The sequence below is a fragment of the Diadema antillarum genome, unplaced genomic scaffold, assembly GCF_040938485.1.
Source record: "Diadema antillarum isolate AM-2024a unplaced genomic scaffold, OU_Dant_1.0 seq00001970_RagTag, whole genome shotgun sequence".
Lineage (NCBI taxonomy): Eukaryota > Metazoa > Echinodermata > Echinoidea > Diadematoida > Diadematidae > Diadema > Diadema antillarum.
In genome coordinates, this window is record NW_027272629.1 from 1 (window position 1) to 144,179 (window position 144,179).

Sequence of the window (144,179 nt, forward strand, 5' to 3'; positions counted from 1 at the left end):
AAATCGGGTTTGGAATGACTAAAACATCCAAAAACAAAGTAAACAGAGCGATCATAATGAAGTGTGGGCTCCACACTTTATTAGAATCACTCTTTTTTGGATATCTCAACCATTTCAAAGCCAATTTTCATCAAGTAAACATTGAATTCCTCATAGAATTACATGCACTTTCATATTCCAGTAGAGGTTTCTCATTATCTCACCAAAAAATGTTAGAAACCTGAAATTAGGTCTCAACCAAAACTATACGATCCCTTTAATACAGATGTATGTGTCATGGGTATCTGTTCTCAGTTATAGGACTTTATTCAATTCAGTATGAAAATATTGTGAAATACATGTCCGATTTTTCAGTCTTCCTTGCATATTTTTTGGAACCCTTTGTGTCATTACATCCTCAGCGGACTAGTACATGTATTATTATCATGGATCAGGTCAACAGTATGGCCATGTTTTGAATGAAATGACACAAGGAATATGACAGATAACAACACAGAGTATCCAGAAATCCAGGCCATCAATAATTTGACGAAAATACTGCACTTCTAAATGTTGAATTACATGAATTGGGATTTATTCTTCATCATGGAGCACTTAATCACATGGACTGCATGTAAACATAACCAGATCGTTAGTGTGTCACTCAGTCTTTGATGACTCGCTTATTCTAAGGGGTATACAGTAGCTGCAGCAACGTGGTCATATATGAAGGCCAAAGGCTATTGTTGATATTGACAGCCTCTACACTATACTTCCTCTTGCACTTTTATCAGGAAGACTTTGCAGGCAATTATTTTGTTGTTGTAGCTAGTAGTCAATGTGCGTAAAACATATTGAAAGAGCCTTTTTTTATGCATATACTATAGTATGCAATTGCTACAAAGACCACTAAAAAAAAAAAAGTTCTTTGTGTACAGTCCACACCATTGCAAGTGTAATGGATATCCATCACACATGAAAAATATCCCCAGGCAGTTTGGAGAGAGTTCCCAAAAAGAGCATTTGAAACAGTGCTCATTTGTAGGACATGACATTAATTCTCTACTTAAAATAAATTATTCGTATGGTTAGGTTGTCTCAACTTGTATCTTTCCCCTACATTATTTTGTAAATCTAGATGAATAAATGCATGATGATTTGTATATACATAAACATGCAATAAATGGACTGTATGTTGCAATTTATTGTGTTTGACTATTATGATACCTATTATTGTTAATGTAGACAAATATGTAATGCCCATCATCTCCACTGGGTCACCATTTGCAATATATAGTGATCAGACTGATTAAACAAACTAATCTCATTTCCCATATTGTCTTACCACAACTTCACTATCCTTGACACTCTTCATTACAATGGTCATACATCTATGCTTTACTGAGATGAATATATGTGCACTGTCTATATTTGTACATATTTTTGTAATGGATAATACCTTTTCCTAAACTGTATATCTTCCTTGTTTCATATCTATTTTGTTTTTCAATTAACAATAACTTTGTAATGTAAGCGCCTTTTGACACATATCTGCTAACCAAGATGCCTGTGGGTTCATGTACAAATGAAAGCAGCATCATAGTTTTTCTATGGCTGTTACCATGTGGATTTTGATAGGTGTATGTATATGAAGAGTTTGTTCGCAAAAACCGATTAAGTCCATTTTTAAAGATTTTGAAGTACCGTCTCTGTCATAAGGTACAAAATAATACTGTTATAATAATGATATATTGGTCACTACATATAAAGGTACATTTTTGAAGTTATGGTCAAAAGAAGCAAAGCAATTCTTATTATTCTCTTTATTTTTCTTGACCTTTAATCGCAAATATCTCCATTTGGCAAATATGGACTATCAGTTTTTGCGAACAAACTCTTCATATGTTTGTGTGTGTGTTCTGTGCATTGAATATACACTACATTGAGGGGTGAAGGATGGGGAAGTTGATGACCTATTAACCGTATCAATACCACCTGAACATGCTGGCGAAAAGATACATGAAAGAGAGGGGAATTTCACAGAAGCAAAAAAGTGCTTTCTTGTTTACGTGTAGGCCTACATTGTGATTTAATTTAAATATGCTATTACCTGCAGACAGATTTCCATTGCTTTCCATGCAACCAATACTTGTATTCTGTCTTCTTCTTTTTTCTACCTTTTTTCCGCAATACCTCTCTGATATCGGTAATCGTCCCTTTACTTTCAAAGGTATTTGGAAGCACTTGCCATATTCAAAATACTGATTTGAAGCAAAATTCGTATGAACAAGGGTTGCGATTGGTACTACATGTTGCTTCCATCAAGTGACTTAAAGGAGACTCATTGGTTTTAGTCATTGTGATACCATCTATTAAAGTTATTTTCCTTTCATCACTTCACTTCCCTCTTATCATTTCACAACCCAAATTATCCAAGTCTTGACAGCTTAAACCTTATAAGATTACAGCAGGATAATTTATATTAATTCCCATGATTGATAAATTGCACCATGAGATCCACTTAGAGTGGAATATGCTTGAGAAAGTGAAATTAAAAATGAAAATGAGAGAGAGAGAGGGAGTGAGAGAAGCGCAGTTTGCTACATCAGTGTTAGGAGAGCGAGACGACGAGCAATGATGAGCGAGTAGATGACTTGGCATACTGTATGTGTGATTGCGTGTTGAAAGTTTGCCAAGAAATTTGTGATACAAGAGTGAATTACTGAATGAATGTTCTTGGAGTCAACACGAGCAAATATTGTCACTTATTTGTCAGAGTCCAAAAATAAGCCGGTGAGAGTAGACAAAAGTAATTTCAAATAGGACTATAGTTCTGGTACAAAATAAATACAAACATACGTAACTAGTGCCGTTTAGCAGAATAGTACTGTACGTTGTACGGGCATATTTTCAAGACCATTTAGTTTTAAAATCTATCATTACCAAACATTTGCATTATATCTTTCAGTTATATACATGATTATTATAGAAACCCACTTCGTACAATTTTTTTCTGAGTATATATATTCACAATCTGTCAAATTCCAACTATTATCACCAAATAATTCTGATGGTATTCTTGGGAAAATTTATCAATTAACATCTTCCTGAATGTCACAGTTATAAAAGAAGTTGCTTCAATTAAATTTCTAGGTTTTATTTTTCATGATAGATTTACTTGGAATCTATACACATTGAAAATATTGGTGTTATATAAATAAAGTCAAATTTCGTCTTCCTGAAAATGTTCTTTTAATGTTATAATACAAATGTACTCTACAGTCTACTTTGTATAACCTTACTTACACTTTGGCATACTCTCCTGAAAAAACATGTATTCTTCATAACAAATAGAAAAAATAATCACGAGTACATATTACAGAAAAACCCCTTCTTATTATTTGTAACGAATCATGGAGATGCCATATAGGCCTACTGATGTTCTATTTCATGAAAATAGCATTTCAAAGATCAATGATTTGTATATAATTATCGCTTGAACTTTGGCCAATTTATGCTCAAATTCAGTAATCATTCTCTCCCTCTTGTAAACGGATTCCATGTTCGCTAAAACAAAACTGTCCATTCATATCCTACCAGGCAATCCAATAAATCTTGCCAGCCTTTGACTAAGACCATTTCTTTTCTTTTTTTTTGGCCAAATCTATATATCATTTTCTCTCTCTGGCCCTAAGATTTTGGAATTCTATTGAAAAATATATTTTCACCTTTTTTCAGAAATTCCTTATAGCAGATAGAATTAGGTACGCTCTTGTATACCAAATTCTATTTTCTTTTTTGTATCATTAGCGTTTACTTCTTTTATGCAATCTTCTCTCTATACCTGGTTGTCATGAGCCCATGAATCTAATGCATGCCTCGCTTAGGCCTTCGTTGGTTTTGACCCTTCAACTCCTCTTCCATTTTCACCCCTTTTTCCTGTACTCTTCAGGCTCTTTCTGTTATTCCTACCACGCTAACTAGAGCTGTCCTGTGTTTATTTGTGAGTTTTTTGTGCGTCTTTTCTTCCTTTTCTTGTGGCAATTTGCCCATTTTTGTTAGTTCATAGTTAGTTCATTAGTTATACTATAGCTATTATTACTATTATTAGTCGCTATATATAGCTACTGTTTATGAGGAGACTGCAAACTATATACAAGCTCTGCTTTTTTGCAGTCCCCTTCATATCCATCTACACTTGATTATGTTGATCATAAAAGACATAACATTTATTGCATTTCACTTCATAACATTAGTCGTTGATTACAATGTTGTATTGATTTTGTGTAATTTTGTCGTTTGTATGATATCTATTCTGTTTTTAAAAGCAAATAATTTCGAGTAAGATTTCTCGTCAAAAGGAACTAGCTCTGTGCAGTGCTCTCTGAATGTGCAGTGTTCATGTGCAGTGCAGTGGTTGTGCAGCGCCCTCTATGAAAATGCCTCATAAACAGAGCGCATGAATCACAAAAATACTTGTAGTGGCATAACTGTATTTATTGCACTGCACTACGCGTTTAACACGGTATACACACAAACGTGAGACATGACAGGTGCGATACTAACATAAAATCCAAAGACTGCATCTCAGCACAGAGATCTTGAGAATGTGTAACGTTAATCACCATTCTGCTGGCTCCGTCATGTCATAGACTTCTACGCCATACGGGAAGCAAGCAAAGTATCGATTAAATTAAACTACAGCGCCGGCGGCACACCCGTGCGGACGACGGCTCACTCGGGGCGGCCCCGGGGGCGCAGGCCTGCGCATCACAAAGGTAGTCACCTGTATGATCGAACTCTGTACGATTGGAGATGGATGTGCTTTGCCACCAAGGGGACAACATCGCTGTCTGAACATCGCTGTCAAAATTGTGACCCTGCCACAGGTTACAGAATTCGACTTGTGTCTGATTAGGCCCCTACCTTTCTTTGGACTTTGTCATCTCCAACATCAATTTGCTTCGGCGTAGACAGGTCACATCCTGCTGCATCATCATCATCATGGATGTTGTGTAAGAATCTGGCTCCCTCCTCCATTTTAACTTGTTGGGTTCTGATACATACACACTTGTTAATGTTATACTGTTCAGGACCGTAGTCTTGCTTTGTGTTGATTCTAGCTATTTGTGATACTGCTATGATGAGTACAGAGTGCGAGCATCTAACCTTAGGCATATTAATTATTCAAACACTTAACAAAAAGACGATAATAATCATGATAATTAATATTTAATAATAATAGTGTATAAACTATAAAACACTAGGACTCTTGGAGTCTCTATAGAGAGACTCCCATAATTGCTCATTCTACCTAAAATGATTCTCGAGTAGTCATGGTGCTGTGGAACAGAATATTGATTACGATGTACAACAAAACAGAGTAGAGAGAACTATCATCTTTAGAAAATCACTATAAAGAATTTAAGCAAACAATCATTATAAAATGGGTTCAAGAATGTAGCCAATAGGAAGCGCTGAAATGAGACACACCTCCTTCCTTTACTTCAGTACAATTGCACTGCCTGTAATCCTATGGTAGATTGCCGATCGTCTGTGCGCGCGGCGGCTCCTTTGATGAATTGCATGCATACGCGTACGCGCTGTCAATCCTGTAAACAACTTCTAGTTCGGGCTGCCGGCCGGCCGGCCTGTCTTCCCTTGTGCATAACATATGTGGCGTACGCGTACGTACGTATACTGTACTATACGTACACTTTGTACAGTACAGTAGACCAAGCGTTATGGGACCGGACGCGTACATGGAGTCACTTTGAAGAGCAAATCCAACGATTTAGCAGGTTAATTCTCACGCCGTTTTCAGAGTATGTTGTCTAGTAGGCCTATATGAGGAGTCTATATCAAGTCTTTAAGGTAAAGGGTGCATATTCTATGTAAAATAAGTAAGTTTTCATGCGGGTGTCCGGAAACCCAACCCCCCATTATACTTATACTGTATGTGCGGGACTTCCGCGAGTGCGACGTGCGTAAAAGTTTGGGACGAACATCTTCGGACGTCTTGACCCACAAAGGTACGTGAAAAACGCTGAAAAATGATGTTAGTTTTCGAATTTTCGACCCATTTTATAAAACAAATGATGCACAGGATTATTTCGTGGCGTTAGTGTAGGCGTAGCTCACTCTCGGGTATTTACAATGTAGTGCAACATGCACTCGGCTTCGCCTCGTGCATGTTTCACAATTGTAAATACCCTCGAGTGCACTACGCCTACACTAACGCACTCTATCCTGTGCATCATTTGTATAATATATGGTAGCCCTACTATACATATCGACCACCTTCTTTTAAACCGACCGTGTATAATTCGCGCACTGAACACTTAGTACACACTTCTCGCGCGCAAAGCACATAAAAATGGATTGGCTTTGAATGCTAGATGAGGATGGTGTGGGAAAACGCGATAATTCACTGTTCATTAATGCCATAATGGTTTTAATCAAGGACAAAATTTTGAATGAATATTTTCACCGAATCGTAATGACAGCACAATGTAATGTCTATGGAAGTTTCTAAACGGCTTCTAAAAAGCTTTGTACAACACGGTGTTCAATACAACTCGGTTTGCGTGCATTGTCAATGCAAAAACAGCGGTCGATCCTAATAACGCGATTTACCGCGGGGAGCTGAAGCGAGGCCACGCAAGTTCGTCTGCGATATTTATACCCCCGCCAAACGAAGTTTGAAGGGGTATATAGGAATCAGCGGACGGTCGGGCGGTCGGGCGGTTGGTCCGTTGCAAATCTTGCGTCGCGAACTACTTCCTCAGTTTTCAACCGATTCCCATAAAACTTGGCACAGATGTGTGCCTTGGGTTGTAGATGTGCAAGACGTATTTTTTGACCCTACCCAAAAGTACGTTGCCATGGTAACGGCATATTATGGACAAAAATGGGTACAAATCTTGCGTCGCGAACTCCTCCCACAGTTTTTGATCAATTTGTATGAAATTAGGTACAGATGTTCATCTGAATATGTTAATGTGCAAGACACATATTTCCGCAGTGGCAAAAAGTGCGTTGCCATGGTAACGGCATGTTATTGATAAAATATAGGGCAAAATGCTTCATGGCAAAACTGCTTCATCAGTGTTCTTCCAATTCTCATGGAATTCATATTGAATGTTTGTCTTAGGATATAGGTCAGCATGACACATTTCTTGACAGTGACAAAAAGTATGTTGCCATGGTAACAGCTCACATATTATGAGCCAAAATGATGGAAAATTTTGTGTTGCAAACTACTTCCTCAGTTTTTGCCCAATTTCCATGAAACTTAGTACAGATGTGTGCCTTTGGTTGTAGATGTGCAAGACGCATTTTTTGACAGTACCCGAAAGTATGTTGCCATGGTAACGGCATATTAATGGCAGAAGGTCAAGGAAAGATCTTGCGGATTTAACTAACTGTACTTCCTCAGTTTTTTGACCAAAGCTTATGAAATGTGGCACACACCTTGATCTTGGTGGGAAGATGTGGAAGACATATTTTTCGGATGTGTCGGAAGCTGCGTTGCCATGGTAACGGCATATAAATGGCAGAAGATCAAGGAAAGATCTTGCGGATTGAACTACTTCCTCTGTATTCGACTGAAGCTCATGAAATGTGGCACAAACATTGGTCTTGGTGGGAAGATGTGCAAGACATTTTTTGGACGTGTCGGAAGCTGCGTTGCCATGGTAACGGCATATTAATGGCGGAAGATCAAGGAAAGATCTTGTGGATTGAACTACGGTACTTCCTCAGTATTTGACAAAAGCTTATGAAATGTGGCACACACAATAGCTTTCTAGTCTTGGTGGGAAGATGTGCAAGATATATTTTTCGGACGTGTCGGAAGCTGCGTTGCCATGGTAACGGCATTAAAATGGCAGAAGATCAAGGAAAGATCATTCCTTGGGTAAGACTGTCGTCACGGGGCGGGGGTATTAATCACCTTCAGTGATATTTCTAGTTTTGCACTGAAACTTCGAATCGAAAAGGGAACAATGGCATTTGATAGAGCTGGATTTTCTCAATCACGTAGGTGAAGTTTTTTACATGAATTTCAGTGTTAAATATTCTTATCAAGCAAATAACCATTAGGCGGTCGATGAGTAGTAGGTCCAACCCTACATAGATTTATAGTACACTGATGTAAAATACATATAAACAATAGTTTGTCAATTTCAATTAAAAGGTAGGTTTTGAGGTTGTTTTTAAAAGCATCCTTTTCATAGCTAGATATTGCAAGGTTGGGGGGGGGGGGGGGGGAGGAGCAGAATCTTAGCATACCAGTATAGCTTTTTCCCCAGTGTGGTCTGTCTATGGAATGCTCTCCCAACCGAAGCGGTGTCAGCCCCATCCATTGAGGTCTTCAAGCACCGCCTCTCGTCAGTCACCCTCCGTCAACCCGTTCTATACGGGAACCTGGTGATCTATGTATTAACCCTATGGGGATTTCAGAAATCAGTATGGAACGAGTTAAAACAGCAAGATATTTGGTTTTTACTTGCACTTTTATTTTGCCCTCCTCCTCCTCTTTTAATTTGTGTGTGTTCACACTGTATTCTGCACTACACGTGTTCTCATGACCGCGCACCTCACTGCACTCAGTACAACTATACTCTACTAAGAGGGATGTACTTTAATGGAAGAAGAAGAAGAACTATAATGCTTGATTCAAGATGTCCATAATATTTGTGAGTTTGATGAGCGAAGATTTTTGGGTGGTTGGTGAAGATAAGAGTATTTTGAAGGTAGGTAGGGGCAGATTTTGTGCAATAAACAGAAGACAAGAAGAAGAATCTTGAAGATATATGTTAATATGTTTTTCTACTGGGAGCCAGTGTGAGGACTGAAGTATTGGGGTAAGTGTTGTTTTCTTTATGAGGTAAGTAATCTAGAGGCATAATTCTGAAGACATTGCAGTTTACTGAGTTCTTTTTTTGAAAGGCTGCAACAGAGAATTGCTGAAATCTAGACAGGATGAAATCAGAGCATGCATCAATTAATCTGCCTATCACGCAACCCCGGGATGGTGTCCCCAACATGTATAGTATTATGGGTTGCCGTCGTGGTTACCCTTCACATAACTATACACAGCCCTGTCCCTGTGCCATGTGTACGAAAGTTACTCTTCGCACGGCGTCGGATCTGGTCGGGCTACCCATCACGTAATGAACGATTTGAATTTTGATTGTTAAAATTAGCCACATAATCATAGTTTTTCATGTGTAACTGTAGTGTATACTCTAAGTTTTTTGATAATTTGTGCCACCATTACCGTTGATTACTGCGCTGGTAGATTATATACACTTGTATGAATTCTATGGTTATCTGTTGAAGCCATGAATTAAAGGTCTTCCTTTCAAAATAATCCAAGAGCTGTGAGGGCAAGTAAAAAAAGAAAGTTTCTCGTCCAATATGGAGAACAGTGATGCAGGAGGTCCTTACTATTTGTAGGGACAGTGATTTTCCGCGATCGCGGAAAACGGACGGAAAACGCGGAAACGGCCTTTTGAAACGGAAAAAATATTCCACACGGAAAATCACGGAAAATCACTTTTTAACAAAATAAAACACATAAAAGTAAAAATAAATCCAACAGAAGCTGTGAATTAATCATTATTACATGTCCACGATATTCACAGACTGCGGAAACTGAGTTTCTAAGCCAAGTTGTGTTAGTTGCAAGTTCTAGCGATGTCTATTAAACGGCGTTAGATCTAGCGATGTCACGATTTCAATAACTGTTGAACACTTACTCAGTTTGATCCAACACCAACAATCATAACCATAGAAGAAAGTCCATTTATATTCCAAAACACAACGTGTGTCTCGCCGAATAATGTGTGATGATAAAGCCAGTATTTTGGCAGTAAAAGTAGCGGCAACAGAAGAAACTGTCTAACTGTCTAACTGTTATCTGCTCGCGGTAAGCTGTCAGCAGGTGAGTGGAGTGGTGACTTGCCAGCTGATGTCGTAGAGCTCTATGCCTGCCTAGCCTAGCCTGCTATGTCGTGTGTAGAGCACAGCGCACAATTTCAGGTAGAGAGAAGAGTGATCAAACTCCAAGTTCACGCAGAAAAAAGAAAAATCCCACGATGCCAAGGTGCCATGCCAGACTGGCATGGGTGGGGTGGAGAGAGAGAGAGACCAATCAACAGAAGAAACCGCGCGTACTGGCGCATTCTTGGAGGTCATGAACTGTCTGGGGTGTTGGAGATGAACAGGGAAAGGGGCTGTTCCCAGGCCCTCTCTCCAGTCAAGAAATTGACACGCGCGCGCAAATTCTTCTGCCAACCAGCCAGCTGTCGGAATGTGCTTTGAAGTTTATGGCAGCCTGGCCTGGCTGGCATGAATGGGTGTTGAGTTTCAATCAATATCTACTGCTGTTTTATTTTTGTATTTGAACATGTCGTTTCACCTGACAGAAACACGGAAATCGGGAAGGTGTAGGGGAGAGGTTTTTGTTGTGTTGCAATGTGTGTGTGTTTTCCTCGCTTTTTTTTTTTTTTTTTTTGGGGGGGGGGGGGACCGAGGCCAGAATGGGGAAAGATCAGAGTGAGATGAGTGCTAGTTTCTTGTCTGGATTATTGACTGAAGAAAGATAAATTGATTGTTCCTTTAGTGCTGAAATTTTTCATCTGTTTAGACCTTCTGAAGGAATATAAAGACTTGACTAGACAGTAGTACACTGTAAGTCACTTGACTAGCAAGTCAAGAAAGAGGACATTCATAATGATAGTTGTTGATACTGCAGGCCAGGCTTTGATAGTGATACACAAATATGTACTGTCCCACGGCATGATTAACTGGATTACAATGTATTGACTGAAGAAAGATTCAGGTAGATTGATCGTTCTTTTAGTGCAGAAGTTTTTATCAACACTGCTTATTAAACTGATTATCATGTATTCTGTTTGCAGCTTCTAATCAAAGGAATAAAAACACTTGACTAGCATAAAGTCACTAGCTGAGACTCAGAGACATATTTTACTTTGTATATTTTTTTTTCTAATTTGTAGACAGCAGTGTAAACAGTCGTGTAAACAGCAGTGTAAACAGCCCTCTTTATCATCGCCATAATTAACCTTGCAGATTTACACATTATGCAATACTCTTCGAACATTATCACTGTGGCAACCTATTTGTTAAACCGCCATTTGGCAACCTAAAAAACTCTATAGGTTGCCCGGCTGGCAACCAAGGAAAAAAGTTAAGTGACAGCCCTGTGCATGTTTTGACAGTCGAAATAAATAAATTGTCGTACTGATGTTTCATTTCATTTGTCTTCATGGGTGTGTGGTATGTACAGAGGTTGGAAATCATCAGGTATACACTATGCATAACATGTATGAATGTATACACGATTACACAGGCACACAAACTTCAAACAGCAATCTTTTAATTTTTGTTCATTTTTGCATGCAAATACATGTAAACGGAATTTGCATTTTTTGTATGTACAATTCATATGGGAAAACGGAATTTCCGTTTTTTCACCATTTTGAAACGGAATTCATGATTTTGTGAAACGGAAAAGGCAATTTTTTGAAACGGAAAATCACTGCCCCTATATTTGATATTTTACCCCTTTTTTTTCTGATCTTCTTCTTTTTTCTTCACTGTAAGTACAGTCCACTGCCAGATATATTCTCGTACTGTTGTGCAGTGTACATGTATGTACAGTATCTCATTAAAAAAAAAGGTCTACAAAGAGCTAGCTATGTATGTGCAACTAAAGAAAACATCCTGCATCTTAAAAGATCTTGACGGATCTGAAGTCGCCGCATGCATGACAAGCTAGTGTGATAGTGGTAGGAGTCCTATAGGTACTTTAGTAGTACTCGTACGTACAGTACGAGGACATAGCCTGTGAAACCAAGCCAGGCTCGTGCATATTTTTAAACATACGCAGATATGCGAAGGCAACTTTTCCATTCATGACTTACATTGTAATGAGTATGTGCCGATGCTTTCCCAACAATGCCTTGTCTAGGCCCACAGTACAGTGGTTGGTTTGTTTTTAGATCATCTGTAACCCGCTTCAACAAAGGATCCGAAAGTTGGGGGAGGACGATTTCCTGAAAATGACATATGAAATTATTCCCTTACAATTCCACTTTAAAACATAATTGTAACATGACTCATAAAAGTACTCGGTTGCAGAGATATCAATGATTTTATTAGCACATGTCGAGTAGTTTAGGAAATCAGCGTTTCGAGAAAACCTCCTTCAAAGTTTTGCTTCTGACGCTATCATGATCAGGGGGAAGCAAGACAGTTTTCTCCTCATGACAATGGAGGGTATGCTCCTAGCAACCTCCGCGATGTTCATTCAAGCTTAGCACCAGCGGTCTACGCACAGCCATTCAGTATATGCCATGCACTGACCAATAAGATCACTCCCTCGTTGCTAGGGGCGGAGTCTATCTGCCGGTTAATTCCAAATCTTTGGACATGTTTCTGTTCCGTTGAAAGTCAGAAAATCATGGCCCAGAAAAATGCTAATTTCTTGCCTTTCCATAGATTATTTAGCTTCAAAATTTCAGCAGATGATAGACGATACCCTAGACTACAACATTATGCCAAAAACAATGATTGTTTTGACTGAGTTTTGATGATCTGACTTCAAACTTGGTTTTCTCAGCTCAGCTGTCAGCCACTTTAGGATCCTTTTGTTGTAGCGGGTCACATTTTAGCCTAGCACTATGATAGTACTTGCTCTAACACTACAGACTACACTATTAAGGAGAGGAGATCAAATGATAGGCATGGCGCAAGATTAAAGCAAAATGAGAAAGTAAGGAGAAAAGACAATGGGAATGGAGTAGAAGCTACAGTGTATTCTGAGAAAGTAAAGTATCTACATATAGAATGTACAGAAAATTAGCCTCTAGAGAGTATTTTCTTCAGGACTAATTGTGTGTGATGTGTAACACGATGTACATCATGTACATAATGTGTGTGCACATTGCGTGTTGGACGGTTGATACAACCACCTGGTACATGCTGTATGCATGTGGCTGAATGGTAACAACAGAATGTGTGGCTGTATACGCCGAATATTTTGTGAGGTTTTTACTTTCGCGAATTTCGCGAGTCAGCTGCTATTTGCGAAATTAAAAACATGTGAAAATATTGACTCTAATGCCGATATGAAATGTAATATACATGTATGCATTTCTCAGTTCAGTACAGGACTCCATAATCACGTATTTTACCACTCGTGAAATTGTTGGGAAGCCCTGATTCGCAAAAGTTTAGACTCGCGAAATATATGGCATATACAGTACTCTGCCAAAATGAAAATGTGCTAATGGGATTATTAATGGTGACCATATTTGCCATTGAAGTGAAATTGGTGCTTATAAAATGTCAATCTATTTTTTTTTGGTGACAATTTCTGAGTTACCATGAAATACAAGTAAGTGTGGCATTCACTAACTCTATTAAAGATGCACGTGTCTTTTATATTTGTATGTGTGTGTGTGTAGAACCACATGTGTATAATGACGTACCATATCAGTAATATGTTCATACATGTATTAGGATATTAATTAGGCCTACAGTGTACATACCATGTGTGGTTTGATACTGGCTGGTTAATTTCACACATAGCAATTTGTGGCATAAATATAAATTGTGTGTTATAGGAAAATCAGTCCATCTTCAGTTATTTCATTTCCAGACCTGTCTATATTGTACATGTACATGGTTTTGCGAGACATGATGAGTCATAATGCCTACCGTATATGTTGTCCATGTTTAAGTTTAACATGTACGAATGTACACAGACATTTGTTTGTGGCATCATGCATCAGATGCCGTATGCCAGTCCTTGAGATTCACATAATTATGTTGATATGACAGTGAATTAGTATACAAATAGTGAATGTGGTCACGAGTGCGATGGTACAAGATTTCGCATGAGATGAAAGATAGAGGTGCTCTATTCAACGAGGCGAAGCCGAGTTGAATAGTGTGCCTCATCTTTCACCGAGTGCGAAATCTGGTTCCATTGCACGAGTAAAGACAATACACTATTTGTTTTATACAACACCTCAAACGTCAACAGATTTGGTACTCACAGATTCTTGACTTTAGCACAGAAATGGCAACCATTTTCTGTGAAAGACGAACGAGTAGCCCCACAGTCGCAGTCACCGTGTACAGTATGCGAAACGAAGTTGTTTACAAAAATGAGTGACAAAAGTACGTGCTTGTAAGCGCGCTTGTAATTATTGAGTGTGCGCAGCACATGTTTGTTAATTGTGACATCAGAGCCGTGCAATGGAACATTTTGCTCAAACAAAATTGCACAGCTGACAGCCAGAGCATGCAATGGAACTTTTCACTAAATGTCATGTGATGGGCAGTTGACCAATCGGATAGCTACACCTGTACATTTTAAATAGGTGTTGTATAAAATGAAATGTATAACACAGGTGTTAGTAGGAAAGAAGCATTGCCAAGAGAAAATTGTTTGTGTACATACGATGGAAAACATTGGAGTATATTTCTCTCTTGAAAAGGCTAATGCATGAAACTTGTTGATGAAAAAAAGAAGAAGAAGAAGAAAACAGACAAATTCATGCTTGGTACAAGGATAGCCCTTAAGTCCTTTTGTGTACAATCATGCATTTTTCTAACATTTGGTGGATGGCAGGATGAAGTAGCTCTTCTCTTTTTCTTTTTTTCTTTCTTGAGGGATGGCCAATTTAGTGTACTGTTAGTTTTGTTACTATTTTAAAACTGCCTTCTTTTTTAGCTTTAAAAAGCACTCACTCATCTCAGTTGTGACGTTGAATGAGTCATGCCCAAAGGGCAGCAAATCCAACTCCCCATTTCAGCTGTAATTGAACAACGGTCTGACAGATTATTAAAGACTTCCTGAAGCCAGGCTGAGTTCATGCTTTCTAATTCTGTCACCTTATTCAAGCAGTTAATGACTGTAGAAAGTGACAGTAGTGTGCATGACATCAATACACCCAGTCAATGACATGGAGAACACCCACATTAATTATCTGTCAACTTCATAACATTCCTTTGTTCAAAAATTTGTTTTACTACCAGTATGTCATGTTGAGTTACAAAATGAAGTTTTCTGCAATGTACAGTGTACATTGTACAGTACATGGGGGTGTATTGAATAGCATGTATGTGGTCGAGGAAAAATATAATATACCTGGTACCAGTACTGTAAAAGTAGATATTTTCGCGCAAGTAATTTTTTGTGCTTGGCCGAGTAAGAAGAGTTTCGCGTGTTTTACATTCTTAGGAATCAAGACATCCCACACAGGAACATATGGCAAGCAGAAATATTTGCGTGCTTTTATTTTCACGCTAGTTTCTGGTTGTGTGAAATGCACAAAAATTTCGCCACTGTGAAAATTTCCATTTTTACAGTACACTATATTGAAGAAATTATGTATTCTTTTCAGAGGAGCTACAGTATACAGCAGACACAAAAGTATAGTAAACAATCTATTAAATTACTATTAAAAAAAAATGTTTAAAGCTATTTCACATTTTGCACTAAACATCGATCTGATAAATTAAATGCTGAAGGCAGTCCATACTTTAAATCTTTTGTTTTAGAAGGCAATGGACGTAATATTTTGGGTATTCAATTCATTAAACATTTTTTAAGTTGAATTATCTATAGCATATTTGTACATGTATGTGTTGATATCAAGAGATTGTTAAAGCAAAGGGGTGACCATGGTGCTGCCTTGTAGTACTCTGAACTGTGGCCATGAGAGACATCACCACTGATGTACTATACAATCATGTACAGTGTACGTCTCATGCACGTGGAGTGATACAAATTGTATCCCTTCACATGGTCTCTTTTGTGTACTGTACTTGGTCACCTCAGAGCCAGGTATGTTGTGAGTTGACACAATTTTGTCACAACAATGTCAGCTTGAAAGAATTGTAGGCTCTATGGAATTTTTGATACATACAATTGTATTAAAAGTTCAACTCCCTTCTACCCACTTGCTATCTGCTGAAACATAACCTGTAGTTCGCCTCATGGTAAAATTCCTTTTTATTTCAAGTCAAAGGGACTTTATTTTCTCATTGACTATATGAGTTTTGATTCTGCATTTAGAACATTAAATACCATCATGTACATGTGTACATGAATGCACTTGGGGGAAAATTGATTTTTTTTTTTTTTTTTGGGGGGGGGGGGGGGGGGGCATTGAGTGAGGTAATTTCTGGCTCATGGAACTTTGAGAGTTTGCTGTATTTGCTTTGATACATAAGTGTCAGGTTCCCCCTATTGCATATTGCACAACACATATGAATTCCTAAAACTACTGATTCCTGTGGAACATTATTACCAACAACTAATGAATTAGAGTGTCCTGGTGCAGAGCTGTAAAAAGGCAGTGGATAACTATCTAATGTACCAGTATTCCTGTACATTGACTCATCTTCATCTTGTAAGATCATCTCTACTGAGAGCATCCAGTCCTTTTCATCTGAACCCCTGCCTCCCAAGAAGGAGGTAAACTCAATTCAGGGCAATGCTGATATCTTTACCATTTTGCCCATGGAGTTATCCTGTTGACAACGCATTACATCATTATACAATGTTTAGCTGAAATGAACTGTTGTGCATCATTGTGTGGTGTGTGTATGGGGGGGGGGATATAAAATTTGCAACCTTTTTATGTATGTTGACAATGTATACAATGAAATATCAATAGCCTTTAATTTGCAGTGTCAGCATTTCGTACATTTTATGATATTTCACAGAATGGAGGCATAAAGCACTACTGGTACCGTGTATCTACAGTATGCTATCATACATACATTATGCGCTAGCAGAGTGATTATTGTTCACTTAGCCCTGAAGATCAATTATTTAGCCATAAACCATCCTACATTTACATTCATATTCTGAAAAAGAACAGACACTGTAATGCTTGTTTTACACAATACAAGTGACTTTTAATAGCAATGAGAAGATTATTTTTCTTAAGAAATGGGCCAGATGCAGATTCTTCAGGCACATGTGTGGGTATGTTTGTGTATTATTGTGTATGTTTCTGTCTGTCTGTCTGTCTGCATGTCTATATGTCATTTTGTGAATCATGTATCAAAAGTAGTGTAAAATCAAAACATGACATTTTCAGAGCTTGTAACCATCAACCTGTTCACAAACTGAGCTTCAAGGATTACTGAGAAACCTGAAGTCACGCAATATAATCTCAGCGTCAGTGTCCGAACAAGAAATATGGTGGAGCTCCCAATCTGTTCAGAGAAGATGCGAGACTCGTTATGTTTACGTCATAACTCATCTAGGCTAGATGTCGACACCCTGCTCTCACAGTACAACAGCCTCGTAGCTCTCTAGGCGTGTCTCACACATCTGGCTTCAATGCCATTCACACGTTGCCCCCAACACACACAGTGTATGGGGTATTTTCTACAAGGATCATACTGTATGCAGTTGTTGCACACAAGTGTATAGGTACACTGCATGTGAGACACCTTGTTGGTGTCTGTCTCACATATTGTACCTCAGAATTACAGTTTGTTTCTTTTTCTTAATCATGTGTGCATGTGTAAGGCGTGCAAGTGTTTTGATGTAGAACTACACTCTTGTAGTGTAATTATTCATGTCAGGCATTTTAGCCAGGCCATACAAAATGCATCTTGCATCATCTTGTCTGCTTCCCACATGTACAAGCGTGTCTCATGGGTCATATCATTATGATAATGATACAATGGTACTGTCCGCTAAGCTAATGTAGTGTCCAGTGTTTGAACAGGTATTATCTGTTTTTAGGCTTCATGACAGTCACTTACAGCTGTCACTCCTGATTTGTTTGATTATGCAGGAAATTTCATAGAGTTTTGTGTAAAGGACTACTGTATCTGAATGGCTTTAGTAAAGACCTCTACCCTGTACAACGTATAATTCAGTTTTCTGGACTGTGTACATATCCAATACAAAACTTTATTTTGTATTCAGTGTGGCAATATGAGAAGTAAGTTGTCTAACCATGAACAATTATTCATAATGTATGACCTTTTAATAATGTGATTCCAGAATACTCTCCTTGTTTCTGTGATTCCTGCAATTTTTTCCCAATTTCTCGTGACAATCCTACTCAGTGCCATCCATTGAAATGATACAGTCCAATAATGATTCCTTTACTAGATGACGTACAGATGTATCATATATATATGCCTGTTGAGTTTGCCTGAAACAATAATAAGCAACACAAAGATGTCAAGGGACTTATACTGTATCGTTAAACCCTTCAAGGACGTCCACCTCAAGATCCGATGAACACTGTGCAGATTGAAGTTGTGAAGGGTCCTGTACTGTACTGTAAAAGTGGAAATTTTCGAGGATGGAAATTTACACACATTTCACATGACATGAAACTAGAGCAAAAATAAAAGTGAAGAAATACTTCTTGCTTGAAATATGTAATATTATATCTTTTTGATTCTGCAAAATTATTAAAAGCATACAAAATTCATTTTACTTGACTGAGCACGAAAATATTTCTGTAATGCAAGCAGCCACTTTTACACTACAGCATACTTGCCAACTCTACCTCTTTGGGCGGTAGACTACCGCTTTTAGAGGTTTTAACCGGCTACCGATTTTCTCTTCTGATCTACCGATTTTGTAGCAAAACTACCATAAAATGAAATGGAAGTCATATTTTCCCTTCATTGTGCGTCGATTCCCTAAAATAACCTAGTAATTAGAATACTAATAATAATTTCAAGGAACTCGTTCCTCAAAAACGCCGTAATCAGCCTTCTAATATGCACACATGACATGCACACTGCACTGGCGCACTCGTCTCTATCAGATCTACGTGCGTGCAAGACTTACTGTACACGTGTACGTGTAGCTAGAACCACGCATAATAGTAATGTTTTGGTAGCTCACGTGTGTGTGGTGCGGCCGATGCGGCATATGGCGTGGTATGATCCCATGTATTTTCATATCTAACTTGTGATAACAATATGTTTGATTACTTTTTCACATATGCTTAGCCTACAAAAATTATTTACCAATACGTCTGATTTTATTTTTATATGCATAGTCTACAAAATAGTTCATAGATTTACATGGATTATATGTTTTTTTTTTAATCAATACCAAGAACCCTTTAAAAAGGTTAAAGAGCATGCACCAAATCTCATATTTTGATATTGAAAAACAAAAAAAGTCCCCACCGCGGGAGGGGGGACACCCCCCCCGCGCGCAAGCGCGCTCAGGCTTGGTCGCTTCGCTTCGCTTCGCTCCCTCGCAAAATCTACCTCTTCAGGATTTCAAAATGTTGGCAAGTATGCTACAGTGTACAACTGTATATCATGATAAACACACTGATGACATGTGTATCAAAACACAGTTTAATTTACTAGATGTTGTCTGAACACCTCCCCCCCCCCCCCCCCCGAGAGAGAGAGAGAAGGCATCGTTTCATCAGCCAGTATAAAGCTAAAATACACGAAGAGTGCAGGAGAATTGTAGTAATGTGCATTTGATTTCAAGATGTAGACAATTAAAATCAGCATCACTTGCAAAATTGAAATTTCTGGACTTCAATTGTACCTTCTTGTTTTATATTAAAAACTTGACAGACACAATTCACACCATTTTGTCAAGTACAAGGCCTAGTCACTTTGTAAAAACTAAAATTCTGTACTTACCTCACTGAGTGAAAAAAAAAGTGTGCTGTGAAATGTACAGAACCTGAGTTTACTTCCTTTCTCTCAGTCATGATTAATAAGGTCTTAATAGAATATTGCCCTCAGTGAACTCATAAAAAGTGTGGTTGGAAACCATTTTTGAGTCACTATGATAAAAAGCCCACAAAGCCATCAGCCATAATTGCAGCCTTCAAGGCACAGTTACAGTCTATGTCGTCATGCGATGTCATCACGTTGGCACACCCCTACAATCCCATTTGTCAAGTTAAGTGCCCGTGTTGAGATGAGCAATACAGCATGATGACTGCCCACAGTACCCTCTGTCTGCTTAACTCTCTTTCAAACAGCATTGCATTCACTGATCAACCATTCTGCAGGGTGCATGAACTCAAGTTTGTGAAGGATGGTACTTCATAGCCTGTATTCATTGCTACCACAGGATAGCAAGTAAAATATTGAACTATTCATTTACACATTGTTTCAGCCAGACTAACTACAAATGCACAATTTCAGACTTCCTTTGTGTTGAAACCTGACCTACAGTTACATTGTAGGTCCTCAAGAGGGTGGTGTACATACTGTACAGATCTTCAGTATTGTGCATGATTATGAATTCCATGTCTTTTTAATATTTGCAGGATTTTGCACCATGTACAATGTACGCATGTAGATTGTTCAGGGTACAGTTCATATCAAAGATTGAGCAAAATATCTTTTTGATTCTTTAGAGTTCCAATGTAATCAAGTCTCCTCAACATGTATCACTTTGTTTGATTTTACAGAATGAGTGACGAGAATGGGAAGCAAGAAAAGGAGCTGCATGGCCTGCCCTACATGTGGAAAGGCTTCCTTAGCAACACCATTCCCATTTGCCATGATGTGTTCAAGACCAAAAATGTTATCAAAATATCACTGGGCAGCAAACACTGTGCCTTCCTTACAGACCAAAGGTCTGTTTACACATTTGGCAGTGGAGAATATGGACAACTTGGACACAAGAAATTCACAGATGTGACGAAGCAACCTATCCTGGTGCAAGAACTTAAGAGTGAAAATGTTGCAGATGTCGTCTGCGGAAACAACCATACAGCAGTAGTATGCGAGGATGGGATAGTCTTTTGCTGGGGAGACTCCACGAATGGCCAGTGTGGGAATGGCTCTTCTGACAAGGTGAATGTGCCAACACAAGTCCACATCAGTGATGCTGACTGTGACCCAGTGATCACACAAGTGGCTTGCGGGGAGTCCCACACTCTAGCCCTGTCAGCTCAGGGAGAGGTCTGGGCATGGGGCACAGGGCCACAGCTTGGACTATCTACAGGAACTACACCAGTACTGTCACCTAAGAAGGTGGATGCCCTCATGGGACGTAAGGTGCTTCAGGTAGCCTGTGGTGGTACAATGAGTCTTGTCCTCATCCAAAGACTAAGATCAATGCGGTCACCAGGCAATAAGTCCAATGAGCCTGAAGAGGAAGGGTCCGGGTCCAGTCTGGCATGCCATGAGACAGTGTACACCATGCATGATGAGGGGGATACAGTCATTATCTCAGACACCAGCATGCTCCATCCTGATTCTGCTGACACCACATCTAGGAGTATCTCACCCGACAGCATTGACGTTGCTGCCATCCAAGCTCAGCAGGCAGAGTGGACAGCTGCTGCGGAAATTGCAGAAAAGAAGCGCCTTGAGAGAGGGTCAACATCATCACAAGGTAGTAGTGAAGGTATGCATGATCTACTAACCTACTAACCTTTCCCCTTAATACACCCTACCAACAGTTCCCAGAAATGTAAGAGTTTGCAGTGCAGTGAATAGCTTAATATCCGTCTGAGGTGAAAATTGATGACAATTTTCGTGGTGAAATATTTAAGAAAAAGGAGTGTGTTTTTGATAGTAAAGCTCTACAGGGGATAATACCAAGACCATTTTACCAGCCATCTTGCTGCCCAGTGTGTGCACAGTTTGGCCTTGTTCTAGGTAGACATCAAATTGAAAAATGCTTTCATATTGGGATTGTAAAGTGAGGCAAGGCTGGTGATTTGTTTTACTAATTTAAGCACTTGGTTTTATAGAATGGGCTTTGTTGTCTTGTTGCATAAGCATGATATGTCGTGACCACATTGCAATCATTGACAGATTGGTTTGGTAGCCTATTAGAAAAATTATGTAATATGTTCAGAACCTCACCTACTGAAGATAACCTAGTGTAATATACAAATTTACTTTGTGGAATGGAACTTCACTATAGATCCCAACACAGACAATGCATGGGTTCAGCTACAGTCTTTGTTTGTAAAATACATTTCATTACAACTGTAAATGTTCTAGTTACTTAAACGGGCATTCCAGATGATTTTCATAATTTCACATCGTGTTACATAAATTGACAGCTCCATATAGATTTATGGAATTTATTTTGGTCCTAGAGCAGAGAAACCAGTACTCTGAAAAATCTTAAACAAATTACACTGAACAATGTTGATGACATCGGAGCCTCACTTATTTCATAAATGTAGCGGTGTAAGTACATGTACTTTCCATTGCAATACCGCTTGCTTAACCCTAAAAAGACTGGGCTATTTTGATGCCTCGTAGGACTGGGGGGGGGGCTCATTGGGGCCCCCTAAGATCTTGGCCGTTGACCACGCGATCGCAAGGAAAATTGGCACGCGTGTCACCCACAAGGTAATCTGCAAAACTGATTAGTTATTTCACAAATATTCAAATCTATTTTTAATAAATCAATTATGCTAATTTATGCATGAATTTTTAAGAATGACTGTTAATCTGTAATTAAAGGTCCAAAACTGCTAATTTTGGGTTTAGGTACTCTGTGTAGGATTCTTTATATTGAACGTACATAAAAAAAAAACAGCAGTATCAAATTTTTTTCTTATGTATTTTATTGTTTTAAAGATTTCTTATGTATTTCATTGTTTTCGACTTTTTGTTTTTTACTGTTTTTGATGGAAATCATCGGCAACACTATTTCAATCATAAAGAATTTGAAATTAATTGATTTTGATCAGTAAAAGTAAAAATAATGATACATTTATGAATTTTGGTCAGAAACAGAATTTGCAGTGGATTTGTACACGAAATCACGTTTTTGAGCAATTTCGGGTCTGACATGCACTTACAAAATATTGCGTAACTTCAGAACCGCGTACCCGGGCGTCGCGAATTTGGTCTCAAAAGTTGCGCAAGACTTAAAAGAAAAAAGTTGCGGCGCGAGATTTTTACGTTTCAGATTCATCGCGAAAAATGTCGAGGGGGGGGGCCAAAAAGCCCCCAGTCTTTTTAGGGTTAACCTGTTGAGGACGAGTCCCAAGTATACTCAGGCAGGTGTCTATGGGAAATGCGTGTTGTAGCAAAATCTGTCTGTCCTCAACGGGTTAACAAGTTCACCTGTGTAGAATCTATGCATGCCTTACTTTTTTGTTCTGCTTCCCTTAGCACCAACTCATGGATTGTAATGGTGAGGCTGTCATGTCATCATCCTTGTTCCAAGTTTTTGTAAATTTTAAAAACATTCTTACTCCTCATCCCAATCACTATACATGTAAATTCTGAAATTCTGTACTCAGTATGAAAGTAATTCATACAGTAGTTGTTCAAATGCAAAATTCTGAAAATCATCTGGAGTCTCCTATGATATTCCACACACACACACACACACACACACACACACACACACACACACCAAAAAAAAGTAATAAAGAAAGAAATGCTCATCAAATAGACATACAGTGTATTTGAGTATTGCAAGGTGGCTTTCAGGAATTGCAGACTCAAATAATGCCACACAATCATAACCTGCAGTAACATTGAGGGAGCTCATATGTGACCGTGCACCTCAAAACGAACATAGAGTCGCATACACTGATTTTGCGTGAGGACTGAAAATAAGTGAAATAGGTCAACCTAGCCGAACTTGACTTTTTCATATTTTCTGAAAGAGCGGGTCTTCTTTTACATTATGCTAAAATCTGGTATCATAAAACGGGCAGGAAAGTGTGTTTTTTTAGCAGTTTATCTCGACCATTTTTGGTAGAAGAGTGTGATTAGGTGTGTCTTTAGAATCCCTTTTTCATTTCTGAAAAACCTTGTCCACACTCTTCACTTTCAACTCTAATATCTTTTAAAAAGATAGTGCTACTGCTTTGAAAGTTGGCGTTGATTGTGGACAGAATGTGTTAATGAGGCATGCTTAATTTCACTTTAATCTGATAATCTCTTCATTGTTGTTACTCTGGTGGTTTACTTCCTGTTTTTTGTCCCATTTATCGCACAGCCAGCACGGTTTGGTAAAGATTAAGCGCTTGAATAGACACTGTACTTCAGAGCCTCTTTTCTCAGTTCACACTTTTCCTGAGTTTGTGCTTTCTTTCCATTATTTAGATACGTTAGGAGAGTCCATTTGATTTGAGTTATACATCATTTTAAAGCTTAAAGTCTGCTCTTTCAGAATTAGGTCTTAACTAAAAATTCATGTCTGGCGACTTTTTGTTTGTTTTGAGGTGCAGGGTCACATATTGTAGATCACCAACGACCATCTGTCTGGCTTAGATTATGAGCACTTGACACATTTGTACATGTAGCCACACCTGACCAACCATAAACTGTGGTATATAACAAAAATCTACAATGTAGCAGTGTATCTATAGGAATGGTTTCAGTTTGATCAGGGCCCCGTTTTATCAAAAGATATAATCGATTTTAAATTTCCGCACCACACAGGCTGTCATAGACTTACCATAGAAATCAACTTTATGATCAATTTTAACTCTTCATAAAACAGGGCCCAGTATGCCAGTGATAGAACTATACATATGCATAATCAGTGGCTATTTCATGTACATATCCATCCATCTGAGGGCATGTTATTCTGTTTAATATCATTTTTTTTTAAAGGACAAATTCACCTTCATAGACATGTGGGTTGAGTGAATGCAGCAATAATAGTAGAAGACATCAGTGAGAGTTTGAGGAAAATCGGACAATCCTTTCAAAAGTTATGAATTTTTGAAGTTTCTGCTCAGTCACGGCTGCATGAAAAGACTAATAGCTTGTGATGTCACATGAGTACAATGACATGAAGAAAGAATAAAGAAAAATAAACATATTTCCATTTTTCTTGCATAACAAAAGAACACTCGACTTCTCTCTTTCAGAAGGCAGGGGGAATAATATTACCCTTAACATACATCAGTGATAAGTCAAAGAAATGTGCACTTTATTAAAAAAGTAAAGTTTTGTGAAATTCTCTTTGTATATTCCTTATATCGTTGTATGCATGTGACATCATACACTGTTAGTAGTCTTCTCATCCAGCAGTGTCTGCACAGACACTTTAAAAATTCGTAACTTTTGAATGGATTGTCCGATTTTCCTCAAACTTTCACTGATGTGTTCTACTAATATTGCTGCATTCTCTCAATCCTTATGTATATGAAGGTGGACTTGTCCTTTAAAAACCATAGTATAATGGACAGATTATGGGAGTTGCCGTACTTTTGATAGGATACATGACTGTACAATGTACATCTTTCAAATGTCTTACAGCAATGCAAGAAGTAATGGCCCATTACTACAGGCAACAATCAAAATCAGCATTTTTATGCCTCTACCACAAAGAATGTCTGAACCATCATATTTTCGGGTTGTCCATCTGTCATTTTCATCCATACCATATCACATTATCATAATTTTAGAAAAAAACACCGATAACAGTAGATTTTTGTGGTACACTGTACCTGGCTGAGATGTTTAGCAGCTTCAGAATAATCTTCTCGCTGTCAAAATGCAAAATCCACTCATTCTGGTATTTTGTTGGCAAGCCAAATTTATGGTGGCCACAATACAAGAAAGTATACACTATAAACATGTGTGTGACATTGTCACTGTATCTCAATTTCATTCTGGGTTTTAAATGTGGTAAAATAATAAGTAGTTCAGTTCATACAGCTCATTGAAATGTCTCAGAATAGAATGTAATAAGTATCAATATCTTAAGAACACTCCTGTGACAGTATAATCTTCCTTTTCTCATGTTTTTATGCACACCTTTTGAATAGTTTTCAAGTTTTGTTGTTGTTTTTTTAATCTCAGTCAGAACTTAGAAAAAGTAAAACAGATTCAATTCAGATGATTGGAAATGGTTTGCAAGACAGTTTCTCTCTTAATATATGAGACAGACCCCATTACATGTCTGGTAATGTGCATGGGATCTTTGTCCTATTTCTTACCTGCTTGCATGCTCTATAGCATCATGACAGATTTCATTTGTTTTGTTTTTTGAGAATGCTGTGAGGTCATGAATGAACACATACAAGCTTATCTATGACTGAGATCTTTGGTCATGGATAAAGTATTCAGAGTAGGTCATTCATAGCAATGAAATCCTTTGTGAGATAAGGGTTCTCACAACAGCATCTTTTTTTATTTCTATTTCTCTTATTAAATGCATTCTGTATAAAGTTGAGTGTCTAAATAAATTGATGTCTTGATGCCTATCAGACTGTTTTTTGCCATACTTGCATGTTTATCACTTTAATACACACATAGTGTGCGCATCGTTGACACATTTCCTTGGTCACACAACATTTGCTCGTGCGACAATTGCTCCAGTCTTATTTTCTCCAAGGACTTCGGTTAGGGTAAGGGTTGTGATAGGGTTTTAGGTTTACAGTAGTTTGATTTGAAGATGAAGGATTAGGATTAGGGTTATGTTTATGAGTAGAATTCATGTTTGGCTTAGCATGCAGATATTTCATGAAAGCAATCATCGCAGGAGCAAATGTCATGGAACCGAGTGCATCAGACTATTTCATTCTTCTGCTGCTCTTTTCTTTGTCATTCTTTCTCTCTCTGTTGCTATCATCCCTGCTCTCTTTCTCTCTTAGTCTTTGGAATTAAATATAGGAACCATGTTCACACAGATTTTACTTGAGAGACATGCATCATAAGTGGCCCTTTCGAACTCTCTTTCATATCTTTCCCTGAGGAAGCATGTATTATGACATATAATTTGATAATGAATGGATCTTGCATGTTCTTTTTTTTTTTACTTTGTGCAGTCAAGTGCAGTACAATGCATATTGTATACATATGTAGCCAGGGCTAGCAGGTCAGCGCAATGCAAGTTTAATTTAGACTATTGTCATGCCCTTGTAGCCTTCATACCCAGTCTCCTATTAAATACACAAAGACTCTGTGGGGTAGCAAATGAACATGAATGGTATACAATTTGTCTCTAAGTTGTACATCAATATGTTTATCAAAACAGTGATTATATGTGTACATCATCGATGTGTCTTCTCTTTATCAAAGCACATAGAAAGTGATGTGGATGTAAGAATGTACAGTGTAAGGTGTGTAATTTGTTCTAATCGTTCTTAGATTTGGTATGAAATATTTTTGACGCAAAACATTGCTGAATACAAAATCTAATTTATCAGGTTTTACTTCAGGGGCAATGATATTTTGAAAGTTAATTGTCAAATATAGCAAGAATATCAAAAAGAGAACAGAGTCTGTCTCACTGTCCAGAATATACTGTACATACTACTAAGCACATTCTGCTATCTTTCATTACTAGTATTAAAAAACACCTGCTATTACACAATGTTATAGATAAAAAATTTAATTGTCATGCGTAGTGATTAATTTGGTGTGAAAAGTGGGTAGTATTCTCTGCTTCCAAAACAAATGTGTTCAGTGTACATCAAATATTGTGGTCAAATTTTGTGGCAGGAAGGGGATTTCCATAGCAATTTTATAATAGATTTTCTTTTGGATATATTCATTGATTTCATTTGTTGGTTTACTAAGGCACCTACACTTTAGATGATTCTGGCAACCACCTGAGAAAAATCAAGGAGGAACCGGCGACATTCACAGAACAGAATGGTAGCCATGACAACAGCACTTCCATGGATGGTATGCCAAATGGCAAGCAGGAGAATGGCAGACTAGCTGGAGTAGAAGAGGATGATGTCTTTACCCCTCTCAAGGGGACCAAGGAGTATCTCACTGAGCAACTGAAGCCACTCAATCTGAGAGGGAGCCCCAGCCACGCGACTGCCACACAAAGACCAGGACCCAGTGCTCGGATCTTGGCCTCTCTTCCTCAGTCGGTAGCAATCCGACTTGAGAAAATCATGATGCCTCGAACCAGTCTCACAGAAACCATCTCAAGAGCCAGCAGCAACAATTCTATCTGTGAGACAGAATTGATTAGCCGAGAAAATGCCCCTGTGTTGGATTCCAGCTGCAACATTGCAGACAGGAAGTTACGGACTTCGTCACCTCTCATTGGGGGCTTGGATGACCTTGTCTATCAGACGGAGGTATGGAGTTTTGGGAAAGGCACCATGGGACAGCTAGGCCAAGGAGACACCCTTGACAGGTAAGAGGTTTCATTGCTGTTTGACTTCCTGCAGTATGCTTAGTCATTTCATGGACATTATCAGCCATCATTTCCAGAGGCTTTCTGAAAATTAAGGCTTCCAAAAGGCATATTTCCATATTGTAATTCAACAAATGTATCCATCAAAAAAGCATGAATTTGATATGGTCCCTTATTCTACATTCAGGTGAATGTAAAGTCTAACATCCATGTGATTCCAGATGTTCAAACTTTGCCTTTCCCGTTGTAAATTAAGGTGAACTTGTCCTCTGTATAATATTCAGAGGACAAGTTCACCTTAATTTACACGTATATGGATTGAGTAATTGCAGCAATGTCAGTAGAACACATCAGTGAAAGTTTGTGGAAAATCAGACAATCTGCTGAAAAGTTATGAAGGTTCTACCGTAGTTCTACTGTAGTGAATGTTTACACTACGTTCCACTAATATTGCTTCATTCTCTCAATGTATGTTATTAAAGGTGAACTTGTCCTTTAAAGGCATGTACGATGCTCTGCTTGAGGAATCCAAGGTAACATGACTGAAGAAAAGAGAAGGAATGATAGAAGCTACGGTGTAGTTGTAGTTTTTTTATAAGATCAAGATGCGGTTTAATCATCAAATCAGCATGTCCCTCTTCTCCAACTTACTTTGTACAGTATATACTACAATGTCGTTGGCTACCAGATGGCTGCAAGTTGTATTTTCACTGCCATTTTGGGAAACTTGTAGATTCAGATTTTTTTTTCTAATGGACTTATTTTCCATTTTAAATAGATGACACGCCCAGAGATGGCATCATTAGGTGATCCGAGTATCCTCTCGGATCACCTTCTGTATCTGTACTGATTCTTTATTCTTCTTTCTTTATTTCTTTATTTCTCCCCAAAAGTTGTGCAGAGGTTAGCTCAGAAAGTCCTACACTGTAGGCCTATCAATTTCAAAATTATACCATATATGTATCATGTCCCAAAGACGACAGATCTAATAAAATCATAGTGATCAGTCGACCATGACGTCACTATGACGTCATTGTATGAAAACACATTCTCATTCATATTTCATATGGAATGGAATTTTTCAATAAAATTTACATCACATATATTCCAAGTCAAGCGCATTCAACTCATATTCTCAAAATTCATATCTACTCTTAAAACGTGTGCAAAAAAATTTTGAGCTCGATAAGAGCATGTAAATATTTCAACGCGCGCATACGCGCGCGTTGAAATATTTACATGCTCTTATCGAGCTCAAAATTTTTTTGCACACGTTTCAGACTATTGGAGCTTTTTTTTGAAAAATTGAAAAATTTGAACGGACGCATACGCGCGCGCACATATATGCACGCACAGCTCATATGCAATAGAAATTTCCCTTTTTTTTACACGGATCGGATGTCTGAAATGTCAAGGAATATTTCCACCAAGTTTCAAGTCAATCCGACTTAATATGACGTCATACGGGCCCGTCAAACTTGAAATTCCGCGCACGCGTCAATGGCGATATACAGTGCAACTATGCCAAAAAACCACCAATTTTAAATCCGATTTTACTCGTCAGGATGGACAGTGACCCCCCATTTTCTTTACATATTCTGAAAGCTGATGAGTATTACATGTCATTTCGTGGGTTGGCGATGCTGGAAAAATGATTAAAAGATACCAAATTTCTTAATAAAATAAAAAGAGGAAATTTTCAAAATGACGTCATCAAATTTCAAGTTCACTCGAGCATATCTCACTTGAATATCCTTTGCCGATTTTCACCTAGATTTCAGTATGTTGTAGCTTATTTAATGCTCTTTCATAATTATAATTACAAAATTTTGATTGGATGACGGCATCACCTCATAAAAATGGATTGAAAGTAATCTTGTCAAATTTGACCAGTTTACGTGTTATCTCTATAGGAGTGCAGTTTTTCTGCAAATGAAAATTGACATGAATATCTTTATCGAGCACTAGCTCACTTATCCTTCGGTGAATTTCTCCCAGATTTTAATATGTTGTAGCTGAGACTTTGGGCTATCGTAATTATACCCTCCGTTTTTTCATACGACGTCGGCATCACGTCGAAAAACTTGGTTGAAATAAAGGTTATGTTCAATTTATTAAGATATTTCTTTCTTTCTGCAACTTTCTTTGCAATAATTCAAGAAAAACAGGCCCTATCACCCCCATATTTTGCACATGTTTAGTTCATATCACGTACATTATTTCATAAAATAACAACTACTTGATCGGACACCATCTTGGGTATGTAAATTAGGGTCAAGGTCATAAATGTTTCATCCTGTATCTTGGTGAATACCTGTCCTATCTTTCCCATATTTTGCAAACGCAAAGACCATGTTACAAGAATCATTTCATAAAATAACCACTTTTTGCTCAGATGCCATCTTGTCTGTGCAAAGTGGGGTCAAAGGTCATATGTACTTCTTTCTGTATCTTCCTTATGACGTGTTATCTCTATGGGAGGGAATTTTTCTAGATGTGAAAATTAACATGATTGTCTTTACACTGTATCGAGCACTAGCTCACTTATCCTTCGGTGAATTTCTCCCAGATTTTAATATGTTGTAGCTGAGACTTTGCGCTATCGTTAATATGCCCTCCGTTTTTTCATACGACGTCGAAATCACGTCGACAAACTTGGCTAAAATTAAAGCTTAGCTTCCTTTTATTTTCATATTTCTTTCTTTTTGCAACTTTCATTGCAATAACTCAAGAAAAACATGCCCTATCAGCCCAATAGTTTGCACATGTTTAGTTCATGTCACGTACATTATTTCATAAAATAACAACTACTTGATCGGAGACCATCTTGGGTATATGAATTAGGGTCAAAGTTCATGAATGTTTCATCCTGTATCTTGGTGAATACATGTCCTATCTTTCCCATATTTTGCACACGCAAAGAACATGTTACAAGGATCTTTTCACAAAATAAACACTTTTTGCTTAAATGCCATCTTGGCTGTGTAAAGTGGGGTCAAAGGTCAAATATACTTCATTCTGTATCTTCGTTAGTGTATATACGGAATTCAGTACCAAAGATGACAGGTCTGACTCCCTTTTCTAAATGAGAATCCAAACATCACACGGCCAGTGTCCCCTAAACACAGATGAAACCGGTATGGTCATGCCTATTGGGATCAGGACTCAAATCATTGATTTCCAAATAGATCGGATCACCTAATTTGTCAGTGTTGACAAATATTAAGTCTAGTTCAGAAATATTCTTCTGACAGAAATCAACATTTTTTGTGCGAGTAGGTTTGTCTACATGTAAGGCTGTGGATATATGAAAAAGCATTATACAAATGTCTTTATACCTTACTGTAACTCATTTCACTTGGCTGAGTTTGAGAACAGGGCAAATTCTCCTGTCCATGACAGCAAATATACCTTTAGCATTTGTTCCAAGTGTCAGCTTGCAATACATTGTATGTAGCTATTCAGCTGCAGTCATTTTGAGCGTTCGTACAAGTATTGGTTCAGGTACCTGTAGCAGACTATACTATAATGTTTAACATGACTGTAAGGACTTGCTGGTGATCTCTTTAAAGATTACAGAATGCATAGTGAGCAGAAAATCCAACACTTTACTTTATAAACACATATTGAAAATGTAAACCTTATCAATTTTTTTTTCTTGTAAATTGTTAAATTTATGTACATGTACATATGTGACCCTGCACCTCAAAACAAACAAAAAGTCGCCAGACATGAATTTTTAATTAAGACCATATTCTGAAAGAGCAGACTTTAAGCTTTAAAATGATGTATAACTCAAATCAAATGGACTCTCCTAACCTATCTAAATATTGGAAAGAAAGCACAAACTCAGGAAAAGTGTGAACTGAGAAAAGAGGCTCTGAAGTACAGTGTCTATTCAAGTGCTTAATCTTTACCAAACCGTGCTGGCTGTGCGATGAATGGGACAACAAACAGGAAGTAAACCACCAGAGTAACAACAATGAAGGGATTATCAGATTAAACTGAAATTAAGCATGCCTCATTAACACATTCTGTCCATAATCAATGCCAACTTTCAAAGCAGTAGCACTATCCTTTCAAAAGTTATTAGAGTTGAAAGTGAAGAGTGTGGACAAGGTTTTTCAGAACTGAAAAAGGGATTCTAAAGACACACCTAATCACACTATTCAACCAAAAATGTTCGAGATAAACTGCTAAAAAAACACACTTTCCTGCCCGTTTTATGATACCAAATTTTAGCATAATGTAAAAGAAGACCCACTCTTTCAGAAAATATGAAAAAGTCAAGTTCGGCTAGGTTGACCCATTTCACTTATTTTCAGTCCTCACCAAAATCAGTGTGTGCGACTTTATGTTCGTTTTGAGGTGCATGGTCACATGTACAATTTTTTGCCATACATGCATATTATATGATACTCCATGTTTGGCATTCTGGTTGCAAGTTGTAGGTCACTGCAGGAGCTGGTAAAGGTATAATCATAGCATCTGGACTTCATACTGTTTTAAATTCCTAGGACAGTTTCATGTCCAATTCTGGATATCCTGGCTTCATCAGCTTGTTGGCTGATTTGGTGGTGGAAAAACATTGTGGCTGATTTGTGGAGATGCACTGACATTTTCCTGCCACCAAATCAAACGAGCTGATGAAGCATTGAGGATCGGACATGAAACCGTCCTTTGAATTTAAAACAGTGTGTCCAGATGCAATGATTCAATTTTGTACCTTTGTTGAACGTTACCAGTTATGAATCAGAATTTGTAACACATCAATTGTCTGTAGGCTGGTATCAAACAGTTTTACAGTGTTTGAGATGGTATACAATGTATATCGCCGGCACTCATCTAAACTATCGTACATTGTATATTCCGATTTTTGGTCAAATTTTTTATCTTGAAATTTTCAGTCATTTCGATAGTGGACATTCCATTATACATACATGGTGAAATTTTTAGTTTCTAATTTGAAGTAATTTTTGTATAATTATCACTTGTACTATAGTCATGTCATTTTATTTTGTTCATTTCCCCATAAGCACGCATGTTCAAACATAGCGATACACTGCCCTCTCCTGTATACGACGGTTCAGATAACTGCAAACACAGTGTGCACGGTCAACAAACCATTGTACGTGTATATCAGGCGCATTAACTTAGTGCGTGATATTAGTGATATACGACGGTTCAGTGACCGCAAGTACTTTGTTATGGTCAACAGAACTGTCGTACACACGGTCTTTGCAAACCAAAAAAAAAAAAACATAAAAAACGTATGTGTAGCTCTCTTGCGATTTCTCGCATAATTCCTAACATTAGCAATACAATTCGATGAACACATCACACGTTAGAGTAAGAATTACAGTCTCAAGTACAATTACAAAAGTAATTGCAAATGCCAGACATAATAATGTAGCAATCATGATCGAAAAATAGGTAAACTTGAAACGCGATTATCTCGAAATGTCATTCTTGCGCGAAAAATGCAGGTTTGGATGACTGCTGACAATTTGTGCCCAAAAGATCAGGTGGTTAGAACACGCCACAAATGGATCAGTTCTTGAGCAATAATAATGATAATGATGATATAACAAGGTCTTATTTATCCAGGGTGGCCTCTTTAGTTTTGCCACTGCTCTACAAGAGGGCCCTGCCAGTAAAATGGGATGAGTACAAATTGACAGTTAGTGCAGACCTTTATGTAATCAGAAAATCAAAACTTTGGTCAAGCCATCAGAAGCCAGTATGTGCACTCAAATCAAAGTAAGGAAAATAAATCGACAATAGAACAAGGGTTCAGCAGAGGGAAAGAAGGGCAGATGACATCAGGTAATGGACTGGCAAAACAGTAACAGGGAGCACTAATAATAATGTACAGAGAAAATTCAAGGTGCATAGCGTCCATAACCCTTGACCTTTTGAGGAACAGGGCTGTCCAGTCCTGGTGATGCTAACATGCTCCCAGTCCCATTTGATTAATAGCCATACATTACAGTATGTGCTATTGTGGTTTATCATCATCAGCTTTTTCAGCTTATCTTCCTCCTATCTCTTCCTTGCTCAAAACACAGGGAGGTCACTCTCAGACAAATGTGACACCATCCCCCATTCAAACACCTCACAGGAATGGACCCCAAATGGCTTTATTTCATACAGCACATCAAATTTGCACCCCTGAATGGTGTCACACAATATCCTAAACGGCATCACCAGGAACATCACATACATCACATAGATCCCAAATGGCACATTTCATTATTGTACCAAGTAAAGGGACATTTTGAATATATATAAAATGTAAATGCTTTCTATACTACTGAAAAATGGCAATATAACATTTTCCTGAAATACATAATGTAGTTGTACAATGAAAAATTCAGTAAAAACAGATGTCAGATTTCATTGCAAATAATGAACAACACTGCAAATAACAGTGAAATAAAATACCTATTTTTTAAAAGGACGATAACGATATAAAAAAATACATTGTAATTCCAGGTACAATAGGGAAATCATCAGTGACATGACAGGCCTTTTTTAGCACTTTTTGGACACGGATGTGTAGCAAATCAGATGGAGAGAGACCCATTTTCAGTCCTTTCTGACTCACATGAACATGTGAAATATTCAACGTACAGTAGTACTTGTATATCAAGGCCATCATTTCTTGAACTCTACAGCTTCTGAATAGAAGAACTAGTTGAAATTCATAATCCGGAACTGTGCATCCAATGACATGGCATGATATAATCTTTTTTTTTCTACATGACTGAGCTGTTTTTATGTTTGAGTATCATCAGGTATCGGTAGGAATAAAGATCATGGTGTCCAATATCTTAAGCGTTTATTTGATAGATACACCATGTAATATATTTTTTGACAATACTGTTCGTTGTGTCTGGGAGTGATATTGACCTCTCTACGTGAGAAATCAGCATCCAAGTTCATAACATACATGTAGTGAACATCTGGAAGGAAATGGGTTAATCTGTATCCTTTTTCTACAGCACACCAATTTATGCTCATTGCATGGCATGCCACGGGCTATCTCATTTGATTCAGGTTGTTATGTCTGGTGATGTGGCTGAGTGGCAAAAAGGCAGATGTGTTTTAATCAAGATCTCAGCCAAGCATGGAACCACTCCCTACCAGTGCCTCTAGTCTAGACAAAATAGACCCCACATCTATATTCATACATAAACTGTAAAGGCAGGGCAGTGTCAGTGAAAGCATAGGGAATTCCCCCAGGGACCTTCTGTCCGATCATTCTATGTTTACAAGCATTGTTTATATAACACATAAGTGTATTGGGAGACACAGCTACAGTCGAAGCTGCAGCCTGTCTTTGCAAGCCCTTGCAAGCCCTCTGTGATTGCCTGAAAAACATTAATAGAGATTGAACTGCCAAGGCAACCATTTGAGATGCTGGAATGCTTGAATATCTTTGTTCATTGGTATCCCCCAGTCACTGTAGATGACTGAGTCAATGCTATTACTTTATGTTTGGTATTTCAATACTGGGTTCATGTACAATTGTACCTTGAAAATATAACATCATCGTGTAATCCAGGTGCACCTCATTAAAGGACAAGTTCACCTTCATAAACATAAGGATTGAGAGAATGTAACAATATTAGTGGAACACATCATTGAAAGTTTGAGGAAAATCAGACAATCCGTTCAAAAGTTATGAATTTTTAAAGTTTTTGTGCAGTAACCGCTGGATGAGAAGACTACTGCAGTCTATGAATAACTTGAATGTCACATGTGTACAACAGTATAAGGAAAATATAAGGAGAATTTCACAAAATTCCATCTTTTGAAAAAAGTATGCATTCCCCTGACTCGTTACCGACAAATGTTATGGATAATATTATTCCCCCTGCCTTTAGAAAGAGGCAAGTCAAGAGCTCTCTTATTATGCGAAAAAAGTGAAAATATGTTGAATTTTCTTTTACATTTTCTTTATACTGTTGTACGCATATGACTCACAAGCTGTAGTAGTCTCCTCATCCAGCGGTTCCAACACAAAAATTTTAAAAATTCATAACTTTTGCATCGATTGTCCAATTTTCCTCAAACTTTCACTGATGTGTTCTACTAATATTGTTGCATTCTCTCAATCCTTATGTTTATGAAGGTGAACTTATCCTTTAAACACAGGGAGAGAGAGACAGAGAGAGAACCAAAATATTTGAGGAAAACAAATTATATACATGTAGATCCTACATCTTCTGGTGCTTCCGACAAAACAAGATTGGTAATTTGTATCATACTTACAGTGTAGGCCCTATGTGTAATTTTATGATTCGTTTTGGCAACCAAGTATTGAAATAAAAAAAAAAATACTGAAGTCTGCATGATGAATACATTTTGATTGTACACATTATTGAATTACCATTATCATAATGTTGTTCCGTCCACTGAAATATTGGTGTGTTTTTGTTTTTTGTTTTTATCAGGATGTCAGAACACTTGTACCGTATTGTATCTTTATGCCATTATCATGTCTAATGTACAATGTATGTTAGACTCATGGCTTTACCATGATTACAAAATAATATAAATTGCAATCACAGTCATATGTAAAGGCTACATGTCTGTACAAGCTGGGCTCGTCAATGTCTTGCTTGCAAGTGGTGATTCTCTTGTGCCATAGATAGATGCTGTCCTGAACTGTGACTTGAACCTGTATTTACAGCTGTGTTTAATAGAAGACCCTGTAATATATCAGAAGTGCTGTCATTAAGGTGGTATTATGCACTTGAGGCAAATCATCACTTAATGCATCTTTATACCACTACTGTATACAAGTAGTGTGAGAATTGATTTCATGAAGTATTTTGTACTTGTACATATATTTTAAAAATTGATGTGATGTTGAATTTTCAGTTTATCATGTCATTGTAATTGATTAAAATGAATTTGAATTTATCAGGCAAATTAGACCTCATGTTAACTAAACTACACAATACCTTCTGTTTTCTTCCTTTCTTTATTTTTCTTCTAAAAAAAAGAAAGAGAGAAAAGGGATTGCAGAGCAATACCAAGAAGCAGACACACTTGATTCATAGATCTTATACACCAAAAACAAAGTAACATTAACATATTAAGTTTATGATGTCTGCTACCTGTCTTTAACAAGCTTGTGGTCAATCTCCCTAATCTTTACAACCGGAATATGAGGTATGGACGTTCAGTCGTATGCATCAATTTGATGAATGAAATGGTGTGTGCTCGCTGTATTGCAGATATGTAGCCAGATGGCCAAATTTATTCTGCGATGACTCATAATCAGGACACGTGTACAAGACCACGCATACTGAGGTAGTAACCTGGAAGTACAATGATGCGTGCAATGAGATGCTTGGTGATGTGGCCATAGGTGTAGTTTGGCGGGGATGCAGTGTGAACAGAATCCCTGTATCACATCTCAAGTCATGACTGGTCTTGAGACTGAGGGCTTAACACTTTGAAAATATGGCACTTTGAGAGTCTGTTATGCAGTGTACATGATCCATGTCATCTATCTCTTTCCAGGAGCAGTAGAAAAGCAATGATAATGATTTGTCCAAGTGATGGTCAAATGGCAATGTCAAAAGATTGCTGTCCAGGAGGTGTGGTATTGTTGCCTATGTACACTACATGTAGCAATACTATAGAGTTAGAATGATCCTCATTATTAAAAAGTGAGTATTACAAGGGCATTTGCTCTCCAAAATTAGGTTGGCAGCGAGTCATGTAGTTTATCACTGATCCTTTTCAATTTGATGCCCTTCATTGTACAAGTACAAGTAAATGCCTATATTAGGACAGATTCTTTGCTCCTTTAACTAGAGCTGTGGTGCAGAGACCAATAGAGAACATGGAACAGCATTGTCACCATTCATTGTATATAATGCAGACTTTCCTTCATTGCTTATTGATAGATTGCTGACTTGCAGGAACAACTATTATACATATACATACTACATTGTATATTATATGCCAATGAGGGGTATGTCTACAATGTACCAGTACCTATTATCAGTATAGTAGACATTCTTAACAGAAGAATTCGGGTAAGGGTCTTGAAAATTGTATTCACTGTACTTATATTATATGTGATGGTGCATATGGTGGAAATACACTGTATTTTGGGAAGCAATTTAAGTGCAGAAAGTGAAAGGAAATTAATGGATAAATAATTGATAAAGTACAAACTATATGTAACTTTAGAGAGCAGGCAGGGAAAGGGGCTACAGGGTGTACATGGACATCTTTTGTCAAACGGAGAAACCCTCTTCGGCAGCCTTCTCAATTTCATCAAATTTTCATACTATAGTGCAGTCAGAGGCAGGGTACAGTGTGTAGCCTCTGTCAATATTGTCTCAGGAGGTGTCATGGCTTGAGCAGTGGTGTTGAACACTGACAAATATGAAATTGATTAGTACTGTACATTTGGTAATATGTAATTTTCATATCTTGTAACATATAACATGCTACAGTGTAACTTCCACTAACAGAAAGAAGCTCATAAATGTGAATGCCCTAATGTAAATATTGCAGCACATTCATATGAATTCAAGGCTATTTTCTGATCAATACCTCTATGCAAATGATACTTTTCCCATGCAAAGGCATCAAAGATTATCGGTATGTCATGCATCACATTAAAATAGGATGGAGAAGATGACCAAGATACAGCATGTTATTGTTAAAGTTAGTTTGGAATTCTTAATGTCAGTTGAATTGATTACTATAATTATGCAATAATGTCTTTTTCCACTCTTTGGTTAGCTTTAAATATGGGTTTGATGTATAGGGTGTATTCATTGCAGATCTATGTGCTTTAACCTATAATGTAGATCAGAATTTTCCCAAAAACTTTCAAATGTATCTAGACTACATTGATGTGTCATTTCTTGTCATTTTCATATTTTACAGGCATCAGCCCTGTCCCATCAAGCAGCTGAGCAGTAAGAACATCATCCGCTTGGTTGCAGGGGCCTCTCACTGTGTGGCCATAGCCAGCAATGGTCAAGTGTACACATGGGGCTGTAACTCAGATGGTCAGCTTGGGCATACTGGACAACTTGTGCCAAAGAAAATTAGAGTAAGACCTGGGCTCTGTTGCTAGAAACTTGACTTTTGCTTATACTCAACTTGAGATGAAATACGAGTATTGTCCACAAGTTACTTGTTATCGTAGTTTGCATTTATTTTTGTTCACTATTCAGAAATGTTATAAATTGTTGTGAATGAGCCTAATTCTGAAATTAGTCAAAAAACAATTCTCAGTAAACTGCTGTATCATCTGTACATCGCAGCAGATGACAACAGCAAGCATTGTAAAGTATAATGTACAAATGTACTGTTAAAACCTGCTAGCCTTATCAAGTGTATGAGGAAAGATGAATTTTTACAGAACTCTGACTGTGTGCTCAAGGGAGGTATCATTGTCCAACTGCTGCAGAATATGCATAGCTAGTATTGTATGTATGTACTGTAAGTACAAAATACTAAGCTAATGACCATATCAGCTATGCATCCTTTAAATGACTATAACCTAGATTTGAAAGGCAATCTTCTGAAAAGAATCAGCTCATACGTTGCACGACTGTAATACAAATATACAGTGTTGCCCTTGCAGTGTTTCTTAAACCGAAACTTTCAGTGAGATCTGACATACTTATCGCATTGCCATCAACAAGGAAGTGGGGAATGTCGCTGTTTGTGTTAGTATCCAAGGGCATTGTCATGGTAACACTTTAATAAGAGGAGAACAAGGGTGCATGGTTTGCTGTATAGTGAGTCTTGGTAAATTGAAAGTGAGTCAGTTGAAACAAATATGCATTGCAACATCTTGCCATCCGAGGCAAATGATCTACAACTGTATTACCCTGTGCATGCAAGAACAGAGTTACAAGAATTATCTCAAGAGAGTAAAGCTGTTCCATGTTCCAGGTGAATTTAAAACTTTTCATTCATTAATATTCAGTGTACAGATAATTTAAAGAATTATTTAAAAGTAAAATCAAGGAGAAAGTTTAGGAATTTCATGTTTTCCCAAAACAGTAAATTTCATGAAGTCATGATGTTGGCACTGCACTTTAAATGGTTCGCATATAGATGAACAACAAAATTTGTGTTTCTAGATGATGATACAACCGTACATGAAAACTGTGTACAACTCCCTCTACAACTCTCTCTACAAATCCTTCTGCAAGTCTTAATTTGTGATGTCTTGTCTAAATTCAATGAAATTTCTACATTCTGTTTATTATCTTGCCTCATTTATGCAAGTCAACTTAAACATGCAGTGACATCTCCCAGAAAGAAAGAGCAAGGAAATATTGTCTTTGCAAAGGCAATGTATCCTAGCTGTAATCTTATATTGTATGTATCATAACAATTGTAATGTGTACTGTAACTTATACTGTCCAGGTGTGCAGGGAATTAAATCTTTGTATCCAAGAAACTTGTAAAGTCAACAATAGTAAAGTTTTAATTCTAAGGCCACATGGTATAGATTTGAATTCTGTTCTGCATCAAAATAGAGCATATTACTGTATGACTTATCACTTTAACTTTAACCTCAAAAGAAAACATCAAACAACAGCACTGCTGGTCATTAATCCCATCGATAAGCACATGTGATACTGTCACATGACAATGGAGGAAGCACATGATGTTTCCCTGTTCTTCATTAGTGTTGTGTATTGCTGGAGAATATTGAAGCTCCAAATTCTTAAACTGTTTACCCAGGAGATATGAAATAAATTGGTTCAGTTATTGAGAGTATACTACACAGTATGTTTAAAAGTGACTGGTATCACTCTTAAAGCTAATTAATGTACATTTTTACACAAGAGTAAAATACCTCATCACATACAATATGATTTATGTATGATAAGTGATCACTCAGTACAGAGAGGATTGATATCAATTTATTCAGGACCAGCCACATACAAGACTAGTACAGACATGGTGTGTACAGACTTGAGAGTTGACATTGCCTTAGCTCAGGCTAGGGAAGAGGAGGGAGGCAACTCTTCCTGTTCAAGAACCTGAGACCCCCTTTGTATTTCCGTGCCCTGTTTCTGAAGGGCTTGTGCATGATTTGTCAAATTGACTGTTGATATTACCATCCAAGTCATAGGTGTATATGCAAGACATTTTCCAGCTTTATTGAGGGGGACATTATTAGTCTACAGTATGTTGTGATTATTTCACTCTTACCATAAATTGAATGATATGATAAGATGTGGGATTATGTCAGATACATTTGCACAAGTAGCCATCATTTCCATGGGCAGACATTGTGCATGATTGTAGTTCAGATATTTTAGTATAATGCTTTGAAAGTGTTGCTGCTTTACAGTTAGTGTTCCAACTTACTTTTTTACCAATTTATTTTTCCAACTGAATGCTCAGATACCAAACAACACCTTAGTATGGGATGCAGCACTGGGAGGAACTCACACCCTCCTCCTAGCAGATGGAACCAATTACATGCCAGACGTGTACTACCTGGGCAAACAACCAAGGTAAGGTCTTCTACATACAACTGTAGAAATACGCTTGTAGTGATGTTATCATTAGGCAATGCATTATTATCAAACTATACAGACTTGTGCTCGCGGAGAGCAGTTAACTTTAATGATTACAATTTTTTTAAATGAGATAAACTTTATTGCTCTGACCCAAGGTTTGAATCAGATTGTAGTTGATTCTTGTTGGTCACAGAGCATATATTTTTTCCCCCCATGACCAGCAAATGATTTCACCTGAAGCTGTTAATTAATCTCTCCACTGTCTTTGCATTGATAAGTATTTATGAAAGATGCAAATCAAAAACTCAAAATATCTAAAATGTTTCACCATATTCTTGATTTCAATGTATTCAAGATTCAGAATGAAGGAAGTGTAGAGTAATTCATGTGCACAATGCAAGTTAAATCGAGGAAATAATGGCATCTTTGGTAGCATAAAAATGTGCATGATTTCTTTCCATGAACAGTCTTCAAGAGCTGAAGAATTCCAACAGTACTCCCAACCCAGAGAGTCCTCTCAGAGATAGTGCTGACAAATCGAAGAAGAGACCAATGTCATCAACCATCTCAAAGTCGCCGACAGTGAAGTATGCTGCCCGTGCCAAGCAGCCAGAGAAGCTCTCATTTCTCAAAAAGGTATTTTTCTCTTTTTATTTATTGATAATCAGAGTGAAGAAATCAACTGGCTATTATTCCTTACTTTAATACCCTACCTTACTACCTTACTCTTAGAGCTATGCAGGATTGTAGTAGGGTTAAATTGATTCAATAAAGGGATGGTCCCACATCTAGTGTCACGCTATTCTTGCAATGTTTGTGGCAACATATGTACTATGTGTAGCACTCTGTTCTTTTACTAAACTGAAATGTAGGGACAGAGGAAATGTGGTATCATGTTTTTAGTTATGCGATATCTTGTTTCTGACTTATTTGTGTGCAGAATGGCTGGTTACAGTCCGTGGCTGCTTCAGGGGATCAGTGTGCCTGCATTGCCGACAAAAGCGGTTATGGTTTCATTGCCATCACTCACGAGTTCTCAGCCACTGAGAGGTTACTCCATAGTCAACTATTGTCCATCAAGTCCACTATTGTGAAGACACTGCAGACTTCAGGTGAGATGATGGGGATGGAGATCTCCATCTCAGGTATAGGACCACTGCTGAGATATTACAGCCTTCTGGTTTACCTTTCAGTAACGTCACTTTTATTAAATAAGTACCATTTATTAACACTGTGATCCAGATTTCTCTGACAGAGTAATATGATACAAACGGAATAGTTGCTGTTTCATCAAGATTGCACCTAGAACAAGAAAGTTGCGGAATTTTTATAATGTGTGTTTTCATGACACAGTGATATTATGGCAATGACACATGCAAATTAGATAATATCACTGTCACAGGTAGTTCCTTTTCCTGACTGCAAAATCTTGAAAATGAGGTGAAGTCACCTACCAAAAGTCTCCATCTAATTTCCTTTCCCTGACTTTAAATCAAGGAGGAAACCTCGTGTACTGTAAAAGAAGGAATGTTCATGTGCATTGTAATTTCGTGAATTTTGCGATAGCCAAGATTCACGAAATTAAAATGCACATGAAAGTTCTTGTCTACACTATATGCATTGAATGTTAGAGGCAACGCGCGAAAATTTCATGCCGCGAAAAAGGCTGTGGGCTCCAATTCACAAAAATTCCATGCCGAGAAAATATTATGTTTTACAGTACTTCAAATCCATTTGTGTGCATTTGTGAAACCTACATGTAGCAGTGATGACTTCATGGGAGTAAAGTCGTGTACAGCAGTTACTGAATTGTTACCTAAAAGTGTGATTTCTTTGTTTTGTTTCATGGTGATCGAACCTGTGCATTGAAATTTTGCCTTCCGTGCCCTCAAGGAGTACAGCCCAAATATATATTTTTGTTAATGGTTTCTAGAGATTAACCTGTACATTCTATGCACAAAGCACAATTTAGCAAGTTTTTATATAAAGAAAAAAAAAGTCTTGATTGCAGGAAGACCATCAATATTGTCATTGGAAATCAAGTGGAATGAACTTACCTGTAAACTGACCTTGCATGTAGTTGCATGGCCGTCATTGACAAGATTTGACACCACAATTTATATTTCCATGTGTTGAAAAGTCATCCATTTTGTCCCATATTAGCTTGCCTTAGCCAGGCTGTCTCCACGTGTCGAACGCTAGCATCATGCATTGGTAGTTGCATTTTGACTGTCTTACAGCTGGATATACAAGTTGTCTGTTGCATTTACCTGAACTGGGAGAGAATAGGCAATTCATGATGAACAGCTTGCAAAAATCAACTTTTTGTGTATATTTACAATTGTATTTATGACTTTAATTATTCAGGTCACAAAAGTTTCTGGAAACATAGATATGAATATAAATGTACAAGCTATATGACATGAGTCCTGTGGCATGCTTTTACAAGTAAATGCTCTTCGTGTGAAGGTAATCCCCTGCATTTTTATATATTTATTTTGGATACTTTATTTGAATTGTTCCCTCTGTTATCAATAGTGTACTTTCAATTTGACATGTAGAATGTTATAGTGTACCTTCAATTTGATTGTACTACATAATGTGCACTGATGAATACAAATGATTTATATAATTATTGCTGATACTTTGTTCCATTTTTTTTATATTTAATGGAAAATGGAATGCAGAAATAAAAATCAACTGAATTAAACTCTCTTCAAATTTCTATGCAGATGTGCAGAAGTTATTGGAGGGGACTATCTACATCGCCCCACTTCGTCATGTCCTTGACACCTTCACTGCAGCTTGTGGTCTGGTGGCTCAGAACAGCCTACAACTGACTGGCCTGGTCCAGCGCAGCAAGGAATTGTGGGACATCATGCTGCTGAAGGAGGCAGGTCGCTATGTTCAGATCTTCCAGGAGTATGCCAATGCAGTGTGTGACTTTGTCACCATCACTGGTTTCACCCATCTGGGAAAAGTAGCAAAGTAAGTCAAGACGAAACATTCTTATCCTGTTCATGATATTCATTGTGATGTGGCAGGTATTCTGCATGATGAGAGATTACTTTTGTGCTTTGTGTAACATCTTTCTTCAGGTTAGCAATAACGGGTAACAACAATGATCAAAAAGTGCAATGATACGAGTTGTTGTATTCATAATGAGTATTAAGATGCATGTGATACTGACATGCGCATCTGCTATCAGAGTTTTATTTGTATACCACCTTGTGTGTTTATCTTGTAGTGATGTCTTGGCAAAGCATGACACAGTCTTTGCTGAGATTTTGAATGAAGACAAGCCGACTGTGTTTGGTGCTCCACTGAGATCTGCCATGAAGCTTCCTCTAGACAGGATAAAAACTTACTCATACCTCCTGACAAAACTTAAAGGGTACTATGCAGAGGTAAGTTGAGTATGTACACACACATACTGTATGTGGCATCTTCACCCATATTCTGTGCTAGAACTTTGCAAATCTCTCCACAATGGCTGTATGTGATTATTTGGACAATTATGTTGGTGAAAGACAAGAACATACAAATCTAATCTGACCATTCTTCTGTCTGTAGACATGATTTGAATTGACAAACTTGCAATTGTTTGAGACAACTGGAAGATTACTGTAAAAGTGGAAATTTTCGTGGTGTTTCGTGCAACCCGAAACTAGCGCGAAAATATAAGCACTTAAATATTTTTGTGTGCCATATGTTCCAGCAGTTGATGACTTTATTCCGTGGAATTAAAAACATGCGAAACTCTTCTTGCCCCGCCGAGCGCAAAAAATTTGTCGTGCGAAAATATCCACTTTTACAGTACTTAATGTTGAAGATGTTAATGTTTTAGAGGTATTATCAGTTTTAAGGGAAATTACCCCAATTTGTATGTGGATTCAGTGAATGCAAAATATTGGTGGAATAAATTAGTGAGGTTTGAGGAAGATCGGAAAATCCATCCAAAAGTAATGGAGTTTAAAGTTTTATGTGCAGTCATGGCTGGATAAGAATACTACAACAATTTTTAATGTCACAGTAGGGAAACAGTGCAAAGGAAATATCATAGCGGTTTCAACATATTGATTGCTGGATTGTACGATTGACTTACGTCTTTCAGAAGGCTGGGGCAATAGCATTACCCCTACCATATATTCATGTCAGGAACAAGTCAGAAGAAATTGAACTTTTTGTTTAAAAATAGCTTTTTGTGGAATTCTCTCTATATTTTCTTTATATTTTTTGCTTTACTGTTATATCATGAATCGTTGTACAATTGTAGTCTTCTTTTTTCAGCAACGATGGCACATGGATTCAGCCAAAGCTTTAAAGATTGATAACTTTCAAACAGATTGCCTCATTTTTCGTCAATCTTCACTAATGTATACTCAACTGCTAATATTTCTGCATCCGTTGAATGCACATGTATATTTCAGGTTAATTCCCTATTAAACCCCCTCCCCCTCCCCTGAAAAAGAATTTTAAAAAAATCATCAGATGTCTCATATCATGAGACATGGTGTAGATAGTGATGGTGATGGTGACGGACCGTCAGAACCAGATTGATATGTTATGTACAATACCGGGTATATATTTGTTTTGCAGGATTCTAATGAGTACAAGCTCCTCACTGACAGCAGTGCATCATGGGAAGAGCTGAGGAAAATGGTGGACAGGAAACAGTCAGATGCTGATGACACTCGTGTCTTCTGGGAGTCATGTCCAGCAAAGCTTGCTGTTAGTTCACCTTTTCAAGTCCTAAGTCCTCAAAGCTGGAAACATTTCCATTTTAATGCTGTATCAAATTGAGAACACATAGTCACATAAATATCATATTGAGTCTTGAGGGCCAGAAATGATAGCCAAAAACTCCATGGATAAGATTGATGTGAGGGGATCTGTCATCTAGGTTATGACCAAAGGTGTTTGTAAAATGGTAATTAATGAGAAAAATATACTGTAAAACACGATATATTCGTGGCATGAAAATTTCGCGAATTAGAGCTGACGGCCTTTCTCGCAGCATGAAATTTTTGCGACTTGCCACTGGCATCCAATTCATATTGTGTAGGCAAGAACTTTCGTGTGCATTTTAATTTCGCGAATATTGCCTCTCGCGAAATTTATGACATTAAAATGCACGCGAACATTCCTCGTTTTACAGTACTCAGATCAGCAGGTATGAGCACAATCAGTCAGATGACAGCATTATCATCAGATTACAGAGGAAATTGAGTAATAATGTGGATATACAGATACATATATGTGAAATATCATTCAGATACTTTTCTGTCATACAATGGTAGTCATTTTTACACGTACACTTCTTTTTCCATCACATTGTTAACTCATTTTATCAATGCATGCCATACAACTTAAACATGGTGGATGCTTCTTCTTGTGAATAAGAGATATTTATAATGTGATTCATTTAATGTTTGATTATACCAGCATTCAGAAATGTTTCATTATATGCCTTTGCTTTCATTTAAGTTCATGATCTCAAGTTTGCCAGCCAAGAAAAACAGAACTTAAAAAAGAGGGGAAAACATAATCTCAGCTTCACATAGAAAGGACACCTTCAATACTCACAGTGTATTTCTACCTTATTCTTTGTAGGAGTCAATCAAGAGTCCAGACAGGCGGCTGATCAGAGACAGTCGTAACAGACCTCTCCAGCTTACCAGTGGCAAACGCCTCTCTACTCACTGGTTCCTCCTCTTCAATGACATCTTTGTACATGCAACAGTAAGTATGCAATCAATAAATGCTGTCATGAAAATACATTATAACAAATATGCAAACAATAAGAAGAAATCAGAAGCATGTATAGTACAGTGTAAGGAATGGTACAGGGAGGGAAAAAAAAATTATGTTAAAATTTTACCCAGGCAAAACATCACTGCAGTGTTAAGCAAATATCAAATGTAGTATGATGATGTTATTATGGTCTGTTGGTATCTTCTTTCATCTTGGCACTGATCTTTCAGGGGAACTGCTGCAATTACCCTAGCATTGCAAGTTACCCATTTTCCACCTGGGCCAAAAGGGATACCCTGTGTATCAGAACATGTCTATTGGAGGGAGATCAAAGCAGTCAGGGTTTGAGTCCCTTGCCCTATCTACTATACATTCTGTACCACTCTTCCTCTGCCAGTCAGAGTCAGTAGGAGAGGCCATAACGTGCCCCTAACCAGGAATAGTGATACAGACTCCCCACCCCTCCATCCCATAGTAATTCATTTCTCTCTCACACTCCACTGTAATCATTCTGACAAAAGACATGGTATGATTTTACATTCATGACTCAGTGTACACCACATACTATTTGAAAATTGTCATTTCTTGGAATTTTCAAAATTGTTCATACTTACAGCTTTGCAGCTCCACCTCATAGCATTTGTGGTGTGTGTGTTGTTTGGGTTTCTTGTGTGCTTTGAATTTCATTTGGGACTATCTCACTGCATAGCCTTATAAATTATGTCTCTGGAATCCTGTGGGAGCCTTAGTCACCCGTGTTCTGGACTTTGAAACCTAGATGTTGAATGTTGCATGTGTGTATGTGATAATTTTTGAATCATTATTTTGAGTTGAGAGGCGATTAGGGAGGGAAATATACAAGTTCTACCTGAAAATGATGTTCTGCCCTTGCTCAGTACTGTGTGTGTGCATGTGTGGGCAATCATTGCAAGTGTGCTCTGATAGCAAGCAATAATACATTAATGCAATGAAACAATTTTGTTTGTGGATCAGTTATGACAGGCACTGATTCCATTTATAAGAAACATCCCATTGTTGGCTGCTGCACATTACACATTCTTTCTGGTAAAAAATATAGAAATATCTTTCATTTACCCTGCATCCCTGCATCTCCTTTTTTCAAAGGTTGATGAATTTCTTGTACATCGTGTTGGAGTTTTGTGTTGTTTGGTGTGATGTTTGGAGTGTGAAGAGGAGCTATCATTTTTAGTGATCAGATTGTTCATAAACTCGCTGTATTTGCTGAATGTTACAATTATTGTTGCATCCTAATGAAATAAAAATGAAGGTGTTTTGAGTCACATGCATTATGTCGATTGATGGAGAGGTGAACATTTTCTCGTAATTGTTCACTTATAGTTTTACAATCTTGTACTAGTAGCTATCATTACAGAGATTTTACTGAAGTTTCTTTGTCATTTCCTCTGAAATTGCAACTTTCCACAAACAAATAAGGAGGACACAAAAGTTCCCCTTCCTTCTGTACAAAAGCCACCAGAACCAGACAAGGTACACAAGTTAGTTGAATCCTGTGGTAGACATCATTATATATGTGTCATGTGTATTTGCAGTGAATTCTTTCAGTAGTTGTAAGATGCAATCCCATGTTTATGTTGTGCTCATGTTTCGCTTACTCCTACAAAACTTCTCTCTTTGTATCAGTATAGTGCTGTTGCATTTTTCATTTGAATTCCCTGTATACATACAGTGTATAGAGGCCGAGGGCAGTTTCTTTATTTTTTTTTCCAGTCTCAAAGTTGCAATGTAGAATCACACCCTCCTAAAAAGTGTAGTTGCTTTCAAGTTGAGCTCATTTCCATGTTCATTGTCAATAATTAAGTTTAAATCAAGCAAAGAAAACAGTGGTGGGTTCAAGACAATCAGTAAGAGATGTTTTATGGGGAGAATAGATGCTAATTGTGTTTGTGTTTGTTTTTGTTTTTTGTACAAAATTTCTTCAATGATAGAACCAACAATTAAGATAGTAGGTGATGGCATTATCAACTCACTTCATGACCATTTAATTTTAACCAGCATCACTGTTTTGTAAAAAGTGCAAACCTTTATAAAAATTCCTCAAACTCTTATGTTCTCCTATACAGTCAACCTCAGATACCTTGACATCAGATTGGCTATCACTTTAATATCTTGAGGCAAAAGAAAAGTTCCAATTTTGCCTTATGTATTTCTTCTTCTTAGAAGTACATACAAATATAAGTTTAGATACATGTATATTGCTCACAGTTTGTTCTCATCTATATTTAACTTTAATAGTACTTTTCCCCCACACGACTTGAAGCAAAATTCCAACATTGCTCATCTATTCCAAGACAGACAAATACCAAGATAAAGCGTGTTTGGATTGCGATCATAATACAATCTTGTATCCAAGGCCTTAAACTATAAGCAAGAAAAATACCCTACACCTACATAGATGGACACAGTATGCACACAACACTCTTTGCCTATGAGGTGCTTATTGCAGCACAATTATGCAATCCACGAGGGCCATGCAAAGCAGTGGAAGAGCAAGTGTTCCCTTTTTTCTCTAATCGACATGTACATACATGAGCAAGTATACAACTAGTATACTACAGACATGCTACGTGCACATGAAGACACAGACACAGTTCAGCACGCATATCCTGCACTTTTTGTATTTATCTTCTTCTGTTTTCTTTTTCAACAAATTCAGTTCTTTTACCAAAAAATAGAATGTTGCATTAAAAGTATACCGGTAGTCCAGCCCCTTTCCATTCATTCACATTCTTATATTAAAATTGCCATACAACAATGACAAACATACAGTCAAACAATTGACATTCTACTCACCTTATTGAATATCAGTTTAAAAAAAAAAAGTCCAACATTGATTAAGTTAAGGCAATGCGGTGTATGCAGAAGGCAGCATTCTTCATTAAGTCAACCATTTTCTTTAGCTCTGACTGATTCGAAGTATGCGAGGTTGACTGTACTATGTGATGAAACCACTGTTTTCTTTCATCTTACTCGAACTGAGGATAGTCATATTGAAGGCAAAGTCAAGTTTCACTTTGAATTGAAAAATGTTGGAGTCATATGTTATGTTTGTTATTCTCAAAACTGATATGTAATGTTTTGGTAGCAGAAATAATCACTTTATGTTGCACAGTTGCTGGAGCCTATCATGTTTGTGAATCCCTGCAATGTTGTAAAAGTAAGTGTTAGTCTACTTTCTGTCATGGCCATTGGAGCAGTCTGGATTTCAAGTCCATCACTTGCTAATATTTATCATTTAACTTATACTCTGTAGGATTTGACAAGAGTGGGCTTTGGAAAGGTAATAATACATGATTGAGACATTTCCTGTACTCCACATTATTATTAATATTGATAAAGACCACACGCTGTCCTTGTGCAGTTATGGCAAGCCATAGTGCATACATGTATTTGTACATACACATATAACATGTACATGAGTATGAAAGCATGTACAGTGTACAGTACAACATCAAACCATTTCATGCTAATTACATTTCCCATCTCTTCCATACTTGGTAGAAGTAACAGTGCACTTTGGCTCTATGTGAGAGCTGCAGCTTGCCACATGAAATAACAAGTGGTCATTTGCACTGTACTCTGCACAATGTAGTCAGTGCATTCTGCTCAATGTACAGTAGTCAGTATACGTTTTCTGCTCTGGTGGATGTGGGCTAAGAAGATGCCATTTTAATACACCTGCAAAGTAGTGATATCACACAATTCAATTTTGAAAGTACATATCAATCATAGATATCTCAGGCATACAGGATAATTCAGCATAAGCTATCTTATGAAAAGCTAACATCATTAAACCTGCATGGATTTTTGCACAGTTGGGACCTGCCAAATAGATGGGATACTTTGTGATACCACTTGTCACACACACAAAAAAAAATCATCACTTTTCGTCCATCTCACTATCCACTGGAATACAGCAAATTTATCATATAGATAACACACCACCTCCGTAGAATTCTCAGCTATGCATTCATTTTTTTTTCATGCTGATATTAGGTGCCATTTTCTGCTTACATCTCACACTGATTAAACTTTTTTTGTGACTGCCAGTGAGCAGTGTATGTTCATAAATTCTTCTGTGAAACTTAAAGAAATAATCATGAATGATTACAATAATCAGTGTGCTGATCCTGGTGAGCTGATCTAAGGGTTTCATTGCTGTAATCATTAAATTATAGTGAGTGAGTGTTTGAAACAAACAATACACGCACACACACACACACACACACACACACACACACACACACACACATTGTTTTCTTAAGAAGGACAGCATTTAGGATTTTCTCTATTTTGCTGGTCTGTTTTCATTCTCAGCTGTTGATATTGTGTGCTTGCTGCTTCCTCTGTTAAAGTGCTGAGTTTTCCTTTGCCGTTGTTGTTTCCCATCACAACAGAAATTGCAGGCAAGATGTCACTGACTCACCCTCATACTACATTGCCTACAGTGTGTACTTGGCAGAAGGACCCTTGCATGAAATTCGACCCCAAAATCAAATTTTGAGTGTGACATGATTTGACAGTGTTTTTAGAGCCCTTTCATATGATGTAACCATCATTTTTTTGTGTGTGATTTTTCGGGAGCACAAGCCTAAGGGCCCTTGTGCTGGGCAGGCAATGACTACATGTGTCCCCTGAAAATAAAGATGTATCAACTGATTCATAACTTGCAAGTGTTGTTGTTTTGGGCAAGAGCCTGATGCTCCTGTCTTCTCCACATAATTGTTTATCAACACCCTGCTATTTCTGTATATTTGTTGTACTGTGTCATGCACTCTGCATTCAGTTGTCTGCAGTTGCTTGTAATCTAGCTGGAAATTTATATCCATTATTTTTCCTTTATCTATTTCCACATGTTGTTTGTCTTTTTCATTTAGTACATTGACCATATGTGCAAGTACTTGATCATACAAAATTTGTAACCATATCTGTACATACATTTGATGAAGTGAACAGCAAATTTTTCCATTTGATCTTTATTGACTTTTTCCTGTATTGGTTGTTTATCACATGCGCACCTGTACATGTAGTGTACTAGGTTCTAGAGCTCCCCTCATTGGATTGGCTTGCCAATGACCCTTCAGAATTTACAGTGTGTTCTTTCCATTGTACTTTTCAATAATTAACCTGAATGAACATGAATTTTACTATTTTCAATAATCTCATTACCTGGATTAGACGGTTTATGTAGAAAACTCTCCTCTAATAAACTAAAGGCATGATTGAATGTATTTTTCTTACATCTAACTTGTGTTTGTGGACGTGCTCAGTCTACTTCGTTTGTTTTTTTCCTCAGATATTCAAACATGGATATATTGTTAATTTGTGCCAGTGATATTGTTGTTGCTTTTGATATGGTGATGGATCCATCTACTGTAGATCCAACTGTACTCTTTGCCTTTAATATGTTACCGAGGTTCAGCATTTTTTTTTTTTTGTAAGTAAGAGATACCGTACTCAAAAAGCATATTCATTTGCCTGAAGTATTTTTTTTTTTAAAGTTTAAAAGAAGAATTAGTGCAGACTCCATAATATTTCATCTGATGCAGTGTAGGGAAGGGCAGATAAAGAGAGAGGACATATTGTACTTACGTTCTGTGACACAGTGCACTGCATGTTGATGTGAGCCTCTGCATCGCTTTAAAGTTTGTCATCAATTTATGCTGTCTGTATTAAGACTCAATGTCAGTGATGTTTTTGTGATTCACATTTATGTCTTGTGGACACGTTATACCCATAAAGATGCATGAATAAATAATGATAGCAATCTTGAAGGATTGCCAAACAATGCTATAGTTTTTGCACTCTGAAGAATAGGAAGATAGATAAAAAGGAGCATGTCAATCCATGATATTACTATCAGTTAGAATAAGGACACATCACTTTTAATAACAATTACCGGACCTGACATCTCAGGAACACACATGCATATATATATGTCGTACGCACAGTTCTTACAAATTCATATATGCCACCTCATATGCATCAGGTAATCTTCCCAATAGATACTACTACTAGTACTAATAATAATAATAAATAACACTTACATTGTACATAGTGCTTAATTCTGACATTTCTATGTGCATTAATACGGGAAAAAAAATCATAAATCAAACTACACCACTATGTGCATTGAAAAAAAAAAGAAGATTAGGATTAAGTAAATAGATGACTTATGAATCAAGAGTTTGGGCTATCAGTAACCTTCTCCAAGCTTGGTAATGGCTGTGTGAAGAGTAACCTCCTGGTAAATCTTGTTTTTCAGAAAGTCTAATAGTGTTTTAAACCTCATACAGCATTTGTTGTAGAGTGATGATGTGGCTATAAGACAGTTAGATATGGAGAATGTTGAAATGGTATTTTATTGCAACGTTAGTTTCCTATAGGTTTATAGGTAAACACTGAGCGCAAATCTGCCCTTAATATTATGTGGCATGGATGATCAAAAAACGTATCTGAACATCCACAAGTATATGAAAGCTCCTATTGATGTTTATATGTGTAGATTCAAATCCGTAGCTGGTCACAAGGTGTATACCGGAAAATACCAATATCAACTTTGTTTTGAATTGTTGAAAATGCTGATAATCTACATTTACAGATTCCACAGTCAAATTTCACTTATAAGAAAATTATATGACAAATGGCAGAAAACTTTAAATATAAATACAATGTATATCACCTTTTGTACATTGTGTCTTATTGTATTAAAATTCAGTTCTCCAGTCACCAGATTTTCAGCCTGGCTCTCGTTTGGGCTGAACCAGTTCCAGACTCGGACCAAGTGACGTAAGTTTTTGCTTCCAAGTTTTATATCTGTTGATAGTATCTTCATTTTGTAATCAGTGAAATATGGATTTTATAGATTGTTGCAATGATATTACTTCTTATAGGATTGTTGCAAAATTGGAATATGAGCAGGAGACCTTCATTGTAAATCGAATGATACAAAAAGAAGACTTCAAAGCCAAAGATACGTTGTTGTAGAACATAATAGTTATGTGACTTTGCATCAACAAACACCCACCACACATTGCATAGGTTCATATCCTAGTTGGCATGAAAACAAGTGTTTCTGACAACAATGTTATATGTTTTGTTTCATTTTTTTTTTTTTGGGGGGGGGGGGGGGGTAAAGGAGGAAATGCATGTTTTGTAAATCATGTGAAATTTGGAAGCTAAAAAGTGAAAGTAGAGTTCCATAGTTTTTGTAGACCTCTGTTTGATGTTGTACATTAAAAAAGTACAAAAAGTTTGGAAAACAGCTGTAAGTCTGATACCATACTTTGAAATGAAGATGAATGAATGATATTTATAATTATGATAACAGTTACAATAATTATGATTAGGTATTAACAGTTTTATATGTTACATACCCATATATGTGGAGTTTTGTGGTTATGTTTATTGCGAAGCTATTTCAGTAGCACATGGTTGTTACATACCAAACTATTACCAGCATATTGGCATACATTGTATGTCCCTCCCATCCCCAGTGTTACAGTAAATGGGATAACCTGGTCAGCTAAAAACAAGTTGACATTCCTCCCAGAAAGCTGTGATGGTTTGATAGGGATGAGAAGGGTTACGTACATGGTATTTTCATTCATGAGGTTCGGAATACATGTACGTGCTCCGGCCAAGAGAAGAAAGCAAGCCAGTGGCTTATTTGCAAGTAACTCACAGTAAAAATGAATAAGGTATCACTTCAGATATAAAGAATCATGCTGCTATTTTCATGGTCTTCTCTTTTTGTGCCAATGGTAAATCTCTAGAAATGCTCTTCAATTGAACATGCCTGAGGAGACACTGTTGCTACAGGCTCCCAGTGCAATGGAGAAAGCTGAATGGCTTTGGTCCATCAATCAAGCAATTGATGCCATTTTGACAGCCAGTCAGAAACCTTCATCGGGTGATGTCACACAGAAGGACAGTCCATTCCAGAAGGTAAGATGTCTCCTCTTTTTCATACAAGGGCCTTATTAAGCAAGCAAAACCATTCATTGCAAAAGACTTCTGAAAATATTGTTCTGAAACAGATAATGTCAAAGTGCAAGTCAAAATATTTGATATTTCTAATCAGGAAAGGATCAAGCCCTGAACTTTCCCAGGAGTACCAGTAGACATCTACCCAATTAGTTATCCATTTCATCTACTGCTATCTCTGTCAATCAATATTTTACAACTTTGTGGTTACGCTATGGTATTTGCGCATATTAGAATGTGATACAGCTGTACTGAGATGTATTCTTGGCCTTGTGTGGTGTCAAGAAGAAAAGAATAATTATACACTTTGTATGATATCCTTTGCATGTATTACATTTCCCCAATCATAGACACAGGAAACCACTCTCCTTTGTCTCATCTCTTGAAGGCTTGGGTGCATATTCCCAGCCATTTTGGAGATGATAACAACATTGTCTTCAAGGACAAGCATTACAACTGCAAACAGCAAACATATGTTGTACAATTAAGGTGCTGTACACAAGTGCAAATCACTGTATTGGCTTCACCTGCTTTTGTTGGATACTTTTTGCATGTAGACAACTGGTAACTTTATGATGGAATGGATCATGGTTTCACAAGTGTTGACTGGTGCTTTTTGTATTTCCTGTAATCCATGCTACATCCTCTACATCTTCTGTCTCCTAGGTTCCACCAAAGTTAACCAGACAGGGACGCCATGTATTTGGCAATGCAGGGGTGCACAAAGATGCTGTATATGAGGGAACATGGCTGAATGGAAAACCCAATGGAAAGTGAGTTGTAGGAGTATTTGTTTTTAACTTTCTTTTGTTCTCCATCTCTGTAGTGTCATCTGCTTTGAAGCTATGAATATTTAAAACTAAATGAATGTATTAAATCTGGCCAATTGGACTTTTGTGGAAGGTTTAACAACTCATCCAAATTCCTTCTTTAGGCTTGACAGACTGACAATCACTATCCTTGTGTGAGAAGTGGATGTTAATAATGCTCAAGACATCAAGGATTTCTCAGATGACAGACTTTATTTTTACCAATTTTAATCCAAAACACTTTTAATGGACATTCAATTACTCTTACATCAGGCTGAAGGCAACAGGTGATTGCTATACTATTAACATCAGAGCCATGTGACCAAGATCAGTTATGTGCCATTACCTTTAAATCATTCCCAACTGGATTTTGCCAAGTATCAAAACTGTGCACTTGCATTTCAACAATGCATGGTTCCCTCCTTATAAGGAATTTTCCATTTTTTGCCCTTTAATTTTAAGTCACTGACCTCATTCACTAATTCACTGCTTTATGTTTCAGTAAATATGACACCTGGTATGCTGTAAATGGGCTAGGAACAAGCGTTTATACTTAATACCCTGTTTTCTATGAAAGATGTTGGTCTTTCATGCAATATGGACATCTTTTTATACTACCTGTATTCTGTCGATCTCTATTGCTGTCATGAAAATTCCTGTCTATATATTCCAGCACTCTAATGATTTGCCCAATTGAATCTTTGTAGTAAAATATGCAGATACCTTTTTGATGGTTATATTGATACAATATGCTGTAAAACATCTAGGTATGGCAGTTGTTGAATAGTAAAGGTAGGGTCTCAAGTCAGTTTTCTACATAGTGTGAGTTGCAAGGTTTTAGATTGTTCAAAAACTGTGGAATGTACTGCAATGTGTTTCTGTGTCTTTATGATTTTTGCATAACTTACTCATTATGGAGCATGGTCCAAACTATTTTGTAAAGGTTTCATACCAGTTTTGATGAAATAAATCATTGATGTTAGCCTCACATGACTTTGAAAACATAACAGCTCTGTTTATATGTAATAAGAGCATCTTAGTGCTCTAGATGAATGGATTTGCATTGTAGCTGAGCTCATTTCATTACAACTTTTTTGCTCATATTTTGCTTGTTTGCTGTGTTGTCTTCTGACAGGGGCATTCTAAGATGGCCAGATGGTAAGAAGTATACTGGCAACTTTCTGCAAGGTCTGCAACAAGGGTGAGGATGCACTTGTTTGAACGACATTGATCTTATCATATTGTAATGTGGTCAAAGCCTCAAATCAGGATTTCAGATATCTCTCTAACAAATTACAACATTCCAAGTGTATTTGAGGCTTTCAATTTTGAGTTATCTGTCTCAACCACTGTTTTATTAATCAGAGCCCTTTTGTCCATAAGCCTCTGAAACATGTAGTTGTAAGGTTTTCTGTCAAACAATTTGGATGTTACAAATTTGATTAAAGGAAACCAAGGCCTAAATATGAATATGAATTGAGTGAAAACAGCAATATTTGTAGAACACATCAGTGAAAGTTTGAGGAAAATCAGACAATTGATTCAAGAGTTATGAATTTGTAAAGATTCTGTGCTGTCATTGCTGGATAAGAAGATTACTACAGTTCAATTTGAATTTTTTTTTTTGAAGAAAATATATGAAGAGTTCCACAAAATTTCACTTTTCACGGAAGTGCACATTCCCTCGACCTCTTATGTTAAGCAGGGCTCGACACTAACGGTGGCCCGGTGGCCCAGGGCCACCAAAAACGCATGTTGGGCCACCAAAATTTCAGAAATGAAGAATTTGGTAGCCTGATCGGGCCACCAAAAAAGGTCGGATGTTTGCCTTTGGGCCACCAAAAATAAAAGTTAGTGTGGAGCCCTGTGTTAAGGGTAATATTCCCCCAGCTTTCTGAAAGAGGTAAGTCAAGTGCTCTTTCATTACACTGGTAAAGTACAAATATGTTGAATTTTCTCTCCTAATCCATGATGAGGTCATGAAGCATAGTAGTCTCATTATCCAGTGGTGCAGGCTCCGAAACTTTAAAAATTCATAACATTTTAATCAATTGTCTGATTTTCCTCAAACTTTCACTGATGCGTTCTCATAATATTGCTGCTTTCACTCAATTCACATTTAAATTTAGGCTTTGGATTCCTTTAATCAAATTGTAATTTCCATATAAATATTCTTTTGATTGTTTTTGAAAGTAAGACCATGAAAATTTGAATTTTTGTTTGAATCATTTCTGCTGACTTGTCTTTCAAAAATTTGCCTCTGTGACAGGGCTTCAGGTTTGACCAATTAGATCAATATTCAATACCTAAACATCCAGCAATTATGATTCAAGATATCTTAACTTATGACCAATGCATTCAGTATTTTGATTTAAGGTATGCCACTACTGTCAGTGAAATCTCAAATGTTTTGTGCCTATTCCTTCAATTGAAAAAGTGAGGAAAAAGATGAAATATGTTTGTTGTGCCTTTCAGGAAAAATAAATGTCTGTGATATTCTAAAATAGACAAAGAACTACATGTTTAACATACTAGTCAATTGTCACCCCACTCCACACACCACTCACACTATAACACATACAGATAGAAATAAGATTACAGCTAGTTTCTCATTGTTTGTGTTTTACCCCACAATTAGTCATTCACAATTTTGTCCAATATACCCAGTAAAATTCATGTGACACAATGTTTATCACCATTTTTGTTTCCAGTCATGGTGTTCTCACCATACCAGGTCCAGATCCATCACAGCAGGAAGTCTATGAAGGCCAGTGGCATGATGGGAGAATGCATGGTGTTGGTGTTCTAAGGTATAGTATACAATCAGGTTTATCTTGATAAGAATATGAGTGAAATGGGTCTAAGTTTGTTACATATATTATAATTAGTAGTGTCAAGCACATTGTAAAATTTGATGACACAGAATTGCTTGATTTGAACTTTGTTTAGCACACTTTGCGTGTTCCGTGAGTTAGAATCACACTGAGAGTACATGCCTGTATTAAGATGTCTAACCAAGTAGAATAGAAGTTTGATTATACTGCATACTATAAATATCAAGTGACTGTGCAGGTATTTTGTGGAACAAGACTATGCATAGACAAACTATTATTTATGTGAAAATGAAAATTGAATAGGTAGGATTGTTAGGCACATAATCCTGCTCTGTCATGAACTCTGTTACCAATCCCCTCCAAACTTGTGAATGCAGCTGTAAGTTTTCTCTGTGATAAAAGCCAGTCTCTGCTCTCTGTCAGATACCACAATGGATCAGTATATCAAGGGGAATTCCAAGATGGTGTACTGCATGGGCATGGCACTCTTCAAATTGGCAATACTGCTGTGCAAGACATCTACATTGGTGAGTGGCGAAATGGCAAGCGTCACGGCTATGGTGTCATCGATGACAACTCACGTGGAGAGAAGTACATGGGAATGTGGCACGATGACCATCGTCATGGCAACGGGCTTGTCATCACCCTAAGTGGGATCTACTATGAGGCAGTGTTTTCTCACAACAAAATGAGCGTAAGTTGTCATTTTGTCTTCCTGGTGTTTGACATGTGGAAACAATCATTACTTTTCCTCATGATTTTCAATAGATTCTACTTCTTGGTAAGGCTATTTTACATAAGTCAGGATTCCACTTTTATAAAAGCATCTTTTAAATGTCCTTTGTTTTCGTAGTGAGAAATGTGAAATGCCTGTTGGATGTTTTGAGCATTCATTGTTAAGTTCCTTGTAGGAGTCCATGGATAGCTTAAGTGTAAATGATTGTATGATGTGTCTTGTGTCCCCATGCATCATGCATTTTTCGTCGTATTGTGAGCATGTAAAGTAGTGCTAATTTGTTATGTCTTTGTACCTTGTGTGTGTATTCTATTTTGCAAATAGGATTATGGCTATTACAGTAGTCTCTGCATGTATAGTACTGTAGTGTTGGGCAGAGCACCTGATTTTACGGGAGAGCATGTCTCATTCACATCACAGATATCACACACTAAATTGCTGTATAGACATGTGTAGTGATTAGCGTGTTTCTTTGTGTAGTTTGGGTAGTGTGTGTGTGGTACCGGTGCTGGTGCAAAAGTTTACACTTGGCATGCATAGATACATGTATGTCAACTTGTAGTGATACAGTGAATCTCTTCTACATTGTACATTTAAGTCATGTTTAAACATACATTGTATACCTATCACCTCTCAGCACCTGACAGTTTTTTCAGAATCTATATTTACCATCCATTGTAAAGACTTTCCAAAGGAAACCGTGCAAATAGATTAGGTTTGTCTGGACAATTTCTATCCTTTCTTTACCCTTTCTTAACATTGATGTAGGGCATTTTGTCAATTAGTTTCCACCCATTACAAGGAAATGTCTACAAGATTATCAGGTAAATGTCACATGCATCAGAACTATTTGTTCACCCTGCATGTCAATTAAGCATGGTACTGAATGAAACAGTACCAAAATATGCTAAAACTGTGTACCTACTATAATGTATTAGAGCTTCCTGCTGCTGGCGATTGAGTTTTGATACTGACAATATTGAATGATTGTCATAATCTGTTTGCTGCTGTTCTATAAGACCATAATTTTCCTGTGATTCAAGAAATTACTCAGTAAATTGTCTGCATGGTGTGTGTACTCTCTCTTACCAGGGGTCAGGTGTCCTTGTGACGGAGGATGGCACGTGTTACGAGGGGGAACTTGCTACAGGACCAACACTAAATGGAAAGGTGTGATAACTGGCAGGGAAAATAAAATGCTAGGGTGTTTAATATTGCATTGGTGAATAAAAGGCCCATTGTACATAAATGGTACAATATGATTAGTCTCTCATGTTTTGAGTGCAGCATTTAGTTAGGTTGAGTTTAATGCCAACTATTAACTGCCATACCTATAGTGCTGATAACCAGATGATAATCAAAATAGTTTTATTCTTGCGGTAGTTTTTTGTTACTCATACATGTCATTGTCATGCACAGACACACACTATGTTCAACTATCCAGCATTGCATATGATGCTAGTTTGTATGTGTGATAACGTTACCATTCAAAATTGAATTCCCCATGTGTTATCATAAATGTATTTAGTGCTGATGATTGGGAATATTCAGACAAAGTAAATTATAGAAATTGTATTGTCAAACTGAAATGATAATCGATATGATCAAAGTGTTTGTAGTGTGGGTGGTTAGTAGTCGATGTGGCTAACCTTTTTAATTTGTTTTACATCTTATTTCATAATACCATGCATTCAAAGAGCTCACATCAGTGAACAAGATAAAGATTGAAAAGATAATGTGTGATAGAGAGTGACCATATGAACACTGTAAATGAGGATGTCGTCATAATCCTTTTCCAATGTGTACTGTAAAAGTGGATATTTTCGCGCGAGTAATTTTTCATGTTTGGCCGGGTAAGATGAATTTTGCATGTTCTTAATCCCACAGAATCAGGACGTTGACTACTGGAACATATGGCATGCAAAAATATTTGTGTGCTTTTATTTTCGCGCTAGCTTCTGGTTGCGCGAAATGCGCGAAAATTTCCGCACCGCGAAAATTTACACTTTTACAGTGTACTGTATTATGAACATGACCATGGAAGGAATATTTAACTTATGTCCAGATGGGAACAGATAGGTTAGTTGCATATTTATTGTCATACTTGGAGGGTAAAAATGCATTGTTGTTTCTTAATCATCAATATTACTCTCAAGATTCTACACAACAGTAACAGTAACTGAAGGAGTATGCAGTCTTGTTCTCAGTGGTGATAAATTTCATGCATGTTACGACAGGTGTTTAAAAATGTTGAAGTGAATGTTTATGTTTCTACCTCAGGGGACCCTTACACTCCCTAATGGTGATGTGCTTGAGGGAACTTTCAACGGCCTGTGGGGGGATGGTGTGAAGATCAATGGCACGTTTAATAAAGGCATGCAGGAGGTATCAAAGAGGCTGTGGTGAGTGCCATGAGTTGTGGCTATCCCAACATGAAGGATTACTCTCTGTACAAAATTTGTTTAGCTATTCCTTCCTAGATTCCATCCAAATATCAAAATGACATTGAATCATTCTCATGTTCTAGATAAGGTCTCTGTATGTGCAAACTTCTAAGGGCACCATACTTGAAATAATTCTTGAAAAAAAAAAATGGCTTCTATTTCTTTATGAGTATACAAAATTACACAGTTTAGATCTTCATGTATGTGTTGTAAATTCGGAAGGGGAAAATAGTTGCTTTGTGCAAAGTCCATTGAGGTGAGATGTATTTCATGGTTGGGTAGAAAACAAAATCTCTCATATTATTTCACAGTGTGGGAATTTTCATGATATTTATTCAAAAAGCAACATATAAAAATGAACACATTATATAAAGTAAAATTTCAAGGAGAATCACATCGTCAATGACCTATGCCGAGAAAGAAATGAGTAACTGAAGGAAAATCAAGATTGTAATCTATTTTTACATGAGAGACACTATACATCTTCCTTATAGGGAATAATACAGTCTGGTTGAATAACAGCTTTGTTTGGTTGTTTGTTCAGTTTACCATGTAGATATATCAAAATCATCAGAGTCTTACACTGTATGATTCCACTTTGCTCTAAAAGAATCACAATGCAGCCATATTGTCACCATTCTATCCAAGGCAGGCTAGCGGATGAACTGAACCAAACTCATAATGAATGCAATAGAATAAGAACATCTGTGATGTGAAGTATTTTGGTCTAATGTGACTTTATTTCTGTGTCCTTTGGTAATGGCAGTGCTATTGGCAGACATACAGTGCCCCCAGACCAGAAGTGGGAGGACATATTCCGGCAATGCAGGAGTCTGCTTGGCTTTGTTGACAGTGTCCAACCAGACTCACACAAGGCATGGGAAGCTATAGCAGTAGCACTCTCCACTGGACAAAGACATCAGGATACATGTGACCAGTAAGAGAGAGTGGTCATACAGAACACAGTCCTATGCATCCTATTTTCTGAGTATAGAGAAACAGACAGCATTTGGTGTCATTTAGTAAGGATCAAATTTACTTTTGAACGAACATTTATACCACATGGATCTGTAAACGTAGAGTGAATAATCACAACCACTCATTAAACTTACTTTAATTATCTAAAATTGCATGTTTCTTTGTTGCATTGGAAATGTGTTGAGCATAAAAGAACATATGAGGATTTTTAAAAAATTTTACATCCCATTATACATGTTATGCCATCTCTGGAATAGATCAGTTGAGAATAAGTGAGGCTTACAAGATGGGGTTCAACCTTTACACTTCTTGTGAAGAAAATGAATCAACACTCATACATGTAGCTCATCCTACCCCAGTCTAACATACTAAGTACTCCCGTTCCTTGTAAGAATAAGGGAATAATTGTGAACCAGAGCTCCATTTAATACACCAATTCAACTGGAAGAGTCTCTCCCTCTCTCTCATATCCTCAAGATGTTTGTCATGCTCTTTAGATAATTTGACACAAATGAAGAGATGACTGTGACTTGTACTGTGGGAGAAAAGGGAATTTTTGATAGTCTCATCCAGCCAGAGCTTCCGAAATTACCAGGAGCCTTTTTGAAGAATGTGCATTTGAACTAATACTGAACTTTGTGTAGTAGTATTTCTCAGAGCATATTAAAGGGATGCAAGCCTACAAACTTATTCGATGCATTGTTTGTTTGATTAACCATAGAAAAGTTAACAGATTGTTACGACAATGATAGTATTTCACAAGAAGTTAACAAAACTACAGTGTAAGTGTGATTGTGCAGCATAATTTCTTGGAATATAAAAAGGACCCTTAATGCCTTGGCCTGGCTTTGTCTCTAGAAATATGAAGACATGAAGGGTATTATTTCAGTAAGATTAGTTAAAGGATGAAGTGTATCAATATGAATGTTTCATATTCCATCTCCTCGGTAGCATGGGACGTCGTGTGTCAATTGAAGGCCTGGAGAGGATACCAGTGCACAACAGAGGAAAGATCACCCCAAGTGACTACAAAGCTATACAGGATTACCTCACTAAGGTGACAGAAAAAAAAAATAATTAAAAAAACACTCTAGTTGCGTGCTATGATGGCAAGCTTGATCAATAGATAGGGTATGCCTACAGAAAAAAAAAAAAGTTCTGCAGTTTGAGGTCTAGACCTGTCGAGCCAGTGATGTGTATAATCATGTCCACACATCCACAGTAGATTAATGCCAACATCATGGGATGTTCCTCAGATAACTAGGAATGTTAGTTTAATCACATCAGTGGGGTATATCATGCCAAATAAAAGCAAACTCAATTTGTGCTTGATTAAATGGCTGGTCAGCAAAAGAAGAATGTAAGATGCAAAGCAGTTCAAAATATGTGACTTTGGCAAACTGCTTTTTCAAGTGCAAACATTCTCTTGTTTTAGGTTTATAGGAAATAATGCTAGCCCCATGTATACATACACCTCTTTCATGAAGTAGTGAGTTTTAGAAAATGCCTCTTCTGCAAGTGTAATGTTATGTCTTATTTAAATGTCCCATGTGGTGTCTGTCATGTGAGATAGACAATATATGTTGTGGATACACTGATGTCATTGATGCACTCATCCAGTATCACATTTAACCTTTTTATGTAATGAAGAATCTATAATGTCCATCTTATGCAGATTAGCAAGGTTGGGTCAGGGAGATCTAAAGTGTTATACATGCTCTACTAACGTTACTTTATGTTTGGAGATAACCTGTTGCTTGGAGAGAAGAAGGCTTTTCGTTAAAGTGGTACCTTACTGTACATCACTTTTATTGGTAGTTCATTATCATTCATGGCTATCCATCATGCAACATATTTCCTTTTATTGTCGTATCAGTCCTGTCATGTTTTGTATGTGTGCTGAAGGTAAGAGTGAATGTGAAACTAGAAATGTTTATGTTTCTGTTAGGCCTTTGATCACCCACTGCATCCATTGGGGAGACTGGTGGACAACCTGGTCAATGTCTACCGAGCCACGTATATTGGTGTGGGGGCTCATCACTGGCTGCTTCCGTTTGCTGTGGCTGAGATACACTCTTATGTCAATAGACTCTACAGCCTCCTCAGGTGAGAGTCTCTATGTGGTTGGATGTTTCGTAGACAAGGTCATTGCACTTTGTTTGTAATGCCTGTATCCACAACTCTCACTCACATTAGATTAGATGTAACATTACCCCAATTCACTTTGCAGGCATCAGCAGGTGAAGTACATTCAACAATGATCTTAGAGAAGGTGTGAAATTCTTGTCTGAATGTTGGATGGTACAGCAGTCTAGATTTCCCCTAATATGGTGCTTTATGAATCATATATGCCATCTGATCTGCACACAGCCTGCAACTTATATGGGTGTGTTTATCTTTTTCTACTGTGTATGATGTATATCAGAGACATGTTCCAGTTTCATTTTAATGTGTTTGAGGTACAGTAGTCCTTAAGATTCACTGTCAGATGTTATAAGTTTACACAGTGAATGACAGCTATAAGCCTGATAAGGTGAACTCGTCTTGTGTAAGTGAACAGCTAGAGATTGCAAGCAAGCTCATGAGCTGCTGCAGCAAATGTTACTAATTGGAATATTCTATGTAAAGGAAACATTACTTGGATTAATGACATCATGTTTTTGGTGCTTTTAGCATCACAGCATGATTGAATGGAAAATATGACAATCAGCCATCATAAGTAGGCCTATTGGGCTTGAGTCTTTCTTGTCTGACAAGCTGTACCGCTGATGTTGTTACAACCTTTTATGTCTGTGTCAATGATTTGTCAGAGTGCTGTTCCCTGAGCTCCCTGGAGAGGAACCACGAGTCATATCTCCCATGCAGGAGCAGGCTCCTACCTTCCACTACTACTATGACTATGGAGATTCACAGCCAGGTGGGAACCAGACCACACCCCACACCATACCTAAAGAGAAAGAACCAGATGACATGTAAGTGGTGATGTTCAACCATTCAAAAAATTGTTATTTTTAGTGTTATTGAATTCTAACTCAGTACAAGAACTGTAACTTTCACCCTTGTTTTTTTTTTCTTGTTTTGTTTTGTTTTGTTTTGTTTTCTTGTTTTCTTGTTTTCTTTTTTTTAGGGGAGAGGTTTCATCTAAAATTTACTTATCCTCATGCAGTTAAGATGCTGCATTATACAACTTATATGTTGTGTCATATTATTTGAAACATGTCATTTGAAACTCACAGCTAGCTATAAATTTCTTAATACCTAGATACTCTTCAATGGTCATGCCAAGTGCAAATTTATTCAAATTATACTGTTTGTCTTTATGTAGTGCCAAGAAAGATTTGACTTGCTTGATATAGCAGAGATCTTATCGTGATTTGTTTTTTCTGTTGAAAGTGTCAAATTTCTTTCCTTTCATTAAACATGAAAAATGATGCCACTATCAAGTGATAGCTTTCCTGTATTTGAAATGATTTTTGCTGCCATTTTATACTTTCACAGGCCAGGCTCTAGCAATGAACTCTCTTGCATCATTCATTTCATAATAGCGGTAGAAATGACGGTGATTTTTTTTTCATTAATCTTTTGCAATGTTCATATGCAAGGAATTCAAGATGTTCTTACAGATAATTATTGATAATGCAAAATATCTTTACTTGCAGAGATGAACATCATAAACATAAATGGCATTAAGGATGGTGTAAAGTGACAGATAATTCTATCACGTAAAAATCATGGACTTGCTTGTTTCCACATGCCAGGTACTAAATTACATCACTTTATTTTTGTGTATTTACTAGTTCTCACCAAATCACCAGTGAGGGCCTCCTTCATCCCTCACTGCTGCCACGCCTCTACCCTGTTATCTTCACTCTGTATGCACTGCGTAATGAGAAGGAGGATGAGCACTACAGGGATCGGCTTGTGAGACTGAACAAGCAGTCTGACCTGGGCCTCATGGCCTACCTTGGAGTGGACCAGTGAGTGTAGTCAGTCTCTTGATGTGAATTGATGAACTTCTCTCTGAGGAGCTCAGGAGTCATGTTTCATGTTTACAGGACAGTTAATATCACATCAAAACTCCTCAGACATGATACAAGCCTTTAAACATATCAGAGTGGCAAGAATTTGAATCTATTTTGGGGCTTAAAATGATCCATACACAGATCATGTAGGTAGAATATTAGCTCATTGGTACACATTCACAACCCACATCCATTACCACTAACTCTTACATGTACATACATCTTGGCATCTTGGACTTGCAATATTGATGCGATGAAAAAATGCATACATTGAATATTAATGTCACATATGTGACTGCCCGGCTCATGACCCACAAAAAGTCACAGATTAGGATTCTCTGTAATGGACCAAAACAGTCATTTGTGTTGACCGACTCCAATATTTTAAATTTATCTTAACTGGGAGAGTAATCTCTTCTCTGCTTACTGTCAAAATTTGGCCACAAGAAAAAAACAGAACTGAAATTGATATATTAATAGTATTTCTGCACCATTTTTTTTTTTCAGACAGGCGCTGCTTTCACTGTGATTCATTGATAGTTCTGCACAGCATGCCTTAGTGACCCTAATCTCTAAATCCTCTTTTCTCCCTTTTCTATGAAACTGCACCTCCTAACTCTCTTGTATGGCAATCACTTTTTGAATGGGTTAGAATGGTCCAATTTTAACAAGTTATATATCATTTTAAAGCTTAGAGCTTCTCTTTTAAACTATGTAGAAAAGTGACAATTCATTTTGATGGGTTCTGAGCCAGGCAGAGTCATATGTGACCGTGCATCTCAAAACGAACAAAAGGTCGCACACACTGATTTTGTGTGAGGACTGAAAATAGATGAAATGGGTCAACCTAGCCGATCTTGACTTTTTCATATCATCTGAAAGGGCACGTCTTCTTCTACATTATGCTAAAATTTGGGATCATAAAACGGGCAGGAAGGTGTGTTTTTAAGCAGTTCATCTCGAATATTTTTTAGTAGAATAGTGTGTTTAGGTGTCTTTTCAGAGTCCCCTTTTTATTTCTTAAAGACCTTGCACACACTCTTCACTTTCAACTCTCATAACTTTTGACAAGATAATGCTACTGCTTTGAAAGTTGGCATTAAGTATGGACAGAATGTGCTAATGAGGCATGCTAAATTTCAATTTAATTTGATAATCCCTTCATTGTTGTTAATCCGGTGGTTAACATCTAGTTTTTTTGTCTCATTCATCGTAAATCCAGCACGGCTTGGTAAAGATTAAGTGCTTGAATAGACACTGTACTTCCTAGCCCCTTTTCTCAGTTCACACTTTTCCTTAGTGTAGGCTTTCTTTCTGAAATTTAGATAGGATAGGAAAGTCCATTGCATTTGAGTTATACATCATTTTAAAGCTTTAAGTCTGCTCTTTCAGAATATACTCTTAACTAAAATTTCATGTCTGGCGACTTTTTGTTTGTTTTGTGATGCAGGGTTACATATATTGACGATGTTTGTTTGTTTGGTAAATAAATTTCATTTCATTCTGTACTCCTACGTTGTGTGCTTGAGTAATGATGACTATGATAATAAAACATCTAATCATCTACTACATTCTTGTGTATGCACATCTCCCTCCATGCATGTAGGATGAGCTCACGATAGGCTTGAGTCTAAATGTAGGTGCACATCCTCATGATTTATGTTATTTTATGTTTTACTGCATTGTTATGTCACCACCCTATTAACACTGTTGCAGAGAATGTGGTACTCTAATTGGCAGAGTCAGTTGTGTGCATAAACCTCACAGAAAGTGTCATTTTCTAATTGTCATTATCTGCAATGAATGCTTCTGCAAAAATTCATGCCGAAAGTATGCAGCTGTGTATAAGTTTGATTAAAAATGTGATGCTACAATTTGTCTCTTCTGTCATAGAAAATTCTGGAGACTGGATGAAAGTACTCTCTCCAATCCAGGCAAGGTAAGTATCACCTTGATAGATTCAGAATTATCATTTTCTTATATGCATCGTGTGAAGTTGATATACCCCTGACTTCCATCTTTCACATTAATAGTGATGTGTGCTCACATACTCAGATTTTACACGCCATGAAATTATACACCAGGTACAAAGTCCTGTCCCTTCAAAACCTAAGGAAGGAAGAAAAAAGCAAAGAAGGCAAACAGCAGTGGCCTGAAATTAGGCACACTAGTAGCAAATCACACTTTAGTCATGTACAAACTGAAATACTACTGGTATTCTGATATTTGGTGGTTTAAGACCTTTTCTAAAGAAAATTTCATCCAGGATGCATTTATGTCAATACTTCCTACTCTCCGTGTGCTCACTCAGTCTTAGTCATCCAGATAGCACATTGGAGAGTGAACTACTTGCACCTTTTTGATTGCAGCATAGTACAGGGTGTATGTACAGTGTACATGTGTGTATATTCAGTTTTCATAGGGAAGCAATGAACATAACTTGTGCAGTATCCACAAGAAGATATCATGACAGGACAAATGAGATCAATAATGATTATTTTGCAGCTGACATTTGCATTATACATTTGTACTTGTAAAATTCTTGTTTGATGTTGTTCATAAACAGTTGACAGAGATGAAGGATGCTTCATTCCTGGAGGCTATTGAAAGTCTGCAGAACCTGAGCACCACCTTTTGTCCCATAGACAAGCTACATGTCATTGAAGCTTCCTTTGAGGGCATCAACAATGTCGTCAATGCTCAGCAGAGTGAGGGTCACATATGGTCCATGGACGACTTGTTCCCAGTGTTCCAGTACGTCGTCGTCAGAGCCAGGTACAAAGTTCTTTCTTTGAGAGATACAATATCAGGGGATGAAAGCTGAGAAGGATTAATTACTTTTGCAGCTTTCTTTAATACCAAACTCTAAATTTCCTAGACAGTGACTCGTGACATCTCTGAGCGGTCATGAAGTCAAAATGGCAGCATTTAAAATGAATGATCTTATGTCCTTTGATGGAGAATTTTGGATAGGAGCTTAAGAATGAACAGTGATATGAAACATTGATTGCATTCTGGGGACGAACAGGGGATCACATTTTCAAATTTCACATTACCATGATTTTTTTTTCTTCTATCTCTAGGGGAAACTATTCAAGTGAATATAGTAGATTTCAATTTCTTTCTCACTGCCCTATAAAATGTTAAAACTTATTCTATTGTAGTGCAATATTTCATGCACTGCCTACACCCGTACTAATAGATGTACTCTACTGTCCCCTGTTAAATGTGTATGAAAGTCTTGTTGTGATGGTATTATTAAAATGAGCACAAGGGAGAGTGGAGTAATCAGCATGTAATGAGGGGAAGTAGTGTTCAGCCTTTTGATTAACAGTCAACCATTCTGGTTTACAGAAATTTTCATACCTCTTCAGGGTTGATTTGATGATATGATATTAGTACTTGTGTTCATAATCACTCTGCAGCAATTGCTATAAACTGTTCCTAAATCTGGGACTAAGATGTTAAGAAATTGATATGATGATGTTACATATCCAGTTGTTTCTTCTCTTACATACCAGGATTGCCTAGTGTGAAGGAGAACTCACATCAGGGGGGCATTTCATGAAGCGATTTGTCAGATATTTTTCCCGAAAACTGTTATAAGCTACTGAAATCCTTGCATCTGATTGGCTGATAGCAAATTTGTCCGCCAAGTTCGTCGGACAAAACGCTTCATGAAATGCCCCCCCCCCCCCGAAAAGCAATGGAGATGTGTGTCCGAACATTGCAAAAAATTAATCCAGATGAAAAAAATCAGGCAGTGTACATATTGTATGCTGAATGTCTTATTTCCTCTTGTTTAGGATACCCCACCTAGGATCTGAAATCCAGTTCATTGATGACATGATGGACCCAAACCTCATCCATGGGAAGCTTGGTATCATGTTCACCACCCTCAAAGCCTGCTACATGCACACCAAGAACGACAACCTCAAAATGCTGTGACATCAGAAACAAGTGACATCAAGTATATTGTGAGATGGAGTTGATGTGTGAATGGCCAAGTCGATTCTCTCGTCTTTTTGCCCCAGCCATTAAAATCCACAGTAAAACCTATATATTATAACATGATAATTCACAACCGCGAAACATCTCACAATTATTTGAGCAATGGGGACTGCTGCAGCTGAGATGCCATTTTAATATAATGGACATGATTAACTAATTGTAATGGCTGCGACCAATATTGCAATACCTAGGCAGGAAAAAGGAGGAGTGTGACTGTAATAACATTCTTTCGTTATCTATTACCCAATCACATATTTGTCACTATAGGCTTCAGGACTATGCTGTAATCTTTATCACACTAGTTTGCAACTATACACATACACATGTAGTTCATTTGGAACATGCTGCTAAGTATGAATGATGTTGTCACAGAAATAATTGTGACAATATCGAATCCCACATTTATTGAGAGGCCTCTGATTACAGTTGAATTCCTTGACTGTAATACACAGAGAATGTAGATATCCTGCTATACAGATGGAGCATTGAATCTGTGTGGTACATGTACACATATTCTGTCATTATTTTATGTACTTACTTACACTGTAAATGGACATGGGTCCTGCAATGGAAAACAAATGGTTAAAAATCAAACAAAGCTATAATGTGGGTTGTAATGTTGGGTGTGGTAGGTTGTCATGAAGTTGCATTTTTTTCGTTAAATGCTACTTTCTATGCAAGAGGCCTCTTGAGAATAAGGCAAACTATGAACATTTCCCTAAATTCTGTGTTTTTGGAACCACTTGCTCAAATGATGCCAAAGTGGGAAGACGGGTAGACCTTTGCCATACAATGTGCCATAATGTAGTGGTATACTGTCTTTAAAAAATCCATTTGGCCTAGCCATGACATCACATATTGTAGGATCTTCCTTTGATGATTCCCCTCATTTTTGTCTTTGGATTTTAAATCCAATCAAATTCCTGTAATATTTGATTTGTCAGCAACGCAAATGTCAAAGATTAGGTCAGTTCAAACAATTTGCTGGTTAGGCACTCTACGCACGTATATGAAAGAAATAAAATTCAATTGGTCTTATTTTGATACTCTTATTGAGTACCGAAATATGTAGTATCCTAGTGTTTACTGGAATGTGACGTCATAATCACAGTTGGAATGCCTGTGAGATACCTGTGAGTCACACTGCTAGTAAATGCCTTTTATGCTCAATGCTCAGTATGCTGTGTTTCATGTGCACATCACACAATAGATAGTGATGCCAGGGATGTTAGTTTATGATGTTATTCTGCCCGGACACAGGATAAATTGAGCTGATCTACTTATGGAGCAAAGACCATGTGTCTTTCTGTGTACTTAATATTTCCACAGAATAAGGAGTAGCAGATTTGCTTCTTAATTAGAAAATTTGTTAGACATGTATATTGTTCTTATTGCAGGATCTTTCACTGTCTGGTTTAATCAAATTATCATTAAATTAGCTCCTCAAATTCATGAAGATTGTCAAGAAAAGTAATACAGATTCAGCCGCAAAACTGTGTACTGTGTATCATTGCATAAAATAATGAAGCATCGTATGTGCATATATGCATGTAACCAGATACCAAGTCTGCACCAAGTATCTATAATTGTATTATACCATGTCTATAATAAACTGAGACCCATGTTTAAATGAATCCTAAAGAATTGTAGTAGTATCTATATGGCATTCAGAACATAAGTACCAGTGTGTATGGTTGCATAGTGAATGATCATCATGGTATGCCAGCCTGTAGCAAACAACATGTAAACAGCATGTACATGTAGGTGAATATTACAGTTGTACCTGTGTCTATAAAATTGCAAGCAAGTTTGTGATTTGTCTGTATGTGTCTGTTGTTGTGTGTATATATGTAAGCATATGAGGTTGGTAATAAGGCCTTTGCAGTGAAGATGTAGTTTGAGTGGTGTGCCAAACTTTTTAAATGGTTTCATGTCTCTATTTCATTAACCAGCTGCCTCCAAGATTTGTTATATCTCTGTGAAGTTAATACATGACACACCCTCATTCTTATATCATATGATGACTTTCATTGTTAAACAGGTTTGACAAAGTCCTGTAGTCTAGCCTGTCTTTATGTATATCAATATTTCGTTATCACCATGCAATCTGAAAAAATGAACTTTGTAAATGTGTTGAGTGCAATTTTTCTCAGTATCCATTCCTTCTTTTTTTTTTTTAATTCATCCTTTTTCTTATGGTGTCATTTTTTTATATAGTGGTTTCTCGTAGACTAATACTATTGACTTAATAATTTGATGATTTAGGGAACTATTGTACATGTACACAGTGTTTTATAAGTTAAGGTATATGATTTTCCCATTGGGTGTTTTTTAGTCCTGAGTGATTACTTATCCATAGAGCAATCCATTGTTGCAATCCATTGTGTTGATGTGTTCTGTAGACACACATGACACATTCATTTGTTGTGTTTAAATATCTATTGAAAATTGTACATCTTGTTTGTGTAATATAATGCATGCAAAGATAACCTTCATGGTGTAGGGTATAGTTGTGAGATACGACTGGTAAGTGGTAAGCAGTAAACATGTAGAAAACCCCTCATAGGTTTCTAATACACATGATATTGTTGTGCCATCAATGGTTGTACACATACAGCTTGATCGATAGACTGTAGGAAGTGAATTATACCCTACACTATGAAGTGATGGCATCAATACTTTTTGTCTTGCATATTTTCATTACTTGTATACATTGTAGATAAGTTTTTGACTATTTCTTTAAGTGGAATGTACTTTTTTTATATATTTATTAGAATCAGAATGACAAAGGTTAACATCTCTGTAGATATTTACAAAGCATCAAACAATTATAATATTTTGTGTTATGGATTTTAAGCATAGGTTAGAACATGATGTAAAGATCACTCTTGTACATCACGGGGCAGTCTGTATTGCCTGATGTGAATTTGTCAAGTGCAAGAGTTTCATTTCCATCTGATGTATCACAAGCGCTACAAAAGTTGTTTCCACATATGCCCCGTGGGACAGAAGGGAAATCACTTACCTGGACTGAGCATGTCTCACTTAAAGGTTTTCTGTATCACAGGTATTAGTAACTACTAAGTTGTTGCATTATTGGTGGGGAATTCATAGATGTCACTCTTTTTTTTTTCACTGAAAAGAAGAAAAATCAAGAATGATATTGATTTGAAAAGAAAATACACCCAAAAATAGATTGGTTGATTACTGAAGTGACATGATGTCACTAGGGACATTTGCTCTAGCTGAGCAAGCTTGATAATAAGTGCTCAGCATTTTTGTTGCCATGAAGTTTTCACTAACTAAAGCAAATTTAAGAGGAATAAATTGGTGGACTAAAATATTAATACTATATTTTTTTGTGTGATACAGAAAACCATAGGTGTGAATGTAGCCATTTAGTTTTCCAGCAGAATTTGCTGCACAAATAGTGTGGTTGGTACATGTGTATGTATGTTTGCTTTGTGTTTATTTAACTTAATTAACAAAAATTAGCAAAACTATTGTAATAAAGATAATGGTTGCCCAATTGGGCATATCAGTTTTGCTGCCTAGGGAAAGCAGGCAAGTTGTAGCATGAAGTACAGTATGTACATGTAAATTTTGCTGTATGTAAATATGTGTAAGCATGTATTTATTGTAAAATATGTAATTCTGTATGATATTCAACTAATTAACTTATAGTGTTAGATATGTAAATGTAGAAATTAGCAGCATTACTAGTGAGCAAGTGCAGAAATGTCCTAAATTGTGCTGTGTGTAGTCACGTCCATGCTTCCGTCATGTATTCTCCATTTACTGTGCAATATTCACATTTTATTCCATGCTGAAAATCTTGTGCAGACATATCCATACTTTAAAAATGTGTTGTATTATTTATCATTCAAGTGAAACATGCATAAAAACATAATCCAAGTTACAGAAGATAACATCCATTCAAATCAGGGTGTCATTATCAAGGACACATGTTTAGATATCTATATTGGCAACTACATTTACATGGTGGAACAAAATTCCCTCTGCCCTTAGTTGTATATACATTGTATGTACTCTCTCAAGTGTACTGAACATCCTGTACACATTAACTCTTTTGGAAGGCATACAGATTGGAGGATGGTGTCATGAATTTATGGGGCATTGCATGATTTGCTGATGATACTCAGTGAATATTGTTCAGAGTATAACAATCATACATCTCCAAGAGTTGTTTTGTCTGGCACTAAAAGCTGCACAGAAGCACAAGTCAGTGAAGAAATGATTCTTTCCCTGATAGAGCAATGAGTACAGCCTTCAGTTTGATGCCTACCAGTCTTTGGGTGCGTTCAAGCGCCCTCCTAAAGCGAAGCAAACCATACCAAACCTGCACCAGAGGAGTGCTCAAACGCTCCTAAAGTGTACTGTACGGAACTGAACAGAGCCAAAAGTGAACCACTTCCTGATGTGTTCCAAAAGGGTATCAAAAGTGTACCAAAATTTCGCATGTGAAAAATGCACGTAACATGCACATATGTCATAATGCAAAGAGTTCATTCTCTTTGTTCAGGACATTTGTAAGTGGTGTAAGCACACCAAGTGAATGACCCTGTTGCTACAAAAAGTGTAGGACCCCATCTAAAAATCACTTGTGAAGTACACTTTCTCAACAAAGCGCTCAAATGCTCTGGATGTATTAAGCACAGCACAATACGGTTCGCTTTGGTTCAGTTCACTTTCGGTTTGCTTTTGAGTGCTCAAACACAACCTAAATCTGGCACAGTTCAGTATGGTTTGCTTTGGTTCACTTAGCACTGGAACACACCCCTAGTGTTTGTCTCTACACTCTATGAGTGTACATCTTCTACAGGATTATTCCATTTGCATCCATATCAAGCCTACCCACAGTCACATTATGATATGGCTGCTGTGATAACGATGTCTCTGTGATAATTGATAGCAGTGTCATATGCTCAATACCAGTGTAAAGCAGAAAAATCCTGTTAATAGGAGTACATAAAATTGTATAATTCTTGCACTATTTGATAGATAAGCAGTAAATGCTTAACAGATGTACAATCATAAATGTTGTCCTTTTGGAACAAAACGACTGAGTTTTAATGTGAGATTAATTGATATATAGTGTCCAAAAACTTGCATTTCTCAGTCTTACATGGGTATCTCTTTCTGGTTCAGCAATATGTGCAGTTCAGTGATTAACTTATTTCCAACTCTATTCATTTGACATCGGCTTATACAAGAGCCTATTTTCCCTTGTTTAAATGTAATTCTATCATTGTTATTGTTTTGTTCCATGTGTTTAGATAATAGGAATGTGTTTAGATAATCTTATAGACAAAATAATGCATATACTGACTTCATCTATTGAAACTTTATCTCTAACAGACACATTCCCAGTATTATAAAAACTGTAAGTGTGCTACATGTGTTTTTTTTTTTTCATTTGCTACTTGGTCAAATTGATATCATTTACCTTTATGTTTTAATTCAAAATTGACAACGAAACTGATTATTTTGCATTTGTGATATGGTTGATAAGATTTAAAGTAAGTTACCAAATGTTGTACCGACCACATAGCACATAAAATAAAAGAATGGGAATATCTTTAATAACAAACACAACAATCATCTGCGGTATAGATAAGTTGGCTGCAAATCATCAAGCCCAAAGTTGTGTCACCCAAAATCAAGTGTCGAAGTGTAGCTTAGATGCCATCTTGTAGAAGCTGTTAGTTGGATGTATGCATGTGAGTAGGCATGGTATAATAGAAGCAGTTTAGGTATGCAAAAATATATTTCAGGACTTTGGGCTCCACCTTAACAGTGCAATATATCTGGCAAAATCTATTTGCTGATCATACATACATGTATACATGGATATACAATTTTGCTTTGAAGGAAATAAAATATAAGTGTGACAATTCAGTGACTTCTTTTTGTTCTTTCTTAGTCTTGATTCATTCCTTTGTCATAAAATGGTTTGTTTATGGTCATTGTATGTGTGAGATTGTTTTATTTCTGTGATGCTGCTCAGGTTCGTGAATATCTAAGCTTCAATAGCTATAAAATTATGTCCAGCCCCTGTCCCATTATAATGTCATTGAGGTCATTGGAGGAATGTCATGTAATGTCCTGATGAGATAACAAAGCCAACTAGTCATAGCTGTAGCTGTTTTGGGTACTTTTTTTACTACCAACATATATACTGAGGAATATAAAATGTAATGTCCTGGATTTTCCTTCTGCTTCATGTTTTTTTTTTCTATTGTTTTTGTTTTTGCATTTTTGCCAATGACCCAATGTTACATAGCAAACTGTAGGACAGGAATTCACAAAAGCAGTTTGATTTCAGCCCATGCATGGATTATACAAATTTTGTCTGAATATATGTATGTGACAGATGGAGTATGCCACAGGCATGCAATAACGGAAGTGCACTGATAGGGCATGTGAAAAGTATGCCTGTTTCACTACTTCAGTCCATGGAAACCATGGATTTGATTCTAACCCATCAGTAACTGAACCACCTGAAACTGCCCATCAGATTACTCCCTAAACCGCCGGAAACCGCCTGTCTGCTTTTTTATAGTTTTATGCTTTACTATTTTTATCATTTTCATGTAGAATATATACTGTAAAAGTGGATATTTTTGCGCGACTAATTTTTCGCGCTTGACTGGGTAAGAAGAGTTTCGCGTGTTTTTAATTCCGCAGAATCATGACGTCAAGTACTGGGACATATGGCACGTGAATATTTTCGTGTGTTTTTATTTTCGCGCTAGCTTCTGGTTGCGCGAAATGCGTGAAAATTTCAACACCGCGAAAATTTCCCCTTTTACAGTAATATGTAATTTGAAAGAGGTCAAAGGTCAACAAAAGTATGTCAGAATTATTTCTGTGACACACAAATCTCTTGGTAAAGTCTTAATAGGCTTTGAAATAAACATAACTTATGATAGACAAAAATAAACATGCAGTGATCTATTTTGCATAATTTAGAAAGTTGTTGAAATGAGAGTACAGTGCACTCCCGTTATAACGAACACGGTTATAACGAAATTCCGGTTATAACGAAGTAAAAATTTGGGCTGCAATGTCATCCACTCTATGTATTTCTATTGTTTATTTGTTTGGTTATAACGAAATTCCGATATAACGAAAGAAAACTGCCGGTCCCGAGGACTTCGTTATAGCGGGAGTCCACTGTAATATTGCTGTACCTTCCAGGGAACAATGGGCCATTATGTACGGAATCTTTGTCATTTTGTCATTTTATGTTTCTGGTGCAACACATTTGTTGTAAGTAGGGCACTTTCTGGACAGCCCCTCAACCCATTACATTTGTAGAGAAGGCTACTAATCGACAGTGATGTCATGTTCAGGCCAAATGATTCTTTTTTTTCCCAGCGAGAAATGAAAATCCCGATACTGGGGAGATTTTGCATAAAACAAATATTCATGCTTTTCTGTGTCAAGCACCCTGTAGACTTCTCCCTATAGTGGAGATGCATTCTTTGCAGTAAACATCATCCATCACCAGAATAATGCCTATAACCTGAAAGGATGGCGTAAATGAAGCTACGAGTCAAAAGTCTTTTCAAGCCTATTACAATCAAATAATTGGGATTTTTTTATAGGTATATTATATCAACTGTTATACCAGTTACTTCTCTGTATTTCTTTCCCTGCATGGTCTTACAAGATTACTGCATAGTAACCTTGAACATTGTTATTTGTCCCTCAGAATTTCCCAGGAATTAGTGGTCAGTAGGCCCCTATACTAGCCTTCTAGATTGTGCTTGAATTGTTATAGGGTCCTACCATATTTTAGGATCACAACTCTTCTGTGAGGACTATCATGTTAAACCACATTCATTTTCCATCCACTTTCTCCTTTTTTCACACTTTTAAAGGCATAAACATTCACTATTTTAACTGTAATTTCTTTTCCATTCTCAATAAAAGAGGTTGTGGGAAAAAGCAAGCATTTTCAGCTGGTTTTTACTGGGATTATAGACCTGTATAACTTTACAAAGAGAATCAAACTTCATGTAAAGTGAAGGACATTTCATTTTGAAGAAAAATATATTTCATTTTTCCTGTATTCTGAGCGTTTTGGCTGTCCTGTTAATTAGCTGAAGCTATGGCACACAATTATACATTATATTCCGAAGGTTAGCTAATCTGCAAATGTAATAATGTTTGTTATTCCAAAGGTTTGTTAATCCCAAAATGAAATGTCCTTCACTTTACATGAAGTTTAATTCTCTTTGTAAATTTATACAGGTCTATGTTCCTAGTAAAAACCAGCTGAAAATGCTTGCTTTTTCCCACAACCTCTTTTAATGAGAATGGAAAAGAAATTACACTAAAATTAGTGAATGTTTATGCCTTGTGTGAAACTAGGAGAAAATTGAATCAAACAGAAAAAAAGAAAATAAACACAGTGTGATGACATCTCTGTACTTCCTACATGTGTAAAACTGCCAAACTACAGTTTGGGAATTTAAGAGACAAGCATACAAACAAAAACCCACTTGTTGCAATAGACATCAGTACAATGTTTGATTAAAAAACAAAAAACATTTGACGAGAAAACAGTGAAAACGTATTTCATTTTTCCTGTATTCTGAGCGTTTGGCTGTGCTGAAGCTATGGCACACAATTATACATTATATTCCGAAGTTTCGCTAATCTGTAAATGTAATAATGTTTGTTATTCCAAAGGTTTGTTAATCCCAAAAGGAAATGAGGGTTGTTGTTCCAAAGATTTGTCAATCCAAAAACAAAATACGATTTGTTATTCTAAAGGTTCGTTAATTTGAAAATATGATAAGGTTTGTTAATCCGAAATGATTAAAAAAAATGAATAATGTGTAGCAAAGAATGTCTCATTCTATGATGAGGATGTAGAAGATGGAGAAGGGTAAGCATACATAATTATATCAAATAGGAGGAAAAAAATACCTATCGTGTGTATGTGTGTTTGTGTGTGTATGTGGATGTGTGCATGATTTCATTCAATTTTCATTGGGTAATATTCTAGATTTAAAGAGGGGAGGGAGGATTTGAATATGGAGGGGTTTTGATGTTTTGGATAGTTGCAAAGGTATATTGTTAGGAGGGCAGCTATAGGAACATTTTGTTTAACATGGGTTTTATTTGAGATATAGTAATAGGCTTTACTTCCTTTTTTTAAAGTTTGCTGTACTATTTTCATTCCATTTGCATGTTACAATGAAAAATAGATTTAATCACCTTTTTGCCGGTATTTATGATTGAGAGCCTCGTCACGGAGTGAATGGCTGAGCGAGGTACCTGTAGAGCAAGACCCAAACTTGACCGTGGCTACGCGCAGCTGAGAGGAAAGGTTTTCAACCTCCCCCCTCCCCTTTTTTCATTAGACTCGCATGTTAGATTTTTAAGTCAGTTGGTCAGAAAATTTAAAAAATTACACAACAATTTGCAGAATTTGGTTTGTTTGTTCTTTTTTGTAATCGCTAATTACATTTGTCGTCATTCTAAGAATTGTGAGAATACACATTAGGTCCTATACATGGCATTATCGTGATATTTTGTCACCACCCCATAGTATCCACATAATTTTATATTTGTCAGTGAGCGCCACAAAGACAAAGACTCCATAGACTTTTAAAATAGTATAGGCCGTATATAGTGAAGACGCACTCGCGGAACAAGGAGTGACAAATATAGCACAATTACTCATTCACATCTTCCTTAATATTTCCATTTCAATATTTTGTCTGAAAACTTCGCAAACATTAAAAGTTAAAAGTGTGCACCATCTTTTAATTTAAAAAAAAAAATGCAAAAGCTCCCTCGGAGGGGATATCCCTATCCCATCCCCGCTCTGTCGCTGCGCACTTGATTTGATCAGAAAAGGAGAAAATCCAGCAACAATTACAGTACACAGTTCAGTTTGTTCAGGGCTTTTTCTTGCAACCCCATCCCGCATATAGCCTTACCCTTTTTATAGACAATTCCCAAATATGCCACCAAAAGTGTGAACCACATCTTAATTTCAATTCTAAGAAGGCAAACGCTACAGCTTCCTCATGAAAGAGGGGGTAGGCCTATAGTCCTCCCCACCCCCACCCCATCCCGTTTGCAATGCTCATATATAGATATCAGATTTTCAAATGATTTGATCAGCAGATTAGAGAATCATGGAACAGTTCCATTTTGCTTGTTTTGCACTTTTCCGTGCAACTTAATGTAGGGCCTATAGCCAACGCATCGTCTTGCTTTTTTTTAATGAAAAGTCGAGTCGGAGGGTAAGAGCTTATGCCTATACATATCATCATCCCACCCCTTCCCTGCTCTGTCGCTTCATGTGACTTTAGATTGTCAATGATAATTTGAACAGACGTAGGGCCTACATGACAAAACCACACAACAATAAATCGTTATACGGAATTCAGTCTGTTTGTCCAGGGCTCTTTATGTGACTAACTCTTACTTTTTAATTGAATGCAATGATTGTTAAGGGGAAATCCAGTCCAAATATAACTAGTCTGATAAAAATTTGACTGAAATCGGATGAAAACTTTAACGAAGTTAAAGTCGGACATTTTGAAGTATTGCTAATTTCTGCAAAACATGCAGTTCTTGTGCAGTGGATATGAATATGCAAATGAGTTAGCTAACCATGTCATACCCTCACAATATTCCATCGGTTGTGTGTACAAAAAAATGACGAAAATTCCAGACGGTGATCCGGATCACAGCATCGAACCCTCTGTTCCTTGTGTCATTATCAGGGTTATAATGCTTTCCTTAACAATTTTATCCAACTGTTTATAACTTTATAACTGTTTTTTTTTAGTTTAAAGTTATTTTATAGTTTATATTTATTTTTATAGTCAAACAAACAAAGAAACAAAAAAGTCTCGTCAGCGAAATCATAACTACAATGTACTAGTATCGGAGGTAGGCCCTTAGTATACATTGTAATGTACTTCGTTTCATTCAAATACTGAGTAGACAAGAAACCCGAAGGCCGAGTTGTTTGTCCACAGGCCGATTTTGGCTGGCACCGAGTTTACAACACGCTGGAGAGTTGCCTACAAGTTACGCAATACTTCCCAGGAAGAGATACGTACATACATGTACGTGTGAAGCCAGCTAGCAGGTCAGTCACTAGCCTACACGCGGACACACGGTTCGCTAGGCGGTGATGCTTTCTGACCTTGTGTAAACGACGTTGTCGAGTTGATATCTTTATGAATTTTATGAAATCACTTGGTCGAGTACTGCGAACTTTTATTAAAAGTCGTCCCCCTCCCGCCGTATTCGCGTCAGAAAAGGAAATAGTAATGGGGCGAGCGTTTGTAAGGTGCATCGACGGTGAAGGAGACATGAGTATTTCATTCAAGTATCGTGATAAACAGAGCAGCTTGCTTCGACCGCAAACAGAAGTTGTAGGTAAGGCCCTCTCACGAATCCAATGCACAATGAAGAAGCATTTTGAAAAGGAGATGAAGAAGAGGAAGAAGATGAAACTTGATTTAGCCACCTCTGAAGCGACTAATGTGGTCGACAGCGAGCCTGTCGTTAGTTTGTGTATGGACGATGTGCAAGTCGACCTGGAAAAGTGCAACAGAGCTGCTTGGATCGACGGGGCAGTTTTATGCATAAACGATACAAGCTTCTCTGTATGTAGGAATTATCCAAAGATTTTACAGCTGTCTCTGCCAACTGTTTCACTCGTAGGATGTCCAGTGTTTCCAAGAGTAGTGACAGAATTTACTGCAGTAGATGCCTGTAAATACAGATGGTTCCGATGTGTGAAGAAAAGTGACAGTGAGCATGGCGTGAATGATAGCAAGCAGTTAAACAAGACGTCAGTTGTCCACAGTGGTTCAAACGATGAATGGATTGAAGTTGGACAAGAGAAAACCTACACCCCATCAGTACGGGATGTGGGTTCAAAGTTAAAGCTTGTGTGCTTGCCAAGGAATGGCATCAAAGAAGGAGAGGAGAAGCATGTTGTGATGATGAGAGATGTTCAAAATGGACCTGCCACGTATCCATTCGAAAAGAGGCATGCATTCACAAATGAGAGAACGTCACAGGAATGGTAGGGTATTACTAGTGAGGGGTCCATACTGTTTCACCAGATGACCTTTGCAATGTTATATTCAGATTTCATGAAAATTATATTTGAAATTATTGAACACTAGACTAATACAGTCAGTATCAGACAGCATTAATTCAGGCCTGTATCCATGAAACTTGTTTCACAAATTTCTACAAATCAAAGAAAACTTTCCAGTGCTATTTTGTGTGGGTTTAATTTCTAGTTAGTAATTAACTATACACAGCCCTGAGTGTTGCTGTACACATGCTTCACATGGCATCTGGCCGGGCATGGTTGGGCTAGTTACTGTACACTGTAGTATATGAAGATTTTTAGAGTTTCACTTGAGATGGAAAATCTACAGATAAATTTCAAGATGACAAAGTTTTTTTGTGTTTGTGCTCTACTCTGTTGGGGAAAGCATTTGCATGTACAGTTGTAAATACTTTTCACCCTATCATGTAGTTGATGCCATGTCCAGTAACTGTGTCCTGTCTGATACTGTATACATGTACTTTCACACACATGTACTTTTTCCCATAGAAGCAGATCCTTTTCTGTTGGGAAGTCCCAAGAAATCAATGTGTAGCCACCTCTCAAATTTTCTTTCTTGTTACATATTTTGCATGTAGCGCTTAGGAAGCGGAAATGCATTGATCAACACATGGTACATCGACTATGAAAACACAATGCCTAGCACCACCGATGACAAATCTACCTCTGTTGGGACGTTTTGCTCTTTGCTAATATGCGTACATACAGCTGTACAAGAAATTTTTCATTTTGACAGTGTTCATTGCTCTGCATTTCGAATGAACGACTATAGGTCATAGTGAAATTTATGAGATGAGAGGAGATATTTCAAGGCTACCAAGCCTTTGGAAAGCCAGCTGATGAAGCACTCCACTTGTACATACACACATAGACACATACTGTACACAACAAAATAATTAGTATTAAGAGTTGTCAATTGTGTGTGCAGATGTCCACATTGTACTGTACTCTTATTTGTGATTTTATTCTTTTTGTTTTACTTTGCTATTGTAGCTTCAGAATCATGTCATATAATATCCTTGCTGATACGTATGCTGATTCAGACTACTCTAGGGACTTCCTCTATCCCTACTGTCCTGCAGCTGCACTGGACATTGACTACAGAGAACAGCTACTACTCAAGGAAATATCAGGTAAACATAGTGTGCACACTTTAGTAAGTTTTTATCATCATTTACTGTATATGAATGATACTCATTTGATTATTTGATACAGTAGCAGTGGATGACATTGTGCATACAATACGTACATGTATGTACATTGTAGGATGGATATTGATCCCTGATGGATGATTCAACTACAACATCCCTGATTGATGCCAAAGACAAAAATGTACGCACAAAGCTCGCAAATACTGCATTGAAATTAGTAGTTGAGTTTGATATGATGTATAGAATCTACCCAGATAAGTATTGACTGCAGAATGCCATCTGCTGTTTTGACAGGCTTCATAATGTTTTTGCATATATATATTGTGCACCTTGGTCCAAACCAGCTTCCTGAGATGTGATAATCCCATATTGAGGCAGTGTGGCACCAACCTCCCTGTCCTTTACCAGAGTAAACTTGACCCCATGACTGGCCTCCAGCAGAACACCTCTACATTTTTACAGGCATGTCCATCGTCCACAAGGAGACTTGGCAGTCCATTGCCTGTATTTATTTCATTTTGGTGCTCCATCCCATACAACTTGCCGCAAATGCAAGCTTTAAATACCGTTTGAACTGAACACTACTTTCCACCTCTATTCACATACCTGTATACTCACCATCATTTCGAACTCTCTATGGATTTAAAGCCAGGGAAGTGACCACCTTGCTGCATAGACATGATGGTACTGTATACAAGTGTACTTGTGAGTGAATACAGAATGAGTGACAGTGCATGAAGCAAATTTGTATTCTCACCTTGATTTAGCATTATCAAATCTTGTCTCCGTAGAAGCCTGGAGACTTTGAAGCTTTTATTGGAAATATAAAGTGGCATGCACAAGTAACATACAACAGACAATGATACTCTGCATTTATCCTTTGTTATCACACCACTGTTCTAGTACACAATTAGACGCCTGATTTATTGAACTTGCAGTGTATGCCCTCTGAAAAGAAGGTAATCATTACTATTGATATTACAAAGCATCGAATTGTAAGATGAAAACTCATACAGGTGTTACTACAAGTGTCTGTTCGAGTTGTATGATGGTAATTGCATGCATTTGTATCATGTATAATTGTTTCATGGTCTTGATGAGAGACAGATATTTATGTAACTAAGAATATTGGTGTAATATGTGCCATAATAGATGGTAAGTTGTTAGATGGTGATATTAGTGACTCACAAATTTATGTACATGTTTAACTGCACAATATAAATGAATCTTGGCATTTCATGTGAAACTACAAAATTCTATAGCTCTGTAATTTCTCCATGACCTAAGAGTTTCTCTAATTCATTTGCATTACATCAATCTCTCTCTGGGAGATGTATCAATTCTTTACTTTTTCCTTTTTAGATTTACCCTCGGATTGAACTTTGATCACTTCTTACCAATTAGATGTTAATTGGTGATGTATTGTGATTGCCCTTTCAAAAAAAGCTCAAATCAAAGGGAACTGAGCTTGAAAAGGACTATCCTTTTTCTATGTGACAAATACAGTGTATATCATCATAAACATACCACACCTATTTTAACATAAAAACTTCCTACCATTTACACTAAAGGACAACATTTCTGGAAATTTTTGCCAGGTTTCCATGCTGTAATATACATTTAAAACTCGACGCATTTGACATTGGGGGAACATGACACTGGCCTGGTTGCAAACCACCTTGCCTGCATGTGTGATTACATTTTGTATGTATCTCATGTAAACCCACCATGCAGTGGATGCTTGATAACTTCCTATACCTTACATCCGATAATTTATAAGCATTAAGCATAGAACAAACATGTACAGCTCATTAGAATGCACAAACAGTTGAAAGTTGTACATGTACATGTAATTCATATAATAGCACGCGATGAATCCTTTAAATGGCACATATTATTTCCTGGTTTTCTTTTCACAGAAGTCATAGCCATGCTATACACATAGTACATATTTCATGAACAAATGTCAGTAAAGCCAAATCAAATAAAGAAAAAAAATGTTCCTTGGCCTGGCAGTTCCCTTTGATACGTTTTTTTAGTTGTGGCAAAGTACACAGGTAGGCCTAGATTGTTTCATGTTCAGTAACTAAAAGCTGCATGATTCTCAAATGTTTTCTATATGGGCAGGTTATAATGCTGACATTCTGTGCCTCCAGGAGTGTGGAAAGAAATTGTTTCAACACTGTCTCAAGCCAGCTTTCAGCGATCAAGGTTTTGAGGGTTTGTTGCTTTGCAAAGGCAAGGAAATGCCAGAGGGAGAAGCCCTTTTCTACAGAACAGACAAATTCAGGTACGCTGTTGATCAAGTGGTAATACATGTGTACAGTACAGTACAGTTCAAGGAGCTTTATGTGTACATGTTCAAGGAGGTCTCCTAGATGAGTGAAGGTCTTAACCCGTTAAGGACGGGCTGATTTTGCTACAACACGCATTTCCCATAGACACCTGCCCGAGTATACTTGTGACTCATCTTCAACGGTTTAAAGAAATTGATGGGGGAAGGGGGGTAGTGACTCAAAGATTACTTCAGGCACATTGAAGACAGATGCAGAATTGTGTGCTTTGGATAAGGGTGTTTTATGAGCTTTTGTAATATGTTATGCAGGGCTGAACACTAACCCATATTTTCTACTGGTCCGACCTGTTTTCAGACCAGTAGGTACCCAGTTTTCCTTTTTGTCGAGCCCACTGGAGGTGAGGGGAGACTAAGGGATCGCCTGCGGCGCCAGCTGTCAGTCCGTCGTCCGTAACGCTACAAAAACTTCAATAACTCTTTACTCTGGACTTCAATTGCGATCAAACTTTGAGGGAAGAGGGATCATACAAAGTTCCACATTTTACCATATATGAAGGTCACCTCAAGGTCAAAGCTCTCAGGCAGGGGTCAATGAACTATTAGAGCCCAATGTGAGCCGTTTCCAATGTCTCCGTTTTGGCGACACCGTAGTGTTCCTGTGGAGACCATGTCAGGGAACGAGGATCTTTCTATTATGGGTCATAATTTGTGACTAAACTTGGATGGTAGATGTCCCTGGGGAGTGGATGGTCACCACAAGGTCAAAGGTCACAAGAAGGGGTCAACGAACTTTTAGAGCCCAATGTTAAGTTTTTATGGCGCATTTCTATTATGGGTCATAATTTTTTATCCATAGGTCCGTTTTTGACTAAACTTGGATGGTAGATGTCCCTTGGGGAGTGGATGGTCACCACAAGGTCAAAGGTCACAAGCAGGGGTCAAGGAACTTTTAGAGCCCAATGATAAGTTTTTATGGCGCATTTCGATTATGGGTCATTTTGATCCATAGGTCAGTTTGTGACAAAACTTGGATGGTAGATGTCTCTTGGGGAGTGGATGGGCACCACAAGGTCAAAGGTCAGAGGCAGGGGTCAACAAACTTTAAGGGCCTAATGTTAAGTTTTTATGGCACTTTTTTTTGTGCTTGATTAGTGGCAAAAAAGCAAAGCTTTATATATAGTTATGTAATGGGCATATTTGCACTCTTTAAAAATGTGGATACATAATCTAAAATGATCTGCTAAAAGTATCTGTGTGTAATATCAGACTATGTGATTTCAAGGGTATTTCATTTGCCTTATCACATTGCAGTACTTTATTTTTGAGCACACTGAACCCCATTCAAAGATCTTATTTCCAGTGTATAAAATAAGCTTATATGATGATGAATCGTGATCTACGCATATTTTCTGTCAAACTGTGAGTGACTTTGTATTCTTGTACACAGATTACTCTTATACCCAATTTGTATATTCCAGACAATTGTTCCTAGGTTTCCATACAAGTTTGTGTATGGCATGGGTATGGTTTAATAGCAATTAAGAAGAATACTTCAGTTCAGTTCAGTTCATTTATTTCCATTCTCATTTTCTTCCAACAAAACATAACACAGAAAAATAAGGACATTTATCATAAGTAATACTTAATTGTGTATTGTCTCATTTCGTGTTCTCAGACTGATTGAGCAATTTGATGCATCCTTGGCCAAAGCATTTGAGACTGAATCAGCAAACTTGGACTTACTGGAAGGAGTCTCCAAATCTCCAGCTATGCTGAATCAGGTCCTTACTAGGACTAGCGTGGTCCAGGTGAGTCCTCCATAATAATCTGACTGCTGTAATGAGACACCGTACATCACCATAGATTTGACAACTTGTACTTTCATTGTCAATGGTTCTTGTACCACACCATGTTCAAACTACATTGCACTCCTTTAAATCCACCAAGTGAAATATTTGCAAATGTACGAGAACTTAAACAGAAAATAGGCCAAAATATTTGTAATACACCTCTGCACGGAGTAATTTGTCTTTCATGGCATTGCATTTGAAAAATAATGTCAGGAGACAGAAATACAAATGAAGGAAAATTATGCGATGTTTTCACAGCAGGCTGACAATTTTCTTTCACCTCTTATCTTTTATTTATGTGTCATGATGAATACAGTATGTAACGTCATAAGTTCAAGTTTGACATGTCTATACACATGCTGTAGATTGTATGTCTCTGTAAAGAAGTAGATACTCTCAGAGCATCCTCTGTCTTTTTTTTTTTTCATTTCCAAAAATGTTTGAAAAAATTTCAGAGGGATGTTGATATCCCTTGTACTATCACCAACCTGACATGGTTTAAAAGAAGTGTTCTGATTTTTAAAAAAAAGAAAAGAAATGAAAAACTTTCATTTCATTGTCAAAAGTAAATGCAACAAAGTGGACACTGCATTTTACATTTTTTTCATGCCAACCAGGGAAGAGGTTGATAATCCTAAATATGTTCATCCTTATGCTCATGGCAGATGCCATTCATATTGATAAAATTGTATACAACTTTGATGGTCTGTCAACTTATTGTAGTTTAATGACATACAGAGTGTTTAGGTGTGTCGCAGCAACATGCTGAAATTTTTATGTTACATCCCTGTGTGACATGTGCAATATTCCAGGCACCCTGCTACAAACTGATGCCATGCAGACAATAAGAATCTTGGAAGTGGGCTCAATATGTCTGAAAGTGTACCTAGAAATGCAGCTATATTTATATATTTTTTTGTTACTCCCTTGATAACAGCTCTTTCAGAGTGATCAAATAGTCACAAATAAGACTAAGACATGTATAGCACCAGAGAAGATTGAGACCCCTAGAGCTTCCAGGGCCCTTGAGCTGGCATCAACTTCGGTAGCTAGAGAATATTTATGTCATGCCTGTGACATGCACTTCATGCACACTCATTTGTGCACAGCATCAAGATTTATTTTGTTTTTTGTTGTTTTTTCATGCTACATGCTGCGCTCATTCACGATGTGGACCAGTCTGATGTATGCATGATATATATCAGGGAAATTGTCTTTTCCCATCAGAAGACCATATACATTTCTCTGAAATATTTGCATTATTAAATTATTTTTTTCCCAGTGCTTTATGTCTGTTTTATATTTTGTTTGTCTGTTGTTGTTGTTTTTGTGAAATATAGGTAGCTATTCTGGAAGACATTCATAATCCAACTCGGCTGTTATGTGTTGCCAATACACATCTATACTTCCACCCGAGAGCAGGCCACATTCGTCTGATACAGGCAATAGTCATTCTTAGGCATATTCAGAGGATACAACAGCAGTATGCAATAAAGGTGTGTTTCACTCATTCAATCTTTCAGCTACTCTCGTACAATTCATGTGCATTTGTATGCCTAACCATGACTGCTGACTGGCAAGTCCAAGGAAAAGGGGGGGGGGGGGGATTGACTTAGAGTCTCAATTAAAAGCTTCAGAGCTACATGTATTGCACATCCTGACTGGGACAGGCAGTATATATCCCTTTTGTATGTTTTTACTTTATAAACATTTTGACACTTAAAATCAACTACCGGTAATGTCATTTTACATGCAAAGCCTGCAATTATGGTAATGTATACTGTAATATTCATTTAACCAAGATATGTAGCTGCTTTTTAACTTGTTATACAATGTAAGGCTGCAAGTGAGTTTATTCAGAAAAATCATGATGAGCTGTGATTAAGTGCTGGTATTATGGTATTTGAAATGATTTACCAATATTCAGACAATCAGAACTTGCTATCAATTACCAGACTCTGCTCAGAATTTTGTGGTGAATTACATTTTCTTGTGAAGTGCACGCATACCCCTGATGCCTGTGAGTTGAGTTGAGTTGAGCTTATTTATTTCACTGCAGATCACTCACTGAGTTTCATCACATTTACATGTAACTCTCTCAAGTAGTCATGCTTCTAATTTTAGAATTGAACAAAATGGTGGTATAACTGCTTATTTTGTTGATAGCTTTTTAAAATTCTTTTCTTCCTCTAAACATCTGCATCTACACTGTATCCTTCAGTGTTCCCACCGTTTGCCACGTAAGACTGTATCTTTCATTATGAAATCAATGAGTTAAAAACATTGGATTCAGACAAATGTCTTGAAGTTGTGTTGACTTCTTTAAGAAAATAAAAAACTTGTGTGTGTATGAAACACATATTTTAATATGCTTTTGAAATGTGTCTTTCTTTTAAATTTCCTATTCACAGTTGCCAGAATGCAAGTTAGCACTAGTGCTGTGTGGAGACCTTAACTGTCAAACATCTGATCCTGGTGTGTTCGAGCTTATATCCAAGAAGCACATCTCTCCCAATCATGTCCAGTGGTATGCTGGTAAGTGTTTTAGCTTACTCAGTATTTCCTACTGTATGAATTTTTGTTCTCTCTCTTTTCTTTCTTTCTTTTTTTTTTGACATATCTCAGCATGACATAGAGAGGTCATGACAGCTGGTATTACTTTCAAGCCCAACCTTGACATCTCATATTCATATCATGATTCTTTTTTTCCAGTGTTCATTTTTAGTTCATTTTTTTAGTCATGTTTGCTTTCTGTAAAGTGTTAGTGGATCTAGCTGATCATGTTTTTTTGGATATATTTTGTCCTGTAGGAGGCAAAGCAGAGTTCTGCGGAGGTATGACCCTCACCCATGACCTAGATTTTACCAATGCCTGCATGAGCCAGAGGTACACCAACTTTGTAGCTGGATTTGTTGCGTCACTAGACTACATTTTGATTGACAGCCATCACCTCAGCGTGATCAGGGAAATCCCCATGCCCTCACATGATGACATCATCAGTCATGTAGCTCTACCCAATCAAGTCTTCCCATCAGATCATCTAGCCATTGGATGTGAGGTCAAGTGGGAGCAAAGTGGAAAGTTGTGAGTGCATAGTTACTGCATATTGTGAGTCTACCAATATGTGACTGTTTTAAGGCAAATTGCAGTTAAATGTTATTTGATTGAGTCATTACACTGAGCAATGCACCATTTTAATTTTACTCATTCTAGACACAGCCAAGAGCGTATCAGTCATATCTCATGCACAAACAACAGAGGAGCCATCAGTATGTTGTTATATTTTGAATAGACTCTGGGATCTGAGAGAGAGAGAGTGGAATTTTATAATCTAGTTGCATTGAAATCTGAAATTTGATACATGCACCTCTTATGTCCATGGCCATCTATCAGTGAATTTTTCGTAGAATTAGTGAGCTAGTGCAAAAGAGAGCCGCTTCTTCAGCCACAGTTGATGTGATTCCACCCCTATTTCTAGCTCAGTGGTATATGTGATGAACTTAATATTGCTGGAAAACACTGCACCAAATTATATTCCTGGTAAATTAATGAATCATCAGAAAACACTTCTGTACATCATGCCTACCCGCTGTAAATTGTAATGTTGAATGACTGACAGAATTGTCATCCATTACCCCTTAAGTGTCTTTTGTTGCTTGTGTAAGAATCATACAGATGCTCATTTTGTCTTCTTTCCCTCCATCAGAGGAATGCGGAAGTGCCTTTGTCCATCATTTTGTCTATTCTCTGCACTGTAGCTTTAGATAGGGTCCTCAGATTAGAACATAAATTAGATGTTCTAGTATCAAATGCCAAGATACATAAAGTATAAACTATGTCATGTTTTCTTGCTGGCTATTTGTTATCATGTGTTATGTTATACAGCTGTATAATTTTTGTTTGTCATATAGGATGATGTTAAAGGCTTGCCATTTCTGTGTTCTCACAGTTTGTGTGAGTTAAGTTCATAGTGAACCGTCACCATGAAAACCTGATACAGTCGCCAAACATTGGATTGTTATCTTAAGGTAATCTTATTGTCACCAGACTCAGAGCTTCTCGTTGACATGGAACTTCTGCATTATTTTCCAAAACCTGCTACAGAAATGATGAGAATGGCATCCACCAGATAAGTCATGGCAAAATCAGCTTTGAAGTTCAGATGCATGCAAACATACAAGAACTTGGCTGTTGTTATTAAATGCAAGTAGTCAATATAAAACACTGTTGCAACATGCTCATAAGAAACTGCAAGATGTGAATTTGTAAACATTAAGAATTATTATGGGAGGAAGTTAATACCCATTTTTTTTTTTTTTTTTAAAGCAGAAGTTATATTCCTCATTTTCCAACCCAATTACCTCCCCCAGTTACTTAGTTTTGGTGCCTGCAACTTTAATAATCATGTAATCATGGTGATATGTCAAATATTTCAGGAGCAGGCAAATGAAGTTTCTTTATTTTTTTTTCATTTACCAGTATTACTCTAAAGTTTTCTGGGAACCTTTCTTTGCTAGGTTGATGTCAATACACATTTTCCAAGTCTGTTAGTCTTCTTGACATATAGCATACATCTACCGTTGTTCTTTCAACTAAACTTATTGATAGCTTGAGATGTGTGTCTCATTATGTCCAAGTAACTAGCATTCACAAACACAAAAACAACTCTTTATGACAAATAACAGGGAGAGAATTACGTGAAAAAATTTCTGCGCATGCATACATGTATTAATATTTTGGAGCTGGTATAAAACCACAGTACAATGTACAAGCGACTCCTGTTGCCTGGGACCGACAGTTTCTTTTTTTTTATATTGAAATTAAAGCGTAGAAAGATGTAGATGATTTGGGGACCTGAATTTTTACTTCATTGTAATGAGAATTTTGTCCTAGCCGTGTTGATTATAATGGGAGTGCACTGTAGCCTATATAGTAAACTTCAGCTGAAAACATGTTGAATGAAATTTGAATTGCACAATTATGGGAATGGAAGTGGAGGGCTCATAATACCTTGCCACTATTTTTCAGGAAATAACAATCAAACTTCAAACAGTACATCTTGTATCTGTTAAATCTTTCTATTTCATTTCAAAATTATTCACAAAATATGTGAAGAGTTTGAAGAGCTGTGATTTCATAGCAGACAGAATAAGGTACACATTGTAGATCCCCAAGAAAAATGCTTACCTTTTAGTCCTCTCATCCAGTTTCACAGTACATTGTATCCAGGACTGTCCTCACGAACGCTCCAGTCTTGTAAAGAGGCTTATTAAAGAACTGTCTATGAATGTATGCTCACTTGACCAGTCAACAACACTAAGAATTTGATATACAGGCAGTTGCTTCCTGAGCGCTGCTGAAGAGGATGCTGCCCATGTACAGTGAGGTTTGAATAATAAAAACTATCCACACCTGCAGAGTGGAGGGTGGATCATATCCATCTAAATATGGTTTGTGTGGTCACTTTATTCAAAGGCTTCTTGTTGCTTATGAGGAGAGCATTTCCTGCATTCTCAATTGGTGTGTCCTTTCAAAGTTTGTTTTGAGATATTTAACGATGCACAATTTTGTTTTCGGAGGATGTGCCTGTAATGTCAGTTTTAAACATATTTTCTCCAGTCTGCTTTGCTCCATAGGCTCATCATTGAAAAATGAAACACTTTGCCTGATCCTTAGCACACTTAACAAGGGTAAAAGTATAGCCATACTACATATACCACCGAGAATGTATTGATGTGAGGTAAATGGTATCCATTTAGCTATACAGTGTATAGTATAGTGATGGATAATAATGTATGTGTGGATGCATGATCAGGTGAATATGTCTTCACAGAGACCTACATGTAATCGTGAATAATTTTGTGTACCAATTTGGAAAACATTCTCTGTGGCCATTACAGACATGTAAGGGACCAATGAGATTTAGTATTACATACAGTAGCAGACGTTACATGCATGTCTTCCATGCACTGAATGAGTGCAAAAAAAGCCATTAGATACTATGTACTATTTTTTAATAAATAAATGCACAAACCAGCATTTTTTTTTACTTTTTTACCTTTGGTCAATACCATGCTTTGGTTTGCTGTAAAAAAAAAAAAAGATCATTTTTCAGACATTGAGGCTATGGCCAGTACATGTATACCTAGTTGAGTATTGCATACTGGAGAAGAATAGGTGCCCACATGAACTGTACATGTATAAGATGACAGTTAGGCAATAGGTCTGTAATACTCTTTTTTTTTTTTCTGTAGAGGGTCTGTAATGGCCATATCAAGCATTGTGACCCAACAGGCAGATAACCAATCACTTGGATTTCCTTGCATGTCTGAAATATTTTCAGCAGAGGGATATGATTGTCGTGTTTGTACCGTATTTCACTTCAGGTAGATGGCTTGAAAATATTCACAAGTAGCTATGATATCTTAAGAAATACAAGTACAAGCATGAAATGCAAACATTTGTAGTAGATCAGTAGAGTTTTAAGAGATTGTCCACTTCAGGCAGCAGAGAAAATGGATCACATGATTTGATTGCAGTAACAAAGCATTTCTTTATTTCACAGTTCTTTACATCAATATGGTGTGCTATGAACAGCTACATAGAAATACATATAATCAGCAACAACAAACTTCTGATGGCGGATGTCATAGGGTCAAAAGAGTAAAAGCATGGTGTCTACAAATTTCACATTTTAAGCTATATACTTACACACATTAATGAAAGTCTGCACACATGTTACAATCAAGATGTGAGAAAAGTTCTTGTGTGTTTCCAAGGATATCAATAAAAATGAAAAATTATATATCAAGATGAAATTTGAAACTGTACAATAAACAATGTGGACTGGAATTTAATAAATATTGGATGCAGATCCACAAAAAGGAATTTCAATTTGCACTGCATGAAGCCATTAGTTGCTTGTGTATTTGTGGAGGTGTGGTCATATGTCTCAGCACACACAAGGGCTTGCATTATAATGAAATATATCTGATCTGGATGTAAGTTGGAATGTCAATTCAGTACATATGAGATGCGTTGAGATATTGAACAATTCACATCAGTACAGTTATTCATATAGAAGGCACACAATATGCAGCACACAATATGCTGCTTGAATTTACAATCTAAGAATCGCATAATTTAGATGGTAGAGGATGACATAAAAGGAGAGGACAAAGTGCTGCTTTATGAGTTTATGAAGATTTTTCTTAGATGTAAACACAGAATCCATATTGCCCCTGAAAGGTTAGAAATCTCCCGAATGTAAACATTTTCCAGACAAAATAGATTTCACTGCTTAGTACAGGTACTATTTGCATGAATATTTTTTTTTCCCCATACTGGGGCTGTATTTCCTTTCTCGGTTTACCTTTAACTTCGATGATAAGCTCTATGGGGCGCCAAGTTTCACACGGTCGATTTCGTTACGAAATCAGTCATTTAATCGACTTCGTAACGAATCGACCATGCGACACTTGGCACCCCATAGAGCTTGTCCTCAAAGTTAAGGATCACCGTCTCAACGTAACTAATGTCATCTGTATATTGCTTATTGATTTATTAACTAATATAAAATTCTTCTAATGTTGAAGCATGAAAACAAAAGTAAATCCCGTCCAGAAATATTTGCAAAAGTGTAAATCTGAGCTGTATGATGTGAAATTGTTTGAAATTTTACCCTCATTGATAAAGCTGATTAGCTTCTTTTTTTCTTTTTTTTTTGGATCACTGTCGACTAATGAAACTGATGTGGTATAATTTTCAAGTAAAGTACTTTATTCTTTCATCTGTCAGATTAGTTTAAAGACCTGTAAAGTCGAGTAATTTTGATTTTTGTTTCTTAAATCTTTGCGCAATATTTATTTGCGTATCCTCTTTTATACGAAAGGACGGCGAAACAATCACCATAAGCCCTGTTTAACAGATCTTACTGCGACCAAGGAGGTTCGAGAGATGGAGTTACAACTGACTATAATTATTCAATCGGCTGTCAGTTTTCTATGGATGGACAAAAGAATTCCACAGGTGCATTTGTGCCTTTCATGTTCGATGCTTGAAGCCGCTATCTTTCTGAGCAATCTGAAGATTCATTTTTAACGCTAACATAACATCGGGTATATGCTGCTCGTTTATTTATCAAATGCAATGAAATTTCACCTAATGATAAAGCATATAAAACAAAAGTCAATTCCGTTCGAAAATATGTGCAAAAGTGTAAATCTGAGCTGTATTTTATGAAAGTGTTTGAAATTTTACCCTCATGGAAAACCGGTTTTATCACTTTTCTCCTTATTTCCGCAAAATGAAACTAATATGGTATCATCTTCAAGTATAGTTCTTTATAAATTAATATGTCAAATTAGCGTACAATCACGTACATTCGAGTAATTTTAATATCTATTTCAGCAATATTTGAGCAATTTCTATTCGCGCACCCCCGTGCCTTTACCATTGTCTACCGCCCATCGTTTGTAAGTAGGGATAGCGAAAAGTAATTACCATCACAAAGACATATCTTCCTTTGAAAGTGGCTGGTGATTATGCAATGAGACACGAGTCAGTTGTCTTCGCATCTGAGCGGCAGATCCAGTTTGACACATACTTGAAATATTTTTGAGTGGCGGCTTCGAGCATGGGATCAAAGCGAATAAGACTGTTGTGACTCCATTTCTCGAACCTCCTTGCTGCGACAACGTCCGGAGAACAAAATTCTTCTAAAATTCCAATAATACCCCAGGAGAGAGAGGGGGCGGGGGTACCGTTTTAACAGATACACATCGAAAACCTTGAGGTTTCCACGAAAGGGGGTTTGTTCCACTGGTGTGACTACCACGCCTACCGGCCAGTGCCGCCTATTGTTCTAGATTGTGCACATACAATCACTGATCTTAACTACATAGAGATCATTGGTTACAATCCATGCACGTGATCGGCGCTTGGCGTGTCAATCATTCTGTGTTTGCAATGTTGCGCATGCGAGTTGAGTTCTGACAGAAAGTTTGTCAAGGTAGTGTCACGGTAATGTCAAGGTAATGACAGGGCAGAATTTGGCAAAAGTCGCCGCGACAACGTCCGAGGAACTGTTTGCGGGGACCGTTTTAACAGGCAGGTCAGGGGAAAAAGGATTACACTGACGTTACCATTCAGGGCGCTGCCGCGGTAACTCCTGTTTGAAAGGTTCTGTTAAAACAGGGCTACAGAGACATGTCATCCTTTGAGACGGACTGGTCATTATACAATGACACATGCAGCTATCATCTTATCCTGTTGGGCAGGTCCAGTTTGGCACGTATTACAAATATATTTGAGTGGCGGCATCAAACATGGGATCAAACGGAAAAGTGACTCCATCTCCTGACCCTCCTTGATAAGTGTTATACAGCACATTATTTCGTTTAGTTATGTCCATAAATTTACTTCTGCCGTTGATCCCACTGGTTACGAATGCTTCTGCACCTACCATGCGATCGCAACTTCTTCCATAAGTCACGGTCGGGGATTCACGCTAGATTTAGGCTCGTGCCATGCTATTTCATGTTCTTCTGCCTCTATTTTTTTTTTCCTCTTCTGAATGACAATTTACATTAATGTTAACATCTGTATCAAATAACATTTCTGTGTTTCTCTACTATTTTCAACGAAATGTGTGGTAACGTAACCTCACTCTTAGTGTTTATCATATACCGGTACGTGAGCAAACATAGCAAGTTCATCCTGGGAGAGCTTCCAGAGCTTATACTGACAATAACGTGCTGTTGCACCTTTGTAGTAAAGAATGCAGAAATTTGAGAAGTGTGAAATAGTGATACATGTATTTAAGTCCAGATTAAATCTATATATTTTCAATACACTGTACACGATGTTGCCTCAGATATATACAACATGGAAGTGGAATGTATTTTCTTATCATTGTATTATAGCGCTCACTGTGGCAATAGACCGTTTCTGTGATTTATTACAATTTATGGATGTTTCTTTTCCTACAGCCTAGTAACGACAAATATTACATTCACCTACTCCATCCCATCTAGTTCCAAAGCCAGGAATTTGTGTTTTGTTGCTAGGTAGGGCAAGCCTCCGGCAAGCTTTATGGTTGGTTTTCAAGAGCAACATTTGTGAAGAAAGCACGCATTAATCTGCATACAATTACATTACAGAACCGGTCTATTGGGTCCCGTGTCAACCGTCGTGCTCTTCCGGGAGCTGCCTTCCGTTTTCAGTTTGCCGACGTCTTGCTTTCAGAGACTTCCTGAGGGGCATTCTCGTTTGCGTCACATTTTTGTGGTGGCGACGACGAAGACAAGCCCAATGATTGGATCCATGTGGCGCTGGGCGCAGTAAACGGAAGGCAGCTACAAGAAAATGTCAGCTGTTTACGGGCTACTGCCTGGCCCAAGCAGTAAGCCATGAATATGTAAAATCCTTGAAAGGCATTTAAAAGAACAAAAATGACCTGGAAGGCGGGACTCAAACGTGGGATGTTGGATATGAAACCAAATATCCATGCCAGACCGAGAAGAAGAATGATAATACAGGCATTACGCAGACGTCTTATGCGCTCGCGGTGACGATTGGTCTGCCGAAGATTACTCTTCGCCCTAGCAGGGTTTTCCATGTTGAGTTGATGCATGACTCGTATGAAGATTACTATGTTGACAGCCATGATAATAGCAACTGGTACCAGGAGTCCTGCTACTTGAGGCCATCGTGACATGAAACACCTGCAGGGTAAGAGTCATGGAGTTGTGAGCAGTTACTAAGTAGGCCTATGTTTTTACACCGTTTATAAAGTAAACTCCGTCGTATTAACGATGTGAAATCGCAAAACAAATTAAAACAGAAAGAAAATAAATTCGTTGCATTGGAAACAATATTAACTTTAACTGTGATACCTCTTACGGTCTCTGGTAATGGCATGGTATGGTATGGAATGGTTTATTGATCAAACTTCGCAGCCGAACGGCTGAATTGTGTCTGATTTACATCGATAAAAATACAGTGAGACAAAATAGCTTACATATACAAAACACGAACAAAATACAATCATTACGACAACAACAAAACAAATCATCAGTACATCAGTAGTGGAAATACATTCAGTATATAAATCATATTGCAACAAAAACAGAGTTAAGTGAAAAAAAAAAACGTTTTACATATAATAATGTATCTTACATCCTCCATTACTGACGTATCACAACCCAAGAATAAGGGAGGAGGCATGGAATGAGGAATGTTGAGAGATAAGAGGATGCTATATGAAGTGTGAGACTGAGACAGGAACAGAGTAAGGGGGAGAGAGGAGAAAAAAGAAACAGGCTAGGGGAAAAGAAAAGGGAGGCACAAAGAGAGAGCAGGAGAAATGTGAGGAAAGAACGGGACAGAAGCGGTATTCGTCTTGATAAATATAAAAGCAGACAATTCAGACATAATGGACATACAGATGTAAGCACATTATTGCACTTCAGTTGAAGGACAAAATACTAACATAAACATATTTCTAGTAAACTTCTGCATATAAATACTTCAAATTATTCAATCTTCGTACCAGTTCTTTGATTGTCAAAATATATACAAAAATGAATACACTAAGCAAGTCTGAACATTATTATACAACAACAGTAATGATAGTATGATGCCAACATTAAATAGTTGAGTTTTGACCTTTCACCAAATCTTTACATCATACATGCGTGTATTGAAATTTCAGAAACTTCATGAAAATCATACGCTGAAATATACTCTGAAAACTTTAGTGTAATTGCATAATTTTCATATGAGGTGAAAACCATCACGATATTCACTCAAGTGTGAATAGTTTGGATCATAGTAACTTAGATATAGATAATATCATACACATTTTGAATATTAATCATGCATCCGATACTCAGCAGGTATGTACATTGTACATGCGAATTGCTACTACTGAATGATGTACGATGTATAAAAATGGAAACTCACAGGTCCGTTCGGACGTAATTTTCTCTAAAGATGATACCAACGACGAGGACTATGACACCGGGCAATCCTATTGTAGCATACAGAGAGAAAGAGAGAGAGAGAGGGAGAGAGAAAAAAAAATCAGAACTATTATCCAGCAGCGGTCAGAGAGGGCAGATAATTACATGCGCTGGTGTCAGATCTATGAAAAGTGGCAGTCAGTTTCAAGTAATTTTCATTTTATGAAAACAGAAGATACAAAAGCACAAGCTAAAGCAAACAAGGCAAATGTAGAATATTTCAGGTGAGAAATAATGTTGCTCTTAGATTTTTCGGTACTTAGTGAGGTATTCGATTTCATACAGCCCTATAGGTTACAAGTCTTCTGCGTTGAACCATGGCCCTACTACGCATGGACATTCATCATTTCGCTAATTAATGTATGCCCTTGTCTGTGTCAAAAGTGACACAAAAACATTTTAAACATTTTTTACTGCTTTGATCTCATGATCTCCGCCGCCGGCAAACCAGAGCTGCAAAACACAACGCATATTTAAAAATGATAAAAACAAATGTGCAGAAGGAAATAGCTGTCTTAAATCAAGGAAAATGCATGTGCAGTTGTGGTATGTATCAGTCTATCACGGCTTAGATATATTTTGTTACCAAAATGTATATACTTATAGAGAGAAAGCAAACTATTTAGCTAATTGATTACGATTTGTAATCTCATTTTCATCTTTTCATCCAAAAAAAAAAGGCCTGAAAAGGTGCATCAGCCAAGGTTAAGACCGGAATTAGGGAAACGAGACACCTGTATGTACTCAATGAGATGCGCATAGTTAGGTGTGTATCACCCCTAAATGTAATATCAACGCTAAATGTAATATCGACCCTAAATGTAATACACCTTAACCCTAAATGTAATAACAACCCTAATTGTAATACATTTTAACGCTAAATGTAAGAATCGAGTCAACCCTAAATGTAATACATTTTAACCCTAAATGTAATAACCGGAGACAACCCTAAATGTAATACATGTCAACCCTAAATGTAATATCGACCCTAAATGTAATACATGTCAACCCTAAATGTAATATCGACCCTAAATGTAATACTTTTTAACCCTAAATGTAATATCGACCCTAAATGTAATACATAATAACCCTAAATGTAATATCGACCCTAAATGTAATACATCTTAACGCTAAATGTAATATCGACCCTAAATGTAATACATCTTAACGCTAAATGTAATAACAACCCTAAATGTAATACATTTTAACGCTAAATGTAATAACAATCCTAAATGTAATTCACGTCAACTCTTAATGTGATACATCTTGACGCTTAATGTAATTACCACCCTAAATGTAAAAACCTCATTATAGAGAGTGTAACCAACGCAGAATATCGGGCAAAAGGTCAGGGGGTATATGAAAGGGATATGACGCAACTTTTTATAGCACTCTTGAAAGAGCAGCAATAGCTGCTTAGATTTGTTTTTGTTGTTTACTTAGGTAAAGATCACACAGTCTGATTAATTCCTTTGTTTGCTGCAAAGTTAATTAGGTACATTCGACATAGTTTTTCTTTTTAATCTATACCTTTATCATACAATCACATAAACATTTTGTATTCCAATCTTCATTCAGTGTTCGTTTGTTTAAAGTTTTAATGAAAAAGAAAAAAAATGGGCAACTTAAATTCTTTGCAAGAAATTCTGAATATGAATAATATTGCAAGAAAAAAACATATACCTACTGATGAAACGGGATGATAAAGCGAGTAGATTGAGAAAATTAGAAATTAGGAAGATTTAGAAAGATTTCGCAATTTTTTTTACGAACCATCATTATCTATGTAATGTTTTCAATGACGAAATATCTGTCACACATTGACATGGCAGCAAATCACTGTCCGAAATATTAGCCTCATGACATTGTTCACGACTCCTGGTAATCACGACTATGCTTACACGAAACTGGGACAATAATTGGTCTTGGGGAGGGTACACGAAATAAATTTAAAAATGCCAGTAAAGCAAAAGGAAATAGATGTCTTTTTTATCATCTTTGAGTCACCCTTTATATATTGACTTTCCTATGATATGAATGTATGAGTAAGGCAAACTGACTTAACTTTTGCCCATTTTTTTTTCTTTTTCAACAAAACTCTAAGCAATAATGAACACTGAATAAAGATTGGAATACAAAATGTTTATGTGATAGCATGATAAAGCTAATAGATTTAAGAACTATGTCACATGGATCTAATTAACTTTGCAGCAAACGATAGATTTAATAAGACTGTGTGATTTTTACCTGGGTAAACAACAAAAAGAAGTCTAACCAACTATTATCGTTATTTCAAGAGTGCGAGAGAAAGTTGCATCATATCTCCTTCGTATACCCCCTGACATTTTGCCCGATATTCTGCGTTGCTTACCCTCTCTATGATCAGGTGTATACATTTAAGGTCGTAATTACATTAAACATTGAATAAACCATATAATAGGGTTGACATGAATTACATTAAGGATTGTTGTTACATTTAGCGTTAAAATGTATTACATTTAGGGTTGTTATTACATTTAGCGTTAAGATGTATTACATTTAGGGTCGGTATTACATTTAGCGTTAAGATGTATTACATTTAGGGTCGATATTACATTTAGGGTTGAAATGTATTACATTTTGGGTTGTTATTACATTTAGGGTTGAGGTGTATTACATTTAGGGTCGATATTACATTTAGGGTTGAAATGTATTACATTTAGGGTTGTTATTACATATAGGGTTGAGGTGTATTACATTTAGGGTCGATATTACATTTAGGGTTAAGATGTATTACATTTAGGGTCGATATTACATTTAGGGTTAAAAAGTATTACATTTAGGGTCGATATTACATTTAGGGTTGACATGTATTACATTTAGGGTTGTCTCCGGTTATTACATTTAGGGTTGACATGTATTACATTTAGGGTTGACTCGATTATTACATTTAGCGTTAAAATGTATTACATTTAGGGTTGTTATTACATTTAGGGTTAAGGTGTATTACATTTAGGGTCGATATTACATTTAGCGTTGATATTACATTTAGGGGTGATACAAGGTGGCGGCGGATCTCGGTTGGATTCGTTGAAAGTCCATTCGTTGGCAGGTCCAGGGTTGAACCAAGGAGGTTCGAGAGATGGAGTTACAACTGACTATGATTATTCAATCAGCTGTTAGTTTTCTATTGATGGACAAAAGAATTCCACAGGTGCACTTGTGCCTTTGATGTTCGATGCTTGAAGTCGCCATCTTTCTGAGCAATCTCAAGATTCATTTTTAATGCTAACATAATATCGGGTATATGCTGCTTGTTTATATATCAAATGCAATGAAATTTCACCTAATGATAAAGCATATTATAAAACAAAAGTCAATTCTGTTTGAAAACATGTGCAAAAGTGTAAATCTAAGCTGTATTTTGTGAAAGTGATTGAAATTTTACCCTCATGGAAAGCCGGTTTTATCACTTTTCTCCTTATTTCCGCCAAATGAAACTAGTAAAATCTTCAAGTATAGTTCTTTATAAATTGATATGTCAGATTAGCGTACAGACACGTTCAGTCGAGTAATTTTAATATCTATTTCAGCAATATTTGAGCAATTTCTATACGCGCACCTCCGTGCCTTTACCATCGTCTACCGCCCATCGTTTGTAAGTAGGGATAGCGAAAAGTAATTACCATCATAAAGACATAATCTTCCTTAGACAGTGGCTGGTCATTATGCAATGAGACGTGAATTCATTTTCTTCCTATGGGGGGGGGGCAGATCCAGTTTGACACATACTTCAAATATTTTTGAGTGGCGGCTTCGAGCATGGGATCAAAGCGAATAAGACTGTTGTGACTCCATTTCTCGAACCTCCTTGATTGAACAAAGGAAAGTGACAAGATTATCGATCTCTACAGCCCGTCGAATGCGAATATTCATCGTCTATCTTGGAAAGTGCGTATCAGTGTTTTTTAATCCCCTTGAACCCGTTCGAAGCAGCCACTCTAAAATATTCTGTACCGAATTGGATCTGCCTCACAGATTAGGAAGACATTGATTCATGTCAGGTTGCATAGTGAGAAGCCACTCTGTAAGGATTTAAGGAAGATATGTTTTAACTTAATGAATGATGGTAATTACTAGTTGCCATCCCTATACTTATGAAAATGTGTTATACATAATGTGATGGTAAAGACACGAGGATGCGCGAATTGAAATCGCGCAAAGGTTGATAATATTACTAGGCATGTCCAGGCTATATTAATTCTAACATAATCTGTTTATACTTGAAGATTATGCATGTCATAGGTAGATCAGTTTCATTTGTCGGAATTAGCGAAAAAATGATAAAATCGGCTTGCCGGGAGGGGGCAGTTTAAAGTATTTCGACAACATACAGCTCAGGTTAAAACTTTTGCACATAATACTTCTGGACGGGATTGACTTTTATTTTATATTATGTTTTATCATTAGGTGAAATTTCATTACAGCTATTGAATAGATAAACAAAATGTACCCGTTAAATGTTACGTTCAGACGGTGATCCTGATAACCTCGAGGATTAACCTCGAGGATACGTTCTGTGGAACACCAAAGGTCGCACGGTCGATTTCGTTACGAAATTAGTAATTTCGGCGACGAAACTTGCCATTTCGTCGCGAAATCTCCCGGATATCTTAGCTGCCGAATTATGCGTGGTCTGTGCGCTGGCACTCTTTCCTGTGTCTCGCCACCTCATTTATATCAGTGTCTTTTCAGGGACCATTAATCAAAGGGATGGTACAGTTTCAGTTGAGGTGGGGCTTCAGGTTTCCAACGTTTTTTATTATAATTTTTGAGATAATGAGAAACGCCTTGTGAAATATGAAAGAGCATAATTGTAGGAGGAATTAAAAGTTTATTTGGTGAATATTGGTTTTGAAATGTATGTGATATCCAAAACAAAGCGATCTTAAAAGGTGGGACCCACCTTTTATTAGGATGGCTGTGTTTTACTTTGTTTTTGGATATCTCAACCATTTCAAAACCGATTTTCATCAAATAAGCTTTGAATTCTTAATATTTCATGCTCTTTAGCATTTCTTGAAGTGGTTTCTAAGTATTTCGCAAAAAGTTAAAAGCTGAATCCTCAACCAATATGGCCTACTATACCATCCCTTTAACATTTTTGTTTTTGTCAAGTAACACCACTCTTCCTGATTTACAGCACATTGTAGTATGTGAATGAAATGTTGCACACAAAGTATCCCTACACTTCGAGTATAGAGATGGAGTAGGGCCTATTTATATACGAAAAACTCAGAAAGTGATAATGTAACGTGATAAGTCCTACGTGAGTGATTACAAGTCGTCCTATGAGGTCTGAAGGATGGCTCCCCGTTACGTATATTCAAGTAAGTTTCAAAGCATGAAGCTTTTTACCGTGATCGTAAACTACCGTAAATCTTGTTCAATATATTGTAGCCTTTCAGAAATTGTCAAAACTTGCAAAGAGCTTGTCAGATCGTTTGATATGTGAAATTACATCAAACATTGATACGGCCATCCTTACCCCAAGCGAAGAATGCTGCTTTAAAGACAAACTTTGGAATGTACAGGTCAATGACTCGAACTAAGAGGAGGTAAACGTTCATCCCTTCCACTCCCATCCAAGCCAGGGACGAAAGCACAAAGAAGTGAAGCAGGGCGGCTAGCACAGCGCATGGTGTTGATGGGAGGTTGCCGAGACTTGCCACGAGCACGAAGACACAGTACATCGCCACCATTGTTGTGGACAAGCAGAGCAGGATCTGGTTCGGCTGCTTTTTGCGGAGTTTCCTGGAGAGATAACCCATGATAATATAGTAGATTGAATGGTTTGAAATCGTACGTGAGCATTTCTCAATGTAGGTTTATGACTAACGTTCACTCACAGTCTCGTAACTATTTAATCACAATTTCAGCACTTTGGTAGAAACTCGCTATCTGATCTACAATTTTTTTCGGGTACATGAGCTAACATGTCGTCAAATCACTTAAGAATTAGTGGACACCATGTACAAACTTACCACAATAGAGGAGGTATTAAAGTTCGAAATTAGGGTGGCAAGCCCTCTACACTAACCACGCATGATCGTTAAAAAGGTCAACTCAAGAAGCAAAGAGACGGATACGCTTTGTCTCTGTTTCCGGGGGGGGGGGGGTTACATGCATGTAAACTGTGATAACAGAAACTATATCAATTGAAACTTTATTAAGAAATACAGGAATCACAAATTAATAATTATGTAAAGTATAATGTTCAACGAAATGAGAAAATTGATTTAAAAGATATGATGATACAGTAATAATGACTAATAATATTAAGACAGACCCCCACCCCCCCCCCCCCTTTAAAAAAAGCCAGCTCGACACTAGAAAGAATAATTCATTACAAAATGTTACAAGAAATGTCGCTACGACTGGTATGCCTCCGCCATAATGCATGGTTCTCCTAGTAGTATGTACAATGTCTTGACAACGTGTGATGACAGTTTCACATAATTCGCAAAATATTAAAATGACAGGCTTGTCACAAATGTGCTGAATGTTCACTTTCCTTGAACTAGGTTTAATTGGATGAATGACTAAATTGTCAAAGCGCAGGTATTTGGGGATTTTAAGATTTTTACTTGACTTTTAACACTTGTATATGTTTAAGCATTGAGTACAGCCTGTAATTTTCGAGGTATGGAGAAAAAGTGTAATGTCAGTATTAAATTGTAAAATATTGGTATTTCAACCTGGCCTTTGACCCCTGACCTTTTACCTTGCATGTATGTATCAAGTTTCAAGAAAAATCCTGCAGGCATTGCGTAAATATGAGGGAAGTAGTGACATTTTGAGGAGTTGACCTTGACTTTTGACCCCCTGACCTTTGACCCATGACCCCCAAATTCCCTAGATAATCATTGCCAGTACGTACATGTATATATACTAAGTTCCACAAAGATACCTTGAACCATTTCCGAGATATGGAGAAAAACGTGGAATTTCAACATTTTGACTTGACTTTTGACCCTTGACCTTTGACCTCATGACCCAAAACCCTCTCTGGAGAATCTTTATTTGCTAGTACATATATACTCTGAGTTTTAAGAAAATAACTTCAGGCATTGCATGGATATGGGAGAAAAGGTGAAATTTTGAGCATTTGACCTTGATCTTTTGACCTTTGACCTTGAGCAGGTGCACCTTTAAGTTGATAGGCACAACTTCACCCACTCATGCATGTGCATGCCAAGTTTCATTAGGATGCCTCAAACGGTTTTTTAGTTACGCTGTCCACAAAATTAATTACGGACGGAAGGACGGATGGACAACCCGAAAACATAATGCCTCCGGCACCACTTAGTGGCGGAGGCATAAAAACTGTTGAACATTCATACTGAGGCTGTGTTTCGCGTATTGTCCATTTCAATAACTGAAATAGTGCGCCCTCTTTAGCTGTTTGACGTTTCCTTTACTTTTCTTAATTTCTCCCAGAATTGTGTTATGATAAGTAAAATGTATTGTTATTGTAAACTAACTCAAGTCGGTGAGGATTCAACCTTTAACCTTTTGCAAGGTAATTAGAAACCACTTTATGAAATGTTAAAGAGCATACAATTCTCAAAGGAATTCAAAGTTCATTTGATGAAAATCGGTTTTGAAATGGCTGAGATATTCAAAACTAAAGTAAAGCAAAGCTATCCTAATAAAAGATGGGTCCCACCTTTCAAGATCGCTTTGTTTTGGATATCACATCCATTTCAAAACCAACATTCACCAAATAAACTTTGAATTCCTCTTAGAATTATATGCTCTTTCATATTGATATCGATCCTATGCAAGGTACATGTACTTCATGCACTAGTTAGTTTGTTCCTACGAGTGATCGTTACAAGCCTGATGTGTGTAGTTCCATGACGTTTTGTTAGTACACTACAGTATTTGCTGTGGAAATTCCGCATACTAAGTAATTATTGCTTATCACTTGTGATATTAATTGTATATTTACACAAATTGTACATTCTACATCATTTGACTTGCTTATGGTCTTTTACTTTGAAGTCGCTATCTTCCCAATAAACTCGTAAATACCTGCTGTCTGATGACCATGGATCTATAATATTAAGAAAAAGCAAGAGAAATTTTCTCTTGCTTTTTCGTTTAAGACTGGACTGATGATTGACTATCTTTGACACATTGTTATGAATGTGCATAACGCAAATTCGCTTAAATCATAAATAACCCACGTGGTGAGAAATTTCTAGAGATAACACATGACGCTCGAGGAATAAAATTAGGTCGTGTTTCCTCCTAAAAGATCGGTGATGATTTGGCTGAGCGTCACTGAAATGATGCGTGTGCGTTTGGCAGTGTCCATCTCCTCGATGTCCTAACAATATTGGTCTTCATTTGCAACACCCCCTGTCACATTATACTGGCATTGTCTTTGGCATTGAAAATTCATATCACGCCTGGCGTATACACGATTACTTGAAGTTGGGATCAGTATCATGAAAATACATGATTATATCATAGAGCGATTGTGATATTTTCGTGTGGGTGTCCGTGGCCCTTCAACAGGTCATCTGATTTTAAAACCAAAACCCAATATGAATGTGGATTGAGTAAAATCAGCAATATTAGTAGAACACACGGTGAAAGTTCGAGGAAAATCGGAGAGTTGATTCAAAGAAATGAATTCTTAAAGTTGCGATGCCATCATCGCTGGATAAGGAGACTACTACAGTTCGTGACGTTATTATGGTGTGGACAACCATATACTATAAAAAGAAAATATAAAGACAATTCAACATATCTTCGCCTTTTAGCATAATGAAAGAGCACTTGACTTACCTCCTTCACAAAGCAGAGGTAATACTTCCCTTAACATAATACATCAGGTACAAGTCGATAGAATGTGTAATTATCAGGTGAATCGTATTTTGTGGAATTCTTCTTACATTTTCTGTTAAATTGTTGGCGATGACGTCATGAACTGTAGTAGTCTCCTTATTAAGCAATGACGAAACCAAAACTTTAAAAATTCATAACTCTTGAATCGATTCTCCGATGTTACTGAAACTTTTACTGTTCTGTTATTCTACAATCAATATTGCTGCTTTCACTCTTTCCACCCATTTGTATTTGGTTTTGATTTACTGATGTAAAAGCCTCTCACTCTTATTCCACTGACATCATTGTATGGAAGGCAACTGACCCATGATAGGCTAGTGTACAGTTACAATTGTAAACCTTTTGGCACCCTTTCGCTGTGCCAAACATAGATGCACACGCACCAAGACACACATACACATCACATGATTATTATATACCCCACCCAAACACACATACATACACTCACACACACGCTTATCTTGATAAACTTACGGGGAAGACGCATATGCAGCAATGGTAAGAATGAGGCCAAAAATTGATGCACCACATCCAATGTAAGTTAGAATGTAGGTGAATGTGTAGAATTGTAGGGGCAGACTGTATTCGTTCCTTACGTCCTGGAAGGACGATGAGAAAAAGGTAGGGAGATAGAGGTTAACGCAAAAATCAAATGTAACAAGATAATACGCTAAATCAATTAAATACTAGTATACAGATAACATCACGTAAAAACTACTTTGAAAATCTAAAGCGAATATAAAGTGAATGTCACCGATATTCACAATCATTCTCGTTGTCCCTAAGATGACACCGATGTACAATAAGGTTTTTGTCTATACTTCGTTGCTTCCTCCACCTTCTTATAATTTAATGTTTGCAGGTGAGAGGAAATATCTTGAATGCCAAAGACGTGATGAAGATGAAGATGATTCGACTAAGAATTACAATTATTAAGTAAATAATAGTTACATTCAGAAAAGCTAACCTTGAAGATAAATTCTATGGGGCGCCAAATGTCGCACGGTCGATTTCGTAACAAAATCGACCGTGCGACCCTTGGCGCCCCATAGCACTTATCCTCGCAGTTTGCTTATCCTCTAATGATCACTACCTGAATGTAACTAATGTGATTATCATGATGAATTCATATTTCGCCCGTTCTATTTTCAAAATACCACGTAACCAAGAATAGCACTTGTTCTCAGGATGAGATGGACTTTTAATGGAGAATAAAATCCCGCAATTAGATATATCTTATATCTTATAATGTCGTGGCTTGACGGGGATGGAAATATTGGGTGTTCTCTTCAATTTCGTACTGAAAACATATCATTAGGGTGATATTCAACACTTAATCTATTAAAGCAATGAAAAAGTCTTCCCTGAGAAAATGTATTCGAAACTTTACTTGTGACATTTAAAAGAAAAAAACTAAACTGAAGTCGATAAAAAAAAAATCCATTGTAGTGGCATGGTGGTTCCATCCGTACCAAGAGAACGGCAAAGTGAGCCAATCTTCGACACCGGCAGACCGGTCGAGAAGCCTTGCTGCTGTCGCTGAGTCTGCATCCTTTTGAAGACCAGTCGCCCCGCCCGTTGTCCCCGTTGAGATCCCAAAACACGCACTTGGGATTACTCAGACGATCTTGCTCTACCATCTTCAACACAACACACATAACAACAATGTGGAGGTGACTTTGTTGAAACATTGCATAATGAAACAAAATAGACAGTATTAACAAATATCTCTTCAATCCGTCCTTTCACATAAATACATGAATTATGTCCCCCTGTGAATCTTATCTTATATTCCACCACTCCCATTTATCTTCCGTACCTTATTTATTTCTTTTCCTCCTTTCGTTTGTTTTTCTTTGACTTTGTCCTCTTATTCATTACACATTGTGTTTTCATCCCTACCTCTCGCAGTAATTAATTATATTCACTCTCGGTCCTTTTTTTCTTACAGATGCTTGTCCTTGATATCGTTTCTTTCACGGCATTGCTTGTACACATTGCACGTAGCATCAGTAAGATACCTTTAATGACAACGATTGCAGTACTGAAGTGAAACTCCCCCGACCCACCCTGAGCGTAACCATGCAGTTTACTACTGAGTTTATATCACGTAATTTCATAAACTCCCGGGGGGGGGGGGGGGGGGGGATGGCAGTAGGCAACTTCCCGTCACGTATACATAACGAAATCATGCATTTGTCGTGGCACAACACAATGTGAACGTTGCACATGTATCTATACATACTATACTATACTATACATACTATGTATGTTGAGTGTAACTCTGTAACAATGGGCTGCTGCCACACAGATCTAAAAAAAACAACAACAAAGGAAGGCAATTGATCTCATACCTCTCCGATTCTAAAAGTCGTTTCCACTGTGTCATTCTGTGTAAGTGTTTCAAAGTCTATACCGCTCACAGTGGCCGTTATAACGGGTGTTAGGGGCTTGCGGTCGTAAGAGTTATTCTGGCTGTTAATGTGATTAAGGGTGATCGAGGCGAACAGCGAAGTCGTCTTGAATACTGCGAAGGTAACTCTGAGGACTCTTGAAGTCGAGCCTGCCGACCCGTTTGCCTTGAAATCCGGCAGGCGAAGAGCTGCTCGGATGTCACTAGGCAGAGGATGGTCCTCGTGAAAGAGTGCTGTCGTGTCGCGTATGCTGGCGAAGAGAATTCCCTCCGACACTCTTTCTACACCTGCGTCAATTACCTAACAAGACAAGCGTCAAAACTTTTAGATGATGTGCGTCCTTCTCTTTAATAGGAGCTTTGACAAACAGAACAAGGATGACAATTAATCTGAATTAGTTTACCATCTCCTGTTGCTATACTGTCACTAACTGTTGCCATATTTCGGCTTCTTTCCCAGTCAACATCCGTAACTCCTGCCTGCCACGTTTGTTATCAGCCACACCTTTTATATTATCCGCTTTTTTTTCACTCGAGCCAATATGCTCTTATAAACTATATGTAACAGTTGTTTAGTTACTTTATGATTCCATGTCGACATCTATCATTTTTATTTTTTTTTCTCTCTCTCTCTTCTTTTTCCTTTACCTGCTGTTCCTTTCCTATGAACTCCCGTAAGGAGATATAATAATTTTATGAGCTCCCTCGAGGAGACATAAAGCATAAGTTAAATGATAACAACGTTTGATCTGCCTATTGTATCGCTTGATTTGACATCAGTATTGCCTGGGGCGAGTCATTTTCAACACAACCCCAGTACAGCAACTATGACGATCAAGAGGTTGTGTTGTTCATCTATGCATCAGAAGGTTTATTTACAATGCGTTTTGCGTGATTGAATTGACTCTTGCCAGCGTTTTGACCACTGCTGATAAAACAAACAAACAAACAAACAAACAAACAGACGTTGTAAACGTGACAGATGTGCAAACCGTCGTACGTGTGTGCCTAGGTTTTCGTGATTTGTCTGGAAGGATCCATTTGCTGATGATACGTTCACTATTTCCAACTGTGTAGTCGTCACCCGAAGCACACGATTGGTAGCGTTGGTCATCCGATTTGCTTCCACCAATACTGTCTCTTCAGCGGACATCAAGTTACTTACAACCACCATCATTGACTTTGTCACCTACATAGACAAAATCACAACAAAACAAAGGAACTTCTTAGTCAAGAACTTTAATGTGCTGATGCAGTTGGTGTTAAAATATGTATACAGTGCAATGCTTTATGCGATTTTTTTGGTTCTGTTGAAAACATAATGGTTCCTTGATTTTGCTGTTCATCATCAACAAGTTGGGCTCACATACGGTGTACTCACACAAGTATATAAACAAACAAACAATACAGTACCCTACTCTGTAACGCTCTTTTCATTGAGAGCCCGTATTATCAGAGTGCGGTAACACCTTTCTTTAGAATCCCCAATGACAAAACAAGTACTTACGGCACAAACTTAATGATGATTAACCTTCATAAGACTTGATACACAATCAGTCATATTCTGGTCTTTCTTGTTTACGAAGCAAGAGAGTTACATGGCGTAGACGGCTGTTAAGGTCGCACGTGGTTGCGATGTTAGATGGATGAATGCATACAATGAATGAATTCTTATTTCATTGCCTACACAACTACAAAAATAATATTGGAAGACTGGCATTTCTGTTTTTGATGTATTGGTATAGGAAACGTGTATTTTCATACGGGAAAGTATCAAACTTCTGTGTTGACGCTGTTCATTTGCCAAATCTCTTGACATTTTTCTGAACAAAAATTATACAAGACAGTAATACATGCAAACACATGTACCACAACCACACACGCAATGGCTTTGTTACACGTGGTTAGTATCATTCTTGCATCAAACCTCTCTGTCCGTTGAGTTGAGAGCAGCCACTTTTTCGAGAACGATGACGCTACTGTTGACACCGCTCACTGTTATTTGGTCATTCGTTCTAGTAAGCTCAATCACGGAATCCAAAGTTTGTTGAGCATTCATTCGAGTGACCGTCATCTGGTAAATGATACATGAAAACAAACTTTAAAGTGCACAACACAGATAAATGTCTTTGAAGGTTTTTGTCTGCTCATTATTGCTCTGTTTGTTTGCTTGTTTTTGTTTTGATGTGTGTGTGTGTGCGTGTGCTTAGTTGAGGTCACTTAAGCCTAGGGCACAAGTAAGTCCTTCTCTTTTTCCTGTTTTCAGTGATTTTTCTTCTCTCAGTCTTCGAATTCATTTCACACCATCTCTTCTCCTAGCTCCGTTATGCTCTTTCCCTTAAAGAAATAAATCAGATATGATATCTTGCCTTTCACATTTGTAATTAACAAAACCTACGTAAGCAGAGTATTGACGTTCCAAGAGAGCTATTGACGAGCTTTATAAACGGTATATATCAATATCTTAGATAAAGTATACCTTAATTTGTTGTTGGAAGGTGGGTTTTTGCGAGTTTTATTTTATTTTGCTCTTTGTTTGTTTGTTTGTTTGTTTGTTCGTTTTTGTTCTTTAGGGTTTTTTTTGGGGGGGGGGGGTTCGAACCTACATGTAGAGAAGAGCTAATATGAATTTTGTTTGATATCCGTACTGCAATCCTCGGGAGGCAATTTTGAAGCAGGTTAAATCGCATTAGTTGCCATGTGACGCAATATCTGGTTGAAGAAGATTCGTTTATACGTGTACTTTTCTTTTCTTTGAATAATGAGCTCACTTTGAATGTCTACACTGCAATCAAGTCACGTTTACCATTCTTATTCGCTACAATGATATCAGGGCGCTCTCCTGTTAGCAAACTGTCAAGGAGGATTATACCTCCGTTTTCTTGGCGACCATGCAGATTTACGTGCACATTAGTATAAGTTGTCAATAGTGATACAAGGTACCAGCATTTCCGTCTTCGGTAATATTTGTCATGTACATCGTAATGGTATAATGTCTGCTATATTGTATACTTCTTGTTGCAGTGTTAAATTACCATACGGTTACATTACTTACAATAGCTGTGTTTAGAAATGAAGAGCTCCATGTTAAAGTTTTCAATGCGGAAAGACTTTAGTTTAGAGAAGGACAGAAACGTTCCGGTAAAATATTCCAGGATGTTTTGAAAGGAGAAACCTTTTCTTGTTGTCTGTGATGTGCACACAGATTAACCTTTGCCCTGTTTGGGAAAAGTGGATTTCCGTACTTCTCTTATAGTCAGATGTATAGGGTAGTGAACATATGCACCCACACTGTATGGATGGATTTTGGAATAGGCCCCATAGAATATATCATTGCAGTCATATGAAAAACGTCTTATAAAATAAAGCTCACATAGCCCGGGTTGCAACATAATGATTTGTGTCCGTCTTATTGTTGGCGCTCCCTCTTTCATGCGAATAAAGTGTATCTGTAGATTGAGCTGTTTGAATTATGTGAACATGCTAGGTTTCTACAATATTTTAGTAAGGAACGTTCGATGTATACAGCATAAACTTAAGTATATATACAAAGACAGCTACATGTATTGTTAAGTATCGAACATAATTATTTTGACCGTTCACAGAATCGTCGTCATGGCACTGCTGACCTTTGCGTATGAAGAAAGGCGATCGTCGACATCATTCTTTGGCGAGGTCGTCGATGCCGTCGCACCATTTTCTATTGTTGAATACAAGGTGAAATATGGTTCTTATCATTATTTTTTGTGTGATTGACTGCTTGTGAGGGAAATCAAACGAAACTGTCACCTTTTATGTCATGTTATTACATATTACTCATTGAATATAAGTTAAATGCATTGGAAGATGTCGGCATGGTGTTAAATCTAAGAAAGGATAGATTTTGTATCAGCATGAGGTAATAATATCATTTTGTTAAGTCACTCTGCTTCTTGATTGATGCACTTACAATCGTGCTATGAAGTTTACAGCAATGGGAACATCACTTCCCGAAAAGACTTACATTTCCAAGTTTAAAGAAGACAAAATTTGCGTCAAATCCCCATTTTATGTGCTTTTTTTTTCTCAATAAACAAAAATATCATTACTTTTTTAAAAAACAGAACTCGTTATTTCATTCGCGGTTTCCAAACATGAGAATTAAAGGAGAGACCTGCCCGGTATGCCACGTCCACAACCATCTTCAACAAAGATGTTGAACGCTGTTTATTACTTAGATCATTGACCATCACATGTCTTCATTAATCAGTGAATCGGTTAGACAGTTATTTCAGGAATTCTTGATCTTGATAAGAATTGCGAGAACAAGATTATTAAGAAATGACAAAGATGACAATTATAATTATACGAAGACGATTTAGAAGAAACTCTTAATTTAATGCATATTTTAAGTAGAAAATTTATCTATTCAAGACCTGGCAAGAGCATCAACTTATCAAATACCTCACTTTTTGAAAAGAACAATCAAAGATTAAAAATAGGGGTCAGCACAACCAAAAAGATATGGGTCAAATTAACCTGTTGCATATCGAGTAATACTAAGTAAAGGAAATGTCACCAAGGAGACAAAAACTACTTTCATAATCATGGTCATGATTCATTCGGATTTGGTTCGAAGTACCGAGTCCTTTTTCGTGATGTGAATCATTGCATTACGCATGTTATGGGGAAACGAATTTATCGCTTTGATCATGTATCATAGGTTTTCCCGCCCAATTTCATCAGATTTATCACATTCGAATTAACGAAGAGGCGTTCAAATTCAAGCGATTTCGTCACAGCTCTGCTCTCAAGGTTCATTTTTATTCTTTGATCATTCAAATTCGTTTCATGTCATTCCTTATAAATTCTATTTCATTCAAGTTAGATGGAAATTCATTCAAGTTGACGACACACAGTGGCATTCAATTTCGCGTCAGATGGATATACGTTCAATTTCGTCCCAAGTACGAATTTCAGTTTCATTTATATAGGAATACAACTTTAAACTTTAAGCATTCAAATTCAATGAACATAAACAAGCTCTGTTGTATGTGATTCATACCGCGTTTATGCACTTCAAATTCCCATTTCCACTATTAAAATGATTTGATTATACCGTATGTCCCCCCAGAAAAATTACAACGGTACCCTCTGCAAAGATAACTTTAAAAAAAGTAAATCAATCCAAATACAATTTCAGGGTATGAAACTATAACTCATTGCTCGCATCTTACAGAAAACCCCATTCGATTTGCTTCAATGGTCAAAGAGAAATGAGGAATTTTGTAGAGCATGTAAGGAATCCCTTCCCTCTAAGTTCTGTCTATTGCGTTTACACATTAATGTGCAGTTCCAAGAGCATTCAAGTGCTAAACTTGGAAGAATCAGACTCATGACATGCTTTACAACAATCCAGATTTCTCCGTGCCGCTTAACCAAATTGAATGGCGTTTTCTGCAAAATAGAGCTAAGATGTTATATTTTAAGACCATGAAGTAGCATTCTGACAGTTTAATCATATTGGGTGTTATCAATGAGAAAATCCGATTGTATTTTTTTTTTTTTTGGACATTGATACTGTATAATTTCATTTTTATATTGAAGTATCTAATCAGTTAATTTCAATCACATTTTACGTATTTCTCTTCTGTCGAATCTCTCTTCAAGTTTTACTTTATTCATTACATAGAGTATGGATGTAATTCATTATGTCCGTTTGGGACTCCACAGCCCTTGGTCGATTTTTAACCTTCCTTGTATTGTCATCATACTTTGCTCGATCCAGGCGTATAATTTTTTAAAGAGTATGTCGACATTTATATAGATTGACATGACCCTGCTCGTTGTCAAATGTTTTAGCTACTATATACAGTTCTACCCATACTCTTCAGGATATTGAAGTAATCTACCCTCGAGCAGCCGCCAAAGTTGTACATAAGTGAATGTTATGCATGCATGTACGCGTATGAAATTTGTTGCTTCAGATGACGGTTTGTCGAGGAATTAGAAAGTTCAGTGCAAAAAGGTCCCATTTCAAAGTACATTAAGTTTACATTATATGTTCAAACAGATGAGTTGCTACAAAGAACATAAGCATTAACGGGATAAAGGGATTAAGAGGTTTTGGTTTAAAGAAAACAATAACCCTACACACCTTGACAAACATTTGGTATGGATAACCAGCGTCCATCTTGGCATTCGGTAGTCGCCACGTTGCCAAATGGACATTGTAAGACCACCAGTTCCTTGTGGTCATACACGTCTTTGGCAGGGATGACCCGAGTGAGTTGATGAAGGTCAGGAGTGGAGCACCCAGACGGGATTTCTGCATTGGAGAATATGGAATGTACAGCCCTCTTTTAACACCTTACCGCGACAACGTCGTTAAAACGTCCGGAGAACATAATTCCAATGAAACCGCAGGAGATCTAACAAGGGGTACCGTTTTAACAGGCACACACCGAAAACCTTACCCGGATAAGTCTTCATGAACGGGATGTCCCACTCATGGGACCAGCACGCCTACCGGCCAATGGGCCACCTATAGACCAGTTCGTAATTCCACTTTGCACATGAGCAGAAAAAGGTTATTTGTACCAACAGGCATTTTGGTTTTTTAATTTACTGGGATAGGCATCTGTGATGATCATTCATGTGATCCTTATCTAAATAGTGCTTGCCAACACATCCACCTGACAGCTAGCCTGGCATTTGGTAATATCAAAAGAAAAGGGTTGCTATTGAATTCAATACAAAACAATAAAGATGGATGCCTGCTAAAATGTCAACTGATGGATCATTTTAGTCATCTGGCCTAAACGCAAGTTCATTCTTTGTTTTAACACGAATTCCATAGATTGTTACGTCGGGCAAGCTTATGCATTATGCCGCTTTGAAAACGAGTGAAGTGCATCCTATTATAACCGACTGAGAAAAAAGAAAGGTCGTATGTACCAATGTGTACATGAGCTAATTGCGAACTGGCTTATTGTTCTACATTCTGCGCATACAATCACTGATCTCAACAACATAGAGATCAGTGGTTACAATCCACACACACTATAAGGCGCATGGCGTGTCAATCATTCTTTGTCCGCAATGTTGCGCATGCGGGTTGAGCGTGTCAAAGGAATGTTACCGCTTGCAGTTGCATTAATAGAAGGGTTTAACAGAAGGCTTGTCAGGGTAGTGTCGCGGCAATATCAGGGTAATGCTAGGGTAGAATTAGGCAAAAGTTACCGTGATAACGTGCGAGCAAAAAATATTGATATCCTGACGTTACCCGGACATTGCCGCGGTGACTCTAGTTTGAAAGGCTTTGTTAAAACTGGGCTTTTGTGTGACATCTGTGGTCCCCTCGCTGGTATTCAAGAGTCAGAACGTGGGTGCCTTTCTTTTGAATTAATGAATAATCATTGTACGATGACTCTCGTGACTTAGTCTTCCTTTATTCGTAATTATGTGTAATTAAGGTATAGTCTTTAATGATGTATATAATGCGGTAACGCAAACACCCCTGATATTATTATGGTATTGTTGAAGTACTAGCCTATAAAGTAACTGTACATTATACCAGTGCATACCCTTGATGTGTCTAAACTTGCATCAAGTGAACCCTGCTCACTCACTCATCTTGTCAATTTCAAATTATACGAATTGTTATGTTGGTCTTTCTCATTACACTAGGCTCAATGTTCAAATAAAACAAAATGAAAGGCTCAAATAAAACTAAATGAAATGAGATGAAGGTTAGAGCCACCTAGCTCCATTCATATCACTCACAGGCACAATTATTATCCGACAATTTGTATGTTCACACAATTCGAAATCTGTAATTCCAACAACTCATGCTGTATTCAATCTCTAAAATTTTGTAAATACATGTACCATACGTCCCCCAAAATACAACAAAAAATAACAAACGGCTGTCCAAAGATCATGGAATTGTGCTGTGAGTCGGATGTGATCTACGTCCGAATCGCGGGGCCATTCAACATTTTGCACACAACGGAAAAACGGCAGTGTCATTGTCAATAGACTATAATGTAAAATAGGGGATTCAGACTTCTACCAACCTTTAGTAATCTCCTATTGTACGATCTCCTCAACTGATGAAAGTTATCTGCATGCATCATCTAATGTTGTAACCATGTACGTATTCTTACTTTCTTTTACAACTGAGTGCAAAATGGTTGAATGATTACACGTTTTTTTCCGTGATTTACTTAATGAGTTTCATTACATTATGCAGTTGTTTTTTTGTTTTTTTTTGTTTTGTTTTGTTTTTTTTTTTTTTGGGGGGGGGGGGGGTGTTGTAATAGATTCATTTCGTAAAACATCCCCCAAACAAGAGTGATCAACAGATGTCAAAAGTGCATAGAACTGCACTTAAGTTTGATGTCATCTGCGTCCAAATCGCGGTTGCCGAGCGGCAACACATTGCACTTGACAGCTCAGCACGGAAATGGCAGCATAATAGTCAGTATGATAGTCCTGTTACCGTGTATTTTCTGACGCAGAAATGACTTGATGATCGCATGCACTTTTACCATGCTTTGCTTATCATCTTTATGAAGGCAATTTCTTTAATTTCTGTTGATTTATTAACTTTTTCAATTATCGTAATAAGTTTCTACACTTTACAACGTAGTATTGGTAACACTACTTTGAAAGCCTGGCTTAATTAAAGGGATCGTACAGTTTTGGTTGAGACCTAATTTCAGGTTTCTAACATTTTTTGGTGAGATAATGAGAAACCTCTTATGAAATATGAAAGAGCATGTAATTCTATGAGGAATTCAACTTTTATTTGATGAAAATTGGTTTTGAAATGGCTGAGATATCCAAAAAAGAGCGATTCTAATAAAGTGTGGGACCCACAATTTACTACGATTGCTTTGTTTTACTTTGTTTTTGGATGTTTCAGTCATTCCAAACCCGATTTTCATCAAATAAAATTTGAATTCCTCTTAAAATGGTATGCTCTGTATTATATCATAAGTGTTTTCTTGTTATCTCGCAAAAAGTTAAAAGCCCAATTCTCATATCCACCAATACTGTACTATCCCTTTAATTGCCCTTTGAATCCCTTTTGTCATTCCTGACATCAAACCTATATTATTTCATGTTTCCAGCTTTTCCAGATCTTTATGACATTCCTCTGTTTGAAAGCTGTGTCAAGTTACCAAACCATATGCAATTTGCGATATGCAGGCCAATCATCGCTTGGCGTTTACCTTGTATAGAAATGATAAGATTTAAACCAAAAACAAACAAACAAAATGGTCTGGTAACTGTTACATTATGGACATTCTCCACCACAGAACATTAAATGTGACCGTGCACCTCAAAACGAACATAAAGTCGCACACACTGATTTTGCGTGAGGACTGAAAATAAGTGAAATGGGTCAACCTAGCCGAACTTGACTTTTTCATATTTTCTGAAAGAGCGGATCTTCTTTTACATTATGCTAAAATTTGGTATCACAAAACGGGCTGGAAAGTTTGTTATTTTAGCAGTTTATCTCGAACATTTTTGGTAGAATAGTGTGATTAGGTGTGTCTTTAGAATCCCTTTTTCATTTCTGAAAAACCTTGTCCACACTCTTCACTTTCAACTATAATAACTTTTGAAAGGATAGTGCTACTGCTTTGGAAGTTGGCATTTATTATGGACAGAATGTGTTAATGAGGCATGCTCAATTTCAGTTTAATCTGATAATCCCTTCATTGTTGTTACTCTGGTGGTTTACTTCCTGTTTTTTGTCCCATTCATCGCACAGCCAACACAGTTTGGTAAAAATTAAGCGCTTGAATAGACACTGTACTTCAGAGCCTCTTTTCTCAGTTCACACTTTTCCTGAGTTCGTGCTTTCTTTCCAATATTTAGATAGGTTAGGAGAGTCCATTTGATTTGAGTTATACATCATTTTAAAGCTTAAAGTCTGCTCTTTCAGAATATTGTCTTAACTAAAAATTCATGTCTGGTGACTTTTTGTTTGTTTTGAGGTGCAGGGTCACAAATATAAAGAGGTCCAACCTAATGAAAATATTATATACGATTATTTCTTCTGATTGCTTATTTGCGTGGAAACGCGATTATCAACAAGATATAATTCAAACATTCCAAGTTTAAACTTCACTAGAGCGTATTGAGCCTACGAACGCCCAACGAATTCGAAAACTGGAAGAAACGTTCGCATCTGTTGCTAAAATAGTTCGTAACGTGTTTGACGTTCTTTGTATTTACTGACTACAATGTATTTGTAGTGATTTGCAGAGAAAAGCTGGAGCAAATATTGTATTTTCGACATATTCAAAATAAAATAAAATAAAATACGTCAAGCACGTTACGAATTATTCTAGTATAGGCAATGGTGGGAACATATTATTATTTTATAATATACATAAATAATTATTATTACATACTATAAATATTTTCCAATTTTCCAATTAGTTGGACGTTCGTTGGCTCGATACGCTCTAGTGTGACTGGGCATTTCGCCACCTTCATTAACCCTCGGGAGTCACTTACAATGATTTTTACTCCACTATGCTTTATTCAATCGACTTCGTGCCATGTAAATTTGGTTTGACCACAAACTCGGGCATAACTTTTTTTTTATATTGCGAAAAGCTATTCGGAATGACATAGTTGGAGTTTGAGTTTCTAACAATCATAAAGTGTTCGTACCTACGCAATCTGGCACCGGTGAAGACCAAATTCCATTCTTGCACAACGAATACCTGTGCCCATGAATTGTGTAACCAGTCTCACAACTGTAGTAAATTGCCCTGTCGGGTTGAAAGGAAGTTTGTAGAGGCGTCTGAAGGACATGTCTGTCAGCCAACCGCCGATTAACGCAGTTTTCAGGAGGAATTTGAACTACGCTGTTAACAAGTGCTGTCATGAAATGGGGGAAAAAGAAATGACGCTGCTCTATTCAAATATATCATAAACCGTGCATGAACAGATATGTCAATTACAAATAAATAAATAAATAGTTGTTTAGCGTCATAATTTAATATCAAGAAGAAAATGATTTTCAGTTTCTTCCCCTCTTTTTGTTACCGTGAGAAAAAGTTCTAGTGCAATCATTACGATGAATAAGACAACACGCCGTTATTCATCATATTGTGTACACGCGTAGGTGAATAGAGAAGTAGAGGCTCTATTTCTGTTATGCTTTAGGAAACTACTCGAAAAGTTAATTATTACTTTAGTTTCTGTCGATAATCATCACAGGCTGATCACAGTTCAGGGTAATATACTGAGTAGCTCAGCGTGTTAGTGAAAAATGATATCAGAACGATAATTATCCCACGCAAAGACGATAAACGGAGATATGAATTGACTTGTTGAAACCTCATTCATAAATGCGTTCTTAATTGACAAAAGTCGTTATATCTCTCAGATGTATTTCGCAGTGGATTTAACAATTTTTCAAATAAAAATTAACATTCCAAGACGGACTACTTGAATCTAAATTGACGAAAAAGGATTTTCTGATGAAATCGTCCAATGCTACGTGTCCTGATACATTTTTGTGTCTTTTGTTCATGAAACGCCAGTCATTTCTCGGTTTGTTTGTTGGCTTATTTGTTTGTTGTTGTTTTCTTAGGCGAACCATTTTTGTATTCTTCATTTGAAATAATTGCGAGTTTCCTCAGGTTATCAAGTATATAGTGGTAACATGTAACCCTCTTTCAAATAAATGTTGAATAAGTAACGAGTACGCTCCCAGTCACCTATTATCTTATGCCATTCACGAAGCTATCCATTCTTCACCCTGTATCGATAAACCTGGTACACATGAAATTATGATGGTGGGATGCCTCCGTAAAACTAAGCGTGATTGAACAAAAAAACAACTTTACAAACCATAACACTCGGCGGGGTCTGGCACCCATTGTCCATCCGTGCAGACAGATTCTGGTTCTCCCAACATGCCCAGACCATTCCCTCTGCATGAATAGGTTACTCTTTGACCGTGGTCATAATCACCGGCCATTGACGGTGTTACTATCACTGTGCTTGCGACATCGGGAGCCGAGCATCTCCGTGGTGTAGTATCTGAGAAACGTGGTGAATACATTCTCACGACGGCATATCATACATATGACACATACGACAAAATATGTTAGAATATTTGAAACATGCCTTCAATCGCCCATTTTCTCTCCTGTTTGCGATTTTCCAACTATTTTCCGAGACTAAATGCTTCCCTACCATGACAGAATAACGTAGACATTATGATGAGCTATCAAAAGTGAAAAGAGAAACTCACTCCAGTGCTCATGTTGTTCATTAAAATGACTGTTAAGAAAGCAGTATTAATTTTCCCATGCACGGAAACGATAATTATACCGGTATCTCAAATTTCAATCGAGAAAAGAGAGAGTATAGTGGGTTTACAGCTTGTTTCTCTTGATCAAGTCTGCCCTTGTATATTTCAAATAGTCATAAACATGGATATATCCTGAACTCTTCTTAAGTATGACACGTTTGGAAATTTAGGACTGTCACACAACATACAAGGAGAAAAAGAAAAGAAAGAACGATTCAATTACGAATCTAATTTTGTCACAAACTCAGATGAACTCTCCAACTTCTTCGCTCTTCAAAGGCCTTTCAGAGAGGAAAAACAAAAGGCAAACACATAAGGTATAGGTGTTTATGAAAAGGGTTCCGTTGGTAAAAACAGTCTTTTTTATTTTCTATATATAGGTAACCAATAATTCAATCAGGAGTCATTTCCTTCATATATCTATCTTGAAAATGTAGCAACCATTTGAAACGCTATACTTTGTTCACATATCAAGAAGGGTGAACGGAAGATATTCAATGATCCAGACATTTAAAGCTTTAATCTCTTTCTAGAGGTGTACCCAGTCTTCTTCTCTGATCTTACAATTCAAAACGAGAAATAGGTTCATTTTGTTTATGCATGTGTATAGACCTTACTAATTCTAATTTCATTCCCTCAAGTACCAATTACCCTAGTTCTTCCACATAATGTCCACTTGGCTATTTTCTTTCGCCCTGATTTCATCGCAATATAGACAATTTTGAGAGTGTCTCTAGATTAAATGGCACAATGAACCTATAAGAAAACAAAAAGAAAGTGTGGATTCCGTGCATATTCAGTTTCTTCGATTTCTGGTTCATGGTAAATTTGCAATGTTTAATGTGCTATAGGCACTTTTGGATCTTTCTTCAGAACCATGTCATGATTTTAGTTGCTGTGAAGTGCCTTTATTGCATTATAAAACAAAATAAAAATGCATTGTACATACCTGAAAATCTATAGTTTGTAGGCCAGCATACTCTATACAGTAAAGGAAAAATTATATCAACGTGACGAAAAGGTGCAATGGTGATTGGTGACATTGTTTCTTTAGGCTGAAGATGTACAGAAAGCTTAGTGCAACCGACAAAATATCACACTGGTTGGTGCCCATTGCAACATAGGAGGTTTCCTTCTGAAAGGACTGGTTAGAGAATTTCAGGGCATTGTCATGAGGTGTGTGCTGGTGATTTTTTTTTTTTTTTTGTCAAAGTGAAGTGTAAGATGGTTTGTGTTTACATATTATATATACCGTATGTCCCCCCCCTAAAAAAATAGATACAACGGGACCCTCCACAATGATAACTTTAAAATAGTGAATCAGTCCAAATACAATTTCAGGGTATGAAACTATATATAACTTATTACCTACATCTTACAGAAAACCCCATCCGATTTGCTTCAATGGTCAAAGAGAAACGAGGAGTTTTGTAGAGCATGTCAGGAATCCCTTCCCTCCAAGTTCTGTCCATTTTGTTCACACATTATGCAGTTCCAAGAGCATCCAAGTGCCAGACCTGGAAGAATCAGACCCCGTTTACAGTGCGGGGCCGGGCTCGGCCGCGGCCGAGCCCCGCAATTTTGTCCGTTTACACTGCTGGGCTCAGCCGCGCTTTTGATTCAAACCTTTCAATATTTTGTCGTAGTGGCGCTCTGCTTGTAAACAAACGCAATTTGGTATTGTATGGTTTTCAGACCCTTTGCCAACTGAATTCCGTGGCGATGAAGTCGCCGTTCGGGCAAAGGCCTTTGCCGAAGGAAAAAATCCTTTGCAAGACAAAACCACCTTAAACTATACTAGTTTACTACGTTGAGGGGGCTAATATCCTGAATAGCGAAATAGTACAGGCAGAGGGTTTAGAAGCCAGACTAAAATTGGCCGCGCATTTGGCCCAGTTTACGTTTACACTAAGAAAAGGCCGGGCTCGGCCGCGGCCGAGCCGCGGCCGAGACCACCTCCAGAGCGTGGCCAAATGCGAGGCCAATTTTGGCCTCGCATTTGGCCTTTTGCGTGTTCACACTGCAATGAAGGTGGGCTGGGCCGCGGCCGAGCCTCGCACTATAAACGGGGTCTCAGACCCATGACATGCTTTACAACTATCCACATTTCTCTTTGACCACTTAACCAAATTAAATGGGGTTTTCTGCAAATATAGGTAAGATGTTATATTTTAAGACCCTAAAATAGCATTTTAGACAGTTTAATCGTATTGGAAGTTATCAATGCGAAAATCCGATTGTATTTTTTTTTTTGGGGGGGGGCATACTGTATATAATAGATTTCTTGGGTGTAAGACTGTGTTCAATACCTTGGCAAAGCAGTTGATTTTGGCTCCATGTTCCGTTCGGGCGACAGTAAGCAATGGGTGAACCAACTGGAGTAAACCTTTCGTGACAAGTGAATTCGATGCTTTCAAACACGTCGTACACGTCTTTGGGACTAACGATTCTGCCGTTGATTGGGGTGGTGGGCAACATACATTCCGAAGAGGCTAGTTTGTGCGAAAATAAATTCAGCAATAATGATAAGTTCAGGCAGGGATGTGTTACATAGATGGAATGGCAACTCTTCATAGTTCATGCAAACACATGCTTGGGTTCAAAGCGTGGACAATGGGATGTCTATAACATTCCACTACGCTTTTAAGTCATGCTCGGCACCGCTCTAGTTTCAAGACGAAGTTTGGAGACAACGAATGCATTTCACTTTTCATCGAATTACGAGCTATATTTCACCGTAAAATCTGAAGCGAAATGCTCGAATTGATTAAGAAGAGTTTAGGAAAGAATTTCGATATTGTAAACACATATTTCTAATTTCTTCGTAATACGCAAATCGACATGAAATGAAAATTAGGTCCTCTTAAAAACTTAACATTTTTCTATGATGCACACATTTGCGCATGTTATTTCTTAATCTTTTACGGCAAATTAACTTTGAATTCCTCTAGAATGGTATGCTCTGGAACATTTCATAAAGTTGTTTCTAAGTATTTCACACCAAAAAAAATAAAAAGCTGATTTCTTACTATACAATTCCTTTAAAAAATGGAAGTTGCCTTAATCGTTCTGCACTTCATGATTTTCATTTCATCTTGACAAAGAATCCTGATCTCACATAACTTTAATTTATATCAGATTACAAGTATTACTCATACTAGCAATAGCTGTGATAGGCCTACTAATACAACATAATCAAGATGTTATAATGATAACATCCTTCACTCTCCCATTGCGTTCCTCCTCGGGTGTGTATACCTTACGCACAGACTGATATAATTAATTATGATGATATCATTCATGTTCTCTATATACTGCACGTTAGGATCCATGCTGAATTGGTAAGTATGTTCTTGCAGCTTTTTTACCCGTGATGTCACTCACACAGATGACCGTGTGTTCAAATCCTGCCTTACAGTTAATCCTGGACAAGGTGCTTAATGTTTGCATGTCACTCTTGACAAAAGTGAGTACTTGGCAATGTGGGGTGACGAAATGAATAGGGCTTAAGGGAGAATACAAGAAGACATGGACGTTGAAATTTGAATTCATCTAGAGCAACAAAAGATGGGGATATTAATACACATCTTAAACTGAAGGTCATACTGTAACAAGTCTTTCTTAATACAGAATGAATAAACAGCTCTTATTACTTTGGGGCAAGGTAGATTGGTATGCGTAACAACTTACCCAGACAGACCACGATACTTGGCGACCACCCGTTGTTCGTGCATGATACCTCGTTCATGGATCCCGCCGAGAAACCGTCGCATCTCACCTGAGCACTGCTCCCGGGTCTTACTGTTGAACTGTTATTGCTTGTTTGGATTATTGCGTTTCCTCTGTAGCTGCCATTAACAGGGTAGACTACAATGTCAAGCAGGTTGCACCCCATTCCACCTAGAGAATCGACTATCGAAAGAAATATGTGCGCGTGTATTATTCCACAATGCCCGTTTGCGTTGAAACAGAAGTTGATTGATACAATGTATAGCGCAGTTTAGATAGGTCTTACTGTATATGGCTTTGAGGGAATAAACTTATCAATTTAAGATCATGTGGGACTCTTTTACTGTGCACCGAATTAAAAAAAAAAAGTAGATGATTACATATCATGTTTACCAAATCGCAATAGTTCAGACCAGGGGTTGAAGTGTACGTTCTTAGTGTTTTTGTGACTTGACTCTGTGATTATGTTGTATAATTCTTCTTTGTGCAATTATGTTGTATATTTGCAGTAGTAGGCAAACCTTACATCTGAGTGCTACAATGCATCTTAGATTTTCATTAAGCTCTGCATGTTAGTAGACTTGCTAAGGGGGTAAACATTGCATTTGTTAGTACAAATGTCTTATTTGGCACAGATGTTCCCTAGGGCAATTGAACATTTTTCATCTAAAGAGACACTCTGTATCTATGCAAATAAGCCTTAATTTGTATAATTTATGCAGAAATACATAAAAACTTTTAGAAAAACATATGTGCATCGAGCAGAAAAACCTAATTTGTTAGAATTATTCTATAGAGTATGTGGAAACAATTCCTGCAAAAATTGATTTCATACCTATGTAAATAAACATAAAATTTGCATAATTACGCAAGTTATTGTGCAAAAATCTGCATTTTTGAGAGACTTTCTAAACTATTAAGCACTGGATCTTGTAGTACAAAGTTTGAACCAGGGATGGATGTTCCTTGGGTCAAAAGTAAATGATTCATCAGAAGAGACAAACTGTCTCTATGCAAACAACCTGTTATTTGCATAATATGCAAATACCTACACATCTACATCTATAATACCTACACATCTACAGATAATCAGAACAAAAAGCCTTAATGTAGCAACGTCTTAAATCGCTTTGAACTTAATATCCAAAAAAGCTAATAGAATAAGACAATATTCTCACAACAACACTTTTCAGTTGCTTAAATTGTTTCCATCTTGTTTGATTAACTTAGACATTTTATGCATAGATTATGTAAATAAGTACCCCAGACGTGAAATTTCAAAACATATTGATCTTTGAAATGATTTTTGCTATCAATTTTCCCTCATTGCATATAAATGCTTTGCAGGGTGGGAAATATAGCAATTGATAGTGACACTCTTTAAGAATGATTATGCAAATCTAACAGTAGGGCCTACATATGAACAGATGCAAATCGGAACAATATTGCTTCAAAGGGACTGTTTTCCCTTGCAAACAGTACATAATTGAGGTCATGGTTAGAAAATCATTACAAAAACGCTACCATAGTGAAAGCGTGAATTCTGATTTTCATTGTATTTTGTAGGCAATCAAGCGAATAAGAGGCTTTTTACATCAAACTGATTATAAACGTGTGCAAATTATGTGGATGCAAATATCTGCACACATTAAGAACTTACAAGCTTGAGTTAGAAACAAAGTCTCTTTCTGAAAAGAAAAATGTTAACTCAGTATACTATGAGCTACTATGGCATGGAAACTATGCTAGGAAATTTATACACAATAACATTTTCATAAGGCAATAATATGCAAAACTTGTCATGTGAACAATAAAAGAGATGTTATACTTTAAGTCAAATAATCTCAGTCTCTGACTTAAAATCAGTCAATTCCAAACATAAATCAAAGCAGACATAATATTTTCATAGCCATAAAAGAGTATATTCGATGGCTTTTACAATTACTAGGATGTGATTTGTCAACAGATCGTCACAGGCTACTGTTTACGAGAATCGTAAATGTCATATTCTCCCTGGTTGTGATTGTTTTCCCTTGGGATAATGTAACTCCCTGGCGGTCCAAAGAATGTTATATTCCACCACATATCAGCTAATACCTGTATAGATGATCATGACCTACATGATCTTGAAGCTTTTTCCAAAAATAATTATGTTAACTGGTTTAGTGTAAAGATGTCAGAGGTTAGATTAAAAGAAATACACAGGCAAAAATGTAAGAGGTAATAATGTCAGAGGTTATACATGTGTGCATCAAAATTAACTTCCATGCGACCCATACATTAAATGTAATGATGGTGATGACTATACCATGTCACTGAATTCCATGTCCTTTCCTACTTATCAAGAGGAAACAAAACATTTGAGAAGGGAGGGCTTAACATTTTTTTCGATAATCAACAAAGGTATCACTGTCAGGTAGAACATGCACAAATATGTACTAAGTTTCATGATACCTTGATTCACATTCAAGAATATGAAAGAAAAAGTGAAATATAGCACATTCATCAGAGCTTTGACATTTTGGCAGGAAATTTCCTAGAGAATATCCATTAGATTAAGTTTCAAACTAGAAATGTCGCTATGGCGACTGATGCCTCCGCCATAATGCATGATTCTCCCAATAGGCGTATAGTACAATGTCTTCACAATGTGTGATCCATGACATTTTCACATAACTGGCAAAATATTGAAATGACAGGTTTGTCAGAAATGTCTTGAACTGGGTTTGCCATAATTTTCTAAGAGTGCAGGTATACATATTTGGGGAATTTTGGGGAAGTTTATGCATTGAGCAATTTCAAAGGTATGAAGAAAGAGTGTGATAACGGTACAAAATAATTTTTTTTTTGGGGGGGGGGCATTGAAACCTGGCCTTTGACCCTTAACCTTTGACCTTTGACCTTCAGGCTGGAAATTTCCTGGAGAATCTCCATTAGGTAATGCATGTACTAAGTTTTGAAACTAATAATGCAGGCATTGCATATATGAGGGAAATAGTAAAATTTTGAGGAGTTGACCTTGACCTTTGACCCCTGAGTATTGACCCATGACCCCTAAATTCCCAAGAGAATCCCTGCCAGACAGTACATGCGTATGTACCAAGTTCCATGAAAATACATTGAACCATTTGCGAGAAAAGTGATATTGCAACATTTTCACCTAACCTTTGACCTTTTGACATTTGATCTTATGACAGGAAACTCTCTCTGGAGAATCGCTATGCAGTAGTACATGTCCACACCAAGTTTCAAGAAAATACCTTCGGGCATTGCATAGATATGGGGGAAATTGCAACATTTGTAGAATTTGACCTTGACCTTTTGACCTTTGACCTCTTGCCAATGTCACTAAAATCTACTCAACTAATTGTCCCATCATACATCATCCTTGGACCAAGTTTGGTGAAAGCTGCTTCATTCAGTTTTGGGTTATCACATAAACAGAAAAATTTTAGGATTTGACCTTGATCTTTGACCTTTGACCTCTGTCTGATTTCACTGAAAAACTAATCAAGTAATTGTCCCATCATACATCATCCTCCAACAGAGTTCGGTGAAATTTGCTCGATCCAGTCTTGAGTTATCGCGTATACGGATACAATTTCATGATTTGACCTTGAGCTTTGACCTTTGAACTTTAGCCGATTTCACCCCAAATCTAATCTACTAATTGCCCCATCATACTTCATACTTGGACCAAGTTTGGTAAAATTCCAGCAAATATTTCTCAAGTTATCGCGTAAACGAAAGCGGACGGACGTACGGACGTACGTACAGACGTACGGACGTACGGACGGACGGACAACCCGAAAACATAATGCCTCCGGCACCACTTCGTGGCGGAGGCATAATAAAAATCCTACAAGCATTGCAAAAACATGAGGGAAATAGTGAAATTTTGAGGGCCCAATTGACCTTGATCTTTGATCCCTGACCTTTGACAAATGACCCCTAAATTCCCTAGAAAATCCCTGCCAGTACCAAGTTCCATGAAGACACCTTGAACCATTTGCGAGATACAGAGAAAAAAGTGAAATTTTAACATTTTCACCTGAACTTTGACCTTTGACCTCTTGACCTGAAACTCTCTGGAGAATCTTATTTTGGTAGTACTTTGTGTGCAGTCATAGTAAGTTTGAAGAAAGTACCTTTAGACGTTGCATAGATATGGGGAAAATAATGAAATTTTAGCATTGACCTTGAAGTTTTTGACCTTTGACCTCTGGCCGATTTTACTTAAAAACTGCTTAATCACTTGCCCCATCATACGTCATCTTTGGACCAGGTTTGGTGAAATTTGCATAACCCAGTCTTGAGTTATCGCGTAAACTGATACAATTTCTTAAGTCGACCTTGACTATTGACTTCTGGTACATTCGGGTATTAATAAGCACAATATGCTAATTAGGTGGTATTTGCATAGACAAATAGTGTTTTGATATTACAGTAAACCATTTCCTTTTGACTAAAGGAAATGCATACTACTTCCATAGTTTTCATTATAAAATGCAGTTCTTTGACTGTAAGAAAAACTTTAAAAATAATGTTTTTTACTTTACTTTCTTTAGTAATTATGTAGATTATCTGGTAATGATGGCTTGATTATTAAAATTCTTTTCTCATTTAGTTTCATAAAGTGTTTCTAGCGGGTTTTATCTGTCTAGGATGAGACTTAAGGGGAGTTTCATTAAGGCTTCATTAAGGCTTTTTGTTTGCTGTGATTATCTATAGATGTGTAGGTATTGATATGCATATTATGCAAATAACAGGTTGTTTGCATAGAGACAGTTGTATCTTCAGATGAATCATTTACTTTTGACCCAAGGAACATCCATCCCAGGTTCAAACTCTGTACTACAAGATCCAGTGCTTAATAGTTGAGAAATTCTTTCAAAAATGCAGATTTTTGCACCATAACTTGCGTAATCATGCAAATTTTATGTCTATTTACATAGGTATGAAATCAATTTTTGCAGGAATTGTTTCCACATACTCTATAGAATACTTTTACCAAATTAGATATTTCCGCTGGATACACATATATTTCTTGATAATTTTATATGTATTTTTTGCATAAATTATGCAAATTAAGGCTTATTTCAATAGATATAGATTGTCTCTTCAGTTGAAAAAATTCCAATTGTTCAGAGGAACATGTGTGCCAAATAGGACATGTGTACTATTTGATCTTGTAGTACAAAGTTTGAACCTGGGATGGATGTTCCTTGGGTCAAAATTAAATTATTCATCTGAAGAGATAAACTGTCTCTATGCAAACAACCTGTTATTTGCATAATATGCATATCAATACCTACACATCTACAGATAATCAGAACAAACAAAAAGCCTTAATGAAGCCTTAATGAAACTCCCCTTAAATCTCATCCTATAGATAGATAAAACCCGCTAGAAACACTTTATGAAACTAAATGATAAAAGAATTTTAAAAATTAAGCCATCATTACCAGATAATTTACATAATTTCTAAAGAAAGTGAAGTAAAAAACATTATTTTTAAAGTTTTTGTTACAGTCAAAGAACTGCATTTTATAATGAAAACTATGGAAGTAGTATGCATTTCCTTTAGTCAAAAGGAAATGGTTTACTGTAATATATCAAAACACTATTTGTCTATGCAAATACCACCTAATTAGCATATTGTGCTTATTAATACCCGAATGTACCAGAAGTCAATGGTCAAGGTCGACTTAAGAAATTGTATCAGTTTACGCGATAACTCAAGACTGGATTATGCAAATTTCACCAAATCTGGTCCAAAGATGACGTATGATGGGGCAAGTGATTAAGCAGTAAAATCGGCCAGAGGTCAAAGGTCAAAAACTTCAAGATCAATGCTAAAATTTCATTATTTTCCCCATATCTATGCAACGTCTAAAGATACGTTCTTCAAATTTACTATGACTGCATGCAAAGTACTACCAAAATAAGATTCTCCAAAGAGTTTCAGGTCAAGAGGTCAAAGGTCAAAGTTCAGGTGAAAATGTTAAAATTTCACTTTTTTCTCTGTATCTCGCAAATGGTTCAAGGTGTCTTCATGGAACTTGGTACTGGCAGGGATTTTCTAGGGAATTTAGGGGTAATTTGTCAAAGGTCAGGGGCCAAAGATCAAGGTCAATTGGGCCCTCAAAATTTCACTATTTCATGTTTTTGCAATGCTTGTAGGATTTTTTTTTTGAAACTTAATCTAATGGATATTCTCTGGGAAATTTCCTGCCAAAATGTCAAAACTCTGATGAAAGTGCTATATTTCACTTTTTTTTTTCATATTCTTGAATGAGAATCAAGGTATCATGAAACTTAGTACATATTTGTGCATGTTCTACCTGACAGTGATACCTTTGTTGATTATCGAGAAAAAAAAATGTTAAGCCCTCCCTTCTCAAATGTTTTTGTTTCCTCTTGATAAGTAGGAAAGGACATGGAATTCAGTGACATGGTATAGTCATCACCATCATTACATTTAATGTATGGGTCGCATGGAAATTAATTTTGATGCACACATGTATAACCTCTGACATTATTACCTCTTACATTTTTGCCTGTGTATTTCTTTTAATCTAACCTCTGATATCTTTACACTAAACCAGTTAACATAATATTTTTGGAAAAAGCTTCAAGATCATGTAGGTCATGATCATCTATACAGGCATTAGCTGATATGTGGTGGAATATCACATTCTTTGGACCGCCAGGGAGTTACATTATCCCAAGGGAAAACAATCACAACCAGGGAGAATATGACATTTACGATTCTCGTAAACAGTAGCCTGTGACGATCTGTTGACAAATCACATCCTAGTAATTGTAAAAGCCATCGAATATACTCTTTTATGGCTATGAACATATTATGTCTGCTTTGATTTATGTTTGGAATTGACTGATTTTAAGTCAGAGACTGAGATTATTTGACTTAAAGTATAACATCTCTTTTATTGTTCACATGACAAGTTTTGCATATTATTGCCTTATGAAAATGTTATTGTGTATAAATTTCCTAGCATAGTTTCCATGCCATAGTAGCTCATAGTATACTGAGTTAACATTTTTCTTTTCAGAAAGAGACTTTGTTTCTAACTCAAGCTTGTAAGTTCTTAATGTGTGCAGATATTTGCATCCACATAATTTGCACACGTTTATAATCAGTTTGATGTAAAAAGCCCCTTATTCGCTTGATTGCCTACAAAATACAATGAAAATCAGAATTCACACTTTCACTATGGTAGCGTTTTTGTAATGATTTTCTAACCATGACCTCCGTTGTGTACCGTTTGCAAGGGAAAACAGTCCTCTTGAAGCAATATTGTTCCGATTTGCATCTGTTCATAGGTAGGCCCTACTGTTAGATTTGCATAATCATACTTAAAGAGTGTCACTATCGATTGCTATTTTTCTCACCCTGCAAATCATTTATATGCAATGAGGGAAAATTGATAGCAAAAATCATTTCAAAGATCAATATGTTTTGAAATTTCACGTCTGGTGTACTTATTTACATAATCTATGCATAAAATGTCTAAGTTAATCAAATAATATGGAAACAATTTAAGCAACTGAAAAGTGTTGTTGTGAGAATATTGTCTTATTCTATTAGCTTTTTTGGATATTAAGTTCAAAGCGATTTAAGACGTTGTCACATTAAGGCTTTTTGTTTGTTCTGATTATCTGTAGATGTGTAGGTATTGATATGCATATTATGCAAATAACAGGTTGGTTGCATAGAGACAGTTTGTCTCTTCAGATGAATCATTTACTTTTGACCCAAGGAACATCCATCCAGGGTTCAAACTTTGTACTACAAGATCCAGTGCTTAATAGTTTAGAAAGTCTCTCAAAAATGCAGATTTTTGCACAATAATTTGGGTAATTATGCAAATTTAATGTTTATTTTCATAGGTATGAAATCAATTTTTGCAGGAATTGTTTCCACTTATACTCTATGGAATAATTCTAACAAATTAGGTATTTCTGCTGGATGCACATATATTTTTCCAATAGTTTTTATATGTATTTCGGCATAAATTATACAAATTAAGGTTTATTTGCATAGATACAGAGTGTCTCTTTAGATGTAAAATTTTCAATTGCCCTAGGGAACATCTGTGCCAAAAAAGACATTTGTACTAAAAAATGCAGTGCTTACCCCCTTAGCAAGTCTACTATTAGCGGACCTTGGTATACTTGCAGCCGCTTGATTACCTTTAGAAGAAGCTCGCGTCCTTTGAACAACTATAATAGATAGCTCAATTTTTACATGGGATATATCATCTTCCAAGAACAAGCATTTGTTCTTGAATGAAACATACCTTTACCTTTCCGCTGTATGTTTATAATGAATAGTGATATTGTACACATTCCCCATTTTTTGTTCAAGTAAACCGAGCATGTATTCATTTTTTATGTAAATATTTTTTCTTTCGTTTTTTTTCTACTTTTGTTCTGATTTCTTTCATCTAATTGTATTTTGTATATGTTTCATGTACATGTGAATATGTTTCGAAAAAAGTATGTCATTTTTACCTCATGATGCACGGACATGAGGAAGAACAGCCGTCTTGCTGAATCATGTGCCGTGTTGAAATGAATAAATGAAATGAAATATATATATATATATATTTTGAAACAAGGAAGGGAAAACTGACCAGAAACAATTGTAATAATAAATAGCGAAAACTTTGAGCAAATATTACATAAAGCTGCATCGCTCCGGCGATCCCTCACATTTATTCCAAAGTTGATTTACATCCTTTGGGTTTATGTCAGGTTAATGTGTGTGTGTGTGGCACACATACACACATTATAGCTTCTGACCACACGAGCAAAGAGAATTAAGGGTTTGGGAAGAATACCGATCTAGGGCTTTCAATAGCTCAGTCGGTAGAGCACCGGTCTAGTAATCCGGAGGTCTCGGGTTCGAATCCCGATGAAAACCCATTTTCTTTGCTCAAAGTTTTCGCTATTGTATATATACATGCATGATCATGTGATGTTTGTGTGTGTGTGTGTGTGTGTGTGTGTAATTATATACCAGAGTTTAAGCGCGCCATATACACCCGATACTTCCAACCAAAGATATTTTAGAGTTAAAGCGTCTTTGCTGCCAACCCTCCATCCGGTTTCTTTAACTGTTCACTCCCTACAAAAATGTCATTTAGAAGATCTTGACCTTCTATCGAGGAAATTTCTCCAAAAAAAAAAAAAAAAAAAAAAAAAAAGATGGATGGGTATCCCCTCCAGAGAAGTTAACCTCGGCCTTTTTTTATACCTAATATAGCGCACATGAGTAACTTTTATCAGACATCTACCGTGAATGTCATACCCTCGCATACGCACGGTCAAGAATGATAGGTGACAACTTTAATAGTGAATCACGCACTTGATTGTACTCTCAAGCGAGAACTACATTGGTCAAATAAGCAGTCAATGATGGCCCACTGTCATGAAAGTCTGCAAAAGGCCAAAGACACCATTAGTGTTGATAATAGTAAGTGCATGGAATTCTGTAAAGGAAACGATTAAGGAGGCACTTGAAGACAATACAACCGAGTATGAAAAAAAAACAAAAAAACGTGTAGAGCCGCCGTTGGTGCAAGGTCAATTTGTAAAGCTCCTGGCCCTTTCCATGGAAACCAATTATGTACAACTTGGCGAAAAAGGTACTCAGTTTTGTAACAAATAATGTTTGGACTCCCTACCGTCGTATGAAAATCTTTATAGATTGTGGGGGGGGGGGTGACAAGCAAATGCGTATTCTGCCCAAAGTACAACCGGCACTCTCCACCATATTTTGTCAGTTTTCCCGGCACTTTTTTTTTTTAGAAATGTACGAGTGGAGAGACAACAATATTGTGATATATTTTGACGTACGATCAAAGAGTCTCTTCCCACTGGTAATGTCGTATACGCTGATCTAGACGGGTGCAAAGTGGCAGGCGGAACGATTTCAGCCCAGACATATTAGAGTTAGTCTTACCAGAAAGAGTAAAGCAAATCCTAATTGTTGAACTGACACTGCCATTCGAACCTAATACCGAGGCCGCTCATAAAAGAAAAGTAGAGAAATACAAAGTATCAATGAATGAATATAACCCTTCCTTTCTTGCCATCGAGATCGGAGTAAGGGGGCAGATGACACTTGGAAACAAACAACGACTGGAAGGCCTGCTCAAAACATATAAATCCAAATAAATTCCCACTACAATTTCTATCAAAACATTTAGTAGATATGCAACAGTTTAACATTCACCATATTCTATGCAAGAAAAGAAGAGAATTGGGGGACGTTAATCACTTAAGCCCCTTTTACACTTTCACGGATCGCATCACAGATGACCACGGATCGTCGATCCGGGATCATCCGTACTGTTTCCGGCATGACCGTGTTGACTCCGTGAAGTCATCCGGCATTATCCTTGATCATCCGGCATGTCCTCGGAAAAAATAAAAATTAAGCTTGCTTAATTTTTCATCCCGGACATCATGGATTAAAATCAATATGAACTCTTCCTTGTTGGCACCGCTTACTCCTTGTTGCCTCCGTATTCCTTCCTTGTAGGCACCGGCTACTCCGTGTTACTTCCATAGTCATTCAGGGACAATCCGTGGAGACATCGGAACGTCCGTATGTAGCATCGACTTCATCCGGGATAAAAAAAAAAAAAATCGTGTATTTTGCCAAGACAAACATAAAGTCCATTAAATTTGCTCACATCTTCCCTCATCAGTAAAGTCATCAACTCCTCATACTGTTCGTATATAGGGTCGCCTGAAAAGCTTCAGTGACCCACACACATCTCCTTGCTGTTTGTGTGTGTGTGTGTGTGTGTGTGTGTGTGTGTTTGATTCGATTTGCTTTGTTTATGTCATGATGGTCCCGCAAAATGAGAGTTTAGATTTGCCTTTATGATGTCAACAAGCAGAGGCGTATGTAGGCTGCTGTAGATTTTCTGGTGTGCTTGTTATACTTAGCTCTGGAGGCATGTCAACTGAGAATGATAAAGTATCAAAAGCAAAAGCAAATGTCATCTGTCAACATTTTGGGAATATCCGTGTAAAGACCGCGAAGGGACCCAGTTGCATCCGTGCTCTTCCTTGATATCCGTGTTAGCCCCCTATCGTTTCTACTGTGGTCCGCGTTCATTCCTTGTCTGTCCGTGTAGGCACCGTACTTGTCCGTGTAGCCTCCGTACTTGTCTGTGTAACACCCAGTTGGGATCGTATTCACACCGGCAAAGAGAGGAAAACCGATATTTTGCATTCAGGAACACCACGGATGACGATCCGCGGTCATCCGTAAAGCAATCCGTGAAAGTGTAAAAGGGGCTTTAGAAATGTAATATGTAAGACACATAGCAATGTGTTATAATTATGTAGAATTAATACATTAATTAGATTATAATGATTTACTTTTTTTGATTGACATTTGGCACTTATTCTAAAAAGTGTATAAATTAGTATAATTGGATTGACATTCAAACACTTGGAAATGCATGCATCCTGGACAAATATAATGAGTTATTCGAATTTCAATTGATCAGTGAGAAAATGTTATGGAGCATCCTGAACAAAATAACGAAATGATTCATTGGTTGTTGACACTTAAACACTCAAAGTTATGCAATACATATCCAGGAAAAAATATAAAAATTAGTACATTTGGATTAAACACTTCAGCAATCAGAAGTGTAATACAGTGTATGTGTACTGCATGGGGCAATGTACGGTGATTAATTACATTTTGTGTGATTGTTGTCAGCCTCAAAAATCTGTTGTAAATATAGCTATATTGTAATTTGTTCACTGTTATAGTATTTGTAAGTGTGTCATTTTAGTTTGTGTCCAGAATGGGACCATGAACTTGGTTTATATGCCGGCATGTCCTTTGTTGTTGTTGTTTTTCATTCATCAATAAAGACATGATTACAACAATGTATGTATCATACTAACGATATTAGCGAGTACTGTAATTTTCATATTGATCATTTTTGAACAGTGCTCCTCCACTCCCCCCCCCCAAAAAAAAAGGAAAAATGTTAATTATAACTCTCTCCAGAACACAGCATCATGTTATCAGCATCATACTGGACAAGATGAGTTTAAGTCAGGGTTCTTGTCCTTCCGTTTAAAGTAGGCCCGCAGCCTATGGCTTAATTGAGATTTTGTAACGAGGAAGCTTTCCCAACATTTTGTGCCCTAGTGACTTCCGAAATATTTCCTGTTTTCATGGGATTGTTTCGACATTCGACAATAGTGAACGTAACCCAGGAGGGAGCGGGGGAGAACTTTCAGGGTGCAGATGGTCCGACACTTGTTTCTATAACCCATGATAATTCCTTTTAGAAATAAGGGCAAAAATAGATGGGGAGAATCCACGTGAGTGCTGTCATTTTCATGAGATCAATGCAATATTTCATTGTATTGTGATTTCTTCAACGAAGAGTTACAATTCCCGTTTACAAAATGCATTAATACACAGTATCATTATTGACAATGAATGATTAAAAATAATGAAGGATTTGTCAAAACATCAGAAGGAGTATTGTCAAAAATTTGTCACAGATTTGTTAGCAAGCAACTGATAAATTTCCTGAAAAATCATGAACAAAATGTGATGTATATTGTCAACGCTGCAATTGTTTATTGGTGTGTGAGAGCTGCTTATCGCCATATTCGTCTGTCGTTTGAGAAAAAAGATGGCATACGAGGGCCTGAAAACTCCTAGAACTCTAAACTATAGGGCCTATAAAAAAAACCCATGATGTTGCACGTTGCTGTATGATCGTTCAATTGATAATAATAATGACGGTTATATTTCGCTATATCCACATAAATGCTCAATGCGCTTAGAAGTGAAAATGAAGAATGGTGCAGGCAGGGAACAATGCACAGCAAAACAAACAATATAAAACAAAATACACTACTTTTATGAAAATGTAAAGACACGTGATTTTAGCTTCACTCTAAATACATTTAAATGCATATCCCCTCCCTTCTCTCTCCCCCCCCCCCCCCCATTTGATATGAAGTTTTGGTACAACATATGAAATGGAGTGAGATGGCCTTAGCTGTGTTTTGTATTTTGAATATAGGGCCTAGCCTGGTGTTGACCTATGATGACTTTGCTGTTATTGAATACCGGAAGTCTATCTATATCCCTCTCAGTGTTTGTAGAGACGTGATCACCAACGTCATTGTTTGCTCCTTCTCCATGGTAAGCAAACTTCTCTCCCACGACATGGATGCCGCGACAGTTGACAAACAGGAAGGACATTGTGATGAAAAAAAATTATATAGTAATGTGATTAGCCTCGTCGCTGCCTTATATTAGGGAGCTTTAGATTTTGACGCGCGGACGTTTGAGACGACGCTTGCGCTGGACGTTCTCCTCTCTCCTGTGTCGTGCTGAAAAGTAGCTTTAGATTACGCTAGGACGCAACGTATAAAAAATAAAATCGCGCCCCCATGATCGGTGCATGAAGTAGCTCTTTACGTTGCAAACTGTGCGGACGTAAAAATAGCCCAGTACGCGTAGTGAAAAACTCAGGCTAAAAATAGATCGACTTGACGCGCGCTACTGCGCACACTCGAACATGTTTTTTCCCTCTGAACGTCCGCGCGTCTGTCGGATCGCAGTTAGCGTAAATAATGTGCATAGACCAATAGTTCCTTCCACCTGCGACCATGATACAAGTACCAAATGTAGCTGCAGTGATTCTGTAATCATGATATCAATTGTTTGATTGCTTTGCTCCATCGACCTTTTTATGTGCTGCAAATATCGAGACAACTAAATCAAATTCATGATTGATTGTTACCTTGATATTATTATTGTCAGTTTTGCGCCTTTCGATACAAAGCCTTTTACAATAGTAATGCAATGGTATTGTCATCACCTTGCTGTCCTTACTTTATGTACTGTAAATTTACTACAGCACCTATACCACTATTACCTATGTCAGGTACATGTTGAATCTTGACGCCAACATTTTCTAGAGGTTAGATTATATAGGCTCTACATTGCAAGTATTCATCTGATATTTTTCGTTTGGAAGGTTTTATTCGCCATGTTATAGTTACGGTGCATGACGATTTAGGCTCTTCTGTAATAATTGTCGTGTAGGCCCCTACACGTCGTATACTACGTATTTATTAAACGAGTTGCTCATCTTGAGCGCAGAATTTAATTAAACATGCATGTAACAAGTAATGTAAACGTTAACCTTTTTATTGTAAGGTAATCTATTCTGGCTTAATACAATTACACTATACATTAAAGGACAAGTCCACCTTCATATACATGTGGATTGAGTAAATGCAGCAATGTTAGTAGAACACATTAGTAAAACTTTTGGGAAATCGGACAATTCGTTCAAAAGTTATGAATTTTTAAAGTATATGCGCAGTCACTGCTGGGTGAGAAGACTACTGCAGTGTATGATGGCACAAGCGTAGAACGATATACATGTAAGGAAAATATAAAGAAAATTTCACAAAATTTTATCGTTTGAAACTAGTGCACATTTTCTCGACTTGTCACTGACGTATGTTCGTTGTAATATTATCCCCCTGCCTTCTGAAATAGGCAAGTCAAGTGTTCTTTTATTATGCGAGAAAAGTAAAAATATGTTGAATTTTCTTTGTATTTTCTTTGTATCGTTCTACACATGTGACATCAAAAGCTGTAGTAGTCTTCTCATCCAGCATTGACTGAGCAGAAACCTCAAAAAATCATAACTTTTGAACGGATTGTCCGATTTTCCTCATAAGTCTCACTGATTGTGTTCTACTAATATTGCTGCATTTACTCAATCCACATTTCTATGAAGGTAAAATTGTCCTTTAACTTTATACACATGTATCCTTGTTTCTATACCTGACGACTTTTATAGGCCTATAACTTTTGTTAATACCATTTCTACTACTATAACTATCATTTTTTCTACTCTCTAAAAAAAATCGAGTGAAAATTTTCACTCTTAAAGAGTGAATACAAAAAAGAGTGAATTTAGAGTGAAATTGGAGTGAATTTTGAGTGAAAATGTTCATTTTCACTCGTGTAAGAGTGACCTCAGGGGTCACTCCAAAATCTTCGAGTGATCCCTGAGGTCACTCCAAAATGAGTGAAAATGAACATTTTCACTCGAAATTCACTCTTTTTTTGTATTCACTCGATTTTTTTAGAGAGTACTACGTCTGTTGAAATTGTAAGCACTTCATCTTATTATACCTAATTCGTGATAGGCGTAAGACAAAGTTACATCAATTTCTTATTACAAACATTGTATCGTGCCCCCTGTGCTAATAATAATGTACTCAAAGCATTATAATATTTCACTCGTTTTACTTTTCTTTCTTTTTTCTTTTAACACAAGGCCGCTTTTGTTGGACCAACTTAACTCCCCATGGCACTATCGAAATGAGTAGATAAGGAAAAAAACCCGCTTACATCACCAATTAACCAATGTCTTTTAGTTATACTTTCGCCTTCCATTGTGTTGAGAATTTTAATTGTGTGATAATAAAAATAGCTCTAGTTTTCTCGGTATTTCTTCTGTTGGTTATAGTACTCCAGTATGAGCGTGCGTTTTTTTGGTATGTTTGTGTGTTCATATCATTTTGTGTTTGTTTCTTTGGCATTGGGGGCGTTTTTTTTTCAGAACAATTAACTTCAACATTCTTTCTAACAAAATTTTAAAAAGCAACGCAGTACAATGAAAGGAAGTAGCCAGGAAGGGAGCAATGTCATTTTCCGCGTGGTTACTGATTCAGATATATCTATTTCTTCTATCCACATGTTTTCCCTTTTCATATTGTTCAATGACATAGCTAAGGTATTACCATGTTTTAGTGCAACAATAGATATTTGGATTTCCTCGAGGGTATGGTAACATTTATCATTTTAGTCGATTCACCGTTTTTTTTTTTCACAATAAGAACATCAACAAGTGAATAATGACTTACAATATAGATATTTGATAATGTACAGAAGTTTATTGATTCAGCTTCAATTGAATAGGGTAACATACTAGAAATAGAAAGAGAAGACACAGACTTCCTTTTGAAGAAAGAATGTGAGGTTGTGAGT

At 37.1% G+C, this 144,179-nt stretch overlaps 2 protein-coding genes and 1 long non-coding RNA gene across 3 annotated transcripts; 2 read left to right on the forward strand and 1 right to left on the reverse strand.

Annotated features, from left to right (window-relative positions):
- Window positions 1–4,560: 4,560 nt before the first annotated feature.
- LOC139713448 (alsin-like) lies at window positions 4,561–70,758 on the forward strand. Its single transcript, XM_071625177.1, has 28 exons — window positions 4,561–4,994; window positions 20,463–21,406; window positions 27,517–28,093; window positions 39,017–39,185; window positions 41,507–41,619; window positions 42,093–42,261; window positions 42,566–42,737; window positions 44,358–44,613; window positions 44,873–45,032; window positions 46,225–46,356; window positions 47,239–47,367; window positions 48,835–48,888; window positions 54,137–54,207; window positions 55,194–55,365; window positions 56,071–56,177; window positions 57,349–57,414; window positions 58,925–59,023; window positions 59,471–59,741; window positions 60,876–60,953; window positions 62,064–62,185; window positions 62,994–63,164; window positions 64,157–64,262; window positions 65,154–65,311; window positions 66,016–66,177; window positions 67,003–67,182; window positions 69,121–69,166; window positions 69,794–70,002; window positions 70,749–70,758. The coding sequence occupies exons 1-28, from the start codon at window positions 4,984–4,986 to the stop codon at window positions 70,756–70,758; spliced, it is 4,914 nt and encodes a 1,637-aa protein (XP_071481278.1). The 5' UTR covers window positions 4,561–4,983.
- Window positions 70,759–82,463: 11,705 nt separating this feature from the next.
- On the forward strand, window positions 82,464–92,797 carry LOC139713446 (2',5'-phosphodiesterase 12-like). Its single transcript, XM_071625176.1, has 7 exons — window positions 82,464–83,332; window positions 84,380–84,519; window positions 86,665–86,827; window positions 88,509–88,641; window positions 90,024–90,179; window positions 91,095–91,218; window positions 91,494–92,797. The coding sequence occupies exons 1-7, from the start codon at window positions 82,476–82,478 to the stop codon at window positions 91,769–91,771; spliced, it is 1,851 nt and encodes a 616-aa protein (XP_071481277.1). The 5' UTR covers window positions 82,464–82,475; the 3' UTR covers window positions 91,772–92,797.
- Window positions 92,798–99,318: 6,521 nt separating this feature from the next.
- LOC139713447 (uncharacterized) lies at window positions 99,319–106,358 on the reverse strand. Its single transcript, XR_011709642.1, has 3 exons — window positions 106,234–106,358; window positions 100,648–100,714; window positions 99,319–99,407 (listed from the first exon to the last, which is right to left on the reverse strand). It is a non-coding gene; the product is annotated as an uncharacterized lncRNA (long non-coding RNA).
- Between the last annotated feature and the right edge of the window lie 37,821 nt (window positions 106,359–144,179).

What these genes read in the sequence shown, in the direction of transcription:
- LOC139713448 (XM_071625177.1), top strand. An exon ending in AGCCACCAGAACCAGACAAG is followed by an intron (nt 48,889 to 54,136) that starts GTACACAAGTTA and finishes ATTAAAATTCAG; the next exon opens with TTCTCCAGTCACCAGATTTT. An exon ending in AGACTCTACAGCCTCCTCAG is followed by an intron (nt 65,312 to 66,015) that starts GTGAGAGTCTCT and finishes ATGATTTGTCAG; the next exon opens with AGTGCTGTTCCCTGAGCTCC.
- LOC139713446 (XM_071625176.1), top strand. Translation starts at nt 82,476, where the DNA reads ATGAATTTTATGAAATCACTTGGTCGAGTACTGCGAACTTTTATTAAA. An exon ending in CTAGGACTAGCGTGGTCCAG is followed by an intron (nt 88,642 to 90,023) that starts GTGAGTCCTCCA and finishes TGTGAAATATAG; the next exon opens with GTAGCTATTCTGGAAGACAT. An exon ending in TCATGTCCAGTGGTATGCTG is followed by an intron (nt 91,219 to 91,493) that starts GTAAGTGTTTTA and finishes TTTGTCCTGTAG; the next exon opens with GAGGCAAAGCAGAGTTCTGC.